This window comes from Pongo abelii, chromosome 6, assembly GCF_028885655.2.
Source record: "Pongo abelii isolate AG06213 chromosome 6, NHGRI_mPonAbe1-v2.0_pri, whole genome shotgun sequence".
In the NCBI taxonomy this organism is placed as follows: Eukaryota; Metazoa; Chordata; class Mammalia; order Primates; family Hominidae; genus Pongo; species Pongo abelii.
This window is the reverse complement of record NC_071991.2, coordinates 26,340,867-26,462,422: the sequence shown is the minus strand read 5'-3', so window position 1 is coordinate 26,462,422 and position 121,556 is coordinate 26,340,867. Positions and strand designations below refer to the sequence as shown.

The 121,556-nt window shown below is 43.0% G+C and overlaps 3 protein-coding genes, 3 long non-coding RNA genes and 2 pseudogenes across 9 annotated transcripts; 6 read left to right on the top strand and 2 right to left on the bottom strand.

Annotated features, from left to right (window-relative positions):
• Positions 1-9,252: 9,252 nt before the first annotated feature.
• On the bottom strand, positions 9,253-11,884 carry LOC100432627 (selenide, water dikinase 1-like). The gene has a single exon (XM_054560527.2). It carries the CDS (start codon positions 11,187-11,189, stop codon positions 10,407-10,409), a length of 783 nt encoding a protein of 260 aa, XP_054416502.1. The 5' UTR covers positions 11,190-11,884; the 3' UTR covers positions 9,253-10,406.
• Positions 11,885-19,073: 7,189 nt separating this feature from the next.
• On the top strand, positions 19,074-20,445 carry LOC100432253 (elongation factor 1-delta-like; annotated as a pseudogene).
• A 2,449-nt stretch (positions 20,446-22,894) lies between these two features.
• LOC129060637 (uncharacterized) lies at positions 22,895-26,452 on the bottom strand. The gene is made up of 2 exons (XR_008527483.1): positions 25,915-26,452; positions 22,895-24,648 (listed from the first exon to the last, which is right to left on the bottom strand). It is a non-coding gene; the product is annotated as an uncharacterized LOC129060637 (long non-coding RNA).
• Positions 26,214-29,927, top strand: LOC129060636 (uncharacterized). Of its 4 annotated transcripts, XR_008527482.1 has the most exons (4): positions 26,214-26,434; positions 27,980-28,895; positions 29,314-29,544; positions 29,664-29,927. It is a non-coding gene; the product is annotated as an uncharacterized LOC129060636 (long non-coding RNA). The 4 variants fall into 4 exon arrangements; XR_008527481.1 differs by having other exon boundaries at positions 29,314-29,927; XR_010140696.1 differs by lacking the exon at positions 26,214-26,434 and having other exon boundaries at positions 26,444-28,895.
• A 12,154-nt stretch (positions 29,928-42,081) lies between these two features.
• On the top strand, positions 42,082-51,027 carry LOC129060701 (collagen alpha-1(III) chain-like). Its single transcript, XM_063725830.1, is given in 7 exon segments — positions 42,082-42,161; positions 43,201-43,389; positions 43,486-43,578; positions 45,199-45,250; positions 46,653-46,839; positions 47,161-47,348; positions 47,350-51,027. Coding segments are annotated over 7 exon segments (1,659 nt in total). The 3' UTR covers positions 48,220-51,027.
• An 11,294-nt stretch (positions 51,028-62,321) lies between these two features.
• Positions 62,322-95,586, top strand: ZNF273 (zinc finger protein 273). The gene is made up of 4 exons (XM_009242753.4): positions 62,322-62,520; positions 76,700-76,826; positions 77,317-77,412; positions 92,230-95,586. The coding sequence occupies exons 1-4, from the start codon at positions 62,518-62,520 to the stop codon at positions 93,612-93,614; spliced, it is 1,611 nt and encodes a 536-aa protein (XP_009241028.3). The 5' UTR covers positions 62,322-62,517; the 3' UTR covers positions 93,615-95,586.
• Positions 97,891-98,373, top strand: PONPYGV1R-PS1841 (vomeronasal 1 receptor ponPygV1R-ps1841 pseudogene; annotated as a pseudogene).
• On the top strand, positions 112,732-117,143 carry LOC112131341 (uncharacterized). Its single transcript, XR_002913434.3, has 3 exons — positions 112,732-113,641; positions 114,890-115,183; positions 115,978-117,143. It is a non-coding gene; the product is annotated as an uncharacterized LOC112131341 (long non-coding RNA).
• Positions 117,144-121,556: the final 4,413 nt, after the last annotated feature.

Here is a 121,556-nt window from a genome sequence, read left to right as displayed (position 1 = left end):
CCCTTTTTCTATGTGATTGCTACAGTTTTCTCATTGTCTTCATGCCATGTCATTTTACATGGTACTTTGTAGGTTTTGATGAGAAAGTTGGTGTTTTTAATGCACTCAAAAATTGGTTTTAGTTAGAGAATTTGCTTATCAATATAACTTTCAGATCAGTTAATTAAGATAAAAGGCATATGCTGTCCATAGATCAGAGGATTAAATAACTTAGCATTGTTTTTCTCTGTTTGTAAACGGAAAATCTTATTAAATTCTTACACAAAGTGTGACACATTTAATATTTGCTAGAAAATGCTTCTTAGAAATTAAATTATGAAGAGTTAATGGTGAGGAATTTTAAATTTAATGTTCTATGATATAGCACAACACAGATTTATTTATTTATTTATTTATTTATTTATTTATTTATGAAACAGAATCTTGCTCTGTCACCCAGGCTGGAGTGCAGTGGCGCAATCTCGGCTCACTGCAACCTCCGCCTCTTGGGTTCAAGCAATTCTCCTGCCTCGGCCTCCCTAACAGCTGGGATTGCAGGTGCCTGCCACCACACCCAGCCAATTTTTGTATTTTTAGTACAGACGCGGTTTCACCATGTTGGCCAGGCTGGTCTCGAACTCCTGACCTCGTGATCTGCCCTCCTCAGACTCCCAAAGTGCTGGGATTATAGGCGTGAGCCACTGTGCCCTGCTGAATCTTTTATTGTTAAGTGTGAATGTTAAAGGTTGCAAAATAATAAAATGACCTCTGTGGATTTGAAATTTGGAATAATATTTCTTGTCCATATTGATATTAAAACTCAGAGGAATTTCACCCTGTTATTTTATGTGTCTTTTTAGTGAGTGAAGGTCAGTGTACAGTTTATATTCTTAGTCACCTGTCGTCAACTTCTTGGTCATTTTCTCTGGAAAAATTCTGGAGATTATGGCAACTTTTAGATTATTTTGTGTTATTTTTTATGCAAACTTGTTTATTGTGTTCCCAGAATGGCCAGTCATAGGTCTATAAGCAACACCTGCCCTTTTAGTGTCTTCCATATCATCACTATCTGTAATAAATAAATGTGTATTTATTTTGTAAAATATAATATTTGGAAGTATATATACATTGTCAAATGCTTAATTCTAGGTAGTTACCTCACATAGTTAACATTTTTATGGCAAGAGCATGTGACATTGTCAGCATTTTTCAAAACTACAAATACATTATTTTGATCTATAGTCACTATGCTGTACAAAAAAACTTGAACTTATTCTATTAACTATAATTATGTATTTTTTGATCAACATCTTTTCAAACCCTCCTTTCTCCTAAATAACTTGTGTCTGGTGGTCACCTCTTCAATAAGATTTTAGAATCCTTTTGTAAGTGAAATCATGAAATAATAATCTTTGTGCCTGGCTCATTTCGACAAATATAATGTTTTCCTCCAGGTTAATTCGTGTGATTGAAAATAATAAAATTTCCTTCTTTAAAGATGAATAGTATTCCATTGTGTGTATATACCACATTGTCTTTATGTACTCATTAAATGTTGAAACCACTGATTCTATATTTTGGTAATTGTGAAGAGTGTTGTAAAAAACAAGCATGTTTCTTCATTCTGATTTCATTTGTTTTGGATGTATAACCAATAATAAAATTGCTGTATTTGGTGGTTTAATTTTAAATTTTTTTGAGAAATCCTTATTTTGTTTTTCATAATGACTGTCCTCATTCACATTCAAACCAACAGTGTGCAAGCATTGCCATTTTTTCACACCTTGACTAACACATTTTTAAAATAAGAGTAATTCTAACAGAAATGAGTTGATAGTTTTTTTTTGCTTTCCTTTCCCTGATAATAACTGATATTGAGCATTTTTATGTGTCTCTTGACCATATGTATGTCTTGAAAAATATTTAAGGCTTTCACTCATTTTAATAGTCTTTTGTCATATAGTCATTTGAGTTTCTTATATATTTTTGATATTAACCCCTTGTCACATGAATGACTTGCAAATATTTTCTCCATTTTTTTAGTTATCTCATCTTGTTGATTGTATGAGATTCCATGCAGCAGCTTTTTAATTTGAACTAATCTGACTTACCTATTTCTCTTTTGATTCCCTGGAATTTTGAGGTTAATTTATTTTTTTTAATTTTTTTATTTTTTGAGACGGAGTCTCGCTGTCACCAGGCTGGAGTGCAGTGGTGCGATCTCGGCTCACTGCGTCCTTCACCTCCCCAGTCCAAGAGATCTCCTGCCTCAGCCTCCTAAGTAGCTGGGACTACTGGCGTGCGCCACCATGCCCAGCTGATTTTTGTATTTTTAGTAGACACAGGGTTTCACCATGTTGGCCAGGCTGGTCTCAATCTCCTGACCTCGTGATCTGCCTGCCTTGACCTCCCAAAGTGCTGGGATCACAGGCATGAGCCACTGCGCCGGCCAAGGTTAAGTTTTTAAAAAGTCACTGCAGCCTAGAACTGGGCTTAAGATGTCCTCCGTCTTCACTCTCCCAACTAGCTGGGACCACAGGCCCAAGCCTGTGTGCCCAACCTGTTGTTATTACTTTTAATGTCTGCTAGTTCCAGGGGTGCACATTTTCCCAGGGTTTGGGCATAACATGAGCACTGGGAATGAAAAAGGTCTTACAGTGCCCAGAAGAATAGAGTCTGGATGTGGGTGTTACCACTCCCTTTCTCAATTTGATTCATTCTTGTTCTTTGAAGAGACAGTGATAGCGAAAGGGAACTTGGGCTTGGGGTCGGAGGGTCTGATTTTAGGTCTGGAGTCAATCTCTGAAAGGCTGTGTGAGATTGGCACTGTCTACAACCTCTCTTCTGCATCTGCAAAATGAGAAAGGTGAGGCTTGATGAGCCCTGAGGTCCCTTTCACTCTTTAAAAAAATTTTTTTTTGAATTTCCATAGGTTTCGAGGAACGGGTGGTATTCAGTTACATGAGTAAGTTTTATGTGTTTGTTTGTTTGTTTGTTTGTTTGTTTTTATGAGACGGAGTCTTGCTCTGTCACCCAGGCTGGAGTACACTGGCACAATCTCTGCTCACTGCAACCTCTGCCTCCCGGGTTCAAGCGATTCTCCTGCCTCAGCCTCCTGAGTAGCTGAGATTACAGGTGCAAGCCGCCTCACTAGGCTAATTTTTGTATTTTTAGAAGAGACGGGGTTTCACCATGTTGGTCAGGCTGGTCTCGAACTGCTGACCTCGTGATCTGCCCGCCTTGGCCTCCCAAAGTGTTGGGATTACAGGCGTGAGCCACCGTGCCTAGCTGAGTAAATTTGTTTGTGGTGATTTGTGAGATTTTGGTGCACCCATCACCCGAGCAGTGTATACTTAACCCAATTTGTAGTCTTTTATCTCTCACCTCCTTCCCAACGCTCCTCTCTGAGTCTCCACCATCGATTGTGTCGTTTTTATGCCTTTGCATCCTCATAACTTAGCTCCAACTTATGAGTGAGAACATACAATGTTTGGTTTTCCATTCCTGAGTTACTTCACTTAGAATAATAATCTTCAATCCTATCTAGGCTGCTGTGAATTATATTAATTCATTCCTTTTTATAGCTGAGTAGTATTCCATCATATATATACTACGGTTTATTTGCTCGTTGACTGATGGGCATTTAGGTTTGTTTCACATTTTTGCAATTGCAAATCGTTCTGCTATAAACATGCATGTGCAAGTATCTTTTTTGTATAATAACTTTTTTTGCTCCGGGTAGACACCCAATAGTGAGATTGTTGGATCAAATGGTAGTTGTACTTTTAGTTCTTTAAGGAATCTCCACACTCTTTCATAGTGGTTGTGCTAGTTTACATTCCCACCAGCAGTGTAGAAGTGTTCCCTTTTCACTGCATCCGCACAAACTTTGATTATTTTTTGATTATTTGATTATGGCAATTCTTGCGGGAGTAAGGTGGTATCACATTGTAGTTTGGATTTGCATTTCCCTGATTATTAGTGATGTTGAGCATTTTTTCATATGTTTGCTGGCCATTTTTATATCTTCTTTTGAGAATTGTCTTTTCGTGTTTTTAGCACACTTTTCGATATTAGTTCATTATAGATTCTGGATCTTAGTCCTTTGTCAGATGTATAAATTTTGAAAATTTCCTCCCACTCTGTGGGGTTTTGCTTATAGTTTTAGGTCTTAGATCTTAGATTTAAGTCTTAGATGCATCTTGAGTTGATTTTTACATAAGATGAGAGATGAAGATCCAGTTTTATTCTTCTACATGTGGCTTGCAGGATTGTTTTTTCTAGTTCTGTGAAGAATGATGATGGTATTTTGATGGAATTGTGTTGAATTTGTAGATTGCTTTTGGCAGTATGGTCATTTTCACTATATTGATTCTACCCATCCATGAGCATGGGATGTGTTTCCATTTGCTTGTGTCGTGTATAATTTCTTTCAGTAGTGTTTTGTAGTTTTCCTTGTAGAGGTCTTTCACCTCCGTGGTTAGGTATATTCCTAAGTATTTTGTATCTTTGTGCAGCTGTTATAAAAGGGGTTGAGTTCTTAATTTGGTTTTCAGCTTGGTTGCTGTTGGTATATAGCAGAGCTACTGATTTGTGCACATTGATTTTGTATTCTGAAGCTTTGCTGAATTTATCAGTTTTAGGAGCTTTTTGGAGGAGTCTTTAGTGCTTTCTAGGTATACAATTATCTCATCAGGAAAAAAATACAGTTTGAGCTCCTCTTTACCAATTTGGATGCTCTATTTCTTTCTCTTGTTTGATTGCTTTTGGTAGGACTTTCAGTACTATGTTGAATGAAAATGGTGAGAGTGGACATTTTTGTCTTGTTCCAGTTCTCAGAGAAAAATGCTTTCAACTTTTCGCCATTCACTATTATGTTGGCAGTAGATTTGTCATAGATGGCTTTTATTTCATTAAAATAGATCTCTGGTATGCCGATTTTGCTGAGGGTTTTAATCATAAAGGGATCCTGGAATTTTGTCAAATGCTTTATCTGCATCTATTGAGATAATCGTGATTTTTTTGTTTTAATTCTGTTTATGTGGTGTATCACATTTATTGACTCCACATGTTAAACCATCCATGAATCTTTGGTATAAAACCTACTTGATTATGGTGGATTTTTTTTTAATATGTTGTTTGATTCAGTTAGCTAGTATTTTGTTAAGAACTTTTGCATCTGTAGGCTGGGCCTTGTGGCTCACACCTGTAATTCCCACACTTTGGGAGGCTGAGGTGGGCAGACCACTTGAGGTCAGGAGTTTGAGACCAGCATGGCTCACATGGTGAAACCCCATCTCTTCTAATACAGATAGAGAGAGAGAGAGATATATATATATATATATATATTTTTTTTTTTTTTTTCTGCAGTTCTTGGTTAGAATGTTCTGTAAGTATCTGTTAAGCCCATTTGTTCTAGGGTATAGTTTAAGTCCATTGTTTCTTTGTTGACTTGCTGTCTTGATGAATTGTCTGGTGCTGTCAGTGGAGTATTAAAGTTTTCCACTATTGTGTTGCTGTCTATCTCTTTTCTTAGGTCTAGTAGTAATTGTTTTATAAATTTGGTAGCTCCAGTGTTAGGTGCATATATATTTAAGATTGTGACATTTTTCTGTTGGACAAGGCCTTTTATTGTGATATAATGTCCCTCTTTGTCTTCTTTAACTGCTATTGCTTTAAAGTTTGCTTTGTCTGATATAAAAATAGCTACTCCTATTTACTTTTGGTGTCTATTTGCATGGAATGTTTTTTTCCACTCCATTACCTTAAGTTTATGTGAATCCTTATGTTAGATGAGTCTCTTGAAGGCAGCAGATAATTGGTTGGTGAATTCTTATCAATTCTTCAATTCTGTATCTTTTAAGTGGAGCATTCAGGCCATTTACTTTCAATGTTAGTATTGAGATGTAAGGTACTATTTTATTCATTGTGCTATTTGTGGCCTGTATACTGTTTTTTTAAATTGTATTTTTGTTTTATAGGTCCTGTGAGATTTATGCTTTAAAGAAGTTCTGTTTTGATGTGTTTCAAAGATGTGTATCAATATTTTGAGCTCTTTTTAGTAGTTGTTTTAGTGCTGGCTTGGTAGTGGCAAATGCTCTCAGCATTTGTTTGTCTGAAAGAGACAGTATCTTTTCTTCATTTATGAAGCTTAGTTTCACTGGATAAAAAATTCTTGGCTAATAATTGTTTAATTTAAAGAGACTAAAGATAATGTCCCAATCTTTTCTAGCTTGTAGGGTTTCTGCTGAGAAATCTGCTCTTAATCTGATAGGTTTTTCTTTCCAAAGTTTTAGACTTCTCTTTCTCCTCAGAAACACCAATTATTCTTAGGTTTGCTCACTTAAAATAATTCCAAACTTCTTGGACGCTTTGTTCATTTTTTCTCATTCTTTTTTTCTTTTTTGTTGGGTTGGGTTAATCCAAAAACCTCGTCTTCGAGCTCTGAACTTCTTTCTTCTGCTTGCTTGATTCTATTGCTGAGACTTTCCAGAACATTTTGCATTTCTCTAAGTGTGTACTTCATTTTCTGAAGTTGTAATTGTTTTTCATTTATGCTATCTATTTCACTGAAGATTTCTCCCCTTATTTCCTGTATTTTTTTTTATTTTCCTAAATTGGACTTCACCTTTCTCTAGTGCCTCCTTGATTAGTTTAATAACTGACCTTCTGAATTATTTTTTCAGGTAAATCAGGGATTTTTTCTTGGTTTAGATCCATTGCCGGTGAGTGTGATTTTGGGGGATTTTTTTTTTTTTTTTTTTTGAGACAGAGTCTTGCTGTGTCACCCAGGCTGGAGTGCTGTGGTGTGATCTCTGCTCACTGCAGGCCCCACCTCCCGGGTTCACGCCATTCTCCTGTCTCAGCCTCCCGAGTAGCTGGGACTACAGACGCCCACCACCATGCCAGGCTAATTTTTTGTATTTTTAATAGAGACAGGGTTTCCCTGTGTTAGCCAGGATGGTCTCAATCTCCTGCCCAGCTCGGCCTCCCAAAGTGCTGGGATTACAGGCATGAGCCACCACACCCGGCTGGGGGGAATGTTAAGGAACTTTGTTTTGTCATATTACCAGAATTGTTTTTCTGGTTCCTTCTCATTTGGGTAGACTATGTCCGAGGAAATGTATAAGTGTCAAGGCTACTGTTCAGATTATTTTGTCCCATGGGGTATTCTCTTAATGTAGTACTCTCCTCTTTTTCCTATCAGTGTGGCTTCTTGAGAGCCAAGCTGTAATGATCGTTGTCTCTCTTCTGGACGTAGTCACTAGGCAGGTCCATCAGGCTCCAGGCTGGTACTGGGGGTTGTCTGCACAGAGTCCTATGATGTGAATTGTCTGCAGGTCTCTCAGCTGTGGATATTAGCACCTGCTTTGGTGGAGGTAGCAGGTGATGAATTGGACTCTGTTAGGGTCCTTAGTTTTGGCTGTTGAATGCACTATTTTTGTACTCATTGGCTACTTGCCAAGAGGTGGCGCTTTAAAGGGAGCATCAGCTATGGTAGTATAGGGAGAATCAGGTGGTGAGTGGGGTCCTAGGACTCCCAAGAATATATGAGATTTGTTTTCAGCTACCAGGGTGGTTAGGGAGGGAAGATCATGTGGGGACATGGGTAGGCGTGTCTGAGCTTAGCCTCTGCTTGGGCGGGGCTTGCTGCAGCTGCAGTGGGAAATGGGGGTGTGGTTCCCCGGTCAATAGAATTATGTTCCCAGAGGATTATGGCTGCCTCTGCTGTGTCATGCAGGTTGTCAGGGGTGTCGGGGAAAGGGGGAAAGCCAACAGTTACATGCCTCACCCATCTCTCATGCAACCCCAAAAGCAAGACTCATTCCCACCATGCTCCCCACCCCCAAGAGCACCGAGTGTTCTGCCAGGCAGTGAGGGAGCAGAGCTAAGAACTTGCCCCTGGCTACCAGCCTCCCAGCTGCAAAAGCAAGCAGGGCTTTTGTGCCTTGCTGCCTGTGGAGTCTGCTCACCCAATTCACACCCATTCCGAATTTCTGGCCAGGAGACTTCACGTTTGGTTAGAATTGTTAGAAAATTCAGCTGGAGGTTTCCTTCTCCCTGTGGTCCTTTCCAAGTTCCCCTGGCAGCCCTCCCCAAGGGCCCCTTTGAGGCAGGTCTAAAATGGCTTCCCAGAAGACTCAGAGAGCCCACCGGGCTTTTCCCACTTCTACCTCTGTATTTAGCTCAGCTCTCTAAATTGACTCAGCTCCAGGTAAAGTCAGATTTCTTATTCTATGTTCTAGACCTTCAGGTTCCCCAGTGAAGGTATGTGTTCAAGGGCAGACTATCCCTTTTTCCCACTTTCACATCTTGAACACTATCAATATTTTGGCTGTCTGCCAGGTCCTGAAGGAGCAGTTTGCTTCCTTCAGAGGGTCTTTGGATTCTCTCAGCTCTCCTGGTTTATTCCTGCAGTACTTCTGGAGCAAGTTAATGATGCGAGTCTCCACATACTGCTCTGAGTGGGAGCTGCAATCTAGCCCTTGCCTCCTGTTTGCTATTTTTTTCCTCCCAAAAAAAGGGGTTTTTAAATTTCTCTTTATTTCTACTAATTTAGAAAATTCAAAGCTGAAAATATTAGGTCAAAAATAAAAAGTAGCATTGGATGAGCGGGTGTTGGGCATAATGGTTAAGATTGCAACTCCGTACCAGGTGGTTCCTTATTGCATTCCAGTTTTGCCATTTATGGACTATGTGACATGAATACAGTTTCTTGATCTCTCTGTGCTTGACTCTTCAGCTCTTTACTGCCTAAATCTTAGGGTTTTGGTAAAATTAAAGCAGTTAATACAAATAAATGTGCCCAATAAGTCCCCAGCACATAGCGAGTGTACAGGAAATTTATTCACTCTTATTTATTGATTCTTTTAGATCATGATTAATGTTAAACCTAAAAACAAGGTGGCCACATCAGTGGTTTGTAATCCATGTTTCTTCTAGTCAGTCTGGGGGTATAATAGTAGTTGAATGTTTTAAATACTATCCTTTTAAAAATATATATATTAATAGTATTTTTCATTCACCAGAGTTCTGTACATTATGGGGTACAATGAGATATTTGAATATATGTATATAGTATGAAATGATTATGTCGAGTTAAATAACAACTTGCTTACCTATCATTTTTTTGTGGTGAGACACTTCAAATTTACTCTTAGTTATTCTGAAATATACAATACATTATTGTTTACTATAATCACCCTGCTGTGCAATAGAACTCAAAACCTATTTATCCTGTCTATTTGAAACTTTGTATTTTTTGATCAACCCCTCTCTGTTTCCTTCCCACCACACCCAGCCTCTGGTAAAATTATTCCACTTTGTACTTTTTTGAGGTAAACTTTATTCTTTTTGTTATACACGAGCAATTTAAAAAATTAAATATTTATTTGAATGACAAGTTTAAGTTTGGGCTGCAATGTTGGCAATGCAGGTTTTTAACACAGATCACAAAAAGCGTGCACAAAAATGTACTAGCGCAAAGGACAAAATAATGCTAAGAATTATGCTAAATAGCTGCTGATTTTAAGAAAACAAAAGGCCTGAAATCACTATACAAAATATAAAATGTATTAAACACTACCATCCACAGAACAGTCTTTATTATTGATTATATTTAAAAATTATTTGCGTAATTATATATTGAATTGTAAATGAGTATTATACATCAACCTCCATTTGGAAGGCAATTCCTTGTAGCACTATAAAACATCTAATTACGTTGCAAAAAGTATCCTTTTTTTGCTATCGGTAAAGAAAACAGTTAATGGTATTACCGTAAATGTCAGGAAGCCTCCAAAAAAAGAAATAAGATTTCTTTTTTGTCTTCAAAGTGTTTTCCAAGCAGTGAAGCACTTGCCGTGTTGAACTGAATGCACTACTGGAGAATGTTCTGGGTCCGAGACGCTCTTGAGAGAAGACTAGGCTTTTCAAATCAAAGGAATCATTCAACCCTCTTATGACTGGGATGCCGTCATGTGCCACTGACCAATGCTGTCTCTCCAGAAAACCATTCGAGACGCTTAAAAAATCAGACTTACATGATAAATATACATAAAATGAAGACAGCAACTGCTATTTGACATGACTACTGGTAATGTCTGTGCTATGTGGAAGCACCTTTAAAAAGAGCCTATGCGGCAAAAGATAAGTGTCTAAAGATTCAAAAATGAATCAACAGTATTGGATAACAATATAATTCTCAACTCAGAAGCTGCCTCAAGATTAGGTGCATCTTCAGTTAATGTGACAGGAAAAAAAGGCATGGATTTTATTTTATTAATTGTATCCACTTACAAACTGACCTAAGGTCACCCGATGTGTAGATACAACGAGATTTTTGTTGCTTATAGTCTTTAATTGAAGTGATGATAAAGGAAATAGATCTATTTAAAAACAGAACCAAACAGCTATTTCTGTTTAGATTAAGAGGTGGCCCCGGGTGTGGGATTCACATTTTGAGTGGCCACTTGTGGTGCAATCTCGATGATCAGGGGTTTGTCTATGATTCTGGCTGTGTGGTTGCCCTTCTCTACAATCCCAATAATCCATGCTTGGTGGTCTTCACCATATTTGGGGGACTTTATCTCTGCACAGAACTGAGCTGCTTGTTCACGTGGTAAACAGATCAGAAGGCCACTTGTCCTGTTGAGCCTCGCCATGTTCATCATCGCCTCCTTGTAGGCCAGCTCTACATCTTGGGTGACCACTAGTTTAATATTATTCCATTTCTTAGGAATATCCAGCCAGTGGTGCACAGCCACTGCCACCTGTGTCCCCAGCGGTTTTGTCAACACCAGCACATCCCCTGGCACTGCATCATCTGGCCTGATAAATTCAATGGGCCGGCAGACAGTGGTAGTGACTCTTCCCAGGACAATCCAGGGGTTTAGTACTGTTTGGCCGCCCATTACAGACGTTCCTGCCTCCTCAGCTGCGTCTTTAAAACCTTGGACAATCAGAGGCATCATTTTATCCATTTCCCTGTTGGTCATTTTATTACTGACTCCAAGGAGCATCAGCATATTGTCACATTTTGTGACCCCCATTGCGTAGAGGTCACTGAGAACATTGGCACATGCTATCCTGCCTGTCATGTAAGAGTTGTCTACGATTGGGTAAATGTAATCTGTGGTTTGAACCAAGGAAAGCCCACCGCGTCTCAAAGGAATGACATAAGTATCCATTCCAATGCCAAGCCTTGGCATAAAGACTCCCAGAAACTGCTCATGTTCTTGGAAGTGGTTCTCCTGTAAAGATTCCAGCAATTTTTGCAGGACATCTTGGGGCACTTTGTAGCCTGTGCCCTTCAGTTCAGTGAATCTGGTTAGCCGGAAGCTTTTGTCCAATTCGTAACTTTCCGGGTTAAAGGACTCCCGCGTAGATGTGGTTGTTGGGCCCCGCTGTCCTCACAGCTCAGCCCCTCCCCTCCCTCTGCGAGTTGGCTGGATTCTTTATGGATCCACCGGCTTGCTTTGCACCCCGAGTTAAACTTTTTTCCTATGTATATGAGATCATGTAGTATTTGTCTTTCTGTGTCAGGATTATTCCATCTAGTATGCTGTCTTCTAAATTTATCTATATTGATTCGAATGATGAAACTTACCACCTTTTAAGGCTGAATAGTATTCCATTGTGTATCTATACAACATTTATTTTAAAAAATTAAATATATTGATTGAAAAACTCATGTTATAAAAGGGCATTCCCGTCTTAAAGCACATACTAGTGTAATTCAGCATATACATATCTTATTAATTGTTAATTTGTACTGAGCATTAACCATAATACTTTTATGTGTTAATAAATTTAATTCTCACAGTAACTGAATAACATAGGTGTTATTATCCTCAGTTTGCAGAGAAAGAAACAGAGCCAATATTAAAACACAGGCAAATGTGTCTCCAGAGATAACACTCCTGAGTATAACAATAAACACCATCTTTAATCATTTGAACCCGGGAGGTGGAGGTTGCAGTGAGCCGAGATCGAGCCACTGCACTCCAGCCTGGGTGACAGAGCAAGGCTCTGTCTCAAAAAAACAAAACAAAAACCTCTTTAACCAGAAAAAAAAAATAATTATTTTTAACACTTTTAATAAAAATTTAAAAAATTGAATAATTGGGTACATTTTCATTGTTTAATGTTTTTGTGAATGTATAAAATGGTACACAAAGAATAAATAGCCAGAAAACAGTTAATATTTTTAGAGGATTCTACTATACTTAATACAATATTGAACTTTAAAAACACACACACACACACATATATACTTCTTTTCCTTTTTTTGGAGACAGAGTCTCACTTCATTGCTCTGGCTGAAGTGCAGTGGCATGATCTTAGCTCACTGCAACCTCCATCTCTCAGGTTCAACTGATTGTTCTGCCTCAGCCTGCGAAGCAGCTGAAACTACAGGCACACACTACCACACCCGGCTAACTTTTGTATTTTTAGTAGAGATGAGGTTTCACCAAGTTTGCCAGGCTAGTCTTGAACTCCTGACCTCAAGTGATCTGCCCACCTTGGCCTCCAAAAGTGCTGGGATTATAGGCATGAGCCATCACACCTAGTCATAATATAAATATTGCTTGAATGCATGAACATTTATGTAGATATTTGCTCTTAGATTAACATGACAAAAGTAATAATTAGAAAAAAACATTTGAAATGGAATAAAACTAGTGAAAACCACATCTTTTCAATGACTTGGCATAATTGACATGATTTTTGAAATGTCCAGATTACTGACAAGAAGCAAAGAGAAGATTTAGACTTTGGTCTATCATTAAGTTTTTTATTTTTGAAATCTAAAATCCTGGCTAAAGGATTTGAAGAGAGTATTCTTTAGGTGGCTTCCAAGGGTTTTCAAGACAATACAAATAATTTTCATAGGAAAATGCATACTATATACATACATTGCTCTTCTCTGATTTGCTTTAACATTAAAAGACTGAAGATTGCAAATCTAATCTCTCAATTTAGAATAAATTAACAAAGGATGTATTTTTCAGCCAAGCAAATAATTATATTGAATTAATAGGTAACAAATGCCATTAGCTGACAAAAGATAGTATGACTAGATTCAGTAAGTATGTAGCCATGTAACTAACAGTCCATTAAATTAAGGCCCTTACAGGTGCGTGTGGACATCATTTCTGTACAATGTGATGCACCTCTACCCAGCACCTTCATTTGCCTGTTTACAGAGACACCAATTTCCCCTCAGTGACTCAGGGTGAATACTAAGAATTGAGAATGCTGTGTTCAGAGGGATTACTAGGAACATATTATAAAGAAATTCTATAAATCTTACTCTGCCTCCCAAAGGCTATTAGTAAACAATTGTTTATTTACAGTGCTCAATTGAATTCATGGAAAATTTAAATATTCCTGGTAAGTCAGAGATGCTTAAATGTCAACAAAATTTCATAATACATACATGAATGAGATAAAGTCTTCTTAGTTAAGAATTTTATTTTATCAGTAAATTTAGAGAAGAATTAAAAAAAAAACAGTACTTCGGGCAAAATAACAGTGGCACATCAGTACCACCCAAACAAGTGCTTTTCATCATCATCCTTAAAGTCACAATAGCACCACGTGCTTTCCTGGGACCAGGTGGCCTGTTTCCCACTGATATAAAGTGGAGACAGCATTGAAATAGCGAAGAAGGGTGATATAAATTGGATACCTATATAAAATACAAATTTTAATAAAAAGCATTTGATACTGTAGAACTATAGATGAGACTATTAGTATGAGATCATAATATTTTTACTTCTTTTGACAGAACAACTTCACAATATTCTTTTTTTTTTTTTTTTTTTGAGATGGAGTCTTGCTCTGTCACCCAGGCTGGAGTGCAGTGGTGCGATCTCGGCTCACTGCAAGCTCCGCCTCCCAGGTTCACGCCATTCTCCTGCCTCAGCCTCCCCAGCAGCTGGGACTACAGGCGCCCGCCACCACGCCCAGCTAATTTTTTTGTATTTTTAGTAGAGACTGGGTTTCACCATGTTAGCCAGGATGGTCTCGATCTCCTGACCTCGTGATCCGCCCACCTCAGCCTCCCAAAGTGCTGGGATTACAGGCGTGAGCCACAGTGCCTGGCCCACAATATTCTTATTTCAAAAAATATTCCTTTTTCTGTGTATATTGCCTAGCTTTTGGTCAAATATTACCTGAGCTCCATAGAAATCAATAAAATAAATCTATATTTTGCCACAGCATTTTATTATTGATGAATATGCTTGTTTTGCTTAAAATACATTAGCTTTTCATGAAAAATCTACACTTTTCTTTCAGAGTTTTATTTATTGCTGAGAAGTGTCCTGCCAGAAAACTGCTATTCTCAGCTCTACTTACATTGACTAATAGTGAGTGGAAGTGATGTGTGGATAAAAAGCAAATGTGTCTTTTCTACATCTCTTTGTTAATTTATTCACAGAAGAAAGAGGAGGATGCAGATAGAAGATGAAAGAAGATATGATTACTAAAAAATCGTGAGGAAGTCTTTTTATCAAGGAAAAAAACCGTAAGGGATAATGTGAGAAGAAAATATATTATTTTGCTAAGCCTCTGAAATGTCAGTATACAATCTGCATTGCTTTAACAAATATATTATTCCTTCAGTTTTGATTCTTCAGGATATGATTCAATTCCCCAGTGAATCAAAACTACAAGGAGAATAACATTTGTTAAGGTAATAGATGTAGGGAAGACCCATTATGTTTGGCCAACATCTTTTTCACCCCCTGTTGCAGGCAATCATTATTCTACTCTCTGCTTCTATGAGTTTGAATTTTCTTTTACACTCTGCATAGAAATGAGATCTTTTTAAAAATTTTTTTCAATGCTGGCTTATTTTACTTAGCATAATGTCCTTCAGGTTCAATAAGCTTTTTGCAAATAACAAGGCTTTCTTCTTTTTAAGGGCTGAATAGCATTCCATTGTGTAAATATACCACATTTTCTTCATTCATTCAACTGTTGATGAACATTTGGGTTGATTCCACATCTTGGCTATTGTGAGTAAACCACTTTCTTCTTTCTCTTTCATTTTTTATATCTCTTTTTTATTTCTAATGCAGTGGTGTGATCTCAGTTCACTGCCACCTCCACCTCCACCTCCTGGGTTCAAGTGATTCTTCTGTCTCAGCCTCCCAAGTAGCCGGGATTACAGGCACACACCACCACACCTGGCTAATTTTTGTATTTTCAGTAGAGATGGTGTTTCACCATGTTGGCCAGGCTGGTCTTGAACTCCTGACCTTGTGAACCACCCGCCTCAGCCTCCCAAAGTGCTGGGATTACAGGCATGAGCCACCATGCCTGGCCAACTTTGTTGTTTTTAGTGATCCTCAGGTATCTTCCATTGCAGAAATTTGTATTTTATTAGTTATTATTGTGTTTTTTGGACTCATCTACATGGGATGAATCCTAAGAGATTCAGTTTAAAAAAGTTTTTTTAGGTACATTAAGGACATTATTTATCTTTTGTAACCTGTTCATGTCTATGTCTGTTACTTGCATCAGGCAATGACTCAAACAATTCTCAAAAAACAGAAGTATATTTCTCTTAAAGTTGGCTTATTAAGGGACTATGAGGTGATCCAATTCAATAAGAACCAAACTAGACCAACTAAGATTAGTCAGGACTATCAGAGAATTTTTCACCATTAATCCTGAGATAATTGTGAATCCCAAGTTTTACCCTAAGAAAAATTATTGCAATGTAGTAAAGTTGATTCTGCCTTTAAAAAGAAAGAGGAGCACAATGAGATTTCCTGTGACCAGTTGAAGTTCATGAAGTTTGTCAAAGAATTTCACATACATAGTAAATCTTCTGATAGCATTTAGTTCCAATCACAATAAATTATACTTGTCTCTGACTTCTATAATTAATCTCTTCTCTTTAAAAAGCTCTGTATTTTCTTTATAAAAATAGTGATTATTGGCTGTGCACAGTGGCTCACGCCTGTAATCCCAGCACTGTGGGAGGCCAAGGTGGGTAGATCACGAGGTCAGGAGTTTGAGACCAGCCTGACCAACATGGTGAAACCCCATCTCTACTAAAAATACAAAAATTAGCCAGGTGTGGTGGCATGCACCTGTGATCCCAGCTACTCAGGAGGCTGAGGCAGGGGAATTGCTTGAACCTGGGAGGTGGAGGTTGCAGTGAGCCGAAATCATGCCACTGCACTTCAGCCTGGTGACAGAGCAAGATTCTGTCTCAATATAATATAATTATATAATTATAACATCCTAAGTATGTATTTGTTGGGTACACTGTCATATTTTTATGTGTATGCTGTAAAATGTTTAAATCAAGCTAAGTAACAAATTCAGCCCTTCACATACTTTTGTGGCAAAAACATTTAAAATCTTTTTATACCAATTTTGAAATATACACTGTATTATTATTTATTATAGTCAATACTCTGTGCAATTAATCACTAAATCTTATTTCTCCTAAGTGAAACGTGGTACACTTCCATCAACATTTTTTCTTTCTTCAACCACTTCCTCCCCAGCCTCTGTCACATTTTTACTTATACTGAGTTACATTAGGGCTGTTAATGTAATTAAAGAAATTAAATCTTTTCATATGCAATAATGGTATGAACATAAATAATGTTAAATAACTTTATTAGAAAGTTTGACTAATTAGGCATATAAATAAATGGGCAGCACTTTTGGCCAGTAAACTAAAAATACCCATTATTTTCAAACACCAGAAAATTATTTTAAATGGAAAGGTTTTGGGCCTAATATATGTCATTGAATTTATGAAAGCACAAACCCAGGAGGTAGTATTTTCTGAGCATTGTAAGTAACAATGAAAATTATTGACTAAAGTGAATTCAAGTAATATGTAGCCAAGTAAAAATCTCATTAAAATATTTAAAAGTACTGGATGCAGCAGCTCATGCCTGTAATTCCTGCACTGTGGGAGGCCAATGCAGAAAAATTACTTGAGCGCAGAAGTTTAGACAGTGCCTCAAAAATAAAATTTGTAAATTAAGTTCTTAATCAAATGGAAGATTTAAGCTGAGATCATTTTTATTGATTCAGAACAGTGCTGGCTGGGCGCGGTGGGTCATGCCTGTAATCCCAGCACTTTGGGAGGCTGAGGTGGGTGGATCACCTGAGGTAAGGAGTTCCAGACCAGCCTGACCAACATAGAGAAATCCCATCTCTACTAAAAATACAAAATTAGCAGGGCGTAGTGGCGCACGCCTGTAATCTCAGCTACTCGGGAGGCTGAGGCAGGAGAATCGCTTGAACTTGGGAGGCAGGGGTTGTGGTGAACTGAGATCGCATCATTGCACTCCAGCCTGGGCAACAAGAGCGAAACTCTGTCTCAAAAAAAAAAAAAGAAGAAGAAGAAACAAAAGAAACGTGCTAGTGGAGAAGCATGGTGATCAAAGCCAAAAACTTGAATTTAGATCAGTAATTTTGCTAACATTGTCTTACTGATACAGAAAAACAGTATTCTGGCCATATGTAGGTATTAGTCTCTACAGTTAAGTACATTTACTTCAGATATTTGTAAAAATATAAAATCAATTTTTTAGTATTAAAAATTAAGGTATATTGGCCAGGCGTGGTGGCTGTGCCTGTAATCCCAGCACTTTGGGAGGCGAGGTGGGAGGATCACGAGGTCAGGAGATCAAGACCATCCTGGCTAACACGGTGAAACCCCATCTCTACTAAAAATACAAAAAAAAAAAAAAAAAAAAAATTAGCCATGCATGGTGGCAGGTGCCTGAAGTCCCAGCTACTTGGGAAGCTGAGGCAGGAGAATGGCATGAACCCGGGAGCCAGAGCTTGCAGTGAGCCGAGATCGTGCCACTGCACTCCAGCCTGAGTGACAGAGCGAGACTCCATCTCAAAAAAAAAAAAATTTTGGTATATTGAGGAACGAATATGTTCTAAATGATGTAACTTGAGATTTCTCATGAGATGCTATTGTCTGCCACACAAGAAAATTGTAAAATATTTTCCTCACGTATATGCTGTTGATATTTGTGCATTTTGGAAAGATATTATATATTTGGAAATCTTTAAATATGAAAATATTTTACATGCTAAAATTCTGAGAAAGTTACAAGAATCTTTAAAATCCTGAGTAGAATATAAAGAAACATATGAGAATTTTCCAGGTACAAAAGAAAGCCAAAGGAAGAATCCAGAATGTCATTAAACTAAGAAGCAAGTGCTCTTCTTAGATATGGGTGAACACACAAATAAAAAATTTCTGTGGGTTGTCCAACTTGCCATTAGACAAATGAAAAAATAACAACATAAGGGAGGAGGGATAACATTAGGAGAAATACCTAATGTAAATGAGGAGTTAATGGTGCAGCACACCAACATGGCACATGTATACATATGTAACAAATTGGCACATTGTGCACACGTACCCTAGAACTTAAAGTATAATTTAAAAAAATCACCCTAAAAATAATAAAAATCCTTGTCTACAAAAATAAAAATAACAACATAAACTAACTGCAGACACTGCAAACGTAATATCTTTCACAAGTGAGAAACAAATTACAACTTACATTACCCACAGTTACGGGACTTATGTTTAAAATGTTTAATCCAAGACAATGGGGAAAACAGAAAATATACTAATAATGTGAAAAGTACAAGAAGCTATAAGGGTGACAAGTCATATTTGGTTTTTTTTGTGCGTGTGGGGTTTTTTTTGTTTTGTTTTGTTTTTTTGTTTTTTGAGACAGAGTTTCGCTCTTGTCGCCCAGGCTGGAGTGCAATGGCACGACCTTGGCTCACCACAACCTCTGCCTCCTGGGTTCAAGCGATTCTCCTGACTCAGCCTCCCAAGTAGCTGGGATTACAGGCACCCACCACCACGCCCAGCTAATTTTGTATTTTTAGTAGAGATGGGATTTCTCCATGTTGGTCAGGCTGGTCTCCAACCCCCGACCTCAGGTGATCCACCCGCCTCGGCCTCCCAAAGTGCTGGGATTACAGGTGTGAGCCACCACACCCAGCAACAAGCCATATTTGAAAAACAGCCAGGCTTTCCTCAGGCGTCCCGCATCTGCTAATTCCTCCTTCCTGGTCACTGTGTCCTTGGCTGGCATCAGAAAAATGGCTACAAACTTCCTAGTACATGAGAAGATCTGGTTCAACAAGTTAAAATGTGACAATGCAGACAGGCGATTCTTCGAGCAGATGAACAAGCCTGTGGCCAGCACCTCTCTCCAGGAGAACGGCACCAGCATGATCCTCCATGACACTGGGAGAGCCAGAGATAATTTCCAGAAATCCCTGGCCGGAAGCTCAGGCCCCGGGGCCTCCAGCAGCCCCAGCGGAGACGAGGGTGAGCTCATCTTTCGGATCACCAGTCTGGAAGTGGAGGACCAGAGCCTGTGCAGGGTTGTGCAGGAGCTGCAGCAGGCCATCTCCAAGCTGGAGGCCCCACTGAAGGTGCTGGAGAAGAGCTTGCCTGGCCACCACAGCCCTGCAGACCCAGCACAAGTCTCCTATGCGCCAAGTGGAGCCCCCGGCCAAGAAGCCAGCCAAACCAGCAGAGGATGACGAGGAGGACGTCATTGACCTACAGGGATAGGCCCCCAAATCTGGCCATAAATTGGCCCCAAAACTGGCCATAAACAAAATCTCTGCACTACTGTGACATGTTAGTGATGGGCATGACACCCATGCTGACAGTTGTGGGTTTACTGGAATGAGGACAAGAAACATCTGGCCCACCCAGAGTGGGAAATCCACTTAAAGGAGTTCCTGAACCACAAACAATAGCATGAGAGATCTGTGCCATAAGGACATGTTCCTGCTGCAGATAACTAGCCAGAGCCCATCCCTTTGTTTCAGCCCATCGCTTTGTTTCCTGTTTTAGTTAATCTATGATCTATAGAAACAATGCTTATCACTGGCTTGCTGTCAATAAATATGTGGGCAAAACTCTGTTGGAGGCTCTCAGCTCTGAAGGCTGTGAGTCCCCTGATTTCCCACTCCACACACTATATTTCTGTGTGTGTGTCTTTAATTCCTCTAGCGCCACTGGGTTAGGGTCTCCCCGACAGAGTTGGTCTCAGCATTGACCTGTTTGGCAGTGACAATGAGGAGGAGGACAAGGAGGCAGTACTGCTGCGGGAGGAGCGGCTGTGGCAGTACACGGAGAAAAAGGCCAAGAAGCCCATGCTGGTGGCCAAGTCGTCCATCCAGCTGGACGTTAAGCCTTGGGATGATGAGACTAACATGGCCCAGCTGGAGGCCTGTATGTGCTCCATCCAGTTGGACAGGCTGGTCTGGGGGGCCTCTAAGCTGTTGCCCGTGGGCTATGGTATCCAGAAGCTGCAGGTTCAGTGTGTGGTGAAGGATGACAAGGTGGGGACGGACTTGCTGGTGGAGATCATCAAGTTTGAAGAGCACGTGTAGAGTGTTGACATTGCAGCTTTCAACAAGATCTGAAGACTGAGTGTGAGTGTGTGTGTGTGTGTGTGCCCATGCACATGTGCTTGAGGCCCTGCCATGATTAAAAACAGACCGGCAAAAAAAAAAAAAAAAAAAAGAAACAGCCAAATGTGAAGCAAACAATTGAAAATATAATCAGTCTACTTAATATACAACATATGTGTGAAACATTAAATTAGTCTGAAATGATGAGATTAGTGAACTAGAACACTAAGCAGTCATTAATTACTGTAAAGACAAAAGGAGAAAAGTTATATTAATAAAATCTAAAATATACATGTATGACAGGGAGAATGAGATGGAGTAAAACAAATCTGATTATTTTTATAGAATAAATTTTCAAAATCAAAGTCAATATTCAGAGTTGGTGACTCATAAGTTCCTAAAATTGAAAAGCAGACATAATTACTTCTCAGCCTTTTGGCTAAAATCAAGTGAAAACCAGATATAAGTGCTTGAATTCAAACATGCAATGTGCCAAAAAGAGAAAAATAACAAAATTAATTCCTTAAAATAAAAAAATAAATTACTTAAAACGGGCTGCATAACACCAAGGAGAAGAAAAACACTACAAATCTGTGAGAGGAATAAAGATAATTTACAAAAATGAAAGTGAAGTTTTCAAACCTTGTACAGAGCCAAAAATCAGAGAAATAGATGTTAAAGGAGCTGAGAGAATTATCATTAAAGTCAGAAATGCATACTTACACTGCAATATTTTTAACACAAATGGGTAAATTAAAATATTTTCCAAAAAACCCACTGGTTTGATTTTCAATAGGATTATCTTAAAAGCATACCTAATAAAAATATTTTTTATTATTATACTTTAAGTTCTAGGGTACATGTGCACAATGTGCAGGTTTGTTACATCTGTATACATGTGCCATGTTGGTGTGCTGCACCATTAACTCGTCATTTACATTAGGTATATCTCCTGATGCTATCCCTCTCCCCTGCCCCCAACCCAAAAATGTTTTTTGTATCTAAAGTTAAAGAAGAAAATGGAAAAGTACAAAAATTGATTTGGAAATTGGCATGTTCTTTCCTCAGGATTTTAGGTAACCGGCAATCTTTCACTCTCATACAACACTCTAGAGTTTAAAAAATATTTTTCTGCCTATCTTTTCTCTGATCTTTATATCCTGTGAGGCTCTGCAAAATAGGGGCTTGTGTCCCATTTTGCAATTTAAAAAGCTGAGGCTCAGACAAATGTCACACAGAAAGTTTGGGACAGAACTGGGACTAGAACCCATGACTTGCAAAGTAGTGCTCTTCTCATCCCTAAAGCAGTCATAGGGCTAGGAATACATTAAGACAACAAAAGATAGAGCACTGCTTAATACATGCAACCAAGGTGAGACCTGACCCACCCCAAAATGCTAAGGGCCCTGTGGTAGAGAATTCAAAGTGGAGGGTGATGCTTACATCTGCATATCTGAGCTCCAATACAAACGCTGCCACTCAGCTATAGAACCACACTTTCTGAGCCTCAGCCTTCTCTGCTATAAAATGGCACTACAAAAGGCATCAAAAAGCTCAGGATGAGGGCAAAACAGCATCCTGAAAGCGGGAGTGCCTGGAGAGAGTAAAGTACTCACTGACTTTTGGTTTAAGCACATGGATAATATACTGTGTTTCGTTGTGTCTTCTCCATGGTGTCTGGTTAATGACTGTAGATCCTGGGGTCCTCTGGTCAATCCTAATGCTATGTGATAGAGGCATGAATGGATATAGATGGGTGGATGGACAGGTGTGTGGATGCATGGACATGTGCTCAGAAGAGCAGAAAGAAGAAAACAGGGAGTCAAAATGAGAATGAAAAGATGATTGAAGGATCAGGATTGATGGAATACAGGCACAGTCTCCAGTCCTCTTGCCCTCACCAAGCCCTACCACCATCTGCCTTGGGTAACAGTGGCATATGCTGTATATGACATCCCTGGTCACCATGATGCTGCTGCAGAAGGTGCTGTAGATCTGAGGCTAATCATGGCTCATTAGGAATGTGCCAAGGGCCAGCAGAAAAATAACCCAACACAATGAAGCTGATGTGCACTGTCTTCTCATCTGCCATGGCTGCCTGGCCAGGCCCTAGACTATCCACCCCTGGCAGAGGGAATGCATGTCCATCCAGCAAAAATACCCAGACAGGGTCACAGGGAAAGATGAAGCTCTAAGTTTGCTGCAAATTGAGGCTTAAAGGTAAAGGAAGAGCAAGAACACTTTAGGTCTGGACCCAGTCCCTAGATGCACAAGTTCATCATGGTTGGAGGCAGAATGGTTAAGTGAAAAAGTGCACCCACCCACCCACCCACCCACCTTCACTCCTCACCCTCTTGTTTTCGCATTGGGTCAAGCAGGACTAGAATGCATATATGAATCTGAGTGAGGGAGCATGCAGAGGAAGGAGAAGGGAAGGCTTTGAAATCACACTACAGTGAAGCAGAACTAGATAAATGTACTGCCCTACACCTTCCAACCCTGCAAAGAAGCATACGCTTCTGCAGCTGGAAGAGGTTAGCATGAGGCTGACAGATTCCAGGATCCCACAGTCTGGCATTTCAAAGTCCAGAATTTTAAACTCTTCAAGGATATGTGACCATCCAGGGTTCAGGCATAATAGATGATACTGTTACTAGATGGTGACTATGTACATGGCACTGTTCATTTTTTTTTTTCTAGAGATGGAGTTTCACTCTTGTTACCCAAGCTGGAGTGCAGTGGTGTGATCTTGGCTCACTGCAACCTCCACCTCCCAGTTTCAAGCAATTCTCCTGCCTCAGCCTCCTGAGTAGCTGGGATTACAGGTGCATGCCACCACACTTGGCTAATTTTTGTATTTTCAGTAGAGACGGGGTTTCGCCATGTTGGTCAGGATGGTCTCAAACTCCGTACCTCAGGTGATCCACCTGCCTTGGCCTCACAAATTGTTGAGATTACAGGCATGAGCCACAGTGCCCTGCCCATGGCAATGTTCTAAACATGTTGCAGCTATCAACTTATTTAAGAGACCCCCTTGAGGCAGGTGCTACTGTCCTTACTTTATAGAGGAAACCGAGCACAGAGAAGTAACTTGCCTACAGTCACAGAAATGGAAATAGCAGAGAAGCTGAGATGTGAACACAGAGTCTGTGTATCTAGCCACAGTGCAAACCTGCTTAACTGCAGCATGAGGTTATGAGTCCAGGCTCTGATGGTGAGGCAGGTTACCTGGGTTTGGATCTTGGCTCCTCTACTGTGGGGCAACATGGTCTTGATCAAGTTCCCTTCCTTTGTTTCAGTTTCCTCCTCTGTAAGATGGACATAATAATAGTATCTCCTAGGATTGGAACTGTCTTCAGGCTTAGACTTTCTGGGTTTCTCTGTTTTCTTCACACTCTGTGCACCATCCAGACCTACTTTAATAAGCTTCTACCCATCCCCCTCCAGGGCTCTGGTGAACTAATATTTTCAGGGTATAAACTGATAACAACTTCCTCAATTTCTATGGGGCCTAATCCAGGAAGATGCCATCATCAGATGGCGCCTGAGCCTGCCTCGCGAATGTGCATGTGCCAGTCTCAGGGCACCAGTGAGCCGCGGCTCGCATCACAGTGAACACCACCTTTGCCTGGCGACTAGTCCCTGTGGCTTGGCAGAAAAGGAGTCCTCTGTGGAGGTGCGTCAGCGATGGACTCTAGTCTGTCCCCTTCTCTGGGGGATCCACGGGATAGTCCCATGATCCTAGGAGAGGGCAGCGGCGAGCCAGCCTGAAGAAACCTGAAGCAGAGCCCCAGGGATACACCGCAAAATCCCTAAGGATGGGGTCCCTCACCTTCACCTGCAAAAAAAGGTGCAGACTGATAACACAGAAGGGGCTTCCAACTCCATCCTCACATTCGCTTCATTACACAATCTGTCCACACCATGGCCCGGTGCCCAGGTGAGAGGACTCCAAAGTGCCGGGAACAGTTGGAAACAGTCGGAGTGCAAACTGCAGCCTTTCCGGCCAGCTCCTGATTTGGAGTTTCATTCCCAGAGCCCCTTGAATCCACCTCGAATTCGGTTCCCAGCCGAGTAGGTGCTTCATGTCATGAGGTGGGCACTCTTTCATCTTCTGGGGATTTCATTCCTGGGCGGAGAGTGTGAGCAGCAGTAAGGTCAGATGGGGGTGAGGATACAGTCTGGTGAAATGTGGTTTGGGTCCCGCATCTTCACCTGCAAAAATGGTGCAGACAGATGACACAAGAGGTGCTTCCAACTCCACCCCCGCCTTCCCTTCATTGCACAAGCTGTCCACGCCATGACCCGGCGCCCAGGTGGGAGGACTCCAAAGTGCGGGGAACAGTTGGAGCGCAAACCCGGGCCATTCTGGCCAGCTCACGATTTGGGCTTTCATTCCCCGAGCCACATGAAAGTGGGATAGATTGATGCTGGGTAAGATGTGGCCTCCACACTGGCATCCTCTTATGCTGACTTCCATGTTCCTCATGGGCCTAGGGTTTCCTGGGTCTGGCTCAAAGTCTTCCACAGTAAACGTTTCCCAGTTCAGGGAGGACGACCCTCATGGGGATCCATTGCATGAGTGTTTCCTTCTAAACACTGTCATGTTTTAATGACTGGGCAGCTATGATACTTTTGGAGCCATAAATTCCCGTTATACCCACCAATAAGGAAACTCTTGTTCTCCCACTTCTATTGGGGGGCTGCATGACTCCTGTAGGATGAGAAGTAGGCAGCCGTGTCTGGCTTTTGACTGGTAATCTAGGCCCTGTTTCATTTCATCCGCACGTCCTTTCTAATTGTGAAGAAGGTCTTTCATTGGGCTGTTGCTGGGTGGGACAGCCTCTGTATACGGTATTTGGCTGCCACAGATTTCAGGAAGCAACAGGGACTTGGAGTAGGCTGGCTGCACTCTAGGTTGTGAATAGTGGTCTCCTTATGGGGCCTGGGGTTGTTTGCACTTTGAGGAGGCTCTCAGGTTTTCTGGCAGGAATCCTTGAACGGGAGGCTTGGGCTCCAGCACAAGCCCTCTTGTCCTCCCAGGCTAGCCTTGATTTTCCTTAGCTTTCATGGGGGGTTCCACAATTCCCCTCAACAGCACTCCTGGACACCCTTTTCAGGATTGCAATCGCCCCATATGGCCTCTGAGACACTCTCTCAACCTCATCTGCCCCCATGGGATGCCAGTTCCAGGTGTGAGACCTCTGCTCCACTTTGGACTTGCCTTTGTCGTGGTTCCTGCCTTTTCCAGATAGGTGCTGAGAAGCAGAAGCCCCTTGAAGGCCCAGGATGAAGGGAGGCAGTGAGCTCAAGGGCCTGGCATTCTTCTGCTGACACCCTACTCTGGGATCTCAGGTATGATTCCATCACCCGGATACCCCTCAACATCTCACCAGACTGTATACCCATCCTTCTGGGACCTGATTCCTGCACACAGCCTGTTTGGGGAAAGGAGTCAGAAGAACAGTTTCCAGCGCCCACCTTACAGTCTCGAAATGCCTCCTCCTCCAGCGGGATGAACCACGGAGATGCCCCAAAGAGGGTGTACGGTCGAGACTTTTAGGGTCCCACAGTGGGTTGTCTCAGGCAGCCTTTTTCTTTAGATCAGACCGGCTATGCCCGTACTATTTTCCCCTGCTTAGGCAGGCTGACATCCCTGACAGCTGGGCGCCCGAGCCTGCCTCGCGAATGCACATACGCCAGTCGCGGGGCACCAGGCACAAGTGGTGAGCTGCGGCTGTCGTCACAGTGAACGCCACCGTTGCCTGGCCACGGGTCCCTGCGGCTTGGCGAACCAGTAGACCTCTGTGGACGTGCGTCGCCGTTGGACTCTCACCCGTCTTCTCTGAGAGATCCACGGGATAGTCCCGTGATCCTAGAATTGGGCAGGGCCGACCCAGGGTGAAGAAACCTCAAGCGGACTCCCAGGGATGCAGATCGAAATCCCTAAGGATCCCAGGGGACCCGCAGGATGTGTCAGGCATGCCTAGGCCGTGTGGGGGTGAGTCTATTTGATAGTTGTCCCCCGGTGATTTCTAGGTAAACCCTGCCTGTGTTTCCCGGGGCTAGTCTCTCCCCGAAGGGACTTCCTGGTGGAGCAGAACCGGGTTGCCTCAGAATGTGCTGGGTTGTGTATTTCTGTGGGAGTGTTGCGAGTGTTTGATGTCTGTGTGTGTGTATGTCTGTGTGTGTGTTTCTGTGTGTGCCTGGAAGTGGGGTTGGTTAAAGGATCTGGCTTGCGCACTGGAGCGCTTGTTCTTTCGAGTAGGTCAATCTTCTTGTGCGCCTCTCTGTGTGCCTCCGCTTTGGCTGTGGGGCTTCGTGTTTCTTCTTTTCCCCGTGGTTCCTGAAACCGTGGTGAAGTGGGGAGCTGACTTTTCTCTGCAAAGGAGCCACTCTTCTAGAAATAAGAGAAGCATACCACACCTGAGAAAAGACACTTCCCAGGTACTCATTGTCCTGAGGCCAACCCTGGGTCAGACCATAGGAGTCCTGTTTGCAGGGCTCCTTGAATCCAATCAAATTCGGTTCCCAGCAGAGAAAGAGCTTCAGGTCTTAAGGCGGGCGCTCCTTCATCGTCTTGATATTTCATTTCGGGTGGGAGCATGTGAGGCTCAATAATACGGGTAGGATATAGTCTGGTGAGGTATGGATGGGGTCCTGAACCTTCATCTTCAGAAGAGAAGCAGACAGATGGCACAGGAGCTGCTTCCAACTCCATCTCCACATTATCTTCATTGCACAACCTGTCCACAACATAGCCCTGTTGCAAATAAGGAGGACCCCAAAGTGCCAGGAACCGTTGGAGCCCAAACTGTGGCCTTTCTGGCCAGCTCCTCCCTTGGACCTTCACTCCTGGAGCCACATAGCAGGAGGATGAATGACTGATGCTACCTGGGCTTTTGATTCCACTCCAGCCTTCTCTTTTCCTGACTTCCATGCTCCTCATGGGCCTACAGTTTCCTGGGTCTGGCTCAAAGTCTTCCACAGTAAACATTTCCCACTTCACAGAGGACGACCCTTATGGGGATGCATTGCATGAATGTTTCCTTCTAAACACTGTCAGGTTTTAAGGACTGGGCAGCTGTGATAGTTTTGGAACCGTGGATTCCCGTTATATCCGCCAACAAGGAAACTTGTGCTCTCCCTTTTCCATTGGAGGGCTGCATGATTCCTATAGGATGAGAAGTAGCCAGCCGTATCTGGCTTTTACTTGGTAATGGAGGCTCTGTTTTATTTCATATGCATGTCCTTTTACATTGTGGACAGGGTCTTTCAATGGGCTGTTGCTGGGTAGGCCTTCCTCTTCTCAGGGATCTTCTTGGCAGCCATAGTTTTCAGGGATCAAAAGGGACGGCGGTTCGGCTGGCTGCAGGCCAGGTTGTGGGTAGTGATCTAGTTGTGGGGGCTGGGTTGGTTTGCACTTTGCAGGAGGCTCTTGGTTCCACAGGCAGCAATCTCTCAACGTGGGTTGGACTCCAGCATGGGCCCTCCCGTGCTCCCAGGTGAGCCTTGATTTTCATTTGCTTTCATGGACGGTCCACAGTGCCCCTCATCAGCACTCCTGGATACACTTATCAGGCTTGCAATCGCCCCCAGACGGCTTCTGAGACACTCTCTCGACCTCATTTACCCCCGTGGGATGCCAGTTCCAGGCCTGAGACCTCTGCTCCACCTTGGACTTGCCTTGGACGTGGTTCCTGCCCTTCCCAGACAGCCGTGCCGAGAAGCAGGGGTCCCTGGGAGGCCCAGGATGAAGGGAGGCAGTAAGCTTAAGGGCCTGGCAATTTTCTGCTGACACCCTCCTCTGGCGTTTTAGCTAAAATTTCATCTCTCAGAGACCTCTCAACCACTCACCAGACTGTATCCCCAGCCCCATGGGACCCAACTCCTGCACACAGCGTCTTTCGGGAACTGAATCAGAAGAGCAGTTTCCAGCGCCCACCTCACAGTCTCAAAGCGCCTCCTCCTCCAGCAGGATCGACCACCGAGACGCCCCAAAGAGGCTGTAGGGTCGAGACTTTAAGGGTCCCTCAGTGTTTGTCGCAGGCAGTCTTTTCCCCGAGACCAGGCCGGCTCTGTGTACCATTTTCCTCTGCTTAGGCAGGCTGACAGCCCTGACAGCCAGGTGCCCCAGCCTGCCTCGCGAATGCGCATGCGCCAGTCACAGGACACCTGGCGGAAGCGGTGAGCCCTGGCTCGCATGGCCGCGAACGCCACTGTTGCCTGGTGACGAGTCCCTGCGGCTTGGCGGAGCAGGAGACCTCTGTGAACATGCGTCGGTGTTGGACTCACGCCTGTCTTCACTGGGGAATCCATCAGATAGTCCCGAGTTCCTAGAAGTGGTCAGTGCCGACCCAGCCTGAAGAAACGTCAAGCGGAGCCCCGGGGATGCAGCACGAAATCACTAAGGATTTCAAAGGATTCGCAGGTTGCTTCAGGACTGCCTAGACGGTGTGGGGGTGAGTCTCTTTGAAAGTTTCCCTTCTCTGATTTCTAGGTACGGCCTGCCTGTGTTCCCCGGGGCTGCTCTCTGCCGGGAGGGTCTTTTTGGTGGAACAGAACCGCGCAGCCTCAGCAGCCGCTGGACTGTGTGTTTCTTTGGGACTGTTGCGAGTGTTGGATGTCTGCGTGTGAGTGTGTGTGTGTTTCTGAGTGTGCGTGTAATTGGGGTCTGGTGAAAGGATGTTTCTCACCCACTGGAGCGCTTGTTTGAGTCAGCTGACCTTCTGGTGCGCCTCTCTTTGTGGCTCCGCTTGGGTGGCGGGGCTGCGTGTTTTTCGTTTTCCTCGTGGTTCCTGAAACCACGGTGAAGTGGGGGGCTGGCTGACACCCACAGGAGTTCAAATCAAATTTTCCTCAAAGGAACCTCTCTTCTAGAAATCAGAGGAGCAAACCACTCACAAGAACAGACACCTCCCAGGACATCCTTTTCCTGAGGCCAACACTGGGCCAAATCAAAGGAGTCCTGTCCGCAGGGCCCCTTGAATCCACTTTGAATTATGTTCCCAGCAGAGAAGGAACTTCAAGGTGGTGAGGCAGGCACTCCTCCATCGTCTTGGGATTTCATTCCGGGTCGGAGAGTGTGAGCAGCAATAAGGACGGATACAGGTGAGGATACAATCTGGTGTATCTGACTGGATGAGATCCCGAACTTTCACCTTCAGGAGAGGTGCAGACATGTTATAAAAGGTGCTTCCAACTCCATGCCCGCATTCCCTTCATTGTAGAAGCTGTCCACATCATCTCCCGCTTCAGAAAAAGGAGGACTCCGACATGCAGTGAACTGTTGGAGCACAAACTGTGGCCTTTCTGGCCGGCTCCCCCCTTGGACTTTCATTCCTGGAGCCACATGGCAGTGTGATGGATGACTGATGCTGCCTGGGCATTGGCTTCCCCTCTGGCCTTCTCTTTTCCTGATTTCATGCTCCTCATGGGCCGAGGGTTTCCTGGGTCTTGCTCAAGGTCTTCCACAGTAAATGTTTCCCATTTCACAGAGGACAACCCTCATGGGGGTCCATTGCATGAGTGTTTTCTTCTAAACACTGTCACATTTTAATGATTGGGCAGCTGTGATACTTTTGGAACCATGGATTCCCATTATTTCCGCTAACAAGGAAACTTGTTCTCTCTATTCCATTGGAGTGCTGCATGATTCCTATAGGATGAGAAGTAGCCAGGCATTTCTGGATTTTGCCTGGTAATCTAGGCTGTGTTTCATTTCACCTGCACGTCCTTTTTCATTGAGAAAAGGGTCTTTCATTGGGCCGTGGCTGAGTGGGACTTCCTGTCGTCACGGATCTTCTTGGCTGCCAGGATTTCAGTGATCAAAAAAGACTGCTTTTCGGCTGGCTGCAGGCCAGGTTGTGGGTAGTGATCTCATTGTGGGGGCTGGGGTGGTTTGCACTTGGCAGGAGGCTCTTCGGTCCACTGGCAGCAATCCTTCAACGTGGCTTGGATTCCGGCACAGGACGATTGTGCTCCCAGGCGAGACTTGATTTCTCTTTGCTTTCATGGGGGATCCACAGTGCCCCTCAACAGCACTCCAGGACACCATTTTCAGGCTTGCAGTAATCCCCAGACGGCCTCTAAACCTCATCTGCCCCCGTGGTTTTCCAGTTTCGGGTGTAAGACCTCTGCTCCACCTTGGACTTGCCTTTGACATGGTTCCTGCCTTTCTCAGAGAGCCATGCTCAGAAGCAGGAGCCACTGAGAGGCCCAGGGTGTAGGGAGACAGTGACATCAAGGGCCTGGCAGTTTCCCGCTGACACCCCCCTCAGGCATTTTAGCTAGGACTACATCACCCAGAGACCCCTCAATAACTAACCAAACTGTATCCCCAGCCCCATGGGACCCGATTCCAGCACAATGCCTCTTTCAGGAATGGAATCAGAAGAGCAGTTTCCGGCGCCCACCTGACAGTCTGGAAGTGCCTCTTCCTCCAGTGGGACCGACCATGGAGACGGCCCGATGTGGCCCCTATGGTCAAGACTTTTAGTGTCCCTCAGTGGTTGTCGCAGGCAGCCTTTTTCCCGAGACCAGGCTGGCTCTGCCTGCACCATTTTCCTCTGCTTAGGCAAGTTGACAGCCCTGACAGCCAGGTGCCCCAGCCTGCCTCGAGAATGCACATGAGCCAGTCTCGGGGCACCAGGCGAGAGCGGTGAGCCGTCTCTCGCGTCACAGTGGACGCCATGGTTCCCTGGCGACGGGTACCTGCGGCTTGGCGGAACAGGAGACCTCTGTGGAGGTGAGTCACCATTGGACTCTAGCCTGTCTTCTCTGAGGGATCCATGGGGTAGTCCCGCGATCCTAGATGTGTGCATGGCCGATCCAGCCTGAAGAAACGTCAAGCGGAGCCCCAGGGATACAGCCCGAAATTCCTAAGGATCCCAAAGGATCCGCAGGATGCTTCAGGCCTGCCTAGACGGTGTGGGAGTGAGTCTCCTTGAAAGTTGCCCCACTGTGGTTTCTAGGTACAGCCTGCCTGTGTTCCCCAGGGCTGCTCTCTCCCCGGAGGGACTTTCTGGCAGAGCAGAACCGTGCAGCCTCAGAAGTTGCTGAACTGTGTGTTTCTGTGGGAGTGTTGCGAGTGTTAGATGTCTGCGTGTGTGTGTCTGTGTGTGTGTGTCTGTGTGTGCGTGTAAGTGGCGCCTGCTGAAAGGATGTGGCTCACGCACTGGAACGCTTGTTCTTTTGAGTCGGTCGACCTTTTGTGCGCCTCTGTGTGGCGCAGCTTGGGCTGCGAGGCTGCCTGTTTTTTGTTTTCTCCGCGGTTCCTAAAACCGCGGTGAAGAGGGGGGCTGGGTGAGTGAGATACGCAGGAATCCAAATCATCTTTCCCTGCAATGGAGTCACTCTTCTAGAAAATAAAAGAAGAACACCACATCCAAGAACAGACACCTCCCAGGGCCTCATTTATCTGAGGTCAAACCTGGGCCAAAACATAGGAGTCCTTTCCGCAGGGCCCCTTGAGTCCACTTCTAATTCGATTACCAAAAGAGCAGGAGCTTCAGGTCGTGAGGCCGGCACTCCACCATTGTCTCGGGATTTCATTCCGGGTCGGAGAGTGTGAGCAGCAATAAAGTCGGATATGGCTGAGGATAAAATCTGGTGAGGCAGAGCTGACCTGATGAGGTGTGGATAGGGTCCGGAACCTTCCCCTTCAGGAGAGATGCAGACAGATGTCACAGAAGGTGCTTCCAACTCCATCCTCGCATTCCCTTCATTGCGCAAGCTTTGCACACCATAGCCCGCTTCAGAGGAAGGAGGAAGCCAACATTCGGGGAACCATTGGAGCACAAACTGTGGCCTTTCTGGCCCGCTCTCCCTTTGGACTTACATTCCTGGAGTCACATGGCAGTGGGATGGATGATTGATGCTGCGTGGGCTTTAGCTTCCACTCTGGCCTTATCTTTTCCTGACTTCCATGCTTCTCGTGGGCCTGGGGTTTCCATGGTCTGGCTCAAAGTCTTCCACAGTAAAAGTTTCCCAGTTCACGAAAGATGACCCTCATGGAAATCCATTGCATGAATGTTTCCTTCTAAACACTGTCGCGTTTTAAGGACTGGGCAGCTGTTATACTTTTGGAACCATGGATTCCCGTTATTTCCACCACCACCAACAAAAAACCCTTGTTCTCCCTATTCCATCGGAGGGCTGCACGATTCCTATAGGATGAGAAGTAGCCAGCCATATCTGGCTTTTGCCCGGTAATCGAAGTTGTGTTTCATTTCATCTGAACATCCTTTGTCATTGTGGAGAGGGTCTTTCATTTCACTGGGTGGTACTTCCTCTTACCACGGATCTTCTTGGCTTCCAGAGATTTCAGGGATGAAAAGGGACTGCGGTTCGGCTGGCTACAGGCCCGGTTGTGGGTAGTGATCTAGTTGTGAGGACTGAGGTGGTTTGCATTTTGCAGGAGGCTCTTCGGTCCACTGGCAGGAATCCCTCAGTGTGGGTTGGACTCCAGCACGGGTTCTCTCCTACTCCCAGGCAAGCCTTGATTTTTCTTTGCTTTCATGAGGGTCCATAGTGCTTCTTAACAGCACTCCTGGACACATTTTCCAGGCTTGCAATCGCCCCCAGACAGCTTTGAGACACTCTCTCAACCTCATCTGTCCCCGTGGGATGCCAGTTCCCGGCGTGAGACCTCTGCTCCACCTTGGACTTGCCTTTGACATGGTTCCTGCCTTTCTCAGAGAGCCATGCTCAGAAGCAGGAGCCACTGAGAGGCCCAGGGTGTAGGGAGACAGTGACATCAAGGGCCTGGCAGTTTCCCGCTGACACCCCCCTCAGGCATTTTAGCTAGGACTACATCACCCAGAGACCCCTCAATAACTAACCAAACTGTATCCCCAGCCCCATGGGACCCGATTCCAGCACAATGCCTCTTTCAGGAATGGAATCAGAAGAGCAGTTTCCGGCGCCCACCTGACAGTCTGGAAGTGCCTCTTCCTCCAGTGGGACCGACCATGGAGACGGCCCGATGTGGCCCCTATGGTCAAGACTTTTAGTGTCCCTCAGTGGTTGTCGCAGGCAGCCTTTTTCCCGAGACCAGGCTGGCTCTGCCTGCACCATTTTCCTCTGCTTAGGCAAGTTGACAGCCCTGACAGCCAGGTGCCCCAGCCTGCCTCGAGAATGCACATGAGCCAGTCTCGGGGCACCAGGCGAGAGCGGTGAGCCGTCTCTCGCGTCACAGTGGACGCCATGGTTCCCTGGCGACGGGTACCTGCGGCTTGGCGGAACAGGAGACCTCTGTGGAGGTGAGTCACCATTGGACTCTAGCCTGTCTTCTCTGAGGGATCCATGGGGTAGTCCCGCGATCCTAGATGTGTGCATGGCCGATCCAGCCTGAAGAAACGTCAAGCGGAGCCCCAGGGATACAGCCCGAAATTCCTAAGGATCCCAAAGGATCCGCAGGATGCTTCAGGCCTGCCTAGACGGTGTGGGAGTGAGTCTCCTTGAAAGTTGCCCCACTGTGGTTTCTAGGTACAGCCTGCCTGTGTTCCCCAGGGCTGCTCTCTCCCCGGAGGGACTTTCTGGCAGAGCAGAACCGTGCAGCCTCAGAAGTTGCTGAACTGTGTGTTTCTGTGGGAGTGTTGCGAGTGTTAGATGTCTGCGTGTGTGTGTCTGTGTGTGTGTGTCTGTGTGTGCGTGTAAGTGGCGCCTGCTGAAAGGATGTGGCTCACGCACTGGAACGCTTGTTCTTTTGAGTCGGTCGACCTTTTGTGCGCCTCTGTGTGGCGCAGCTTGGGCTGCGAGGCTGCCTGTTTTTTGTTTTCTCCGCGGTTCCTAAAACCGCGGTGAAGAGGGGGGCTGGGTGAGTGAGATACGCAGGAATCCAAATCATCTTTCCCTGCAATGGAGTCACTCTTCTAGAAAATAAAAGAAGAACACCACATCCAAGAACAGACACCTCCCAGGGCCTCATTTATCTGAGGTCAAACCTGGGCCAAAACATAGGAGTCCTTTCCGCAGGGCCCCTTGAGTCCACTTCTAATTCGATTACCAAAAGAGCAGGAGCTTCAGGTCGTGAGGCCGGCACTCCACCATTGTCTCGGGATTTCATTCCGGGTCGGAGAGTGTGAGCAGCAATAAAGTCGGATATGGCTGAGGATAAAATCTGGTGAGGCAGAGCTGACCTGATGAGGTGTGGATAGGGTCCGGAACCTTCCCCTTCAGGAGAGATGCAGACAGATGTCACAGAAGGTGCTTCCAACTCCATCCTCGCATTCCCTTCATTGCGCAAGCTTTGCACACCATAGCCCGCTTCAGAGGAAGGAGGAAGCCAACATTCGGGGAACCATTGGAGCACAAACTGTGGCCTTTCTGGCCCGCTCTCCCTTTGGACTTACATTCCTGGAGTCACATGGCAGTGGGATGGATGATTGATGCTGCGTGGGCTTTAGCTTCCACTCTGGCCTTATCTTTTCCTGACTTCCATGCTTCTCGTGGGCCTGGGGTTTCCATGGTCTGGCTCAAAGTCTTCCACAGTAAAAGTTTCCCAGTTCACGAAAGATGACCCTCATGGAAATCCATTGCATGAATGTTTCCTTCTAAACACTGTCGCGTTTTAAGGACTGGGCAGCTGTTATACTTTTGGAACCATGGATTCCCGTTATTTCCACCACCACCAACAAAAAACCCTTGTTCTCCCTATTCCATCGGAGGGCTGCACGATTCCTATAGGATGAGAAGTAGCCAGCCATATCTGGCTTTTGCCCGGTAATCGAAGTTGTGTTTCATTTCATCTGAACATCCTTTGTCATTGTGGAGAGGGTCTTTCATTTCACTGGGTGGTACTTCCTCTTACCACGGATCTTCTTGGCTTCCAGAGATTTCAGGGATGAAAAGGGACTGCGGTTCGGCTGGCTACAGGCCCGGTTGTGGGTAGTGATCTAGTTGTGAGGACTGAGGTGGTTTGCATTTTGCAGGAGGCTCTTCGGTCCACTGGCAGGAATCCCTCAGTGTGGGTTGGACTCCAGCACGGGTTCTCTCCTACTCCCAGGCAAGCCTTGATTTTTCTTTGCTTTCATGAGGGTCCATAGTGCTTCTTAACAGCACTCCTGGACACATTTTCCAGGCTTGCAATCGCCCCCAGACAGCTTTGAGACACTCTCTCAACCTCATCTGCCCCCGTGGGATGCCAGTTCCCGGCGTGAGACCTCTGCTCCACCTTGGACTTGCCTTTGACATGGTTCTGCCTTTCCCAGAGAGCCATGCTGAGAAGCAGGAGCCCCTGGGAGGCCCACGATGAAGGGAGGCGTGAGCTCAAGGGCCCTGCAATCTTCTGCTGACACCATCCTCTGTAGTTTTAACTAGGATTCTATCTCCCAGAGACTCCTCAACAACTCACAAGACTGTATTCCCAGCCCCATGGGACCCAATTCCTGCACACAGCCTCTTTTGGCAACGGAATCAGAAGAGGAGTTTCCAGTACCCACCTCACAGTCTCGAATCGCCTCCTCCTCCTCCGGGACACGACCACGGAGATGACCAGAAGAGGCCCTATGGTCGAGACTTTTAGGGTCCCTCAGTGTTTGTCGCAGGCAGCCTTTATCCCGAGATCAGGCCGGCTCTGCCTGCACCGTTTTCCTCTGCTTAGGCAGGCTGACAGCCCTGACAACCTGTCGCCCGAGTGCGCCTCGCGAATGCGCATGTGCCAGTAGCGGGGCGCCAGGCGCGAGCCCTGAGCTACGTCTCGCGTCACAGTGAACGCCACTGTTGCCTGGCGACGGGTCCCTGCGTCATGGCGGAGAAGGGAACCTCTGTGGACGTGCATCGCCGTTGGACTCTCGCCTGTCTTCTCTGAAGGATCCATGGGATAGTCCCGCGATCCTAGAAGTGTGCTGGGGCGACCCAGACTGAAGAAACCTCAAACGGAGCCCAAGGGATACAGCGCAAAATTCCTAAGGATCCGCAGGATGCTTCAGGCCTGCCTAGACGGTGTGGGTGTGAGTCTCTTTGAAACTTGCCCCCCTGTGATTTCTAGGTACGGCCTGCTTGTGTTCTCCAGGGCTGTTCTCTCCCCGGAGGGGCTTTCTGGTAGAGCAGAACCGCCCAGCCTCAGAAGTTGCTGGGCTGTGTATTTCTGTGGGAGTGTTGCGAGTGCTGGATGTCTGCCTGTGTGTGTGTGTGTGTGTGTTTCCGTGTGTGCGTTTAAGTGGCGTCTGCTGAAAGGATGTGGCTCACGTGGCTCACGCACTGGAACGCTTGTTCTTTTGAGTCGGCTGACCTTTGGTGCGCCTCTCTGTGTGGCTCCGCTTGGGCTGCGGGGCGGTGTGTTTGTTTTTCCCGTGTTTCCTGAAACTATGGTGAAGTGGGGGGACTGGCTGAGACACCAGGGGTTCAAATCACCTTTCCCTGCAATGGAGCCACTCTTCTAGAAATAAGAAGAGCACACTACACCCAAGAAGGAACACCTCCCAAGGCCCCATTGTCCTAAGGACAATCCTGGGCCAAAGCATAGGAGTCCTGTCCGCAGGGCCTATTGAATTCACTTTGAAATCCGTTCCCAGCAGAGCAGGAGCTTCAGGTGGGGAGGCGAGCACTTCTCCATCGTCTTGGTATTTCATTCCAGTCGGAGAGTGTGAGCAGCAATAAGGTCCGATAGGGGTGAGAATACAATCTGGTGAGGTGTGGATGGGATCCCGAACCTTCCCCTTCAGGAGAGGTGCAGACAAATGTCACAGAAGGTGCTTCCAACTCTAGTCCCGCATTCCCTTCATTGCAGAAGCTTTGCACACCGTAGCCGGATTCCGAGCAAGGAGGAATCCAACATTTGGGGAACCGTTGGAGCCCAAACTGTGGCCTTTCTGGCCGGCTCTTCCTTTGGACTTTCATTCCAGGAGCCACATGGCAGTGGGATGGATGACTGATGCTTCGTGAACTTTAACTTCCACTCTGGCCTTCTCTTTTCCTGACTTCTATGCTTCTCCTGGGCCTAGGGTTTCCATGGTCTGGCTCAAAATCTTTCACAGTAAACATTTCCAGGTCACAGAGGATGGCCTTCATTGAAATCCATTGCATGACTCATTCCTTCTGAGCACTGTCACGTTTTAATGACTGGGCAGCTGCGATACTGTTGGAACGGTGGATTCCAGTTATTTCCACCAACATGGAAACTCTTGTTATCTCTATGCCATCAAAGGGCTGCATGATTCCTATAGTATAAGAAGCAGGCAGCCATGTCTGGCTTTTGTCTGGTAATCTAGGCTGTGTTTCATTTCATCTGCACATCCTCCCTCATTGTGGAGAGGGTCTTTCATTGGGCTGTTGCTGGGTGGTACTTCCTTTCACCATGGATGTAGTTGGCTGCCAGGGATTTCAGAGTCAAAAGAGACTGCAGTTCAGCTGGCTGCAGGCCAGATTGTGGGTAGTGATCTCGTTGTGGGGACTGGGGTGGTTTGCATTTTGCAGGAAGCTCCTGGGTGCACTAGCAGGAATCCCTCAAAGTGGCTTGGACTCTAACATGGGCCCTCTCGTTCTCCCAGGCAATACTTGATTTTCCTTTGCTTTTGTGGAGGGTCCGAGGTGCCCCTCAACAGCACTACTGGACATGTTTTTCAGGCTTGAAATCGCCCTTAGCCTCTGAGACACTTTCTCAACCTCACCTGCCCCGGTGGGATGCCAACTCCAGGTTTCAGACCTCTGCTCCACCTTGGACTAGCCTTTGTCATGGTTCCTGCCTTTCCCAGATGACCGTGCTGAGAAGCATGAGCCCTGTGAGGCCCAGGATGAAGGAAGACAGTGAGCTTAAGGACACAGGAATCTTCCGCTAACACCATCATCCAGAATTTTAACTAAAATTCCATCTCAAAGAGACCCCTCAAAAACTCACAAGACTGTATCTCCAGCCCAATGGGACCTGATTCCTACACACAGCCTTTTTCAGGAATGGAATCAGAAACACAGTTTCCATGGCCCAACTCACAGTCTCAAAGCCTGTCCTCCTCCAGCGGGACAGGGCCACGGAGACAAACTGAGGAAGCCCTACGGTGAGCAACCTGGGGTCCCGCAGTACTTGTCGCAGGCAGCCTATTTCCTGAGACCAGGCAGGCTCTGCTTGCACCATTTTCCTTGCTTAGGTAGGCTGAAAACCCTGACAGCCTGGTGACCGAACCTGCCTCATGCATGCACCAGTGGCGGGGCACCAGGAGCAAGTAGTGAGCGCGGGCTCGAGTCACAGTGAATGCCTTCCTTGCTTCTCGACAAGTCTCTGACTCTTGGCAAAGAGGGGAACCTCTGTGACGTGCGTCGGAGTTGGACTTCCGGTTGTCTTCTCTGGGGATCCATGGGATACTCCCACGATCCAGGATACAATAAAGGCAGACCATTCTGAGGAAATGTCAAGGTAGGGCCAAGGGATACATCGCGAAATCCCTAAGAATCCAAAAAGATCGGCAGGATGCTTCAGGCATGCCTAGACGGAGTGGGGGTGAGTCTCCATGAAAGTTGCACCTCTATGATTTCTGACTACAGCACGCTTGTATTCCCTGGGGCTGCCCTCTCCCAGGAGGGGCTTCCTGGGGAAGCAGAACCGCGCTGCCTCAGAAGCTGCCGGGCTGGGTGTTTCTGCAGGAGTGTTGGGAGTGTTGGCTGCCCGCGTGTGATGGCGGCTGTGTGTGTGTGTGTCTGTGTGCCTGTATGTGGAGTCAACTGAAAGGAATATGGCTGAAGCACTGCAGCACTTTTTTTTTTTTCGAGTCGCCCCACCTTCTGGAAGCCTCTCTGTGCGAAAGGGCTTGGGCTGCGGGGCTCCGCGTCCTTTACTTTTTCTGTGGTTACTGAATCCGCTATAAATTGGCGGGCTAGCTGAGATGCGACGGGGCCCAAATCATATCCCCATGCAAAGCAGCAACTCTTCTAGAAAGCAGAGGAGCACACTACACCCAAGAACAGAAACCCCCGAGTGCCTCCTTTTCCTGTGGCCAACCCAGGGCCAGACCCTAGCAGTGCTGTGCGCAAGACTCCTTGAATCCGCCTCGATTTCGGTTCTCAATCGAGCAGGCACTTCACGTCGCAAGGCGGGCACTCCTCCATCGTCTCAGGGTTTCATTCCGGGGACGGAGAGTGTGAGCGGCAGTTAGGTCAGATGGGGTGAGGATGCAATCTGGTGAGGTGTGGATGGGGTCCCGCACCTTCATCTGCTAAACAGGTGCAGACAGATGATACAGAAGGTGCTTCCAAATCCACCCCCGCATTCCCTTTGTCCACAGGCCGTCCAAACCATGGCCCGGTGCCCAGCTGGGAGGATTCCAACCTGCCAGGGAACAGTTGGAGTGCAAACCCGGGCCATTCTGGCCAGCTCCCGATTTCGGCAGTCATTCCGGGAGCCACAGGGGAGTGGGATGGACTGAGGCTGGGTGGGATGTGGCCGGCACACCGGCCTCCTCTTTTCCTGACTTCCAGGTTTCTCGTGGGCCTAGGGTTTCCTGGGTCTGGCTCACAGGCTTCCACAGGAAACGATTCCCTGTCCACGGAGGACGACCCTCATGGGGACAATTGAATGAGTGTTTCCTTCTAAACACTGTCACGGTTTAAGCACTAGGCTGCTGTGATACTTTTGGAAGGGTAAATTCCCATTACATCCGCCAACAAGGAAGCTCTGTTTTTCCCACTTCTATCAGAGGGCTGCATGATTCCTGTAGGATGAGAAGCAGGCAACCGTGTCTGGCTTTTGCCGGGAAATCTAGGCTCTGTTTCATTTCATCTGCACGTCCACTGTCCTTGTGGGGGGGCTGTTGCTGGGTGGGACTTCCTCTTACCCCAGATATTGGCTGCCAGGGACTTCAGGGGGCACAAGGGACTTGGAGAAGGCTGACTTCACTCCAGGTCGTGGGTCGCGGTCTCTTTGTGGGGGCTGGGGTTGTTTGAACTCTGCAGGAGGCTCTTGGGTCCTCTGGCAAGAATACGTGAGCTTGACTTGGACTCCAGCCCAAACCCTCTCGTTCTCCCAGGCGAGTCTTGATTTTCTTGTGCTTTCACGGGGGATCCACAGTGCCCCTCAGCAGCACTCGTGGACACCCATTTCAGTCTTGCAATCGCCGCAGACAGCCTCTGAGACACTCTCTGATCCTCACGTGCCCCCGTGGGATGCCAGTTCCAGGGGTGAGACCTCTTCTCCACCGTGTCCTTCCCTTTGTCGTAGTTCCTGCTTCTCCCAGACTGCCCGTGGGTGCTGAGAAGCGGGAGCCCCTAAACGGCCCGGGATGAAGGGAGGCCGTGAGCTCAAGGGCCCCGCAATCTTCCGCTGACACCCTCCTCTGGGGTCGCAGGTATGAATCCATCACCAGGAGACCCCTCAACAACTCACCAGACTGCATTCCCAACCCCCTGGGACCCGATTCCTGCACACAGCCTTTTTCAGGAAGGGAGTCCCAAGAGCAGCTTTCAGCGCCCACCTCACGGTCTCCAATCGCCTCCTCCTCCAGCGGCAACCGACCACGGAGACGGCCCCAGGAGGCCCTGTGGTGGAGACTTTTATAGTCACGCAACGGTAGTCGCAGGCAGCCCTTTTCCTGAGACCAGGCCGGCTCTGCCTGCACCATTGTCCTTGCTTAGGCAGGCTGACAGCCCCGACAGCCTGGCGCCCGAGGCAGCCTCACGAATGCGCATGAGCCAGTGGCGGGGCACCAGGCGCCAGCGGTGAGCACTGGCTTGCTTCACAGTGAAACGCCTTCGTTGCCTGGCGACAAGTCCCTGCGGCTTAGCGGAGAGGGGGACCTCTGTGACGGGCGTCGGCGTTGGGCTTTCGCCTGTCTTCTCTGGGGGGATCCTCGGGATACTCCCATGATCTAGGACAGGGCAGGGGCGAGCCAGCCTGAGGAAACATCAAGGGAAGGCCCAGGGATACACCGCGAAAGGATCCAAAACGATCCTCAGGAGGCGTCAGGCCTGCCTAGACTGAGTGGGGTGAGTCTCCTTAAACGTTACCCCCCTGTGATTTCTGACTACAGCAGGCCTGTGTTCCCTGGGGCTGCCCTCTCCCGGGAGGGGCTTCCCGGCGGAGCAGAACCGCGCTGCCTCAGAAGCTGCCCGGCTGTGTGTTTCCGCGGGAGTGTTGCGAGTGTTGGCTGCCCGCGTGTGTATGCGGCTGTGTGTGTGTGTCTCTGTGTGCGTGAAGGTGGCGTCCGCTGAAAGGAATATGGCTCAAGCACTGCAGCGCTTTTTCTTTTTTTTCCGAGTGGCCTGACCTTCTGGTACGCCTCTCTGTGCGGCTCTGCTTGGGCTGCGGGGCTCAGCGTCCTGTATTTTTTCCGTGGTTCCTGAATCCGCGGTGAATTGGGGGGCTGGCTGAGACGCGCAGGAGCCCAAATCACCTCCCCCTGCTAAGCAGCAACTCGTCTAGAAAGAAGAGGAGCACACCACACCCAAGAAGAGGAACCTCCGAGTGCTTCCTTTTCCGGTGGCCAACCCAGGGCCAGACCCTAGCAGTCCTGTGCGCAGGGCTCCTTGAATCCACCTCGAATTCGGTTCCCAGCCTAGCAGGCGCTTCATGTCGTGAGGCGGGCACTCCTCCATCGTCTCGGGATTTCATTCCGGTAATGGATAGTGTGAGCAGCAAGTAGGTCAGATAGGGATAAGGATGCAATCTGGTGAGGTGTGGATGGGATCCCGCACCTTCATCTGCTAAACAGGTGCGGACAGATGATACAGAAGGTGCTTCCCACTCCACCCCCGCATTCACTTCGTCGAACAAGCCGTTCACACCATGGCCCGGTGCCCAGGTGGGAGGACTCCAGTGTGCTGGGGAACAGTTGCAGCAAACCCTGACCATTCTGGCCAGCTCCCAATTTCGGCTGTCATTCCTGGAGCCACATGAAGTTTGAATGGACTGAGGCTGGGCCTGATGTGTCCTGCACCCTGGCCTTCTTTTTTCCTGACTTCTATTTTTTTCTTGGGCCTAAAGTTTCCTTGGTCTGGCTCAAAGGCTTCTACAGTAAACCTTTCCGTGTTCACAGAGGACGACCCTCATGGGGACCATTGTATGAGTGTTTCCATCTAAACACTGTCACGTTTTGTGGACTAGGCAGCTGTGATACTTTTGGAACAGTAAATTCCCGTTACATCCACCAACAACGAAACTCTTGTTCTCCCACTTCTATAGGATTGCAGCATAATTCCTATATGATGGGACCTAGGCTGCCAAGTCTGGCTTTTGCCTAGTATTCTAGGCTCTTTTTCATTTCATCTGCATGTCTTTTCTCATTGTGGAGTTCGTTGGTCTTTGGGCTGTTGCTGGGTGTGAGTGCCTCTCACCACAGATCTTTTGCTTGCCAGGGATTTTAGGGATCTCAAGGGTTTTTCTGTAGTTTGACCGCACTCCAGGTTGTGGGTAGTCGTCTCATTTTGGGGGCCCGGATTTTTTGCACTTTACAGGAGTCTCTTGGGTCCTTTGGCAAGAATCCATGAACTTGGGTTTGACTCCAGCACAAACCCTCTCATTCTCCCATTTGAGCCTTTATTTCCCTTTGCTTTCATGGGGGATCCACAGTGCCCCTCAACAGCACTCCTGGGCACCCGTTTCAGTCTTGCAATCACCCCAGACGGTTTCTGAAACACTCTCTCAACCTTACGTGCCCTTGTTGGGTGCCAGTTCCAGGTGTGAGACCTCTTCTCTGTCTTGGACTTGTCTTTATTGTCATTCCTGCCTTACCCAGACAACCGCGCTGAGAAGCAGGACACCCTGGGAGGCCCTGGGTAAACGGAGGCAGTGAGCTCAAAGGCCTCGCAATCTTCCGCTGACACCCTCCTCTGGGATCTCAGGTATGATTCCATCACCCGGAGATCCCTCAACAACTCACTAGACTGTATTCCCTTCTCCCTGGGACCGGATTCTTGCACTCTTTCGGGAATGGAGTCCAAAGAGAAGTTCCCAGCGCCCACCTCACATTCTCGAATCGCCTTTTCCTCCAGCGGGACCCGACTATTGAGAAGGCCCAAGGATGCCCTATGGTAGTTACTTTTAGGCTTCCACAGTGATTTTCCCTAGACTAGGCCGCATTTTCCCTAGACTAGGCCGGCTCTGCCTTCCCATTTTCCTCTGCTCAGGCAGGCTGACAGCCCTGACAGCCCTGACAGCCTGGCCCCAGCGCCTGCCTCGCGGATGCGCATGCGTCAGTCGCGGGACACCTGTCGCGAGCGGTGAGCCTTGGCTCGCGTGTCAGTGTATGCCACCGTTGCCTGGTGACAAGTTTCTCCCTCTTGGTGGACCAGGGGACCTTTGTGGATATGTGTCGGCGTTGGACTCTCTCTCCTCTTCTCTGGGGGATCCACGGGATAGTCCCACGATCCCAGGAGAAGGCAGGGATGAGCCAGCCTTAGGAATCGTCAACAGTGTCCCAAGGCCTCCCCCAAGCTCTCTCTGTGGTCCTGGCTTTGCCTCCTCCAAGGTGCTGTGACCTTAAGCAAGTCACTGCCTCTCCTGCAGGCCTTCTGTTAGGACAGAGATAAATGGATCAGAGAGAAAACAGAAAAGGTTCTTCCAGCCCTCCTCTCTTCTACCTCTTCACTGTCTGCCTGGTAAAATGGTACCTTTTGGTCACATCTGCTACTCATTAAGTCACCTGTCCTGCGGGAAAGTCCTCACGTTGGTGATATGAGGTCCCACTCTCTACCCTTTAGGAATTGCAGAGTCTCATGAATCTGTATGTGTTCATCCCAGGGTCACTTCGCACCTACACCTCCAGACCTCTAGGTCGCCCTGGGTTAATACTGAGACTTGAGGGAGAAGCAATTACAGGAGAGAAGGAGAGGAAGTGAGGAGGCATAATAGGGGATATGGGGTTTGGTGATGCAGGAGGGACAGGGTCACAAAAGATTCACTGGATATGAGAAGCCTGCCCACGGAAAAGCTTCTAAAGATGGGTAAGGCGGTGCTGGGGCCACAGTGCCATTGGCCAAGGCAGATGTCAACTGGGAGGGAGTGGAGGAGATGAGAAAGTTAGAAGGAAAGGGAAGGCCCAGATCAGATCTTGATGCGCTCTTCTTCCTAGACCAGCATGGTTTTCATTACTCAAATTCTCACAGGGCTGAGATCTTGGTTTAAACAAATCACTTTGGCTTACCGCTGAGCTCAGAAAAGACTGCAGGGGCCTTGGGCAGAAGCAGGGAGACTGAGACCAGAAAGGTAGCTACTGTGATAATAATGCAGGCTTAGGTGGGAGAGACCACACTGATGCTGACTAGGTACTCTGGATTTCCACCTCTGCAAGGCAGCTTCCTCACCTATTCAATGAGGACACAGCCACCTGTTACAGAGCAGTTTTGAAGAAGAAATAAGGTTCACAGGCCCAGCTCAGCACACAGTAGGCTCTGAAGAGGCCTCCCTTACTCAGTTGAATGATCCCAGAACATTTGAACTGTTGCTTGCTGTGTGACCCCGGGAAGGTTACTTCACCTTACTTAGCTGGTTTTCTCCTTAAAGTGGGGTGGGGTAGACATGTCAGGATGCAGAATGGAGCTGGACAGAATGCAGGCATTTCTGCTGCATCTGGAAAGTAAGATAAGTGAGCTCACTGTCACAAAAGGCACAGAAGAAGAAAGTAAATTTGCACTTGGTGGAGAAAATTTAACTCTACTAATATAAACTGACAATCGCTACATGTTTACTGGGCGCCTGGTGCAGGGCTAAGAAATCTGCCATTATAATCTGATGCAGTGGCACTGAGCCTGCAGAGTCAATGTGCACTCACAAACTCAACCACTGTCATCTCACATAACCCTCACACATCACCTGTCTGAGGTAATCCCCAATCTCCACAGTACAATTGAGGAGACTGAGATCAAGGTGGTGAAGGATCTTAACCAAAGCCAGGTACAGTGGAGTTCTCAATGCAAAAGGAACTCACACTTGGGCACACTTGCATGAGGTGACCTACGATGCTTTTTACTTTCCATCAAAATAGTAATTGCTGCTCATTGTGGTACAAGAAGGAAACCACAGAAGAGAATGAAAATGGAAAACACACATCATCACCAATGTTGCCTCCCAGAGATGAGCATGGTCTCCATGTGGAAGTCTCCTGTCCATTTCTCCCTTGGCCTGCACACATTATGATAGTGGCAGCAGATCTGTGCTGGGCATTTACCAGGCTGGGCATGACACCAAGCACTTTACAGATGTCCCTTCACTTATTCCTCACAAAAGTCCTATGTCCCAAGGACACTGGGGCCCCTATGGAGACTACTTTTCCATGGTCGGTACTGGGTTTGGACTGAGGTCTCATCTAGGTCAAATCCCTGTGTGTGTGCAGAGCTAGGTCTATCATTATTTTCTGATGGGTGAAGTGGAGGCCATGCTGTGAATGTGTGCATTTGACACAGGCAGCTTTCTCTAAAATGCACAGCCTGCCTTACCAACTTAACTCCTCCCACACCTCAGACCAGCCCCTGCAATTGCCCTTTGCATGTTCTCATCTGGCCTCATGATCATCTCCTTCCACGTGGGTCTCCCTCCTTCCATGTGGCCCTGCATGGCAGGCAGGGCACATGCTAACCTGTCATCTGGTAGTTTGGAGTGAGTGGAGAGGGCCAGTGTCTTCTGGATGAAGGACAACTGCTCCATTGTGCAGTGTTTTTGTTGTTGTTTGTTTGTTTTTGAGATGGAGCCTAGCTCTGTTGCACAGGCTGGAGTGCAGTGGTGCGATCTCGGCTCACTGCAACCTTTGCCTCCCGGGTTCAAGCGATTCTCCTGTCTCAGCCTCCCAAGTAGCTGGGATTACAGGTGCCCGCCACTACATGCAGCTAATCTTTTTGTATTTTTAGTAGAGACAAGGTTTCACTGTGTTGGCCAGGCTGGTCTTGAACTCCTGACCTCATGATCTGCCCCCCTCGACCTCCCAGAGTGCTGGGATTACAAGCATGAGCCACCGTGCCTTGTCTTTTTTTTTTTTCTTAATAGTTCAGGGCTCTGACTCTCAGCAGGGTGTCCTGCCCCAGGGTTCCCCTTGACCCATTTCAGAGGGGTGGTCGGTTGGGTCACTGGTTCCTCACCCTTGTGCGAATCCAGAACTTGCATCCTGACGGGGGAAGCAGGAAGCCCTACCTGCCCTGGAGGGCATAACCCCAGCCCCAGGGCAGGCAGAAAACTCCCCTATCCCTGAGAAGTCCCAGCCCCAATGCTGGCACTCAGGGCCTGAGTGGGACCTGTCTCCACCTTCCTCATACACCTCCCCTGACCCTCACTCAAACTCCTGTCACCTGGGAACCTCTACCAGACCTGTGCTTCTTCCACCTGGGGAGCCCCCGGGGCCCTCATTTCACCCCATTCCCTGAAGCCTGGCTGCTGCTGCTGCTGCCCCACCCTCCAGCCAGAGGAGGGCGCTCCCTCGTCAGATGTCCCTGTCACTATGGGGGTCCTTCCTCCTGTGAGCTCTGTGGCCTCGCACAGGCTGCTCAACACCTGTGAGCTCACATTCCTGCTCCCAGGGGGAAGCGGGTTATGAAGATGAGAGGCGGAGAGAGCGAGCTGTAAGGGAAGCAGGTGACACGGGGCAGGACAGGGAAGGCCTGGCTCCCAAGGAAGGGAGCTTCTCCAGGTGGCTTCCTCCTCTGTCAAATGGGCCCACGAATACCCTATTGTTGGTGAGAATTAAGAGATACGAAACCCATTCGTTCTTTATTATGATGATTTTTATTTTCACAGTAGCACTTAGCACCTGCCCGCCCTCCACCTTCACCACCCAGCAGGAGCGGGGCGGCCTGGATCTGTTTTCTGCGCCTGATCAGGGGGCCGCGTCTTCAGCAAAGTCTTCGGGGAGAAAGGTCCCGCTCCTGGAGGAGAGCGGGATGGGAGAGTCCCCTTCACACCCAGCCCCGCAGAGCCGGATAGAAACGCTGCCGCTGCCGACTCCATACTGCCGGTAAGTGCACTGTGGAGGCCACTTTCTGGAAAGAAGAAACCGTCTGAACACAAAGTTGCTCAAGCCATGTTCATCTATCCGCCAGGGAAACGGAGGCCCTGAGTGCCAGAGCCCAAGTCACCCAGCAAGAGAAAACTCGGGTGGAGCCCAGGGTGTCCAGCCCCTGTCCACCCAGCCGCCGTGGTCAAGGTTAATAAGAGCAAGGGGCCAAGCAGAACCGCCTACAAGGAACCGAGTGTCCACAAAGCAGGGAGCGAAGAACGTTTCTCCTACCTAGAGCGCAGCCCTTTTGCAGAAGGCACAGTCCGGGCTCCGGGAGCCAGGCAGGGATCCGGGCCTGGTTGCGGAGGGGACGCCAGGGCTGAGCTCACCTGCTGGCGGCGGCAGCCCCTGGAGTCATGGGGTCACCGGCTTGTGGAGAGGGCCTGGAGCTGTTTCTTGGCCCAGCTCCCCGCCCGCAAAGGGCCAGGAGGTCGGGCTTCCGGCGGTGTCCAGGCTGTCGCCCGCCGGTGCGCGAGCCGTACCCACCGCGTCCCCTCCGCCCCAACACCTGGTGCGGAGGGTCCGGCCCGGGGTCATCTGGCAAGGCCCTGCGGCTCCTGCAGGTGCCCAGGAGAGCGGAGCCCCTTCCCACTTGGGCTCGGGTGGCCTCATCTCTCCTGGGGCTGCGTCCCCGCGGGACGCCAGGTTCCCGGATTCTTCTAGGTCGCCCTGGCTCCTGGCAGCTCCTGGTGCCACGCGGTCCTCCACGGTCTCCTCTGACCTGAGAGAGACAGTGAGATGGGGCTGGCGGGGATGGGGGTCCCCGCGCTGTGGGAAAGCAGCGGGGCTGCTGCTGACCGGAGCAGCCTGGGTCTGTTCCAGAACCGTCGCCCTGGGGCCCCTCCGCCCCGCAAACGCTCGGGATGCGGTTTGGGAGTGAAGCTGGACACCTAGCACCATCCACGCTCAGCCCCACGGGGCTCCAGGAGTCCCGAGCCCAAGCCCCTGCACTTGCATTTTATTTAAAAAACCTGAGGGTTAAATTCGGGCAAGTCAGTTGCCTCAGTGTTTGTCGCCTGCTGCCTCTATGTCGGCTTCTTTTGCTGGCAGGCAGAGACCAAGCCCCCACGCCTTCCAGGACCCCCTATCTGGTGAGGCCATCCTCTGCAATCATGAGCAGCACTGAGGTGCTTCCGACCAGGGGTCACTGCCCCAGCCGGTGAGGGGCCCTGCAGTGGGGACTGGAGATGTGCGACGAAGCCTCCCAGAGCCTGCATCCTCTTGCCCAAGGCGGCTGCACACCCTCACTCAGGGCTGTGAGGGGGAATGAGGGCAGCTCACAGGCTAAGAGGCCTCTGAAGGCAGGTTTTGTGGACAGGTGATTTAGGAGCCTGGAGGAAGCAGGTTAGGGGTGTGTGTGTGTGTGTTTGTGTGTGTGTGTGTGTGAGAGAGAGAGAGAGAGAGAGGGAATTCTCCCATGCCAGGCCATCTGCGTGTCTCAGTAGTGTAGGAGTGAACAGCAGCATCTGTGCAGAGGAGCAGCATGTGGACAGAGTCACAGGCTGGCTGGATCACAACAAATCCTTGTGGGTCAAGGAGAGCGGGTTCTGTGGTCAGCTGCGGTCTGGGTTTTGTGTTTGCCTTTTCCTGCTGTTCCAATAAGCCAGGGCACTGGGGCCAGATTGCCCTCAGTGGCCAAGAGTTCCCTGACAAGCTGGGGAGGAGAACTCCCTTCCCAACACAGGGACGTAGAAGATCAGAGCAGCCTGCCCAGTGGGGATCTGAGCTCAGAGAGTGGAAGCCACTGTCTCAGAGTCACAGAGCAGGTCAGTGGCAGGGCCCATGTCCCTAACCCCCAAGCTCTATTTCTCTGAGGAAATATTCCACCCAAGAGCATGAGAGTTCTCTGAGCATGGACTCCCTGGCAGGTGAGGTCATTTTACCTGTTATCTGTTTTCATCCTCATCGTGTGTGTGGTTTGTATCAATGTTCCCATTGTAAGGCAGAAAACAGGCTCAGTGATGGGGCAAAGGCTGGTGCAAGGCTACAGAGCTCAGAAGTGGCTGAGCTGAGACAAGAACCAGCAGGCTTCCTTCACCGTTGCTCTGCTCCATCTGGAGGTTGGAAAATTTGCCTGTGTGCCAACAGCCACAAGCCTTTGTTGGCTCAGGGTAGATATGAAAACCTGGAAACCATGAAGCTTTTAGCCCCACTCATTTCTGCAGGGGCAGGTGGCTGTGCTTGGCATGGGCTCCCCATTGCTCAAAATAGAGCCTCCTCTTCCTGCTGCTGGTCCCAGAAATGAGTCACAGGTGGGTGAGGTTGCAGCCAGGCCTGGGCAGGATGATGTCTTCTGGGCTAGGCTGAAAACTCAAGCCTTGCAGCTGGACAAGTTATGACTCTGGTTCTGCCTCAGTCACTCCGAGGCTGGACAACTCTGGCCATATCTCTCTGTAAGCTGTGGTTTCCTTATCTTTAAAACGGAGACAATGGCACCTCTCTCCCAGAGTAGCCACTGGGGCTTAATAAGGCCTCAGCATGAGAAGATGGTGTATTTGTGAGTTTTCCTTGGTCTATGGTGACCTTCCTGTGGGTAAGGACCAAGTATCACTTGACTCAGGACCCAGACAGGCACAGCACAGCCAGAACCAGAGGAGCCTAGGCCTGGGTATGATTGGAATCCAGGCATCTGGCCCAGTTTTTCTGGCTCTGTCTCCTTCCCCATCTTTTCCAAACTGGTCCAAGGATCAGATTTGCCATGCCGCCCAGACATCATGGTGGCCCTGTCTGAACAAGCAGCCTCAGAATTTCTCTGGTGCCAACTGGACGACTCAGAGAGAAAAACTGGTCACCAATTTCTGCTTCAAGCAGGTAGGGAAGAAAGCTACCACTTTCAGCTACTTATTATGTATCACCAGCCAGGCACTTTTCCTATTTAGTGGTCACCTCAGCTAAGTCATAAAGACACAGAAAGGAGTGCCTTGCCCCACGTTCACAGCTGATAAGTGAGGTGTGGGAGAGGAGGTGCTGAAATCCATATTTATCTAAACCTTTCAGATCCATGTGCATTTCTCCATTTTTACCACATTGTCCCCTCCTTGGTGACAGCCTGGGCTGCTGCTCCTGCCTCTCACTGGCCTCTCTGCCTCCAAGCTGCCTGTGCCTTAGGAAGCTCCATGTTGCGCTTTCAAACTAGCAGCCCAATCCATCCCTCACCTACTTGTGCCCTTCAGTGACTCTCATTGTCCTCAGAAAATGACCCTGGCTCCTAGGTGTCCACACCTTTGTGGCCCTGAGCATGCTGACAAAAATAAAACTGCGTGCCTCCTTTCCTTCCAGTGAAAAGAAATCACTGGATGTTGCAACAAAATTTAAACTTATCAATCATTTGGGAGAAATCAGAGTATCCTTTTTCATAAATAAACAGTATTCAACCCTAAAAGGAAAGAAAACAATTCTCTTAAATGCTGCCACACTTGGAAAAACAATGGAAAATAAACACTGGAATCAGCTAGACTTGCCAGAGTTGCTGAGGGAGGATTAAATGAGTTATGTAATTTGCTTGGCAACAGTGCTTGGCTCATAGTTAGTGCTCAGTAATATCAGCTATTCTTGTTTTTATCGTAAATAGAAGAGAAGCTAGGAATGAATCCATGACCTTGGATGGGCATCCTCTGTCTTCCCCAGGACAGGGGTTCAGTGTCATTTTCCAGGAACCTAATAAAGCAGTCTTGTTCTTCTGGGGTGATATCTGAGATTTGTTGCCTAATGGTCATAAAAAACTAGGATGTGGACACACAAGAGTGAAGTTAAGAGCAGAAGTTTAATAGGTGGAAGAAAGAGAAAAGCTACCTCTGCTGCAGAGAGAGGGGTCCCAAATGGGCTGCAGGAGCCACAGTGAAATGCAGGGGATTTTATAGATGCCTGATGAGGGGGGCAGTGTTTGATTTACACGGGGCACGAAAGATTGGTTGGACCAGGTATGTCATTTGCATGGAGCATGAAAAATTGGTTAGAGGTATGTCATTTGCATGGATCATGGAAAATTTGCATAGGGGACAAATTTGTGTCCACCCCCACCCTAATCTTGTATTATGTAAGTGGGTCTTAAGTGGGTCTTATTCCTGAGCTGCATCATATTGCCCATTCCTTTACATGTAGTAACAACAACAACAACAAAAATGGAGCCTCTATGTTGGACATGCCTGGCCTGCAGGTAGCCCTTTTCTATTGGCACAGCTGCCGGCATTCACCCTTCCAAGCTTGCTTATCTATGTTTGCAGCTCCAGTTTTCAGGCTGATCTTTGTTAGTAAAAAAAAAAAATTATTTGTCTTCCTTTTGCTAAAGGGAAGCTCTGCCAAGTACTCTTTTATGCTCACTATCTGTCAAATAATTTTTTTCTACTTTCTGTATCATTAAGACTCATCGTCACTCAGAGACAACCAAACACTGTGACATTTTGATATAACCCTTTCCAAAAGTGTATATTTTTCACAACTTTGAGCATGCATTGCATACCATTTTTTCACTGAACACAATCTATCATGAACATCTTTCCATAACTTAAAAGAAGCTGTGTGCCAGAACAGTCCATCATGTTCTGTTTTCTTTCAGTAAATAGAAATCTTTAGAGATGGATCATTTTCCTTACAAGTAGATACCAAGTAAGAGAAGCAGCCTTTAAAGCAGAGAATAGCAGCTCATGCATGCTAATTATTTGCTTACTTATCTGGCTCCCCTATTGATGGCATCTTGAGGGCCGGTATGAACATGTCATGCAGTCTCCAAGCAACCCACAGTAGGCCCACCATAATAAATAGATGTTGTGGCCAGCATGGGAGGTGCAATGGTGAGTTGCTCTGTTTCCTCCCTCCCGTCCCCCTCCCCTCCCCTCCCCCTCCTCTCCTTTCCCCCTCCCCTCCCCCTCCCCTCCCTTCCCCTTTCCTTCCCTTCCTCTCTCACAAAACTTAGTCACAGAGAGAGGACAGCAGGGAACATGGTGAGGTGCTGACGGTTCTGGTCCACTGGATCCCACCATCCCTAGGACAGTAAATACCGTCCTAGTCACTACCCAGCAAGTTACCACCGCATCATTTCCTGCATGTTCCAAAATGAATAAAGGTAATTAAGCATAAGTGCAAATAAAAAGTCATTTCTCATGTTTTTAATCTAAACTGTCACAGTTTAGTTTACTATTTTAAGTTCTTTTTGTGCTAAAACATTTGTTTTTGTTTATTTATTTATTTATTTGAGACGTAGCCTTGCTCTGTCGCTCAGGCTGGAGTGCAGTGGTGCAATCTGGGCTCACTGCAACCTGCGTCTCCCGGGTTCAATTAATTCTCCTGCCTCAGCCTCTATGGTAGCTGAAATTACAGGCGCGTGCCACTACACCTGGCTACTTTTTGTATTTTTAGAAGAGACAGGGTTTCACCGTGTTTGCCAGGCTGGTCTTACACTTCTGACCTCAAGTGGTGCACCAGCCTCGGCCTCCCAAAATGCCAAGATTACGGGCATAAGCCTCCATGTCCGGCCAATCATTTGTTTTTTTAAAGTGGCAGCCATAGGTCCTGTCCGTCTGGATATATTTTGAACTTTTGTATGTTAAATATAACACTAAAAAACTTTATTATGTTTTAGGTAATCTAAGATTGGTGTACACAAACAAACTTTACAGATTACTGTAGGGTCCAGGAAATGATGTATATAATATGACATTTATATCTCTAGTTTCTTATGTATAAATCTTCCTTTAGAAAAGATTGGCTTCTTTAAAAATTGTCTCCACAAATTTAGGCTTATTTTATAAAATGGCACAACAGTAAAAAAAAAAAAAATAGTTTTTACCTTTCTAAAGAGGTAAAATACTCTTTTGCCATTTCATAAAATAAGCCTGAATTTGTCATACTATATAAATACTGGTACTCAAATAAAATACCAACTATTTTAATCAAACTTATTTAGACAGTCTATTTATATAATTTTATGATTTTTATCTACAGTGATAGGCATTCACAAATCTTTCATAAATCAAACATATTAGTATTAGGTTTTACGTAGTAGTTATATACGAAAGATCAGGCTGGACATGGTGGCTCATGCTTGTAATCCCAGCACTTTGGGAGGCCAAGGCGGATGGATCACGAGGTCAGGAGTTAAAGACCAGCCTGGCCAACATAGTGAAACCCCATCTCTACTAAAAATACAAAAAAAAAAAAATTAGCTGGGCGTGGCAGCGTGTACCTATAATCTCAGCTACTCAGGAGGCTGAGGCAGGAGAATCACTTGAACCCAGGAGGCAGAGGTTGCAGTGAGCCCAAATCATGCCACTGCACTCCAACCTGGGTAACAGAGCGAGACTCCATCTCAAGAAAAAAAAAAATTTGAAGATCTTTTCAAAATGGAGATTTTTAATTGATAATTTGTTGCTTTCAAATACACCGAAGTCTTGTGTTAATCACAGTAAGTCTGGGGATAGTGAATTAATTTTATTTTTTTATGATGTGTTCAAAAATTTTTAGTTTAACCTAATATTGATTGATGATGAGTAAACAAATCGATTTTTTTCAAATTTCATAGGTCTATTAAATTGTCAAAGGTATTTTTAATTAAAAAATTCTGTCTTTCAATATTGTTTCAGGGATTTAGATCTAGTTGAATCTGCTCAACCTGTTAATCAGTGTCATGTGCCAGATTCCAATTCACTAACAGTGTGCCTATATGATTTTTCTTTCCATAGTCTTTGAATTAAATTTTTATTACTTATTTGAATGTTATATAATACAGCTCATACATTTCAAACAAAACCACAAGGTAAAATGAGTTCTGGCTTAGTATAAAAAAGCTGTTGGCAACTCAGTATTACATATACAGATGGATGTGGCTCAACAAGAATTTAGACAAAAATATTGAACTATAACGTGTTGCCATGATTTAGTCTCTAATGAGGTTATAAATAAATCCATATTTCAGCACATATATCCAGTTGTGTTCAAATACCTCTAAAAGTGGTATATCAAGAATTCTTAGGCTACTGAGAAAACAGATTCTGCTATTACCCAAGAAATCAACTGGAAGGCATTTTTATAACCTTACACCACATAAGGAAAAATTGAAAGGTAGTACTAATAAATGCAAACTACATCACCTAGAAAATGGTAATCTAGAATGTCACTGTCAATATTTAAGAATTTGAAATTTTAGTATGAAAAATTTGGTAAAATAAAGCTTTTATTTTCTTTTTTCTTTTCTTTTTTTTTTTTTTTTTGAGACGGAGTCTTGCTCTGTCACCCAGGCTGGAGTGCAATGGCATGATCTTGGCTCACTGCAACCTACAACTCCCGGATTCAAGCGATTCTCCTGCTTCAGCCTCCTGAGTAGCTGAGATATACAGGTGCACACCACCACGCCCAGCTAATTTTTGTATTTTTAGTAGAAACGGGGTTTCACCATGTTGGTCAGGTTGGTCTCAAACTCCTGACATTGTGATCCACCCGCCTCAGCCTCTCAAAGTGCTGGGATTACAGGAATGAGACACTGCACCCGGCCTCTTTTTTTTTTTTTTTTTTGAGACAGAGTTTTGTTCTTGTTGCCCAGGCTGGAGTACAATGGCGCGATCTCGGCTCACTGCAACCTCCACCTCCCCAGTTCAAGCGATTCTCCAGTCATAGCCTCCTGACTAGCTGGGATTACAGGCACATGCCACCATGCCTGGCTAATTTTTGTATTTTTAGTAGACACAGGGTTTCATCACATTGGTCAGGCTGGTCTGGAACTCCTGACCTCGGGTGATCTGCCTGCCTCAGCCTCCGACAGTGCTGGAATTACAGGTGTGAGCCACTGCGCCCGGCCAAAATAAAGCTTTTCATAAGTTTTGTGGAGCTTAAAATCAGCATAAAGTGGGAAAATATCTTAAAAATGAAAACAAAAACCTACACCAAAAAAAATGTATCCAATGCATACATATCAATCTTTATGTTGGGGGCGCCTAAAGCAAAACATTTGGTGAACTTTATACAATTATTTTGAACATATTGGCATACCGATAAAATTATTTTTATTTAATTTGAGTGAAACATGTCCACATCTCAAAAATACAGTTTTGTATTATGAATAATAAATGTAAAGTCTTTATCTTCAAGAGGATCCTGATTCTCAGCCAAACATATATGACAATGCTTTCCTCTGGTTCCTCCAAACTGAGGCCTCATGAAGGCTCAAATATGGAGTGAGAGGGACCCAGCAACAGACAATGTAAGACAAGAAGGAAGAGGTAGGATGGTCAGCTCTAAGGCTCAGGAATTCCCTGGGGGAGGCCAATGTAATGACGTCAGCTATGAAGCTTACTGGGTAAAAATAAACATAAAAAAGCTGAAAACTCCATGGGTTGACTTTGGTGGGAAGGAGACTCTAGAATCATAAGCAGTTGTACCAAAAGGACTGAGTCAGAATGACATTTATCTAAGGATTAAGGCAAAGGTTTACAAGCACATAAGTATTTGTTCCAAATCTTACTACAGTAGCAATATTCTTTTCTGTAATGTCAGCTACCCCAAGCAAGGGATGTCATAAACAAACTCAGACAAGTGCCTAAGTATTCAGTACCTCTAAGAGTGGTATATCAAAAATTCTTAGGCTACTGAGAAAACAGATTCTGCTATTACCCAGGAAATCAACTGGAATGCATTTTATAACCTTACACCACAAAAGGAAAAATTGAAAGGTAGTACTAATAAATGCAAACTACATCACCTAGAAAATGGTAATCTAGAATGTCACTGTCAATATTTAAGAATTTGAACTTTCAGTATGAAAAATTTGGTAAAATAAAGCTTTTCTTTTCTTTTTTCTTTTTTTTTTTTTTTTTTTTGAGATGGAGTCTCGCTCTGTCACCAATAATTGCCTACATATGTTGTAGGCAATTATTTTCTAAATTCAACAAAGTTGCAATTAACTCTGTTTCATGTATAAATCTCACTGAAAGGCACTATCCAGTAGCTATTTCCCTCGGTCTTTTCTGGAATTTTCTATCACTTGATTCAAAACCAACTTTATTTGAATCCTAGCAATTTCTAAAGCTCCAAAGGTGATAACAAAAAGAGAGTAGAAAAGAAGCCAAGTTACCCCAAACACTAAATGTCTAATATATTTGGTTCTGCAAATGAAATATATTTGGTTCCGCAAATGAACCAAAAACCACACAAACTAAAAAACAGTGAGTTTAAAACTCAACCTAAATTCAATGGTAGCAGTCAAATCTATATGCAAAAATTAGCAAAGACACAATACAGAAACCCAGTCTGTTATTCCAGGAAAAATAATAAAATTCTTATTTTGGCATTTTTCAGAAAGAATAAACACATTAAATATGACAAAATATACCCAGTCAAGTATAAGAAAATATTTGAAATATAAATGATTTTATTCTTATTCTTATTTTTAAATATTTACTATAATATATTTAGAAGAGCTTTTCAGTGAAAAATGCTTATAGCTACTATGTATAAATTAAAACAGCCCTTGGAAAAATAGTATCTTTTATTAATAATGTAGATTGCAGCTCCAAGGATGTAAATCTGGGCTCATAGCTCATGACCCAAATCAATCTCAGATGAAGATATGTAACAATCATAAGTTATAGTATTAAATTAAAATGCTTCTAGAAATAAAAAGAGTTAAAAGCGAATGAAAAAAAGGGGAAGTGGATTCCTCACAATTACTCCTAAGGTATGGAATCAAACTAAGTGTTAATTAACAGGTGACTAAATATAGAAAATATGTATATTTACACAACGGAATGCTATTCAGCCCTTCAAAAGAAGCAACTCTTGTTATTTGCAACAACATCAATGAACCTGGAGGACATTATGCTAAGTAAAATAAGTCAGCACAAAAACTATAGAAGCAGAGAGTAGAATGATGATTGCCTGGGGCAGGGGGTGGAGGAGATGTGGGTCAAAAGTAATGGGTCTTCCCTATGTCTCTTACCTTAACATGTAATTTATTCTTCTCTCAGTTTTGATGCACTAGGGAATGGAATTATATGCTGAGGAGTCAAAACTGAAGGAATTATATATTTGTTAAAGCAATGCAGGTGGTATATTGAAAGTTCAGAGGCTTAGAAAAATAATATATTTTCTGCTCACATCACTATCCCCTGTGGTTTTTTTTGTTTTTTCTTTTTTTGTTTTTTTCAGGTTAAGAGGACTTCATGATCTTACAGGAATCATATTATTTTTCATCTACTATCTGCATTCTTCTTTTTCTTCAATGAATAAATTTAAAAAGAGATGCAGAGAAGACACATTTGCTTCTTATCCACATATCACTTTCACTCACTATTTGTCAATGTTGGTAGAGCTGAGAATAGCAGTTTCCTGGTAGAACAACCACTTCTCAGCAGTATAGAAATCACTGAAAGAAAAGTGTGCCTTTCATAAAAAGCTAATGTTTTTGTTTGTTTGTTTTCAGACAGAGTCTTGCTCTGTCGCCCAGACTGGAGTGCAGTGGCGCAATCTCAGCTCACTGCAAGCTCTGCCTCCCAGTTTCACGCCATTCTCTGCCTCAGCCTCCGGAGTAGCTGGGACTACAGGCGCCCGCCACCACACCCAGCTAATTTTTTGTATTTTTAGTAGAGACGGGGTTTCATTGTGCTGGCCAGCATGGTCTCGATCTCCAGAGCTAATGATCCACCCGCCTCAGCCTCCCAAAGTGCTGGGATTACAGGCATGAGCCACCACGCCTAGCCAAAAAGCTAATGTGTTTTAAGCAAAATAAGCATATGCATCAATAGTAAAATGCTTCTGGTAAAATAAACGTTCATTTTGTTTATTTCTTTTTTTTTTTTTTGAGACGGAGTCTCGCTCTGTCGCCCAGTCTGGAGTGCTGTGGCACGGTCTCCGCTCACTGCAAGCTCTGCCTCCTGGCTTCAGGCCAGTCTCCCGTCTCAGTCTCCCATCTCAGTCTCCCGTCTCAGTCTCCCGTCTCAGCCTCCCGAGTAGCTGGGACTACAGGCACCTGTCACCATGTCCGGCTAATTTTTTGTGTTTTTTAGTAGAGACAGGGTTTCACCGTGTTAGCCAGGATGGTCTCGATCTCCTGACCTCGTAATCCTCCCGCCTCGGCCTCCCAAAGTGCTGGGATTACAGGCGTGAGCCACCGCGCCCGGCCTCATTTTGTTGATTTCTATTGAGCTCAGGTAATATTTCACCAAAAGGCTGACATATATTTAGCCAAAAAAGGGATATTGTTTGAAATAAGAATATTGTGAATAAAGTTATTCTGTCAATAGAATAACATTATGACTTCATACAAGTCTTACCTGTAGTTGTACATCAAATGCTACTTTTTATTAAAAATAGTATTTTATGTAAGTATTCAATTTCTATCACCTTTCTTCTCTATTTCAACACCTTCTTCACTTTACACCAATGGAAAGCAAGCCAGCTGGTGACAGGGAAGCACGTGTTGTTATTGCCATTTTAATGATGACAATGAAGAACACTCGTTTGAGTGTTCTTTGTTTGAGTAGTACTCGCGTGCCAAACACCGTTCATTTAACACAAAGTACTTGTTTTCTATTTTATCCTAAATTTACTGAAAACATTTTTAGCTAAGAAGACTTTGTCTCATTCAAGTGTGTTTTATGGAATCTGGTTGACATTTAAGTGTCTCTGACTTTCCTGGAATATATTATAATTTTTCATAAATCCATATTTAGTACTATAAATAAACAATCTTTTACTAAAAGCCTTTCTGAGGTAGAGTAGGATACATCAAATTTTATTATAATATGGTAAAAGTGTGTTAACCATGTTCCCAGTAATCCCTCTGAACACAGCATTCTCAGTTTCCAGTATTCACATTGAGTCACTTAGGGGAAATTGGTATCTCTGTAAACAAGCAGAAGAAGGTGCCCAGTGGAGGTGTACCACATTGCATGGAAATGCTGTCCACATGCACCTTTGGGGTCTTAATTTAACTGGGCTGTCATTTGCATGGCTAGATACTTACTGAATCTGGTCATACTGTTTTGGGCAGCTAATGGCATTTGTTCCCCATCAGTCTTCTACAATTATTTGCTTTGCTGAAAAATAAATCTTTTGTTAACTTTCTCTAAATTGAGAGACTAGATTTGCAATTTTCAATTTTTAAAGATGAAAGCAAAGCAGAGAAGAACAATATGTGTATATAGCATGCATTTTCCTGCCTATCAAAATTCTTCTTGTATTGCCTTGGAAACCCTAGGAAGCCACCTAAAGAATTCTCCCTTCAAATTGTTTAGCCAGAATTATAAATTTCAAAAGGTCCAAAACTTAACAATTGAGCAAAGCAAAAATCTTGTCTTTGCTTCTTCTTAGTAATCTGTCATTTCAGAAAACATGACAATTATGCCAAGCCATTGAAAAAAAAATGTGGTTTTGGTTAATTTTATCCCATTGAAAATGTCTTTAATTGTTACTTTTATCATGTTAATCTAAGAGAAACTATCTACATAACTATTTATGCCTTCAGGAAATATTATGCCAGGCGCAGTGGCTTACGCCTGTAATCCCGACACTTTGGGAGGCCAAGGTGAGTGGATCACTTGAGGTCAGGAGTCCCAGACCGGCCTTGCCAACATGGTGAAACCCCATTTCTACTAAAAACACAAGAATTAGCCAGGTGTGGTGGTGTATACCTGTAATCCCAGTTATTTGGCAGGCTGAGGCAAGAGAATCGCTTGAAACTGGGAGACAAATGTTGAAGTGGAGCCAAGATCTTACCACTGCACTCCAGACTGGGAGATAAAATGAAACTCCATCTCAAGAAAACAAAAAAGAAAAAACATTCCTATTAAGGTGTTTAAAGTTCAGTATTGTAGTACAGTATAGCAGAATTCTCTGAAATTAGCAGTTAATTGTAATTACAAGGTTTTTTTTTTTTTTTGAGACAGAGTTTTGCTCTTGTTGCCCAGGCTGGAGTGCAATGGCGTGATCTTGGCTCACAGCAACATCTGCCTCCCGGTTTCAAGTGATTCTCCTGCCTCAGCCTCCTAAGTAGCTGGGTTTACAGGCATGTGCCACCAAGCCTGGCTAATTTTGTGTTTTTAGTAGAGATGGGGTTTCTCCATGTTGGTCAGGTTGGTCTCAAACTCCCAACCTCATGTGATCCGCCTGCCTCAGCCTCCCAAAGTGCTAGGATGAGCCACTACACCCGGCCTGGTTTCAAGGGTTTTTAACTGTGAAAACAAGTGATTAGGTATGCTTTATGCTTTTTCTTTTCTCTCTTTTTTTTTTTTTGTTTGTTTTGAGACCAAGTCTCGCTCTGTCACCCAGGCTGGGGTGCAGTTGTGTAATCTCGGCTCACTGCCACCTCCATTTTCAAGGCTCAAGTGATCCTCCCACCTCAGACTCCTGAGTAGCTGGGAATACAGCCTTGTGCCACCATGCCGGGCAATTTTTGTACTTTTAGTAGAGATGGTGTTTTGTCATGTTGCCCAGGCTGGTTTCAAACTCTTGGGCTCAAGTGATCCATCCACCTCGAACTCCCAAAATGCTAGTGGTACAGGAGATAGAAAGAAATTGTTTAGGCAGATAGCGAGGGTAAAAGAGTCCCTGGCAAGGTTTCCCTTTTAACCAAAAGCAGCCTGAAAAATTGAGCAGCAAACATGGATAAGCAAACCGGAAGCTTGCACTAATGAATGCCAGCAGCTAGCCAGGTATGTTCAACATGGAGGCTCCATCTTCCCTTTCCTCACCATGTGAACGTTAAAGAAATAGGCAACATGGCTGCTGGCCAGGCAGAGAATCCATCTGCATAATAAAAAATTAGGGTGGGGGCGGCCAGATTTTCGTACCTATGCAAATGGCACAACTAGTCCTAACCAGTTTTTTGCACCGTATACAAATGGCACACCTAATTCAATCAATCTTTCATACCCTATGTACATCAGACATTACCTTCTCAAGATCATCTATAAAACATCTTGCATTCCACCATGAAACCAGCAACCCACTTCTCCAAGAATCCTCTCTGCCACAGAGAGCTCTTTTCTCTCTTTTGCCTATAAACTTCTGCTCTGAACCTAACTCTGTGTGTGTCCATGTTCTACTTTTCCATGCCACTGAGGATTATAGGCATGAGCCAAGGCACCAAGCTAGTATGCTTTTTTTTTTTTTTGAAGACAGAATCTTGCTCTATCTCCCAGGCTGGAGTGCAGTGGCTCCATCTCGGCTCATTGCAGCCTCCGCCTCCTGAGTTCAAGCGATTCTCGTACCTTAGCCTCCCAAGTTGCTGGGACTACAAGCGCATGCCACCACACCCGGCTAATTTTTGTATTTTTAGTAGAGATGAGGTTTCACCATATTGGCCAGGCTGGTCTCGAACTCCTGACCTCAGGTGATCTACCTGCCTCAGCCTCTCAAAGTGCTGGGATTACAGGCATGAGCTACCTTGCCCAGTGCTGGTATGCTTTTTCATAATAACTTCAGTTCTAGAAGGGTAGCCACTGGTCTTTATGGGGTTTCTGTAATGGATACTGTAACCCTATGCCACCAGAATGGTGCAGACATGCTGATTTTATTAGAATGAGTTCAGCCTTCTTGGTAGACTATTGGTATCCCAGAGGCTGACCATTCACTGCAGCTTATTAAATGTAGCTTCATGATGTCAATGAGTCCTTTCAGCCAGGTTGCCTTTTTCTTCTCATTGATGTAGTCATGTCATGATCTCTTTTGCTTGTCTTATGCTATTCCAGATGATAGGTGATTATTTCTTCCGTAAGTGAGACCCTCTTTTCTTTTCTCTGCCATGATGTGTCTCCTATGATGTGTCTCTTTCTCTTAAAAGCACTTGTAATCCCATTTAAGGTTAAATGCAAATACCCTGTGGGTGGGCCTGGCTCAATTCAGGGAGGAAGCCCTGACTGAAAAGCCTGCAGTTTAGGTTTCATTCTATCTTCTTTCAGCCCAGCAACTGAGCACATCTTCTGTCATTCAGGGCCTGAGGGGGCGGGTCCTTAAACATCCTCCAATCAGAGACGCTGGTCTGGGACCCGTCCAATCAGGCACGCAGCTGGAGCGGACAGGACGGCTTCCGGGATTTGGCGGGGCCTTTGTCTCTCGCTGCAGCCGGAGCTCCAGGTCTCGTCTTCACTGCTCTGTGTCCTCTGCTCCTAGAGGTCCATCTTCTGTGGCCCCGTTACCTGCAGGTATTGGGAGACCCACAGCTAAGACGCCAGGACTCCCTGGAAGCCTAGAAATGGTGAGAGTGCCGGGTCCCAGATCCCGAGAGAGGGGGAGGGGCTGGTTGGAACTGGTGGGAAGTGGATGTGGCGAGACTCCGGCCTCCCTGCAGTAGACTCCAAAATCCGCGGCCAGGAGTTGTCCTTGGCGCAGCTCAGCCCTCACTCCCCTTCAGTCATAAGATGGCTGCTGGGCTGGCAGCCGGGATCCCGGGCGTCCTGTCTCCTCCCTGCGCAGTGACTGTTCCCTGGCTTGGAGCCCTCCCTGGGCAGCTCTGCTCCCGCAGCGCCGCATCTCTCCCCGATGACTCGGGGTTCAGGGTTCATGAATAGGAAGAGCTTTGGTCCATGGGATTCCCAGACCCTCCTTTTTTCTATTAAAAATGTATGGAAGTCACTGCGAAAATATTAAAGGATTTAATCAGACAGTCATTCACAAATTATAGAGCACCCAGCTGTGGTTTGCAGTTTGTGGTCTATGGGAGGGGCGTGAAGGAAAGACTTTTATAAGGTGTGTGATGAAGAAAACCAATAATTGGTTAGGTACCGTTACGTAGTTTCTTAATTTGTAAATTCAGGGTGGACATTTCCTGGTTATGTCATCAGAGGTTAATTGGCAGTTTATGGTTGGTTAAGCCTGAATTTTGTTTCCCTCAATGTTGTAATTTACAAAAAGTTTGAGTTAGATTTTTTTTTCTTTCTTTCTGAGACGGAGTCTCACACTGTCGCTCAGGCTGGAGTGCAATGGCAGCGATCTCGGCTCACTGCAACCAACGACTCCTGGGTTCATGCAATTCTCCTGCGTCAGCCTTCCAAGTAACTGGGATTACAGGCGCACGCCGCCACGCCCAGCTAACTTTTTTGTATTTTAGTAGAGTCTGGGTTTCACCGTGTTGCCCAGCCTGGTCTCGAACTCCTGAGCTCAGGCAATCCACCCGCCTCCGCCTCCCAAAGTGCTAGGATTACAGGCGTGAGCCACCGCGCCCGGCCAATTTGAGTTAGATTTTTTTAAAAATGGGGACCCTGGGACTGGAGCTACCTCAGTCTAATTGCCTGCTACTTAATTATGTACACACTCTACGGGGGATAGATTTTCCCCTGAAATTTTCACATGTGGCCCAAGCAGAGTCTCAAGACTACTCCCCACCCCCAAATCCTCCAGCGTAACTCTGGTTTGCAGTAAAATACCAAATTTCCAGTTTTTTCTGACATTGTGAAATGCCAACTTCCTCATCCTAGTTCACATTATTTTAGTGTAGATTTTAGATACTGTATTTTAATTAATCATTTTTTGACAAAGCATTGGATAGCACTTTAGAAAAATTTTTTTCTGTTTGAAAATATTTCCCAGGAGAAGAAAGCAAAGAATCATCCCCTGACACTGTATTGTAAAAAATCTCTGTGCCTCTTTTTTAAAAAATCTTCCCTAGGCACAGAGATCTTACCAAAATGTTTTTGGGTCAAGGTTTCCCCTTGGAAACTTTATGGAGTGATGTTTCCTCAGCCACTCCTCAGTGTTTTCCTGGTTTTGAGTTTTAGTACTGTCTGGGGATAAACCAAGATACCCACAATCGCTATGTCTGCTACAATGTTTAGTGAATATCAGCTCCTGGGTCATTTTCTCCCATAGGACAGTCTCAGGTATGGAGTGTAGCTTCTCAAAAGAGCAGGTGGATGTCGTGGGGCTGAGAGGCATCTCCTGGTGCACTTTTTTTTTTGTTTGTTTGTTTTTTTTTGAGACAGTCTCACTCTGTCGTCCAGGCTGGAGTGCAGTGGGGCGATCGCGGCTCACTGCAACCTCCGCCTCCCAGGTTCAAGCGATTCTCTAGTCTCAGCCTACCAAGTAGCTGGGATTACAAGTGCATGCCGACACATGTGGCTAATTTTTGTGTTTTTTGTAGAGACGAGGTTTCACCATGTTGGCCGTACTGGCCTTGAACTCCTGGCCTCAAGTGATCCGCCCACCTTGGTGTCCCAAAGTGCTGAGATTACAGGTGTGAGGCACCCCACGCTGGCCACACTTTTTTTTTTTTTTTGAAAAGCTAACCCGTTGAGACATTAAGATTGTCTTCACCCAATTCAGCTTTCATTTCTTGGAGACAGATTGCTGGTCAGCCAATCAGATGCTGGTATTAAGGGGAAAACAAATAATTTCTTCCCCCTGAATTCTCTAACATTTGTGAAAGAAAAAATAGTGTACCAAAAAAACTAAAAAAAACTTACTCCAGTGAGATGGTGTAAGAACTTGCAAACTAAAATGCATCTGGAGCAGTAACTGAGGTATAGTGTCTCCGAAGAGGGTGGTTATTGAGCACTTAAGTGAGCAGGATGGGGTGGGAGAATCAAGGGATCGTGGCCTGACTTGGCGCGAGTCAAACACATCAGTTTTCTAATCAGCACTGCCACTCTCTGGGGGTTTATCATCTTGAAAAGATTTGTTCACTTTTTTTGACTTCAGTTTTTTACTGTAAATTGCATTTTATTAATTTACAGTAAACTTGAAAGTTTACAGTAAAACTTGAAAGGTAAAAAATTTACAAAAAGGTGGGTTTCAGGGAGAGAAATAATATCTAATTATATAGTCCATTTGTTAAAAATTCTTATTTATCTTTTTCTTTCCCAGAATGAGTTTAAGAATTTTCTCGGGTGTGTCTTTTATGGATGAGATCAAACAGAATTCCAAGTCTCGGCTTTTAGAATGCTAACCAAGGAAAAAAATAGGGAGAATCTCTTTTTAATTTTGGCTGTAGAAAATAAATGCTTTTCCACAAGAATATGTAGTAGATAATTGGTGAGTTACTTAGATTTGTGAAAACATCAGTTCCTCTTTATGCAGAGTACATTTGTGACAGTGAATATCTCTAGTATATGTCCTGTTATCTTGATTTCTGAGTTTAATGCTGAATTATATGGTAAAACTTGGTACCTCCCAGAAGTGTTCCCATATGACTGATTGTTTACTACATGATTTTTAATAAAAATTATAAAATACGTTTATCATCTAAAAGGAATGGATACTTTTGCTTTTCTTGTTGAGGTATAAAATGTAAACACCTTAAAATGTCTTCCCCTTATATGATCACTGTGTTTGAGTAATTTTGCTGGATTTTTTAAACACTTACTTTCAAAAACCAAGTTAATACCTCTGACATGGAAATGAAAGCTTCAGCCCAGTGACTCCAAGCTAAGGCTAATATGGAGCCTGCAAAAGGAGGTTATTAAAGGCCCAGTTAGGTTCTTTCTGGAGAGCCTCCCCTGCAGATGTCCCAGCCTGCTCACACCAGCCATGGAAGAAGCCTTTATACTGAGAGAAACTACAGAGCCCAGGAAAGCTGGGGACCCACAGGCAAATGCAGTTAAGGTTAAGATGGAAGGGGATTAGGAAGGTCTTACTGGAGATGAAGTTGTTACTATTTTAAGGCAGTTTCTAGACTTATAAAATAAAACAAAGTTATGTAAAAAAAAAATTTTGAATTCCAAAAGAGTATTGCAACAGGCAAAGTACCAACTATAAGATCTTGAAGGATTGCAAAGTTTAGGCAGACAAGATTAGAAAGAAGGTGGGAGGGGATGGCAAATAGAAGGTGGGAAAATTAGATTTTATATCAGAGAATGTTTTACCCTGAAGTCAGCGTGTTCTTAGCTGGGACATAAAATGGTGTATGTTGGCTCAGACTGAGGGTAGCTGAAAGTTCTGAGCCTGTGGGAAGAAGATAAACTTAAGTAAAGTTTGATTAAGAAATATTTTCTCTTAGCCACTGAGACCAATTTAGCTGTTTTTTGTTTGTTTGTTGTTTGTTTTTAATGAGAAAAGGAAATGTGGAGTCTGTGTTTGGTTATGTGATAGGTAAGAAAAGAGAGCACCATCTAAGTCACAATGGGAGGGTGTTTCTTTCCATCAACTGTTCCTGGAGAACACAAAGGTTGGATAATTTTATTAATCACAGCTATTTACCAGGATTATCTATGTGCTTCATCTTTCCCCACCTCTTTTCTTGGTCCTATACATTTCTTCCATTTGAGTTTTCCTGCGTTGTGTCTTTTATAATAAACTGGTCAACATAACCACAGTGTTTGCTGAGTTCTGTGAGTAACTCTATCAAATTATTGAACTTGAGGGAGGTTATGGGAGTCCCAAATTTTTAAACAGTAACCCCAATGTATAGATGGGCCTATGGAATTTGTGACTGGCATCTGCAGTGAGGATAGTGTTGTGGGACTGAGCCCTGAATCAGGGTTTGTGCTGACACTGGGTGGTGTCAGAATTCAAATGTTAGACAATTAGTTGGTGTTAGAGAATTGCTTGGTATTCCACAAACTCTAGAGATTCGGTACCAGAGGAAAGATATCACAGAAGCCTGGCCTGAAATGGAACTCTGGGTGTCTGGGAATGGGAGGCTCTGCTCTCCTGTGCACAGACTGTCACACTGCCCGTTGTCCTGTGATTCCAGGTCTCCTCCCAGGGTGAGCGAGAACTGAAAACTTAGAGGAAATGAGCTGTGATAATGGACCCCTTTTTTCCACAGCTGCCACCACAGGATTCCCACCCACTCTCAAACATACCCACTAGACATTGATGTGTCCACACCCCTCCCAGGACTAGGCACCACCCTCAGGAATTTCACCACAACATTTTTGATCCTGGTATTTTTTGCCAAAAATCCACAAAAGTGTCTACATGCCTCTGGGCATATCCCCACCCCCAGACACCGAATCTGCAGTAGCAACCTGTTTCTTCTACTAACCAACGGTTCTGCACCACCTGTTCATAATCTTGTCTGCCTGCATGGACACAAATCAGAGTACAGCCCCCCTGGGCCACTATCTGATAGCACAAACAAATCCATCCACTTACATTGCACTATTCTCCACTCATGGATTTTTTTCCTTTTAACTTTTATATTTGGTTCGTGGTACACGTGCTGATTTGTTATATACGTAAAATTGTGTCGTGAGGCTTTGGTGTGCAGATTATTTTGTCACTGAGGTAGTAAGCATAGCACCAAATAGGTGCTTTTTCTGATCCTCTTTGTCCTCTCGCCCTCCACCCTCAACTTGGCCTCTGTGTTTGTTGTTCCCCGCTTTGTGTCCATGTGTTTTTGTTTGTTTGTTTTGAGATGGAGTCTTGCTCTGTTACTCAGGCTACAGTGCAGTGGCATGATCTCACTGCAACCTCTGCCTGCCAGGTTCAAGTGATTCTCCTGCCTCAGCCTCCTGAGTAGCTGAAATTACAGGCACCTGCCACCATGCTTGGCTAATTTATTTATTTTTAAAAATAGTGACAGGGTTTCACCATGTTAACCAGGCTGGTCTCAAACTCCTGACCTCAACTGATCTGCTGGACTCTGCTTCCCAGGGTGCCATGTGTTATTATTTAGCACTTACTTATAAATGAGAACATGTATTTGGTTTTCCATTTCTGCATTAGTTCGCTAAAGATGGTGGTCTCCAGCTCCAACCATGTTGCTGCAGAGGACATAACATTATTTTTTTAGGGCCACACAGTATTTCATGATGTTTATATATCATATTTTGTTTTTATTAAATATTATGTTTTATTTTGGAGACAGGATATTCTATTGCCAGGCTGGAGTACAGTGACGTGATCTTGGCTGACTGCAGCCTCAACATCCTGGGCTTAAGCAATCCTCCTACCTCAGCCCCCAAAGTAGCTGGGACTACAGGCATATGCCACCACACCTAGCTAGTTTTTCTTTTTGTATTTTTTTGTACGTACGGGGTTTTGCCATGTTGTCCCAGGCTAGTTTCAAACTGCTGAGCTCAGGCAATCCAACTGCCTTGGCCTCCCGATGTGCTGGGATTACAGGCCTGAGTCACTACACCCAACAATATGTTTTCTTCTTTTTTTTTTTTTTCTGAGACAGTCTCCCTCTGTCGCCCAGACTGGAGTGCAGTGGCACGATATTGGCTCACTGCAGCCTCCACCACCCAGGCTTGAGCGACTCTCCTGCCTCAGCCTCCCAAGCAGCTGGGATTACAGGCATGCACCACCATGCCTGGCTAATTTTTTTTGTATTTTTAAGTAGAGACGGGGTTTCAACATGTTGTCCAGGCTGGTCTCAAACTCCTGACCTCAAGTGATCTGCCCACCTTGGCCTCCCAAAGTGCTGGGATTATAGATGTGAGCCACCGTGCCCAGCCATAATGTTTTCTTTATCCGGTCTACTATTGATAGACATTTAGGTCGTTTCCATGTCTTTGCTCACAAGTACTATTGTGAATAGTGCTGCAATAAACATGCATGTGCATGTGTCTATAATAGAATAATTTATATTTTGGGGGGTGTATAGAGTATTTTTTGGGTATTCAGGTTGCCGAATCAAATGGTAATTTTGATTTTAGTTCTTTGAGAAATCATCACACTGCTTTCACAGTGGTTGAACTAATTTATACTCCCACTAACAGTGTATAAGTATTTTTTTTTTTTTTTTTTTTTTTTGCAGACTTGCAAGCATCTTTTTTTTTTTTTTTTTTTGACTTTTTATTAATAGCCATTCTGACTGGTCTGAGATTGTATCTCACTGTGGTGAGATACCACAGTTTCTCTGTGGTAATTGTAAAGATACCACATCTTTACGTTTCTCTAATGATTAATAATGAGCATTTTTTAATATGCTTGTTAGCCACATGATGTCTTCTCTTGAAGAACATCCGTTCATGCTTTTTTCCTAGTTTTTTTTTTGTGAACTTGCTTAAGTTCTTTGTCAATTTTGGATATTAGACATTTGGCAGAAGCATAGTTTGCAGATATTTTCTGTTGTTCTGTAGGTTGTCTTTTTACTCTGTTGATAGTTTCCTTTGGTGTGAAGAAGCTCTTTAGTTTAATTAGGTCTTATTTGTCCATTTCTGCTTTTGTTGCAATTGGTTTTGGTATCTTCATCATGAAATATTTGCCAGTTCCTATGTCTAGAATGGTCTTTCCTAGGTTATCTTCCAGGGCTTTTGTATAATTTTAAGTTTCAAATTTAAGTCTTTAATTTATCTTGAGTTGACTTTTGTATGTAGTGTAAGGAAGGGGTCCGGTTTCAATCTTAATACATAGTGCTAGCTAGTTATTCCAGCACCATTAAACAGGGAATTCTTCCCACATTCCTCTTGTCAGCTTTGTAGAAGATCAGATGGTTGTAGGTGTGTGGCATTATTTCTGGGCTCTCTATCCTGTTGCATTGGTCTATGAGCCTGTTTTTTTGTATGTTTTGTACCAGTACCATGCTGCTTTGGTAACTGTAGCCTGGTAGTATAGTTTGAAGTCGGGTAATATAATGACTCCAGCTTTGTTCTTTTTGCTTAAGATTGCCTTGGCTATTCGAGTTTTGTTTGTTTGTTTTTGTTTCATATGAATTTTAAAATAGTTTTTTTTCCTGTTAAGAATCTTTTTGGTAATTTGATAAAATAGCATTAAATCTGTAAATTTTTTTTTTTTTTTTTTTTTGAGATGAAGTTTTGCTCTTGTTGCCCAGGCTGGAGTGCAATGGCGCAATCTCAACTCACTGCAACCTACGCCTCCTAGGTTCAAACAATTCTCCAGCCTCAGCCTCCTAAGTAGCTGGGATTACAAGCGCGCACCACCATGCCTGACTAATTTTTGTCTTTTTAGTAGAGATGGGGTTTCGCCGTGTTGGCCAGGTTGGTCTCAAACTCCTGACCCCAGGTGATCCACCCACCTCGGCTTCCCAAAGTGCTGGGATTACAGGCGTGAGTGAGCCACCGTGCTGGGCTAAAGTATGTACCTTTAATGCCTAGTTTGTTGAAGGTTTTTTACATGAAGATGTTAAATTTTATCAAAAGCTTTCTCTGCATCTATTGAGATAATCTTGTGGGTTTTGTCTTTAGTTTTGTTTATGTGATAAATAGCATTTATTGATTTGTGTATGGTGAACCAACTTTGCATTTTAAAGATAAAGCCTACTTGATTATAGTGAACTAGCTTTTTTTTTTTTTTTTTTTTTGAGATGGAGTTTCACTCTGGTTGCAATGGCATGATCTCAGCTCACTGCAGCCTCTGCCTCCTGGGTTCAAGTGATTCTCCTGCGCCAGACTCCCAAATAGCTGGGATTACAGGCATGCACCACCATGCCGGCTAATTTTGTATTTTTAGTAGGGACAGGGTTTCTCCATGTTGATCAGGCTGGTCTCGAACTCCCGACCTGAGGTGATCCACCCGCCTCAGCCTCCCAAAGTGCTGGGAATACAGGTGTGAGCCACCGTGCCTGGCCAAGTTATTTGTATTTTTGTATGTTCAGTGGTAATGTTCATTTTGTCATTTCTAATTGTATTTATTTGAGTCTTCTTCATTAATCTCGCTATTGGTTTATTTTATTAATTTTTTCAAAGATTTAACTTCTGAATTTCTTAATATTTTGTATAGTTTTTTTGTGTCTAAATCTCCTTCAGTTCACATCTGATTTTAGTTTTTTCTTGTCTTCTGCTAGTTTAGGGATTTGCTCTTCTCTTATTCTTTTATTTGTGATACTAGGTTGTTAAATCGAGATCTTTCTAACTTTTTGATGTGAGCATTTAATGGCATAAATTTCCCTCTTAACACTGCCTCAGCTGTGTTCCAGGCATACTGGTATGCTGTATTTTTGCTCTCATTTGTTTCAAAAAACTTCTTGATTCCTGTCTCAATTCCATTATTTACCCAAATATCATTCAAGTGCAGGTTGTTTAAGTTCCATGTAATTGTATGGCTCACTGTAAACTCTGCCTTCTGCGTTCAAGCGAGTTTTGTGCCTCAGCCTACCTAGTAGCTGGGATCACAGGTGCCCGCCACCATACTCAGCTAATTTTTGTAATTTTAGGAGAGTCCATGTGGTTTCACCATGTTGGCCAGGCTGGTCTTGAACAGATCTGAGGTGATTTGCCCACCTCGGCCTCCCAAAGTATGGGGATTACAGGCGTGAGCCACCGTGCCTGGCCATTTGTGTTGTTTTTAGGTGGAGAGTTCTGTAGATTTCTATTAGGATTATTTGGTCAAGTATTGAGTTTACGTCCTAATATCTTTGTTAATTTACTGCCTCGATAATCTGTCTAATAGTGTCTGTGGGGTGTTGTTGTCTCCCACTATTACTGTGCTAGAATCGAAGTCTTTTCATAGGTTTCTAAGAACTTGCTTTATTCATGTGCACTCATGAATAACACCTCTTTTCTTTTGTTTCCCCCCGATAAACATTCTTTAAAGTGCACACAGTGTGCCCAAGGCTACTCCTTAGGTGCCTGAATCCAGTTATCTACTGAGTTCAGATGTCCAAGAGTTCAAGAGCATGTCCTGAGGCCTGGCTGTTGTAGGAGAAAATACAAATTAGAAATAAGAGGCTTTATGATTCTGTTCCCTGATAATAAGGGAGAATATTTTGCTCTTCTCTGTTTTCTTAAAGCATTTAGATTATATGTGGATATTTTTCTGCTTTTTTGAAATATATGTAAATCATATGAACAGCTAAATAAACCCTTTGTTTTTCTTTTTGACTCAGGATTCATTTTAGTTAGTTTTTTTTTGTTTTGTTTTGTTTTTTGAGATTGAGTCTCGCTCTGTCACCCAAGCTGGAGTGCAGTGGTGCGATCTTGGCTCACTGCAACCTCTGCCTCTTGGGTTCAAGCGATTCTCTTGTTTTAGCCTCCCGAGTAGCTGGGACTACAGGTGTACACCACCATGCCCAGCTAATATTTGTATTTTTAGTAGAGATGAGGTTTTGCCATGTTGGCCAGGCTGGTCTCGAACTCCTGACCTCAGGTGATCCATCCACCTGCCTTGACCTCCCAAAGGGCTGGGATTACAGGCCTGAGCCACCGCACCTGGCCAGCAACTTATTTTCTATTCCTGCAGATCCAGTGGTTGTTTCACAAGTCACAAAAAAGTAAATATAAACACAATAAAAATTCCTTTAAACTACATTGAAATTTTCCTTTCTGTGTCTGTCTCATCTGTCTATATTTTGTTTTTATTCTATGCATTTTTAAAAAAATCAATGACAGAGAAACAGAAGAAATGAAAATGCTGGGCCCTTCATCTAAATCCTAGGAATTATTGAACGTTTAGTACTAGCTCCCAGGGTGTTAGGAGAATTCAATCACATAATGTGTTATTCCCAGCGAAGCGCTGTGTAACATACTCTTGAGAGTGAGAACGTGGTGAACACAGTGTCTGCTTAATAAACATTGCACTAGTACATGTGTACGTGCTGTTTTTCAAATGCAGACTTATTCAGACATTGCTGCCTTCTGTTTAATCTGTAAACTTTAAAGAGACAGAGAAGAAGATACTTTAGGGTGGAGATGGATTATCTTCACTTGTGTTGTGACAAGAGTGCTGAGTATAAGGTACACTTTGCTGTGCCTGCTTCCTCTAACTAGTGCTAATAATGAGCCTAAGGAGAGCAACATCAGCATTGACAAGGACTTGTTTAAAACACCCATTCATGGACCCTTTCCAAACCTGCAGAATCACATTACAAAGAGTTGGGTCAAAATTACCAAGTGATTTATAAGCTCATTAAAGTCTGAGGGGCAATGCTTAGCTAAGTGGTTATCAGCTCAGGCTTCTAATGAGGATTACGTGGCCAATTTGCAGAAATCTTTTTACTTGTGCCCTTTCCACAAGTTCTGTTTAATGTTCTTGGTGGAAGCATCCATGTTGTTTTAATTATTAGATTGTTACAAAAGTAATTGTCGTTTTTGCCTTTTTTTGTTTTTGAGACCGATTTTTGCTCTGTCGCCCAGGCTGGAGTGCAATGGCTCGATCTCGGCTACTTCAACCTCTGCCTCCTGGGTTCAAGCAATTCTCCTGCCTCAGCCTCCCCAGTATCTGGGATTACAGGCATGCACCACTATGTCCTGGTAATTTTTTTTTTTTTTTTTAGTAGAGATGGGGTTTGGCCATGTTGGTCAGGCTGGTCTTGAACTCCTGACCTCAGGTGATCCATCCACCTTTGCCTCCCAAAGTGCTGGGATTATAGGCATGAGCCACTGCACCTGGCCTGTTTCTGCTATTTAAAAAAAAACCACTATTATTATTACTTATTATTTTTATTTCTTTTACCTTGCCATTAAAAAAAAATTGGCAACAACCACAGTTACTTGCACACCAACCTAGCAAATGCCTCATGTGATTCTAGAGTGAGAACAGAATCAGCTATGAGGGGTTCAAAATACATTCATGGGAGTTAATTTCTGCCTTTGTACTAAAGGGTGGTCACAGGGCCAGTTCTGTTTGAGTTTGGTAGGAATAGGACAGTGCAGCCCATATTGCCATTACCGTAGCAGAAATTGCTGGTGTCTGTGGCAAGGGAGGGCACCTGAGGACAGATAAAGAGAAACTTTATTTTTATCTCTGTGGAGCAGCTCATTGTTCCTGACTGAATCTTTGCTGTTATAAAGAACAGAAATGGGTGGACTTTATCTGTTTTGGACTTTTTCTTGTCATCTGCTTGTGGATGTGGTGCTAGCAGATAAACAGGTGGTGCTGACACTTCAAAGGCATATTCTCAAGATGCAGGTGTAATTTGTCCAGAGACTCTTCATCTGAGAAGGAATCCCAGAGAAGGAGGAGAAAAGGGGAAAAAATGGCCTTTTTTTTTTTTTTTAAGCTAAACATGTCTCAGATCAAGAGCTGTGTCCACTCTGCCTCCTGGAATGCCATGTGTTTAGTACTTGTAAACCTTTGCTTCTCTACTTGCATTTTTCTTCCCTAATAAGTTTATTTTAACTACTTTAAAAAATTCTTACGATAGTCAAGCGTCTCTGAAAAATACTTCTTTCCTATATACCAGAGCCTACTCTACTTTCTCTGCATCGTGGCTGCTTATATTCCATGCAGAATTCTCACCATGAATTTGTGATGTGCAACATTAAAAATGTTTCCTTTGTGGCTGTGGATACTCAAAATTCCTATTGGGGAAAAGCTGGTGCCGAGACCAGCTCAGTCTGGGAGAACCTAACCCAGCGGCGCTAGAGGAATTAAAGACACACACACAGAAATATAGAGGTGTGAAGTGGGAAATCAGGGGTCTCACAGCCTTCAGAGCTTAGAGCCTGGAACAGAGATTTACCCACGTATTTATTGACAGCAAGCCAGTGATAAGCATTGTTTCTGTAGATTATAGATTAAAAGTATTCCTTATGGGAAATAAAGGGATGGGTTGAAATAAAGGGATGGGTTGGGCTACTTATCTGCAGCAGGAGCACGTCCTGAAGGCACAGATTGCCCATGCTATTGTTTGTGGTTTAAGAACGCCTTTAAGCGGTTTTCCGCCCTGGGTGGGCCAGGTTTTCATTCCGGTAAACCCACAGCCTTCCAGAGTGGGCGTCATGGCCATCATGAACATGTCACAGTGCTGCAGAGATTTTGTTTATGGCCAGTTTTGGGGCCAGTTTATGGCCAGATTTTGGGGGGCCTGTTTCCAACAAGCTGGGGTCCTTTGTAAATATGGAGAACATGTAATGTTGGGGTTTCATTTGTGTTCTTCATTAGCTCTATGCAGAACAGAATTAACAAAATGCTTATTTAAACAGGATAACAGTTATTACCCAAAAGGTCTAAAAAATAATTACTCGGAGATGGCCAGGCATGATAGTTCATGCCTGTAATCCCAGCACTTTGGGAGGTTGAGGTGGGCAAATCACCTGAGGCCAGGAGTTCAAGACCAGCCTGGCCAACATGGTGAAACCTTGTCTATACTAAAAATACAAAAATTAGCTGGGTGTGGTGGCATATGCTTGTAGTCCCAGCTGCTAGGGAGACTGAGGCAGGAGAATCGCTTGAGCCTGAGAGGCAGAGGTTGTAGTGATCAGAGATTGCATCACTGCACTCCAGCCTGGGCAACAAAAAAAAATTATTAGGAGAAAACTGCTCTCTACGATGTTAAAGACTACTTAAAATTACTGTTAAAAATAACAACATAAGCTAGGTGCTTGGCTCATGCCTGTAATCCCATACACTTAGGGAGGTTGAGGTGGACAGGAGTTCGAGACCAGGCTGGCCAACATGGTGAAACCCCATCTCTACTAAAAATGCAAAAAAAAAAAAAAAAAAAAAAATTAGCTGGGCATGGCAGCAGGCACCTGTAATCCCACCTACTTGGGAGACTGAAGCAGGAGAATCGCTTGAATTGGGGAGGTGAAGGTTGCATTGAGCCGAGATCACACCATTGCACTCTAGCCTGGGCAGGGGAGCAAAACTGTCTCAAAAAAAAAACAAAACCATACACACAAAATAACAACATAAGAGTTATCTGTATCTTGAAGAGGGCATAAAACTGATGTTTCTGTATGGTTAAATTTAGACTATACTTTTGCGAGGGGCAATATTGAAGCAGTGATGCTGTGTTTTTCTGTGTGCCTCAGCACATCATACAAATCTGTCCTAGTTCAGTTGATGTTAATGATTCACTTGGTATACCTATGTAACAGAACATGTAACCCAGAACTTAAAGTATAATAAAATAAAAGAGCTCTCTGACAGATTTATTTTTCTTACTACAGAGTTAATTATTTTTCTCTTCTTTATTAAGTATCTTTATGCAGCTGATGTGCATAAACCATCACATTTAATCTGGAAGCTGCCCTTCTTTCTTAGGTTTCCTTTGTATATATTTGTCTTTGGAAAATAAAGGCTCTCATCTTTGTTTACAGGCCAGAAAAACTGGGAAAAACACAGGCTCTTCCACTTACTGGATGTTTGACAAAATATTCTTCTTGGGCCAAAAACATTGGCATTACTGGTGAGCTTGTTAAAAATTTGGAAACTCAGACTTTATTCCAGATCTTCTGGAAAGAAAATCTGCATAACAAGATCTCCAGTTTATTACTGTACACATTAAAATTTTAAAGCTAGCTTATAACACAGCATTTCTTTTCTATCTGAAAAATATACACAGCTCATTCTGTATGATGTAAATATAGCACTCACAAATGTATGTTTGTGTTTGTGTTACTGATTTTATACTTTATTATCTAGAAAAGTATCATATATAAACTGCTATTGTGGATCTTATGCTACTCTTTTCTCAGAGAACACATTTGAGAATATTTCTGTTTTGAAAATTATTTTATTGGATAATTTTAGTCACTCCTATAAGTAAAAACCAGTTCTCTTTACTTTCACATTCCACCTTGAGTCAAATTAAAAATTCTGTCCAGGGCAAGTTGGTAAATATGTTTTTGTGTGTGTGTGTGTTTCAGGGACCACTGACATTTATGGATGTGGCCATAGAATTCTCTCTGGAGGAGTGGCAATGCCTGGACACTGCACAACGGAATTTATATAGGAAAGTGATGTTAGAGAACTACAGAAACCTGGTCTTCCTGGGTGAGGATAATTTTAATACATAATTTAAAGGTTTCACTTCTCCTTTCTGTAGAATGTTTTTTTGGGAATTTCTGCCTCGCATAAATAAGTTTTAGATCCCTGTTTTCAACAAAATCCTGGGGATTTGTTCATTTAGAAATGAATTTCTTCAAGATGTTTCATCTTGACCTGAACTTTCCACATTCCTGAGCTACTCTGTATCCTTCACTCTAGATTAATGGTAATTCCAAAAATTTAGTGGCATAAAAATTGCCCACACCTTAAAATCTAATTGCCACCACCAATTTTTCATTCAGTAGTACTGAGTAGTGAAATTAAGAACATACAAATTTAAAATATTTTCTAAATATTTAGAAATTTATGTTACTAATTAGATATTTTGGGATTAATTTACTAGAATACTTAATTACATCCTCTTTACTGAGCACATTACTGGTTGATAATTGGAGAATATGAGCAAGATTCATGTTACTCATTTTTAATAAAACAGGTATTGCTGTCTCTAAGCCAGACCTGATCACTTGTCTGGAGCAAGGAAAAGAGCCCTGCAATATGAAGAGACATGCGATGGTAGCCAAACCCCCAGGTAGGTGAGAGTGATAGTGAATATAACAGATGACACAGATGACAGGTCTAAAGGTCAAGGAGAAAGCCAGTTCTTAAAATGTGATTTGGGCCAGGCACGGTGGCTCACGTCTGTAATCCCAGCACTTTGGGAGGCTGAGGCGGGCGGATCACAAGGTCAAGAGATCCAGAGCATCCTGACCAACATGGTGAAACCCTGTCTCTACTGAAAATACAAAAATTAGCTGGGCGTGGTGGCACACGCCTGTAGTCCCAGCTACTCGGAAGGCTGAGGCAGGAAAATCACTTGAACCAGGGAGGCGGAGGTTGCAGTGAGCGAAGATCGTGCCACTGCACTCCAGCCTGGAGACAGAGTGAGACTCCGTCTCAAAAAAAAAAAAAAAAAAAAAAATGTGATTTGGGAAGCTGTGTTCAAAAAAAGTAGTTTCTGGGGAGCTGGGTTTTTTTTTCCTTTGCTCTCACATAGGAGCATATTCTGTCTTATGCTTTTAAATTCTCTCTACTTTCCCTTCAGTGATTTTCCTTCAAGTTTATGGTGAAAGTTAAAGTCCTATTCCTGGCATATAGGAAACTGCACAATTGTACTGCTTTTCCATTGTTTTGGGGGACACACAGATATCTGCATAATTTTGAGAAACTCTGTGTTAAACTATTTTTCAAGTTCTCTTTTTGTATCAAGTCTGAAATATGTGAGAGTAGTTTCTATTACATTGGGTTTTGTTCATTTTTCTGTACATTCAATCCTGTTTTTGTTACTATAGTCTTGAAATATAGTTTGAAATTATAAAGTATGATGTCTTTCTACTTTGTTCTTTTTCCTCAAGATTGCTTTGGCTATTCAAAATTTATTGTAGTTTCATGTAAATTTTAGGATTATATTTTCCATTACTGTGAATAAAATACCATTGCAATTTTGATAGGGCGTTTATTGAATCTGTAGGTCACTTTGAATAAATGGCACTTTAACAATATTTATTCTTTGAATCCATATACGTAAAATATTTTTAAGTTTATTTGCGTCTTCCTTAATTTTTTTCATTGATACATCTTTCATTGTAAAGATTTTTTAGGCTGGGTATGGCTGCTCACGTCTGTAATCTCAGCATGTTGGGAGGCTGAGGCAGGTGGATCACTTGAGGTCAGGAGTTCGAGACCGGTCTTCCCAACATGGCGAAATCCCGTATTTACTAAAAATACAAAAAATAAGCTGGACATGGTGATGTGCGCCAGCTACTTGGGAGGCTGAGGCAGGACAATCACCTGAACCTGGGAGGTGGAGGTTGCAGTGAGCTGAGATCACCCCACTGCACTTCATCCTGGGCAACAGAGCAAAACGGTCAAAAAAGATGTTTTACCTGCTTGGTTAAATTTCTTCTCAGAAATTTATGATTTAATGCTAATGTAAATAAGATTGTTTTCTTCCTCTATTTTACCAGATAGTTTAAGTGTATGAAACCATAATATACGCTTGTATGTTAATTTTATATTTTGCTGATATACTCAGTTTATTTATTAAACAGGTTTTCATGTACTAGTTGTGGTTTTTAAAAGATAAGATCATATGATCTACAATAGCAACTTTTTACTTATTTGTCCTCAATTTCAATGGCTATTTTTCTTTCTTTTTTTTTTTTTTAAACTAATTCTTCTAATACATACTTCCAGTGCTATGTTAAAATAGAAGCAATTGACAATGGCACAATATAGTTTTGCGTTGGTGTCTGTGAATTTGAAGAAACAAACACCTCTTCAAGTTTCAGCGGGTAAAGATCTTTTTATGTTGGGCCCCCAGAGTGATGGTTTGCCCTCTGGGTTTGTAGTGGAGAAGGATTGTAGCTTGCTCACAAGGATCTGGGTCTGCACTAGGGTCCACCTTTAGCACCTTTAGTTGGCTTGTTACAAGGAGCTTGGGTAGTTGCAATTCCCATTACATTTTTGGACCGACTGAATCTTTCAGGACTTTGCTTTGTAGGGCAGACACCAGGGCAGGTTTTTGCATTTGGGTCTATATATGGTGGGCCTTTTATTAGGATATGGATGAGTATGGATTTCACTGAGTACCAGAGAGGATTTTCCCAGGTCACTGTGTGAATTTCTATGTAGGCAGAACTGGCCATGAACTGTAGCTCAGGGAGCTGGAACTGAGTCATTGAACTGCTTCAGGGACCATAGTAAAGCCCAAGGTCTGCAGGCCTGTCCGCATGGCTATAAATGCGTGTCTTTCTCCAAGCCTCTAGAAGGGCAGGACCTCTCCCAGACTGTGGCTGGGAGGAGTTTGGGATGGTTACAGAGTAAGTTCAGAATTCTCAGTGAGATCAAGTTGGGTGGGCCATTTCATGGTCTGCAGCAAAGAACAGGGGTCCTGTAGTTTGCCTCCGGAATGAGGGCCTGCCTCCTGGAAAGAACACTCCTCAATCTTGGGCTTTAGCAGAGTTTCATAACTCCCTCCCTGGATCTCAAAGATTCTTTAAAGGCACTTATTTTGAAGACGGGGTGTTGCTGCATAACCCAGGCTGGTCTTAAAATTCCTGCCTGAAGCGATTCTTCAACCTTAATGTACCATGTAGCTGTCCTTACAGGTGTGAGCCATGATGCCTGATTCTCTCATAGAGGCATTTTTGTCAGGGATGGCTGACAAATTTTCTTGTTGTGAGGGGATAAACGAATAGGGCACTTTATTTTTGCATCTTATTGATGTCACTCTCCCTACGTAGTTTTACTTTCTATTTGCTAGTTCAAATTTTTCTGTTATTTTATTTTATGTTTATTTTTCTTTTTTTTTTTCTTTGAGATAGAATTTTTAGCTCTTATGTCCTAGGCTGGAGTGCAATGGCATGATCTCAGCTCACTGCAACCTCCGCTTCCTGGGTTTAAGTGATTTTCCTGCCTCAGCCTCCCGAGTAGCTAAAATTCAGGTACCTGCCACCATGCCCAGCTAATTTTTGTATTTTTAGTAGAGACGAGGTTTCACCATGTTGGTGAGGCTGGTCTCGAACTCCTGACCTCGTGATCCGCCTGCCTCGGCCTCCCAAAGTGCTGGGATTACAGGTGTGAGCCACCATGCCCAGCTGACAAATTCTTTTTTAATGGTACGTCAATGTTGCATACCAGAGTTTATGAGTAAACATTTTCTCTTATTGTTTTGCCATTCCAGATTAGTGTTATTTTACTGTTGGTTTCTTAACATCAGTTTATTGTGTTTTTTGTTTTTACTTACATACAATTTTAGACAATTTGCAATTCTGTTTGTATACTTTAAGACAATGTGAGGTTTAATTAAGAGATAAATTACTCATGTCTATCACAATCAGATTATATATGTGTGTTATTGTCTATAAATATGACCTCAATTTTGGTTATGGCTTATCTTGTATATATTCTTAGATGGTTTTCAGTGGTTGTTTTATCTAGGTGAGTAGTTATGGAAATAGTCTTCTTTTCACCATGTGTTTTTAACAATGAATATATGTTTTCTTTTTTTTTTTTGAGACGGAGTCTCGCTTTGTCGTCTAGGCTGGAGTGCAGTGGCGAGATCTCGGCTCACTGCAAGCTCTGCCTCCTGGGTTCACGCCATTCTCCTGCCTCGGTCCCCTGAGTAGCTGGGACTACAGGTGCCCACCACCACGCTGGGCTAATTTTTTTTGTATTTTTAGTAGAGACGGGGTTTCACTGTGTTAGCCAGGATGGTCTGGATCTCCTGACCTCGTGATCTGCCCGCCTCAGCCTCCCAAAGTGCTGGGATTACAGGCGTGAGCCACCGCGCCCGGCCTGAACATGTTTTCTTTATGTAAGAGAAACACTTGTTATTTGAAGGTAATTTTTGGAAAGATTTATAATTGTGTATTTTTTCAGTTTTTCTTTTAAAAAAATAATTCTTGTAAAAACACATAACAGGCCAGGCGTGGTGGCTCAACGCGTATAACCCAGCACTTTGGGAGGCCGAGGCTGGTGGATCATGAGGTCAGGAGATCGAGACCATCCTGGCTAACATGGTGAAACACCGTTCTCTACTAAAAATACAAAAAATTAGTCGGGCCCGCCACCGTGAGGCTGAGGCAGGAGAATGGCATGAACCTAGGAGGTGGAGCTTGCAGTGAGCCGAGATCGCGCCACTGCAGTCCCGCCTGGGTGAAAGAGCGAGACTCTGTCTCAAAAAAAAAAAAAAAGAAAAAACAAAACAAAACAAAAAACACATAACATAAAATTTGCCATCTTAAATCTATTTAAGTGTACATTTCAGGGGCAGGTATGGTGGGGGCTCACATCTGTAATCCCAGGATTTGGAAAGGCCAAAACAGAAAGATCACTTGAGCCCAAATGTTTGAGACCACCCTGGGCAACATATGAAGACGCCCTCTCTACAAATAATTTTTAATAATAGCCAGGCATGGTGGTGTGCACCTGTGGTCCCAGCTGCTAGAGAGATTGAGAAGGGAGGATAACTTGAGCCTTAGAGTTTGATGTTGCATTGAGCCAAAATTGTGTACTCCAGCTTGGATGACAGAGTGAGACCTTGTCTCAGAAAAAAAAAAAAAGGTGTACATTTCAGACATGTAAAGTATATTCACATTGTTATGCTAAAAACTTCTAGAAATTTTATATTTTGTAAAACTGAAACTCAATACCCATTAAGTAACAACTGTCCATTTTACTCTCTCTTTAGCCCTTGACAAACACCATTCCACTTTCTGTTTTGATCAGTGTGACTGTCTCTACTAAAAATACAGTGTGATACTTAAGATATCTCATATAAGTAGAATCATATAGTATCCATCATTTTGTCACTGGCTTATTTCAGGAGACATAATATTCTCAAAGTTTATCTTAAAATGTGACAAGGTTTTCTTTTTAAGGCTGCATAATATTCCATTGTACGTATATGTTACATTTTTTGATGTCTTCAAGGAACATCTGGGTTGCTTCAGCCTTTTGGGTTTTGTGAATAGTGGTACAATAAACATGAATGTTCAAATATGTCTTTCAGGTCCTGTGTTGCATGTTTGGGATACAGATTCATAGATGGGATTGTTGTATTTGATGATTATTTCATTTTTAATTATCTGAGGAACATTTATAACATTTTTAAATAATGGCTGCATCTGGTTTTTCACCAACCATCAACATGGGTTTTATCTTCCAATAAAAATGGTAAACAGATTTGATGTTTTTAAGAATTAGTAGTGGCCATTCTGTTGGATGTGAGATGATTTTGTTTTTTATTGTGATTTTTATGCATTTCTCTATAAATTAGTAATTTTGTGTGTCCTTTCAAATTCTTTTCCCCATTTTTGTGTGTGTGTATGTGTGTGTGTGTGTGTGTGTGTGTATGTGTGTGTTTTGAAATGGACTCTGTTGCCCAGGCTGAAGTGCAGTGGCATGATCTCAGCTCATTGCAACCTCCAGCCTTCCCGGGTTCAAGCGATTCTCCTGCTTCAGCCTTCCAAGTAGCCGGAATTACAGGTGTGCGCCACCACACTTCGCTAATTTTTGTATTTTTAGTAAAGACGGGGTTTCACCATGTTGGCCAGGATGGTCTCGAGCTACTGACCTTAAATAATCCTCCTGCCTCGAACTCCCAAAGTGCTGGGATTACAAGCACAAGTCACTGTGCCTGGCCTGTGTATCTTCTTTGATGAAAATATCATTCAATTATTCATCCATTTCTAAATCAAGTTATTCAACTTTATTTTTCCGCTTTAAGAGTTGTTTATATATTCTGAATATTAACTCCCATCACATGTGATTTGCAAATGTTTTCACCCATTTAGTAAGAGGCATTGTCACGTTATTGAATGTTTTCTTTGATGTGCAAAAATTTTGAAATATAGTGTAGTTAAATTTTTTAATGCTTTACCTTTGTTGCTTATGCATTTAATGTCATAGCTAAGAAAATGGTGCCAAGACCGATGTCGTATCTTTTTTTTTTTCTGAGATGGAGTCTTGCTTTGTCACCTAGGCTGGAGTGCAGTGGCGTGATCTTGGCTCACTGCAACCTCCGCCTCCCAGGTTGAAGCAATTCTCCTGCGTCAGCCTCTTGAGTAGGTAGGATTACAGGCGTGCACCACCACGCCTGGCTAATTTTTGTATTTTTAGTAGAGACAGGGTTTCACCATGTTGGCCAGGCTGGTCTCGAACTCCTGACCATGTGATCCTCCTGCCTCGGCCTCCCAAAGTGCTGGGATTACAGGCGTGAGCCACCGCATCTGACCAGTTTTCTAAGTATCTTATTTAAAATATTTTTCATATATGGTTCAAGGAAATAATCCAATCTTCTGTTATCAGTGTTGAGATCCAGTTTTCAACATTATTTTTTGAAGAGAATATCTTTTCTCTATTGTGCTCATGACAACTTTGTGGAAGATCATTTGATCATATACAGAAGGGTTCATTTTTGAGTTCCCTGTTCTGTTCTTTCATCTGTTTGTTTGTTTTTGTGTCAGTACCATGCTGTTTTGGTTATTGTATCTTTTAATATGTTTTGAAATCAGAAAGTATAATGCCTGTTTGTTCTTTTTCATGGATATTTGACTACAGTTCATAATCAAAATTTAACAATATTTCTGTAAAATCTGTGCTATTGGGATTTTTTCTAGAAATTATATTGAATTTATATGTTCAGGCTGGAGTGCAATGGCACAGTTTCGGCTCACTGCAACCTCTGCCTCTCAGGTTCAAGCGATTCTCCTGCCTCAGCCTCCTGATTAGCTGGGATTACAGGTTCACACCACCACACCCAGCTAATTTTTGTATTTTTTTTTAGTAGAGACTGGGTTTCACCATGTTGGCCAGGCTGGTCTCAAACTCCTGACCTCAGATGATCCACCCACCTCGACCTCCTAAAGTGCTAGGATTACATCTGTGAGCCACCATGTCTGGCCGACATTTTAAAAAAATTTAATGTTTTGACCCCTGAGCAAAAATATGTTGAAGAGTATTTTGTTTTCATATATTTTAAGATTTGCCAGTTTTACTTTTGCTTTTAATTGCTAGTATCATTCATTTTTGGTCAGAAAACACAGTGTATAATTTTGGTCCTCTATACTTGTTGTTTTGAGACAGGATCTTAATCTGTCATCCTGGCTGGAGTGCAGTGGCATGTTTTCACTGGCTGCAGCCTCAGCCTCCTTGGCTCAAGTGATCCTTTTACCTCAGGCTTTTGAGTAGTTGGGGACTACAGTCATGTACTACCATGTCTGGTTAATTTTTTTGATTATTTGTAGGGACAAGGTGTCTCTAGGTTGTACATGCTGGTCTCAAAACTTTTGGCCCCACATGATTCTTTCACCTTGATCTCCCAAAGTGTTGAGATTATAGGCATGAGCCACTGCACCTAGCTGGTATTCTTTTTTTTTTTTTTTTTGAGACAGAGTCTCGCTCTGTTGCCCAGGCTGGAGTGCTCTGGCTCAATCTCGGCTCACTGCAAGCTCTGCTTCCTGGGTTCACGCCATTCTCCTGCCTCAGCCTCCCAAGTAGCTGGGACTACAGGCACCAGCCACCACGCCCGGCTATTTTTTTTTTTTTTTAATATTTTTAGTAGAGACGGGGTTTCACCGTATTAGCCAGGATGATCTCGATCTCCTGACCTTGTGATCCACCCGCCTCGGCCTCTCAAAATGCTGGGGTTACAGGCATGAGCCACCGTGCCTGACCATGGTATTCTTAAATTAAATGAGTTGATATGTATCCTAACAGAATACACCAGGTGTAAATAAAAATATTGTGTAATCTCTTGCATTTGACTGGTAAGTTTTCTACGTGTCTGTTAAGCCTAGTTGATCTATAATATGGTTTGAATGTCCATGTTCTCCAAACCTCATGCTACAGTGTAATCCTTAATGTTGGATATGGGAGCTGATGGGAGGTATTTGGGTCTGAGGCAAAATTCCTCATGAATGGCTTGGCACCATCCTCTTGGTAATCAGAAAGCTTACACTTTACTAATTAAAATGAAAGCTGGTTCATTAAAAGAACCTGGCTCCTTCACCTCACACTTGCTCTGTCTCTTACCATGTGATATGTCCAGTCTTTGCCTTTCATCATGATTGTAAGCTTCCTGAGACCCTCACCAGAAGCAGATGCTGGCACACACTTCTTGTACAGTCTGCTAAAGGGTGAGCCAAGTAAACCTTATTTTCTTTATAAATTATCCCCTCTCAGGTATTCCTCTATATGCAAAATAATTAATATGGTCTATAATGTCTAAGTTCTCTTTCTTTTTTTTCTTTTGAGATGGAGTCTTGCTCTGTTACCCAGGCTGGAGTGCAATGCTGCGATCTCGGCTCACTGTAACCTCTGCCTCCTGGGTTCAAGCAATTCTCCTGCCTCAGCTTCCCGAGTAGTTGGGATTACAGGTGCCCACCACCACACCTGGCTAATTTTTGTATTTTTATTAGAGATGGGGTTTTGCCATGTTGGTCAGGCTGGTCTCGAACTTCTGACCTCAGGTGGTCTGCCCGCCTCAGCCTCACAAAGTGCTGGGATTACAGGCGTGAGCCACCACACCTAGCCTTAAGTTTTCTTTGTGTTATTAATTTATTTGAATTTTCTGTTTTTGAAAATGGGGTCTTGATGTCTACAATTATTATGTTGGTATGTATTTCCTGCTTCACTTTTGTCAGTAATTGCTATGTATATATTGGAGCCCTGATGTTATACATACATACACAGATAGATACATATAATAGTTATGGATTCCTGGTAAATTGACCTATTTTACCATTATATAATATCAGTCTTTGCCTCATGCTAATGTTTTTTTTTCTTTTTTCTTTTTTTTTTTTTTTTTTTTGTGAGACAGAGTCTTGCTCTCTTGCCCAGGCTGGAGTGCAATGGCACGATCTCGGCTCACTGCAATCTCCGCCTCCCAGGTTCAAGTGATTCTTCCGCCTCAGCCTCCCAAGTAACTGGGATTACAGGCACTCCCCCACCAACATGCCTGGCTAATTTTTGTATTTTTGTAGAGATGAGGTTTCACCATGTTGGCCAGGCTGGTCTCGAACTCCTGATCTCAGGTGACCCACCCACCTCGGCCTCCCAAAGTGCTGGGATTACAGGTGTGAGCCACCATGCCCAGCCACTAATACTTAAAGCATATTGTGTCAGATATGATTATGACCACCTCACCCAATTATAGTTACTGTTTTCACGGAACATAGATATTTTCCAATCGGTTACTTTCAGCCTATTTGACTCAATGCTAAAATGAGTCTCTTGTAGGCAGCATATTTTATGCTTTTTTCTTAAGTCACTCTGGCATTCTATTTCCTTTTTTTTTTAAAGAATTGTATTTATTTATTTATTTTCGAGATAGGGTCTCATTCTGTCAACTATGCTGGTTTGCAGTGGTGTGATCACAGCTCACTGCAGCCTCAACCTTCCAAACTCACATGATTCTATCATTTCAGTCCCTCAAGTATCTGGGTTACAAGTATGTACCATTATACCCAGTTAGTTTCTTTGTTTTTGTTTTTTTGGTTTTTTTTTTTTTTTTCCCTGAGACAGAGTCTCCCTCTGTCACCCAGGCTGGAGTGCAGTGGCATGATCTCGGCTCACTGCAACCTCTGCCTCTCAGGTTCGAGTGATTCTCCTTCCTCAGCCTCCTGAGTAGCTGGGATTACAGCGACTAATTTTTGCATTTTTAGTAGAGATGGGGTTTCATTATGTTGGTTGGGCTGGTCTTGAACTCCTGACCTCAAGTGATCCTCCTGCCTTGGCCTCCCAAAGTGCTGGGATTACAGGTGTGAGCCACCGTGCCTGGCTAGTTTCTTTGTATTTTTTGTAGAGACAGAGCTTTGCCATGTTACCCAGGCTGGTCTCATACTCCTGGGATCAAGTGATTAGTCCATGTCACACCTGTAATCCCAGCACTTTGGGAGGCAGAGGCAAGTGGATTACATAAGGTCAGGAGTTCGAGGCCAGCCTGGCCAACATGGTGAAACCCTGTCTCTACTAAAAATACAAAACATTAGCCAGGTGTGGTGGTGCATGCCTGTAATCCCAGCTTTACTGGAGGCTGAGGCATGAGAATCACTTGAGCTGAGGATGTGGAGGCTGCAGTGAGCTGAGATGGTGCTGCTGCACTCCAGCCTAGGTGAAACAGCAAGACTGTCTCAAAATTAAAAAAAGAAAAACAGAAAATCGCAAAATTTACAATAAATATTCTTAAATATTCAGTTTAGTCATACTAATTATATTATGCAACATTTTACTAAGTGTTTTTATCTTGCAAAGCTAAGTCTCAACACATATTAAACAACTACCAATTTTTCCCATTTTCATGGAACTTTTCAAACACTATTTTTTCTAGGAGTGTAACTGCATCATATATCTCATACAAACTGTCTTTTTGTGGTGGCTCATTTTATTTTGCATAATGTCATCAAGATTTATCGTTATAGTTGTTAGAATATCTTCTGCTTTTGAAAACTGAGTGACAGTCCGGTTTTGTTGTTGTTGTTTGTTTTGTGTGTGTGTGTGTTTTTATTTTTATTTTTTATTTTTTATACAGATTCTCATTCTTTCACCCAAGTTGGAGTGCAGTGGCGTGATCTTGGGTCACTGCAAACTCTGCCCCTCGGGATTCAAGTGATTCTACTGCCTCAGCCTCCCGAGTAGCTGGAATTATAGGCGAGTGCTGTCATGCCTGGCTAATTTTTGTATTTTTAGTAGAGTCAGCGTTTCACCATGTTGGGCAGGCTGGTCTTGAACTCCTGACCTCGTGTGATCTGCCCTCCTCAGCCTCCCAAAGTGCTGGGATTACAGGCATGAGCCACAGTGCCCGGCCAAGTATTTTTATATTTCAGATCATATCTACTGAATGACTTAGTGACAGAAATTTGCATTGCTTTTACCTATTGGCTTTCAGTAGCAATGGTATAATAATTATGGGTATGAAAATGACTCTTCATATGACCATATATGTAAAAGTATATATATGTGCTGCATTCTATTTTACTAGTCTCCTTTTTTTTTTTTTTTACCTTTATACTTGTAGCAAATTGTTTTAATTCTGTAGCTTTGTAATATGTTTTAAACTCAGAAACTATAATGCTTCCAACATTGTTCCTTTTTTTGAAGATTGTTAGGTACTTTATTGTCTCTTGAGATTCCATATACTTTAGGGGTTGCTGTTTTTATGTCTTCAAAAATGCAATGAGAAATTGAGAAAACATTGCATTAAATCTTGTAGATTACATTGAGCAATATAGACATCTTCATAATATTTCAGCTTTTGAACAAAAGCATGCTAAAGAATGTGGTTTAATTTGCTATATATTTGTAAACTTGTTAGCTTTTAATATTATTGTTTTATATTGTCATTCCGTTTTTGTTATGGAAAGTAATCCATAAAATTTCAGTTCTAAAATACTTTTTAAGACTCTTTTGACTTATTTGGTGGTCTATCAAGAAGAAAGTTGTATGAACTGTCAGTAAGGGTGTGTATCTTAATGTTGTTCAGTTTTGTATACCTATGTTAGGAATATTTGTTTTATACTGCCTTCAGGTCCTCTGTTCTCTTACTAAAATTCTGTCTTGTTTTATTCTTACTATAGAAAATGGGATATTAAAATAGTCTATAATTATATTGTTCTCTATGCGTTTCTTCAATTCTGTTGATATTGGCTTTATATATTTGGAACCCTAATGTGAGACACACACTCACACATACACACACACACACAGACACGCGCGTGCGCACGTGAAAATTTGTCATAGGGTCTCATGAATCTCTTATTGTTTAATGTCCTTACTCGTCTCTTTGGAGTTTTGACTTAAAGTACATTTTATAAAATACGACAGTTACTTAAGATGTAGCTTGTGTAATACTATTTTGACGTCTGCTGCTCTCGTTTTGTTAATATTTGCATGGAATGTTACTTCCATCTTGCCACTTTCAGTCTGTTTATTATTAGATCTTTGCTGACTCTTGTAGAAAGGCAACTTGGATCTTGATTTTTCAAAATTTTTTTTTTTTCAGGGGGAGTCTCATTCTGTCACCCAGGCTAGAGCAGTGCAGTGGCACCATCTCAGCTCACTGCAACTTCTGCCTCTCAGGTTCAAGCGCTTCTCCTGCCTCAGCCTCCCAAGTAGCTGGGATTACAGGCGCCCACCACCATGCCTGGCTAATTTTTGTATTTTTAGAAGAGATGGGGTTTCGCCATGTTGGTCAGGCTGGTCTCAAACTCCTGACCTAAGGTGATCCACCGCCTCGGCCTCCCAAAGTGTTGGGATTACAGGCATGAGCCACCGCACCTGTCCGATTTTTCAATTTTTTAAATAAATCCCTTTATTAAATGTATGTCTCTTGATTGGAAAGTTAATTATATATATTCAAATAATTTTCTGAAGGAGAAAGCCTTACTAATGTCATTTTATTAGTTGTTTTATTTGATTCTTGTATCTTTGTCTCTCATTTTCTTTATCTTCCTTTGCGTCTTTGCGATTTTTGTATTGATATGCTTTCATTTCTTATTTGTGTATCCATGCAGATATTTTTGGGGGTACCTTGGGGATTACATAAAACCTCTAAAAGATATAACAATATAGTTTAACCTAGTAAAAAAAATGAACTTCAGTTGCATACAAAGTTTTTTTTGTTTGTTTTTGTGTTTTTGAGACAGAGTCTTGCTCTGTTGCCAAGGCTGGAGTGCAGTGATGCAATCTCGGCTCACCACAACCTGTGTTTCCCAGGTTCAAACAATTCTCCTGCCTCAGCCTCCTGAGTAGCTGGGACTACAGGCACGCGCCACCATGCCTGGCTAATTTTTGTATTTTTTCAGTAGAGACAGGGTTTCACTATGTTGGCCAGGTTGGTCTCGAACTCTTTACCTTGCGATTCACTCGCCTTGGCCACCCAAAGTGCTGGAATTACAGGCGTGAGCTACCATGCCCGGCTGCATACAAAGTTTTTTCCTCATTACATCTGCCCTCAACATTGTTATTGATGGTGCTAATTATATCTTTTTATGTTGTATGTCCATCAACAGTTGTTTATAATAATTTCTATGCTTTTATCTTTCAAATTCTAGAGAATAATTAAATGTGTACTACACCATTATGATAATGCTAAGGAATAGTATTTTTGTGTATGTGCATATCTCTCCCAGAAAGTTATGTATTTTCATATGATTATGTGTTGTTTTCTTGCATCATGTTATTTTCAGTGGAAATAACTCCTTTTCACCATCTTTGATATGTAGGGCAAATGGAGTGGCAATATACTTTTTCAGGACTTGGTTATTTTGGAAGATCTTTTCCTTTTTATCTGGTAGGACATTTTTGCTGATGGTATTATTCTCACTTGGCAGCTTTTTTTTTTTTAAGGACTTTGACTATATCACACAGTTTTTTTCTGGCCTGAAAAATTTTCTTGACAAATTCACTGGTTTTCTCATAAGACTATCCTTGTAAATGACACATCACTTTCATCTTACAGCTTCCAAGATTGTTTTGCCTGTGACTGTTGAAATCGTGCTTATATATGTGTGTGTTATAAATATCTTTGTGTGTATCCTAGTTTGTTGAGCATCTTCATTTTTACATCAGTTTTTCCTACTTTTAAAATTTTTTAGTTTTTTTGTCATTTTACCTTAACAATTTGTTTTTGATATTTTTAACACGTTTTTATGCTCATATTTCTGATTTTCAATAGTTGTCTGTGTTCCTATTTAATTCATTGAGTATTATTCAATTTATTTTAAATTTTTAAAATTAATTTTTACAGCTTCATTCTTTAATAGTTGCTTTCAGAAAATTTTATAATGTTTTTGATGAGGCCATGTTGCCTTCATATTTTGTATGCATTATAATTTTTTATTGAGATTTGGACATCAAAAACAAGCTACCCATCACAAACTTTATAACGTATCTTTGTCTTGGCATAGTCTGAAACCAACTGTCTTGGCTAGAGATTTTGGTAGTTTCTCAAACATGTTCTAAAAATGTGTCTTTTTTGAAATTTTTTGGGTTTTTTAGTTAAAGGAGTTCGTTCATGTTTCTTCTTAATAGTCAGTAATCACTTGCTACACCTGTTCCTTGTCTGTCGTACTGCAGTTTCTCTGCTGCTGCAACATTCACCTTGTGTCTCAGCTGACTCAAACTGTTATTCCATAGTATGTCACCATTTCTTTTGCATTTGTCAGGAGAGACAGAAACCAGTGTCTGGAAGGGCCCCTAGAAGTCTGAAATGAATAAGTGTGTGCCACTATTTTTCTTCTCTTTTCAAAAAGAAACCAAGAGTTGGCAATTTACTCCTTTTTTTTTTTTTGAGACAGAGTCTCACTCTCATCACCCAGGCTGAAGTTCAATGGCGCAGTCTCAGCTCACTGCAACCTCTACCTTCTGGATTCAAGGGATTCTCCTGCCTCAGCCTCCTGAGTAGCTGGGATTACAGGCATGTGCCACCACGCCCAGCTAATTTTTGTGGTTTTACCAGAGACAAGGTTTCACCATGTTGGTCAGGCTGGTCTTGAACTCCTGACCTTGTGATCTGCCTGCCTCGGCCTCCCAAAATGCTGGGATTACAGGTATGAGCCACTGCACCCGACCTGCAATAGACTTTTCTTTTCCTTCTATATGGCTCTTTGCATTGTGCTCACCTGGGGCACTGCATACACTTAACTCATTTATAAATTTTCCACAAATGTATCTTGGTCAGTATGTTTTTGTTACATTGATATGTCTGTGAAGGAATTAGGGCCTGTGGTATTTTGCTGTACCATCTTGCTTATGTAGTTTGTATATTTTTATAGGTTAGATTTGTAAAGTATATTCATCTGAGTCTAGTAAGTGGAGTAATTGTTACTTTTATTTCTTTCAGTTGTGTGTTCTCATTTTGCCCAAGACCTTTGGCCAAAGCAGGGCTTAAAAGATTCTTTTCAAAAAGTGATACTGAGAAGATATAGAAAATATGGACATGAGAATTTACAATTAAGAAAAGGCTGTAAAAGTGTGGATGAGCATAAGGTGCACAAAAGAGGTTATAATGGACTTAACCAATGTTTGACAACTACCCAGAGCAAAATATTTCAATGTGATAAATATGTTAAAGTCCTTCATAAATTCTCAAATTCAAATACACATAAGAAAAGACATACTGGAAAGAAACCTTTCAAATGTAAAGAATGTGGCAAATCATGTTGCATACTTTCACAACTAACTCAGCATAAGAAAACTGCTACTAGAGTGAATTTCTACAAATGTAAGACATGTGGAAAAGCCTTTAACCAGTTCTCAAATCTTACTAAACATAAGCTAATTCATACTGAAGTGAATCCCTACAAATGTGAAGAATGTGGCAAAGCCTTTAACCAGTCCTTAACTCTTACTAAACATAAAAAAATTCATACTGAAGAGAAACCTTACAAATGTGAACATTGTGGCAAAGTCTTTAGTGTATTTTCAGTCCTTACTAAACATAAGATAATTCATACAGGAACAAAACCCTACAATTGTGAAGAATGTGGCAAAGGCTTTAGTATATTCTCAACCCTTACTAAACATAAGATAATTCATACTGGAGAGAAACCCTACAAATGCAATGAATGTGGTAAAGCCTTTAACTGGTCCTCAACTCTTACTAAACATAAGAGAATTCATACTGGAGAGAAACCCTACAAATGTGAAGAATGTGGCAAAGCCTTTAACCAGTCCTCAACCCTTACTAGACATAAGATAGTTCATACTGGAGAGAAACCATACAAATGTGAAGAATGTGGTAAAGCCTTTAAACGGTCCACAACTCTTACTAAACATAAGAGAATTTATACTAAAGAGAAACCATACAAATGTGAAGAATGTGGAAAAGCCTTTAGTGTATTCTCAACCCTTACTAAACATAAGATAATTCATACTGGAGCAAAACCTTACAAATGTGAAGAATGTGGCAGCGCCTTTAGAGCATTCTCAACCCTAACTGAACATAAGAGAGTTCATACTGGAGAGAAACCTTACAAATGTAATGAATGTGGCAGAGCCTTTAACTGGTCCTCAACTCTTACTAAACATAAGAGAATTCATACTGGAGAAAAACCCTACAAATGTGAAGAATGTGGCAAAGCTTTTAACCGGTCCTCAAACCTTACTCGACATAAGAAAATTCATACTGGACAGAAACCATACAAACCTAAAAGATGTGACAGTGCTTTTGACAACACCTCAAACTTTTCTAGACATAAAAGAAATCATACGGGTGAGAAATCCTAGAAATGTGAAGAATGTGACAAAGCCTTTAAGTGGTTGTCACACTTGATTGTATGTAAGATAATTCATACTGGAGAAAACTCCCAGAAGTGTGACAAATGTGACAAAACATTTAATTAATTCTCATACCTTATTGCACAGGAAAGCATTTATACTTGAGAAAAATTGTATAAAGAATGGAAAAGACATTAATATCTGCTCATATCTTACTCAACATCAGCGAGTTGGTACTTAATAAAAGCATTATCAATGAAATTACTGTCAAAAGATCTTTCAGACAATATAAGCCTGCAAAGTGCAGTAGAGTATTTATTTTGAAGAGAAACATTAAAAGTACAAAGAGGTTTGTAGTACCTTTGTTTGTATGATAGATCTTATTGTACACATTTTGTACTAGAGAAAAACCCTGAAGCAGTTGTTCAAACTTTGTTCAATACCAGGAAATTTATATTGGAGAAAAACCCTATGAGTGTAATGAATTTGGAAAAATATTTTTTTCAACAACAGCTTAGAAAACATGAGAGGAATTACACTAAAATATATTTTTGCAAATGCAGCAGTAAATATGAAAAAAAGATCCAAAATTAGGTTTATATAAATATCAGAGAACTCACAGTATGGATATCTAAGATACTGACACTTCAGACATTACACAAAATCAGAGTGCTGAGTACAGAAAGTTATCCAAAACAAAAGTTGGTAGATAACTAATAGTGAACAAGTTTTTTGCAGAGGTATATTTATATTCAGAGTACACTTTTCTTTGGAAAAAATTACAGGTTTTTTGAAAAGTGAATAATAATGTAATTCAACTCTCAAATTCATGTTTTTTTTGGTTTTGGTTTTGAGGTTTTTTTTTTTTTTTTTGAGACAGAGTTTCACTCTTGTTGCCCAGGCTGGAGTGCAATGGTGTGATCTCGGCTCACCGCAACCTCTGCCTCCCAGATTCAAGCAATTCTCCTGCCTCAGCCTCCCTAGTAGCTGGGATTACAGGCATGTGCCACCATGCCTGGCTGATTTTGTATTTTTAGTAGAGACAGGGTTTCTCCATGTTGGTCAGTCTGGTCTCAAACTCCCAACCTCAGGTGATCTGCCCGCCTCGGCCTCCCAAAATGCTGGGATTACAGGCATGAGCCACTGCACCTGGCCCATGTTTTTTCTTCATTCCTATTGTATTCACATGTGAAAGCATGTGATCAACTGTTGCTGCATCAAAGATATGAGATTTTTTTTTATTAGGTGGGCATTATTTATGACCTTTTCTATGGAAGAGTAAGAACATTAAAATGAAAGACGCATGATGAAAATCTAAGTAGAGAGGCTCTTGTGGTTAACTGATAATATTGAGTGATGCATGAGGTAGGTGTTCAGAGTAATATTCTGCATTATAGTGAAAAAATTTTTAATATTAGTTAAAATTCAATTATTTTATGAATTGTGCTTTTCATAATGCAGTACATTTCAAAATTTTTAGATTATGTATGAACTTAGATTTTTAAACATGTTTACATGTTAAGACTATTGTGCATTCAGTGAAGCATTATTATGCCACAAACTTTAACCTACCTCACCTTACTCAATGGTGTAGGTAAAAGATGATAGCAATATACTATTTGGTTACATAGGGGACTAACATTTTTAGTAATCTCTTTTGCCAGTGGCTTTAAACTGCAAATAAGTTAAAGAATATTCCCACAGGTTTTACATTTATTTTTTTTCTTATTTAAATTTATTGTTCTTATTTTTCATGGGTACATAGTATGTTTTTATATTTATGTTGTATATGGCATGTTTTGATACAGGCATATAATATGTAATAATCACATCAGAGTAAATGAGGTATCCATTACTAGCATTTATCCTTTGTATTGCTTTTATTTTAAAATGTACAACTAAATTGTTACAGACTACAGGGTTATTTTTATGGTCATAATAAAAATTACAAAAGTATAAATAAAAATACATACATTTCTGAGTCCTGAATATTTTTAAAAATTTGTTATATATTTTTCTTCTAACATGTGGCCTCTTTGCCTGCAAACATATAAAGACTTAGTTTTGATTTACATAGAGTTAAATATACATATATTTTACTTTAAAGATAAATCTTAAGTGTAAGAAAATTGTAGAGTAAGTGTGCTTGTGTGAGTATGTTTGTGCTTGTTTTCAGAAGAAAACAGCAATATTGGAACAAAAATCATTTTAATAAGGTGACTAATTTATTAGAAAACTAACAACCTCAAAAATGCTGAAAGCAAATCTGTACTCTCTGCTTTGTATTGAATTCATTACTGTAAAATATTATGGCTTATGGTTCAGAATCTCCCCATGCAGATGTTCTGTTTTTACTTGCCTGGTACTCATGGTAGAGCCATACATTTCTTTTTTCTTACAATTTCTTTTACAGTTTATGAAGTATTATATGAGCTGGTCAGGGATTACAACAATGACTTTTTATAAAATTTAGTAGTGCACAAAAAGTAATTTTTAGATGTAATTCTACTATTAGTCTATTAAGTTATATTTTATTTATTTAGTTAAAACATTGCCCTTTGTTCTTTTAATTGGAGAACCCTATGTAAGCCTACTTTTTTAAAGTTATTCTTTCTTTCACTTTTCATAATTTACGTAAGTAAATTTATTTATTTATTGAATTTGTTCAGGTAAGTACTAGGGAGGCTTCTTGAGTCATGAGGATGCTGTTATATATAAACAGCAGACAAACATGACAGTGCTTGCTCTATAACAGATGCTCCATAGTAAGACATAAATATTCCTGTTGAAGTTAGTTTGTAACTTCAAGTCAGAAATGGAATATATCAATGGTGAAACAGTAACACTGATTCTTCAGGTGGAGAGGACTTTTTTTTTCCGGGCTGCAAAGCTGAATTCTGCTGAATTTAAACAGAAATTCTGGTTATTTTCTAATTATATTCAGTTTTGTTTGTCTTATGTGTTTTCCAACAATGTATGCATCACAGCTCTTCTTTTTCTGTTATGGCTACAGTTTTCTTGCTGTTGTCTTTATGCCATGTCATTTCACATGGTAATTTAGTAAGTTTTGATGAGAAATTTGGTATTTTTAGTGCACTGAAAAATTGGTTTTAATTGGTGAGTTTGCTTATCAATATAACTCTCAGATCGTTAATTAAGATAAAAGGCATACACTGTCCACAGGTGAGAGGATTAAATCACTTAGCATTGTTTTTAACTGTTTGTAAAAAAAAAAAAAAGCTTACTAGATTCTTACACAAAGTGTGGCAAATATAAAATTTGCTAGAAAGTGTTAGAAATTTATTTATTTATTTATTTATTATTTATTTATTTATTTAGAGATGACGTTTCACTCTTGTTGCCCAGGCTGGAGTGCAATGGCGTGATCTTGGCTCACCACAACCTCCACCTCCCGGGTTTGATTCTCCTGTCTCAGCCTCCCTAGTAGCTTGGATTACAGGCATGTGCCACCACTCCCGGCTAATTTTGTATTTTTAGTACAGACAGGGTTTCTCCATGTTGGTCAGGCTGGTCGTGAACTCCCGACCTTAGGTGATCCGCCCACCTCCGCCTCCCAAACTGCTGGGATTACAGGTGCGAGCCACTGCGCCCGGCCAGAAATTAAATGTTTAAGAGAGCTAATGGTAAATCTGACTGGGCACGGTGGCTCATGCCTGTAATCCCAGCACTTTGGGAGCCTGAGCTGGGTGGATTACTTAAGGCCAGGAGTGCGAGACCAGCCCGGCCAACATGGTGAAACCCTGTCTCTAGTAAGAATACAAAAATTAGCCAGCTGTGGTCGTGTGCACTTGTAGTCCCAGCTGCTTTGAAGGCTGAGGCAGGAGAATCATTTGAACGCGGGAGTAACGTTTTCACACAGAATCTGTTTTTAAGTGTGACTGTAAAACATTGCAAAATAATAAAATGACTTCTGTTGACTTGAAATTTGGAATAGTATTTCTTTTCCATATTGATATTACAATTTGGAGGAATTTCTTTTTTAGATGGAGTCTCACTCTTGTCACCCAAGCTGGAGTGCAGTGGCACAATCTCGGCTCACTGCAACCTTCGCCTCCCAGGTTCAAGCTGTTCTCCTGCCTCAGCCTCCTGAGTAGCTAGGATTACAGGCACCTGCCACCATGCCTGGCTAATTTTTGTACTTTTTAGTAGAGACAGCGTTTTACTATGTTGGCCAGGCTGGTCTCGAACTCCTGACCTCAGATGATCCACCCACCTCAGCCTCCCGAAGTGTTGGGATTACAGGCGTGAGCCACTGCGCCCGGTCTCACTTTCTTAGTATGTATATATTTTTTTGGTTGGTGAAGTTCAGTCTACAGTTTTTATTCTTAAGTCACCTATCTGTAGCCAACTCCTTGGTCATTTTCTCTGGAAAACTTTTGGAGATCAGGGCAACTTTTGAATTAAAACGTTTTCTATTTTTTTGCATGCAAATTTGTTTTCTGCGTTCACAGAGTGGTGTCATGGGACCATAAGCAACACCTGCCCTTTTAGTGTCTTTCATACCATTACCATCTGTACCAGAAACTCCAGGTACCCCAAGTTTAAAGTAAAAACCCTAAAGTACATTGGCTTTTCCCATGGACTGTACTGGGTCCAGAACATGCTGTTAAATATCAGAGTTTCTGTGATTATGACAGATGACAAAAACCACACAAGAACTAAGTATTTTTGATACTATTCAGCCAAGTTTATGAAAAAGACACAGTATTTGAAACATTGTTATCTTTCTATAATGTTTTAAAAATGGATTTTTTGACGTGACATAAAATGCATTTTTTTCTGTAAAACATGTTTTGAAGTATATATACAATGTCAAATGCTTAATTCCAGGTTAATGCTTTACCTCACATAGTTAACATTTTGTGGTGAGAGCACTTCACATTTTCTTAGCATTTTTCTTAGCACCTTTCATTTTTTCAGTATTGTCTTAGCATATACAAATACATTATTATGAACTATAGTCACCGTGCTGTACAGAAAAATCTTTTGAACTTATTCCTCTTATTTAACTATAATTATGTATTCTTTGACAGACATCTTTCCAAACCTCACTTTCTTCTAAATACCTTGGCATCTGGTCATCACCATTTTGCTACTTCTGTGAGATTAATTTTTTTAGAACGCATGTGTAGGCTGGGCGCAGTGGCTCACGCCTGTAATCTTTGGGAGGCCGAGGCGGGCGGATCACGAGGTCAGGAGATCGAGACCATCCTGGCTAACACGGTGAAACCCCATCTCTACTAAAAATACAAAAAATTAGCCGGGCGTGGTGGCGGGCGCCTGTAGTCCCAGCTACTCAGGAGGCTGAGGCAGGAGAATGGCGTGAACCCGGGAGGCGGAGCTTGCAGTGAGCCGAGATCTCGCCACTGCACTCCAGCCTGGGCAACAGAGCGAAACTCCGTCTCAAAAAAAAAAAAAAAAAATGCATGTGTAAGTGAAATTGTGAGATTAATCTTTCTCTGCCTGGTTTATTTCAACTAATACAGTGTCCTTCAGGTTAATCCATGTGATTGAAAATAATACAATTTTCTTTTTAAAAGGTGAATAGTATTCCATTGTGTACATACACCACATTCTCTTTATTTACTCATTAGATATTGAACTGTTGATTCCATGTTTTGGCCATTGTGAAGAGTGTTGCAAACAACATAGAAGTGCCGATGTTTCTTCATTCTGATTTTGTTTGGGATATATATACAATAGTGGAATTGCTATATTATACAATAGTTTGATTTTAAATTTTTTAAGGAATCTCTGTTTTGTTTTTCATAATGGCTGTCCTCATTTACATTTAAGCCAACAGTGTGCAAACATTTCGTTTTCTTCGTATGTTTACCAATGCTTTTTTTTCTTTTTAATAAGAGTAATTGTAACAGGAGTGAGTTGATATCTCATAGGTTTTTTTGGTTTTGGCTTGCTTTTCCCTAATAATAATTGACATTTAGCATTTTTAAATGTTATCTGTTGGCCATATGTATGCCTTTTCTTGAAAAATATTTACTTAGGCCTTTTACTCATTTTTAATAGTTATTTGTTTTTTATTGTGTAGTCATTTGAGTTTCATATATATACACACATACATGCATATATGTATATATGTATATACGTATATACATATATATGTATACATATATGTATATACATAACATATATATACACACACACACATATTTTGAGACAGAGTCTCACTCTGTTGCCCAGACTGGAGTGCAGTGGTGCAATCTTGGCTCACTGCAACCTCTGCCTCCTGGGTTCAAGCGATTCTCCTGCCTCAGCCTCCCAAGTACCTGGGATTACAGGCCCCCACAACCATGCCTGGCTAATTTTTGTATTTTTAGTAGAGATGGGGTTTCACCATGTTGGCCAGGCTGGTCTCTTAACTCCTGACTTCAAGTGATCTGCCTGCCTTGGTCTCCCAAAGTGCTGGAATAACAGGCATGAGCCTGCAGCCTGGCCAAGTTTCTTACATTTTTTTTTTTTATATTAACGTCTTGTCACATGTATGGTTTGCAAATATTTTGTCCCATTTTTTACTTTTCTTGTCCTGTTTGTTGTATCAGATTTTTTTCAGCAGCTTTTTATTAATAATTTGAAGTAATCTGACATCAATTTTACCTTTGATTCTCTGGGATTTTGAGGTTAAATCAAAAGAATTACTGCCTAGACCAATGTAATGGGGCTTTTACTCTATATTTTTTGTAGTAGTTTCAGAGATTCAGGCCTTACATTTAAGTAATTAAACTATTTGAGTAGATTTTTATATATGGTGTGAAATGAGGGTCTCATTATATTGCTCTGCATGTTGCTATAATTTTCTCAGCACCATTTATTAAAGATACTGCCATTTCCCTAAGAAAGTGTTACCTATATTTAAATTGAGTTAGCTGTAAATACATGGATATATTCCTGGTTTGTCTTTACTGCTCCACTGGCATATGTGTCTGTTTTTATTCAAGTACCATACTGTTTTGAGTACTATAGCTTGGTAGTATATTTCAAAGTCAGGTAGGGTAATAACTTTAGTTGTTTTTTTTTTTTTTCTTGATTGCTTTGGCTATGCAGGATCTTTTGTGGGGTACCATATAAATTTTAGATATATATATATTTAATTTTTATTAAGTATGTCACTGGTATTTTGATAAAGATTGTGTTATATCTGCAGATTATTTTCTGTAATATGGATATTTAACAATATTAATGCCAATTCATGAATTAGTACTTTTTTTTATTGGTGTAGTATTTAATTTCTTCCTTTAATGTTCTTTAGATTATAATGTAAGGTGTTTTAACTTTTTGGTTAAACTGATTTCAAAGTGTAGTTATTACATTTATTGTAGATGAGATTGCTTTTAATTTCATTTTGAGATAGTTAATTTTTCTTGTGTAGAAATGCTACTGACTCTTGTGTGTTGATTTTGTATTTTGCAAGTTTAATAAATTTGTTTATTAGTTCTAAGTGAAGTCTTAGGCTTTTCTATACCTAAGAGTATGTCATCTGTAAACAGGGATAATTTAACTTTTTTTCCAAGCTGGATGCCTTTGATTTTATTCTCTAAATTTTCTGACTTGGACATTTAATACTATGTTTAATAAGACTGACCGAAGTGGGCATTCTTGTCTTGTTCTAGCTTTTAGAGTAAAAGCTTACAACATTTCCTTGCTTAATATGTTGTTAGCGTGCATTTTTTTGGTATATCTGGCGTACATTGGCTTGAGGTGCATTTGTCATATACCTATTTTATTCAGAGATTTATCATGAGCATATGTTGAATTTTGCCAAGTGCTTATTCTGCACCTATTTTTTATTTATTTATTGAAATGGAGTCTCGCTCTGTCACCTATGCTGGAGTGCAGTGGTGTGATCTCAGCTCACTGCAACTTCTGCATCCCGGGTGCAAGCTATTCTCCTGCCTCAGCCTCCCAAGTAACTGGGATTACAGGTGCACGCCACTATGCCCAGCTAATTTTTACATTTTAGTAGAAATGGGGTTTTGCCATATTGGCAAGGCTGGTCTGGAACTCCTGACCTCAAGTGATCTACTCACCTCAGCCTCCCAAAGTGTTGGGATTACAGGGGTGAATGCATAAACAGTTATGTAGATAGTTTCTCTTAGTTTAACAAGATAAAAGTAACAGTTAAAACATTTGAGATGGGATAAAATTAATCAAAAATTGATAAAAAAAAATCAATAGCTTTGCATAATTGCCATGCTTTTTGAAATGACCAGATTACTAAAAAGAAGCAAAGAAGATTTTTGCTTTGCTCAATTATTAAGTTCTGGATCTTTTGAAATCTAAAATCTGGCTAAACAACTTGAAGGGAGAATTCTTCAGTAGCTTCCTAGGGTTTCCAAGGCAATACAAGAAGAATTTTGATAGGCAGGAAAATGCATGCTACATACACATATTATTATTCTCTGATTTGCTTTCACATGTAAAGATTGAAAATTGCAAATCTGGTCTTTCAATTAGCAAAAGATTTATTTTTCAGCAAAGCAAATAATTGTAGAAAACTGATGGGGAACAAATGCCATTAGCTGCCAAAAACAGTATGACCAGATTCAGTAAGTATCTAGTCATGCAAATCACAGCCCAATTAAATTAAGACCCCATAGGTGCATGTGGACAGCATTTCCATGCAATGTGGTACACCTCCACTGGGCACCTTCTTCTGCCTGCTTACAGAGATACCAATTTCCCCTGAGCGACTCAAGGTGAATACTGGGAACTGAGAATTCTGTGTTCAGAGGGATTACTGGGAACATGGTTAACACACTTTTACCATATTATAATAAAATCTGATGTATCCTACTCTGCCTCAGAAAGGCTTTTAGTAAAAGATTGTTTATTTATAGTACTCAACCTGGATTCATGAAAAATTATAATATTCCAGGTAAGTCAGAGACACTTAAATGTCAACCAAATTTTATAAAACACACTTTAATGAGATAAAGTCTTCTTAGCTAAAAATTTTATCAGTAAATTTAGGGAAAAATAGAAAACCAATACTTTGTGTTAAATAACAGTGTTTTGCACACAAGTGCTACTCAAACGAGTGCTCTTCATTGTCATCATTAAAATGGCAATAGCACCATGTGCTTTCCTGGCACCAACTGGCTTGTTTTTTATGGGTATAAAGTGAAGAAGACATTGAAATAGAGAAGAAAGGTGATAGAAATTGAATACTTGTATAAAATACAATTTTTAATAAAAAGCATTTGATGTCGTACAGCTACAGGTAAGACTATTGTATGAAGTCATAATGTTGTTCTATTGACAGAATAACTTTATTCACAATATTCTTATTTCAAACAATATTACTTTTTTGGTTATACATTTGCTAGCCTTTGGTGAAATATTACCTGGCGCAATAGAAATCAACAAAATGAATCTTTATTTTACCAGAAGCATTTTACTATGATTCATATGCTTATTTTGCCTAAAATACATTAGCTTTTTATGAAAGACTTATACTTTTCTTTCATTGATTTCTATATTGCTAAGAAGTGGCTGTCCTGCCAGGAAACTGCTATTCTCAGCTCTACCCACATTGACTAATAGTGAGTGAAAGTGATGTGTGGATAAGAAGCAAATGTGTCTTTTCTGCATCTCTTTTTAAATGTGGTCACTGAAGAAAAAGAATGCAGATAGTAGATAAAATATAATGTGATTCCTGAAAAATCACGAAGAAGTCCTCTTAACCAGAAGGAAACAAAGAAAAATAAAAGAAAGAAAGGAAAGGAAAAAAAAACCACAGGGGATGGTGATGTGAGCAGAAGATATGTTATCTTTCTAAGCCTCTGAAATTTCAGTATACAACCTGCATTGCTTTAACAAATACATAATTCCTTCAGTTTTGATTTTCAGGATATAATTCCATTCCTTGGTGAATCAAAACAGAGAAGAATAGCTTATATGTTAAGGTAAGAGACATAAGGAAGACCCATTACTTTGGACCAACATCTCCTCCACCCCCAATTCCAGGCAATCATCATTCTACTCTCTGCTTCTATGGTTTAAATTTTTTGTACACTCTACATGGAAAATAATATTATGTGGCCGGGCAGGTGGCTCACACCTGGAATCCCAACACTTTGGGAAACCCAGGCGGGCAGATCACCTGAGGTCAGGAGTTCGAGACCAGCCTGACCAACATGGAGAAACCCTGTCTACTGAAAATGAAGAATTAGCCGGATATGGTGGCGCATGCCTGTAATCCCAGCTACTCTGGAGGCTGAGGCAGGAGAATTGCTTGAATCCGGGAGGTGGAGGTTGTGGTGAGCCAAGATCACGCCATTGTACTCCAGCCTAGGCAACGAGAGAAAAATTCCGTCTCAAAAAAAAAAAAAAAGAAAAGAAATAATATTAAGTGGGTTATTTTCTCTGCTGACTTATTTTACTTAGCATAATGTCCTCCAGGTTCATTGATGTTTAATCCATACCTTAGGAGTAATTGTGAGGAATCTAATTCCTTTTTTTAATTTGTTTTTGTTTTTATAACTCTCCTTTTATTTTTATTTCTAGAAGTATTTTAATTTAATAATATAACTTATGACTGTTACATATCTTCATTTGAGCTTGATTTGGGACATGAGCTATGTGCCCAGGAGAAATTACTTTACATCCTTGGAGTTTCAATCTACATTATTAATAAAAGATACTATTTTTCCAAGGGCTGTTTTAATTTATACATAGTAGCTATAAGCGTTTTTCACTGAAAGGCTCTTCTAAATATAGCAAATATTTAAGAATAAGAATTTATATTTCAAAGATTTTTAATAACGGTATATTTTGTCATATTTAGTGTATTTATTCTTTCTGAAAAATGCCAAAATAAGAATTTTATTATTTTTCCTGGAATAACACCCTAAGGGATTCTGCATTATGGCTTTGCTAATTTTAGCATATGGTTTTGACTGCTACAATTGAAATTAGGTTGAATTTTAAACTCACTATTGTTTAGCTTGTGTGGTTTTTGGTTCATTTGCAGAACCAAATATATTGGACATGAAGTGCGTGGGTTGACTTGGTTTCATTTCTACTCTCTTTTGTTATTACATTTGGAACTTTAGAAATGATTGGGTTCAAATAAGGTTGGTTTTGAATCAAGCAACAGAAAATCCCAGAAATCACTGAGAGAAATAGCTACTGCATAGTGCTTTTCAATGAGATTTATACATGAAACAGAGTTTATTGAAAGTTTGTTGAAATTAGAAACTAATTACCTACAACATATTAGGCACTTGTCTTAGTTTGTCTATGGCATCCCTAGCTTGGGGAAGCTGACATTACAGAAAAGAATATTGCTACGGTAATAAGATTTGGAACAAATACTTATGTGTTTGTAAACCTTTGCCTTAATAATCCTTAGATAAATGTCCTTCTGACTCAATCCTTTTGGCACAACTGCTTAAAATTCTACAGTCTCCTTCCCACCAAAGTCAACTCATGGAATTTTCAGCTTTTTATGTTTTGATTTTTGTTTTTTTAACCCAGTAAGCTTTATAGTTGACATCATTATATTGGGATTCCCCAAGCAATTCCTGAGCCTTAAGAGCTGACCATCCTACCTCATCCTTGTTTCACATTGTCTGTTGCTGGATCCCTCTCACTCCATATTTGAGCCTTAATGAGGCCTCAGTTTGGAGGAACCAATGGAAAGCGTTGCCATATGTGTTGGGTTGAGAATCAGGATCCTCTTGAGGAAAAAGACTTTGCATTATTCATAGTACAAGGCTGTATTTTTGAGATGTGGACATGTATCACTCAGATAATTTTATCACTATGCCAATATGCTCAAAATAAATATCAAGTTCACCAAATGTTTTGCTTTGGACTCCCACAGCACAAAGATCAATATATAAGCATTGGTTAGTTTTTTTTGGTGTAGGTTTTTGTTTTTAAGATATTTTCCTACTTTATGCTGATGTCAAGCTACACAAAGCTTACCAAAAGCTTTATTTTACCAAATTTTTAATATCAAAATTCAAATACTTAAATATCGAAAGTGACATTCTGGATTACCGTTTTCCAGGTGATGTAGTTTGCATTTATTAGTACTACCTTTCAGCTTTTAGTTATGTGGTGCAAGGTTATAAAAATGCCTTCCAGTTCATTTATTTTTTTTTCCCCCGAGACAGAGTTTCACTCTTGTTGCCCAGGCTGGAGTGCAATGGCGCAATCTCTGCTTACTGCAACCTCCGCCTCCCAGGTTCAGGCCATTCTCCTGCCTCAGCCTCCTGAGTAGCTGGTATTACAGGCGTGTGCCACCACACCCGGCTAATTTTTGTATTTTTAGTAGAAACCGGGTTTCACCGTGTTGGTCAGGCTGTTCTCGAACTCCTGACCTCAGGTGATCCACTTGCCCTGGCCTCCCAAAGTGCTGGGATTACAGGCATGAGCCACAGCGCCTGGCCGGCCTTCTGGTTGCCTTCTTAGGTAACAGCAGACTCTGTTTTCTCAGACAGTAGCATAAGAATTCTTGATATACCACCTTTAGAGGTACTGAACACAACTGGATATATGTGCTGAAATACAGATTTATCTATAAACTCATTAGAGACTAAGTCATGGCAACCCGTTATAGTTCAATATTTTTGTCTAAATTCTTGTTGAGCCACATCCATCTGTATACGTAATACTGAGTTGCTAACAGCTTCTTTATACTAAGTCATAACTCATTTTACCTTGTGGTTTCATTTGAAACATATGAGCTGTATTATCATTCAAAGAAGTAACACAAATTTAATTCAAAGACTATGGAAAGAAGAGTCATACAGGCACACTGACAGTGATTTGGAATCTGGCAGGAGACAATGATTAACAGGTTGAGCAGATTCAACTAGACCTAAATCCCTGAAACAATACTGAAAGACATTTTTTAATTAAAAATATATTTGACACTTTAATAGATCTATGAAATTTGAAAGAAAATGATTTGTTTACTTATCAATCAATAAAATTTTTGAAAACCCCATAAAAAAACAAGTCAACTATCCCCAGACTTACTAAAACAAGACTTCAGCATGTTTGAAAACACAAATTATTAATTAAAAATATCCATTTTTAGGCCAGGCACGGTGGCTCACGCCAGTAATCCCAACACTTTGGGAGGCTGAGGCAGGCGGATCACCTGAGATCAGGCGTTCAAGACCAGCCTAACCAACATGGTGAAATCCTGTCTCTACTAAATATACAAAAACTAGCTGGGCGCGGTGGTGCACCCCTGTAATCCCAGCTACTCAGGAAGAGGAGGCAGGAGAATCACTTGAATCCGGGAGGTGGAGGTTACAGTGAGCCGAGATCATGCCATTGCACTCTAGCCTGGGCAAAAAGAGTGAAACCTTGTCTCAAAAAAAAAAAAAAATTTTTTTTTTTTACTACTGTGCCATTTTATAAAACCTGAATTTGTGGAGTCATTTTTTAAAGAAGCCAATCTTTTCTGAAGGAAGATTTATACATCAAAAACTAGAGATATAAATGTCATTATATACATCATTTGCTGAACCCTACAGTAATCTGTAAGGTTTGTGTGCACCAATCTTACATTACCTAAAACATAACAGTTTTTATGTTACACTTAACATACAAAAGTTCAAAATATATCTAGACAGGAACTGTGGCTGCCACAAAAAACAAATGTGGCTGGGCGCGATGGCTCATGCCTGTTATCCCAGCACTTTGGGAGGCCAAAGCAAGTATATCACCTGAGGTCAGGAGTTCGAGACCAGCCTGGCCAACATGGTGAAACTCTGTCTCTACTAAAAATACAAAAATTAGCTGGATGTGGTGGCAGGCACCTGTAATCCCAGTTACTTAAGAGGCTGATGCAGGAGAATTGCTCAAACCTACAAGGCAGAGGCTGCAGTGACCTGAGATCATGCCACTGCACTCCAGCCTGGGCAGGAGTGAGACTCTGCCTTAAAGAAATGAAAAATATATGAAAAACAAATGTTTGGCCGGATGCGGTGGCTCACGCCTGTAATCCCAACACTTTGGGAGTCTGAGGCAGGTGCATCACCTGAGGTCAGAAGTTTGAGACCAGCCTGGCAAACACGATGAAAAACCGTCTCTACTAAAAATACAAAAATTTGCCAGGTGTGGTGGCACACGCCTGTAGTTTTCAGCTACTGGACAGGCTGAGGTAGGAGAATTAATTGAACCCGGGAGGCAGAGGTTTCAGTGAGCTGAGATTGCACCACCATACTCCTGCCTGGGTGACAAAGCGAGACTCTGTCTCAAATAATGAAAAACAAATGTTTTAGCACAAAAAGAACAAAATAGGAAACTAAACTGTGACAGTTTAGATTAAAAACATGATAAATGACTTTTTATTTGCACTTGTGATGAGAATCAGCTTTATTCATTTTGGAACACACGGGAAATGCTGCGGTGGTAACTTGCTGGGTGGTGACTGGGATGGTATTTACTGTCCCAGGGATGGTGGGATCCAGTGGACCAGAATCATCAGCACCTGACCATGTTCACTGCTGTCCTTTCTCTCTGTGACTAAGATTCGTTTCTCAGACTCCTTCATCAATTCCGTTTCTATTGTGGTGTGGAGGGTTTTTCGCTGCTTTAGCCTCTGCCTTTGATTTCTTCTAATTTTCTTTGAAATTTTGTTTTTCTTGTCTATCTCTGGTGCTGGCTTTGCTGTTCCACTTTGAGGAGTTACCGCAGCTTCACCCTCAGCTACTCCAACAGTCCATCCGTTTGGCTCAAGTTTCTCGGGCAGTTTCTCTGGGTTCTGTTCCTGGCGTCTGAGATTTGTCAGCAGAGCCTGGTTTTCAGGGACCATGGCTAGCTAGCACCTCCTCTCACCTGCGGGATGGCTCCTGCACTTCTGGTGGGCGCTGGTATCAGCCGCCGCCCAGCCGAGCACAACACGAACCGCAGCAGCAGCTGGAGCACCCACGCCCAGGGTCGCTCAGCCCCGGGACGCCTCGGCTGAGGCTTGGGTCGAGACCCAGCTCGGTGCACAGAAAGCCAAGGTCAACCAGAGCATGTCCCGCAGCTGGGCGAGCCCTCCTCAGCCTGCAGCCAGTTCCTCCCACCAGCTTCATGCTGCCACCGCCCCTTTCATCAGAGGGACGCACAGGAAGATGCAGGGGCACAGAGACACCCACCGTGGAAGAGTTCAGGGGAGTGAGGAGGAGCGGGGCCTGGCAGCCTCAGGCCCAGGGCATCGCGGCGCCCCTCACACCTGAGCAGAAATCAGCGACTGCCACCTCGGGGAGGACAGAGGGGCCCAGGGTCCTCCAGCCAGCCTCCCTCTCCACCAGAAGAGAGAACTATTTCCTTAAAAGAAGCACAGAAGGCCGGGCGCGGTGGCTCACGCCTGTAATCCCAGCACTTTGGGAGGCCGAGGCGGGCAGATCACAAGGTCAGGAGTTCGAGACCAGCCTGACCAACATGGTGAAACCCTGTCTCTACTAAAAATACAAAAATAAATAAATAAAATAAATAGCACAGAGGGCGCGCGGTGGCTCATGCCTGTAATCCCAGCACTCTGGGAGGCCGAGGCGGGTGGATCATGAGGTCAGGAGTTCGAGACCAGTCTGGCCAAGATGGTGAAATCCCGTCTCTACTAATAATACAAAAGATAGCCGGACATAGTGGGCGCCTGTAATCCCCGCTACTCGGGAGGGTGAGGCAGAGAATTGCTTAAACCCAGGAGGCAAAGCCGAGCTGGCACCGCTGCACTCCAGCCTGGATGACAGAGTGAGACTCTGTCTTTAAAAAACAGCACAGAGTAGAACTTGCAGATGTGACCCTGACCCGGTGAGGTTTTCATTTTTTTTCTTTTTTTGGCTTTTCCTCTAAATTATGCTTGCCTTCAGTCAGATTTCATGTTTCATACTCATGTGGCGATTTAAATGTAATTATAATGGTCACAAATTTAGAAACTAAGAGTTTTAATTTACCCAAGAGTGCTACTTTAACATTAAACTTTCAGTAGTGCTTTCTGAATCCTACGGTTTATTACCTTCTATTTGAATCTATTAATTAGCTATAGTAACTAATAATAATAAAGTCTTGATCTGCATAGCTTGACCGTTTACAAGGGTGTATATTTATTCATTTAACTGAAAAGTGTGTGTTAGCAGACACGATGTGCCATCCTTTTTGCTAGGCTTAGGAAATAAAATGAAGAAAAGAAAATATTGGTCTCTACTCTCATGAAACTTTCAGTCTGGCTACATAAAACCCTCACACACTCCTGAGAAGTGGATACCTCCAAAGTCTCCTATTAACCTCCTATTCCAATGTAACCACTATCTGAATTTTGTGTTATCATTTACTTTATGCAATTTTATCTATAAACAATATACATTTGAGTGTTGCCTGTTTTGGGGGTTTATATAAAGTCTACCATAAGTTTTCATCCGTACTTGCTTTTTTATTTATAATTGTACTTTTCTATTTTTCCATGTTGTCTAGAAACATAGCACATTTTCATAAAGAGGGAAGGGGGACATCTCAAGGTCTCCTGGCAGTGCAGCGAAGGCCGGTGAATTATCATTAAAGAGACTGAGATTATCATTAAAGAAAAATCTCTGAATTGTGACACTGCACTCCAGCCTGGGTGACAGAGTGAGACTCCATTCCCCTGCCCCCCACCGAAAAAGAAACATCTCGAAGCACATTTTTTAACACCAAATAGCAACAGGATTATCAGGTTCAGGATTCTGAAAGAAGGGGTTTAGATCACCTTATTTCATTTTTTCATTTTTCTTTGCTTTTTCTTTTTTTGAGACGGACTCTTGCCCTGTCACCCAGACTGGAGTGCAATGGCATGACCTCTGCTCACTGCAACCTCTGCCTCCCGGGTTCAAGCTATTCTCATGTCTCAGCCTCCCGAGTAACTGGGATTACAGGTGCTCGCCACTGTGCCTGGCTGATTTTTGTATATTTAGTAGAGACTGGGCTTTGCCATGTTAGTCAGGTTGGTCTCGAACTCCTGACCTCAGGTGATCCACCCACCTCGGCCTCCTAAAGTGTTGGGATTACAGGTGTGAGCCACTGCGCCTGGGGCCACAAAGGTGTGGACACCTAGGAGCCAGGGTCATTTTCTGAGGACAATGAGAGTCATTGAAGGGCACAAGTAGGTGAGGGATGGATTGGGCTGCTGGTTTGAAAGCGCAACATGGAGCTTCCTAAGGCACAGGCAGCTTGGAGGCAGAGAGGCCAGTGAGAGGCAGGAGCAGCAGCCCAGGCTGTCACCAAGGAGAGGACAATGTGGTAAAAATGGAGAAATGCACATGGATCTGAAAGGTTTAGATAAATGTGGATTTCAGCACCTCCTCTCCCACACCCCACTTATCAGCTGTGAACCTGGGGCAAGGCACTCCTTTCTGTGTCTTTATGACTTAGCTGAGGTGACCACTAAATAGGAAAAGTGCCTGGCTGGTGATACATAATAAGTAGCTGCAAGTGGTAGCTTTCTTCCCTACCCGCTTGAAGCAGAAATTGGTGACCAGTTTTTCTCTCTGAGTCGTCCAGCTGGCACCAGAGAAATTCTGAGGCTGCTTGTTCAGACAGGGCCACCACGATGTCTGGGTGGCATGGCAAATCTGATCCTCGGACCAGTTTGGAAAAGGTGGGGAAGAAGACAGAGCCAGAAAAACTGGGCCAGATGCCTGGATTCCAATTCATACCCAGGCCCTGCCCCCTCTGGTTCTGGCTGTGCTGTGTCTGCCTGGGTCCTGAGTCAAGTGACACCTGTTCCCTGCCCTCTGCCCTCAGAAAAGTCCCCATAGACCAGGGAAAACTCACAAATACAGCCATTGGGTAATGCCAGAGAATATGCAGGCCAACTCCTAAGGCTGACGTCTTACTAAACACCAATATCTACGGTGGGAAAGAGATGTCACTGTCACCATCTTAAAGATAAGGAAACAGCAGCTTAGAAAGTGATGTGGCCAGAGTTGTTCGACCTAGGAGTGACTGAGGCAGGACAGAAGTCATAACTTGTCCAGCTGCAAGGCTTGAGTTTCTAGTCTAGCCCAGAAGATATCACCCTGCCCAGGTTGGGCTGCAACCTCACTCACCTTTGGGACAATAGGCTCTATCTGGAAGAGAAGGCTCTATTTTGAGCAATGAGGAGCCCATGCCAAGCACAGCCACCTGCCCCTGCAGAAATGAGTGGGGCTGGAAGCTTCATGGATTCTAGTTTTTTATGAATATCTCCCCTGAGCCCACACAAGCTTGTGGCTGTTGGTCCCAAGGCATATTGTTCAACCTCCAAATGGAGCAGAGCAATGGTGAAGGAAGCCTGTCTGGTCAGCTCAGCCACTTCTGAGCTCTGTAGCTTTGCACAGGCCTTTGCTCCTCACTGTGCCTAAGTTTCCTGGGGACATTGTAACAGTGGGGACATTGACACAAACCACACACACAGTGAGGATGAAAACAGATAATGGGTAAAATGACCTCACCTGCCAGGGAGTCCATGCTCAGAGAACTCTCATGCTCTTGGGTGGACTATTTCCTCAGAGACACAGAGCTTGGGGGTCAGGGACACGGGCCCTGCCACTGATGTGCTCTGTGACTCTGAGACAGTTGCGTCCACTCTCTGAGCTCAGATCCACACTGAACAGGCTGCTCTGACCTGTGCCCCTGGGCTGGGAAGGGAATTCGTCCTCCGCAGCTTGTCAGGGAACCCTTGGCCATGGCTGAGGGCAATCTGGCCCCAGTGTCCTGGCTTATTGGAACAGCAGGAAAAGGCAAACACAAAACCCAGACCGCAGCTGACCAGGGAACCCGCTCTCCTTGACCCACAAGGATTTGTTGTGATCCAACCAGCCTGTGACTCTGTCCACATGCTGCTCCTCTGCACAGATGCTGCTCCTCTGCACAGATGCTGCTGTTCACTCCTACACTACTGAGACACGCAGATGGCCTGGCATGGGAGAATTCCCTCTGTCTCTCTCTCTCACACACACACACCCCAACTCTTCCTCCAGGCTCGCAAGTCACCTGTCCACAAAAACTGCCTTCAGCGGCCCCTTAGCCTGTGAGCTGCCCTGATTCCCCTCACAGCCCTGAGTGAGGGTGTGCAGCCTCCTTGGGCAGGAGGAGGCAGGTTCTGGGAGGTTGGGTCTCACAGCTCCAGTGCCCCCTGCTGGGCCTCTAGCCGGCTTAGGCAGTGACCCTGGGTAGGGAGCACCTCAGTGCTGCTCATAATTGCAGAGGATGTCCTCACCAGTCAGGGGGTCCTGGAAGGCCTGGGGGGGCTTGGTCTCTGACTGCCAGCAAAAGACGCCGGTCACATCTAGGCAGCAGGAGGCAAACACTGAGTCAGCTGACTTGCCTGACTTTAACCCTCAGGATTTTTAAAAAAATTAAAATACTGGTGCAGGGGCTTGGGCTCGGGACTCCTGGACCCCCGTGGGGCTGAGCGTGGATGGTGTTTGGTGTCCGGCTTCACTCCCAAACTGCACCCGGAGGGTTTGCGGGGCGGAGGGGCCTCAGGGCGACGGTTCCCGAACAGACCCAGGCTGCTCCGGTCAGCAGCAGCCCCACCGCTCTCCCACCTAGCCGGGGACCCCCAGCCCCGCCAGCCGCATCGCTCTGTCCCTCTCAGGTCAGACAAGCCAGTTCTGGACCGCGTGGCACCAGGAGCCGCCAGGAGCCAGGGCGACCCAGAGGTCTCCAGCGACCTGGCATCCCTCCAGGACACAGCCCCCAGGAGGGGTTAGACCACGGGAGCCAGAGCCCGAGTCCCAGGGCCGACGAGCCAGTTTAGAGTGGTCTCCAGGCCCGAGTGGGAAGGGGCTCCGCGCTTCTGGGCATCCGCAGGAGCTGCAGGGCCCTGCCGGCTGACGCTGGGTCGGGACACTCCACACCGTGTGTGGGGGTGGAGGGGACGCGGTGGGTGTGGCCTGGGCGCTGGTGGGCTAGAGCCTGGAGACCTCCGGGAGCCCGACTTCCTGGCGCTTTGCCGGTTGGGGAGCGGAGCCAAGGAACAGCGCCAGCCTCTCTCCACAAGCCGGGGACCCTAGGACCCACCGCAGCAGGTGAGCTCAGCCTGGGCGCCCCCTCCCCCACCCGGCCTGGATCCCTGCCCGGCTCTGGGAGCTGGGACTGTGCCTTCTGCAACAGGTCTGGGCTCCAGGTGGGAGAAACATCCTTTGCTTCCTGCTTTGGGGTCCCTGGGCTCCTTGTAGTGTCTAGTAATGGTAAAGCTTCTTATTCTGGCTCGAAAGGTAAAGTTTTTCAGATGCCCTATACTTCAGCTCAAAAAGCAGAGCTTATAGCTGTAATTGAGGTATTGACTGCTTTTAATATGCCTATTAATGTGATTTCTGATTCTTCATACGTGGTTCATTCCACACAGTTAATTGAAAATGCTCAGTTACGATTTCATACAGATGAACAACTGATGACTTTACTTACCCAATTGCAAATAGCAGTTAGGAGTAGAATGCACCCTTTTTACAGCACTCACATTAGGGCTTATACACCTCTTCCAGGACCTTTAACTTAAGGGAATCAAATGGCTGATTGCCTAGTTGCTACTGCAATATCTAATGCTAGACACTTTCACAATTTAACCCATGTTAATGCGTCTGGTCTCAAACGCCGATACAGCATTACCTGGAAAGAAGCTAAAGCTATTATCCAGTGATGCCCAATTTGCCAAATGGTGCATTCCTCATCTTTTACAGGAGGAGTTAATCCTCGAGGATTGGAACCTAATTCTCTTTAGCAAATGGATGTCACACATGTTCCCTCGTTTGGGAGACTAGCTTATATATGTGGACACCTTTTTTCACTTTGGGCTACATGCCAATTAGGAGAGTCTTCTGTCTGTGTTAAATGTCACCTTTTGCAATGTTTGAGGTGATGGGCATTCCAGCTTCTATTAAAACAGATAATGCCCCAGGCTGTACTAGCCAAGCTCTAGCTACATTTTTCGCTATGTGGAATATTAAACACATTACTGGTATCCCATATAATTCTCAAGGACAAGCCATAGTGGAAAGAATGAATCTTTCCCTAAAACAACAGTTGCAAAAACAGAGGGGCGGGGGGAAACAGGGACTATGGGACACTGCATATACAATTGAATCTAGCATTATTGACTTTAAATTTTTTGAGCCTGCCTAAGGACCAGATGCTATCAGCAGCTGAATAGCATCTACGGAAACCAGCTGCAAAGACAGAAGCAGAACAACTTGTTTGGTGGAGAGATCTGATAACAAAAAGTTGGGAAATAGGTAAAATAATAACTTGGGGTAGAGGTTATGCTTGTGTTTCTCCAGGCCAGAACCAGCAGCCGATTTAGATACCATCAAGACACCTAAAACCTTATCATGAGCCAGATGCTGAGGAAGAGATTCTGGGAGCATCCTGAGGACCCCCCGGTTGCAGCCATGTCAAGACTGACGCTGAGGAGGACCCCAACTGTCATGAGCTACACCTGTGGAACACAGCCACCTACTTGGGGAAAGGTCAAGAAGCTGTCACAGATGGTGGAAGAAAACCTGAGGAAAGCAGGACGACCAGTCACAATGAGTAATTTAATGATAGCTATGAGAGCGGTGATCACCATTGCTGTGAGTATTCCTTCAGTGAGGGCTGACACAGAGAACAATTATACTTATTGGGCGTATCTATCAATCTTGGCTGGTAATACTGCCTGGAGGTAATCACTCTATGACACAGTTACACATGCTTTCTGATCTCAGTATTTACCATAATGAATCTGCTCCTATAATTAAGGCATACCACCCTCAAAAACCTATTTGTAAACAGAATTGAACCTGGCCAGAAAAAATGAATGTACTTGTTTGGGAAGATTGCATTGCAGAACAGGCAGAGGTGCTGTGCAATGATTCCTTAGGAATCATAATTGATTGGTCTCCGAAGGGGATGTTTAGCTTGAATTGCACCTCTGAGTCTGTGTGCCATGGCCACACTATGTTCAGCTGGTCTGAACAAAACAGTCAGATGGTAGAAATGGTAAGAAGTATGGCAAGAGTTCTTATTATCTGGAAACATGGCAGTATAGTGGCATCTCAACCTCAAATGATATGGCCCGCTGAAGGAGTTTAACATAAGGATTTGTGGAAGCTATTAATGGCTCTTAATAAGATCAAAATTTGGGAACAAATAAAAAAGCATCTAGAAGGACACTCTACAAACTGGTATTTGGATATTGCAAAGTTAAAAGAACAAATATTTAAAGCATCCCAGGCACATCTGACCTTAATACCAGGAACTGGAGTGCTTGAAGGAGCTGCAGACGGATTAGCAGCCAGTAACCCATTAAAATGGATAAAAACACTTGGAAGCTCTGTGATTTCAATGATGATTGTGTGATTAACCTGTGTTGTTTGTCTTTGTGTAGTCTGCAGATACAGATCCCGACTCCTGGAAGAAGTAGCTCACCGTGATAAAGCTGCCTTTGCTTTTATTGCCCTGCAAAAACAAGAAGGGGGACATGCTGGGGAACAAGCCCCCAAATCTGGACATAAACTGGCCCCAAAACTGGCCATAAACAAAATCTCTGCAGCACTGTGACATGTTCATGATGGCCATGACGCCCGTGCTGGAACGTTGTGGTTTACCGGAATGAGGGCAAGGAACACCTGGCCCATCCAGGGCGGAAAACCACTTATAGGCATTCCTAAACCACAAACAATAGTATGAGTGACCTGTGCCTTAAGGACATGTTCCTGCTGCAGATAACTAGCCAGAGCCCATCCCTTTGTTTCGGCCTATCCTTTTGTTTCCTGTAAGGAGTGCTTTTAGTTAATCTAGAATCTATAGAAACAATACTTATCACTGGCTTGCTGTCAATAAATATGTGGGTAAATCTGCTCATGGCTCTCAGCTCTGAAGGCTGTGAATCCCCTGATTTCCCACTCCACATGCTATATTTCTGTGTGTGTGTCTTTAATTCCTCTAGTGCTGCTGGGTTAGGGTCTCCACGACCAAGCTGGACTTGGCAAACATAACTCTTTCTGAGTACTTCCTGTTGGAAAGGAGTGCTGTGGGCCGGGTGCGGTGGCTCACGACTGTAATTTCAGCACTTTAGGAGGCCAAGGTGGGTGGATAATGAGGTCAGGAGTTCAAGACCAGCCAACATGGTGAAACCCAATCTCTACTAAAAATACAAAAATTAGCCAGGCGTGGTGGCATCCGCCTGTATTCCCAGCTACTCAGGAAGCTGAGGCAGGAGAATCGCTTGAACCTGGGAGGCAGAGGTTGCAGTAAGCTGAGATCACGCCATTGCACTCCAGCCTGTGTGACAGAGCGAGACTCTATCTCAAAAAACAAAAGAAGAGAGAAAAAAGGAAAAGAAAGAAAAGGAGTGCTGTGGCAGGGGGACAGCAGTTGGGGCTCCTTCTGAGTTTGATCTAAGGGTTCTTAAAAGAATGGTGTGTCCATGTGTTGCTCTGTTCATAGCACCATTTGAAGTTTAATTGTTTCTAGGTGAAAAGAGATACATTTTTCAAGAAGGCTTGAAATATAGGGTTAGAATATGAGTATTTAGCTTACCATTGTTAGTAGAGGTCCTATAGACCATAACTGTGACAGCAGAGTTTGTTAGCTCTTAGCTACACCAATGGATTGTAATACCAGTTTGTCTCCACTAGATGTTGCTGTACATTGCCAGAAATGTTAATATAAAAGTAACATTTCTTTTGAGAAAACATACATTTCCCCCATGACTTGCCATTAGGGAATAATATTAGGTTTAGGCCATCTTTTATAACTTACAATATCATTGGGAGAATACGTTATTGGGTGGCTAAAATAACTTTAGTGTTAATCTTAGCAATTTCTTTCCTTTAATTATTAAATTCTTTCATGACAGGCCCTCTTACAAGATTCTTAAAATTTCTGACTTGTCCTAAACATCCTTCCTTTAAACAACCAGTCATTTCCTTTCAGGACAAGAATTTACCATACAAGATATTTTCTTATATAAAATCTTTTTATAACCTTCTTTCCATAGCTTAGAGTGCACCATATTGCTAATCTTTAATACAAAGTCCTATCAAACTTAACGATAGTAAAACTTCCATGCTTACTTCCTATCCATAACTATTACTCCTGCTATAAGCAAAACAACCTTGACTAAATCTTTTCTGCAACTGCTAATCCTTTTACAAAGATAATAATTAGGCAAATTATTTCAGCAATTAGAATTTTACAACCAGAATTCCACATTGTGGGTGCCACAGTGTACAGTTCTATTGCAAATAATAGCGTGAATATAACAATTCCTGCAAAAGTGGTGTAGTAAATAGTTTCTGTTTAAAACTTTACTTGCCAAGCTATAACATTTTCCTTTGGGAATTTATGAAGTTACAAACGCAATTCTATGTATAATTGAAATTTCCAGCAAATATGCATTAAAAAGAAGGTCTAATATTTGGGGGTGAATTTTGAGAGGAAATGTAGAATTTCTTAAAAGTATCTGGTGAGGTAGATGGGATTGAGTAAGATGAGTAGCTCTCACTCAGTTACTTATCTTTTATGATTTTCAGGTTAAGATCTTCTATGTCTCCACATTGATATTCAGGACATTCCTCTAGGCTGTCAGAGGTTGTTCCCTCAGCTCTTCAGGCTTTGACTGTGATGCATTCAGAATTTGATACCTGTAACTTTTACTGCCAAGGGGCTTGAAAGAAAATCAGTGTAGGGCCCTTCCCAGTTTGAGTTTAGGGAAGGAGAGAGTTTTCACTAATACCAAATCCCTTGAGTTAAACAGAGGTGTTCCTATTTCCTGGGGTTGGGCTTCTGCCAGTTGTGTCAATTCCTGTTGGGAGTGAGCTAGAGAGGTTACATGCTTAACCAACTTGGAGGTTTTCGGCCTGAAAAGAATCTCTGAACACAATGATAAGATTTATCCTTTCCTAAGTGAAAAGCTTGTTGAAGGATTTTAAAGACTTTCCTTGGCTTGAGGCTGGCAAATGCAGTTTGCCATCCTCTGTCCTCTGACTGTAGCCATACTGAGAGATGAAAATACACCCTCAAGAAGCGGCCCATTCTATTTCCGCAGAGAAATACTGAGGTTTAATTTCTCTTATGGAGCCTTCCTATGTTCGAAGGGCTTGAAGTGTGTTAATTCTTTGAGGCTTCCTCACCTTTGACTTAGCTGTCTGATCAGATAACCTGTTTCCTTTGGCTACTTCATCTGTTCTCTTTTGATGTTCCTTACAATGCATCCCTGCCCATTTTTCATGGAAGGAAAACTGAGGATAATAACCAGTTAATTTCTGGTGATATTTTATAGGAGATGCATTAGTGGTAAGATTTCTTTCTGCTTTTTATTATAAGTTGTATTTCATACAGGTATTGAATTTATATCACCTTCCTTCATTATTTCAATATAAAGCCTTCTCCGCTTTATATCAGTGGAAAACAGGCCACCTGGTGCCAGGAAAGCACGTGGATTGCCATTTTAATGATGATGATGAAGAGCACTTGTTTGGGTGGTACTCACATGCCAAACACTGTTATTTGGCTCAAAGTACCGGTTTTTTATTCTTCTCTAAATGTAGTGATAAAATAAAATAAAATTCTTAGTTAAGAAGACTTTATCTCATTCAAGTATGTATTATGAAATTTTGTTGACACTTAAGTGTCTCTGACTTACCTAGAATATTGAAATTTTTCATGAATTCAATTTGAGCACTGTAAAGAAACTTTTTTTTACTAAAAGCCTTTGTGAGGCAGAATAAGATTTATAAAATGTCTTTATTATTATGTATATTATGTATTATGTATATTATGTATTAATGATGTTTGTAGTAATCCCTCTGAACACAGAATTCTCAATTCCCAGTATTCACCCTGAGTTACTCAGGGGAAATTGGTATCTCTGTAAACAGGCAGAAGAAAGTGCAGAGTGAAGGTGCACAACATTACACAGAAATGTTTTCCACATGCACTTATTAGGGTCTTAATGTAATGGACTGTTATTTGCATGGCTACATACTTACTGAATCTAGTTATGCTATTTTCTGGCAGCTAAAGGCATCTGTTACCCATTAATTTTATATAATTATTTTCTTGGCAGAAAAATAAATCCTTTTTAAATTTACTGTAAATTAAGAGATTAGATTTGTAATCTTCAATCTTTTAATGTTAAAGCAAATCAGAGAAAAGCCATGTGTGTATATTGTATGCATTTTCCTACCTATCGAAATTCTTGTACTGCCCTGAAATATCAAGAACTTAATAATGGAGCAAATCCTAAATCTGGTCTTTGCTTCTTGTTAGTAATCTGGCCATTTCAAAAAGCATGGCAACTATGCTAAGCCATTGAAAAGATGTGGTTTCGACTAACTTTATCCGATTTGAAATGTTTTGTTACTTTTATTATGTTAATCTAAGAGCAAATATCCACATAACTGTTCATGCTTTCAAGAAATATATTATGGACAGATGCAGTGGCTCATATCTGTAATCCCAGCATTTTGGGAGGCTGAGGTGGGTGGATTACTTGAGGTCAGGAGTTCAAGACCAGCCTGTCAAACATGATGAAACCTCATCTCTACTAAAAATGCAAAAATTAACCAGGTGTGGTGGTGCATGCCTGGAGTCCCAGCTACTCTGGAGGCTGAGGGAGGAGAAGGGCTTGAATCTGGGAGTTGAGGTTGCAGTGAGCTGAGATCACACCACTGCACTTCAGTCTGGGTGATGGAGTGAGACTCTGTCTCCAAAAAAAAAAAAAAAAAAAGAAATATATATGTTGGATTACAGTATAGTAGAATCCTCTAAAATTAGCAAAGTTCATTATTAAAATTATTGTTTTCAAAACTTTTCAATTGTGAAAATGAAAAATTAGGTATGCTTTTTCATGATAATTTTAATTCTAGGAAGGTATCTAGGATAATGTAAAACAGGGTCACCAGAATGATGCAGACATGCTGATTTAATTAGAATGAGTTCAGCCTTTTTGGTAGACTATTGGTATCCCAGAGGCTGACCATTCACTACAGCTTACTAAATGTTGCCTCATAAGGCTGATATAGGAGTGCTGGGAAGGGAAGAACATGGTCCATTTAAATAATATGGAAGTGGGGAAGGGAACTGCTGGGTAGAGGAGGGCGCTGTCACTGGCCAGGGGTCCACCCCCACGGACCTGAGTGAGGACAGGCACTTCTGCCCTTGTGCCTAAATGTATTTTCCAGGACCACCCTGGCCCACCATGCCCCCATCCTGGGCCTATAAAAACCCGGGACTCTAGCAAGGCAGAGACACAAGTGACCAGACGTGGAGAGGAGCACATCGGTAGAAGAAGATGCAAGTGGCTGGTCCTCAAGAGGACGTCGAGAGGAGCACGCTGGCAGAAGAGCACACCCGCAGGCACCAGCACACCAGCAGGCCATCAACTGGTAGGACTAGGCTGAGTTTGGTCCGGGCAGTCGGAGGAGAGCCAGGGCCATCAAGCGGCCCAACTCCAGGGAAAGAACATCTCCCTTCTGCCTCCCCCATTGGCTGAGAGCTACTGCCACTCAATAAAACTTTACCCTCATTCTCCAAGCCCACGTGTGATCCGATTATTCTGGTACATCAAGGCAAGAAACCCCAGGATACAGAAATCCCCCTGTCCTGGTGATAAGGAAGGGGGTCTAATTGAGCTGGTTAATATGAGCTGCCTATAGATGGCAAACTAAGAGAGCGCCCTGTAACACATGCCCACTGGGGCTTCAGGAACTGTAAACATTTACCGCTAGACACTGCCGTGGGATCGGTCTGCCTGTCTGTATGCTTCCCTAGTGCAGTGGAGCACCGAAGAAGTGAACCACACCCGCATCACACACTCTGTGAGGGGGACAAGGGAACTTTTCCCGTTTCAATGCCAGTGGGCTCTTTCAACCAGACTGCTTTTTTCCTCTAATTGATGTGGTTGTGTTGTGGTCTCCTCTGTTTATCTTAAGCTATCTCAGATAAGGTGATTATTTATTG

Excerpts from the sequence above, each read along its gene's own strand:
- ZNF273 (XM_009242753.4), top strand. Across the intron at positions 76,827-77,316 it reads CAGAAACCTGGTCTTCCTGG|GTATTGCTGTCTCTAAGCCA; the intron begins GTGAGGATAATT and ends TTAATAAAACAG. Across the intron at positions 77,413-92,229 it reads GATGGTAGCCAAACCCCCAG|TTGTGTGTTCTCATTTTGCC; the intron begins GTAGGTGAGAGT and ends TATTTCTTTCAG.
- LOC100432627 (XM_054560527.2), bottom strand. The coding sequence starts at position 11,189 with ATGCCAAGGCTTGGCATTGGAATGGATACTTATGTCATTCCTTTGAGA.